General features: G+C 37.3%; 1 protein-coding gene across 1 annotated transcript; it reads right to left on the reverse strand.

Annotated features, from left to right (window-relative positions):
* Nucleotides 1–46,343: 46,343 nt before the first annotated feature.
* Nucleotides 46,344–101,333, reverse strand: LOC144374462 (uncharacterized; the record flags this gene model as incomplete). The annotated part of the gene is given in 4 exon segments (XM_078037289.1): nucleotides 46,344–47,224; nucleotides 91,554–91,560; nucleotides 97,296–98,724; nucleotides 101,133–101,333. Coding segments are annotated over 4 exon segments (2,518 nt in total), but the record flags the coding sequence as incomplete, so codon positions are not given.
* Between the last annotated feature and the right edge of the window lie 42,846 nt (nucleotides 101,334–144,179).

Genomic DNA, 144,179 nt, shown 5'->3' on the forward strand with positions numbered 1-144,179 from the left:
TTTTTTTTTTTTGCTCAAGTTTGTTGGTAACCAGGAATTAATTCTAGAAATATTTATCTACTGATTCACAATCCCAGTCATTTTTTTTTATATTTTTATTTAGAGACAAGGTCACACTGGGTTGCTTAGGGCCTCAGTAGGTTGTAAGGCTAGCTTTGAACTTGCCATTCTCATGCCTCTTGAACTTTATAAATGTAGGGTTAGCAGTATCTCAAATCCTGATCAGCTATCTGACATCCAGAATTCCAGTTTAGCTATCCTTAGGTCTGAGAATAAATCTCTAAATTTCCAGCTCTCCCTTCAAATTCCCCAAACAAGGTTTCCAAAATGACCAGGCTGCTTTATAATGGAGAGCTTTCTCCCACACCCAGAGGCTAATGGATAGATATGTTAATGAGCACCATTAAGGTCTATTTCAAATGTAAAGCACATTGAGGCTCACTTGAGGGAATACCTTTAACCAAATTATTTGTCCCTGGGGTGAATCCAGATGGAAGTTACAGGAAGGAGGATGGGATTCAGAAAGAACAGATGTAAACCTAGGTGGTAGCCTAGATGCTTTTTTAAATATTTATTTTAAGTAGATTTTGTCTAGTGCTCTATCCAAAACCACACATATACTCCAAAGCTGGCACTGAAAACCAGTCTCTACCTCAGAGAAAAGCCTTTCCAAGGAATGGGCATGAACTTTGTCCTTGGAAAGACCCAAAGAACACTCCTAGGCACACACCCACCCTGCAGAGATTTTAATCTACAAATAATAGGAGAGATCTGATTCAGTCAGGCTAGGTGAGGACCCATAGCACCCCCTAGAAACCACCAATCAGCATGAGGCAGGGAAAATACCTGCAATGCCAGATGACCCGCCCAGTACTTTGTGGTGGTTGATAATATGTTGGACAACCATGTAGTACAGCACATCCTGGCTTTGTGGTTTAAACCAATCATTTCAAACAAATCCCCCTCTTGTACTAACCAATCACCCCTACCCAACTTGTTTGCTTTTGGGTGCAGAGCAGGCTGAACTGTGTTGTCTGCAGGGCAGGCTGAACAGATGTTGGTTGCAAGATAGCCCACACACTAAAACCCCCCTCTAACTGGTTCTTTATCACCTGTTTGCCTCAAGTCTGAACATTCAACCTTGCTCAAGGCTGAGCACTCAACCCCTCTTGGGCCAACAAGGCAGCTTGCAGACCCAGAGACCTCATTAGATTTGGGCTATAAAAACTCCCTCCTGCCAGGACCCTCTCTCTCTTGCTCTTTCTCTCTCTCTCTCTCTCTTGCTCTCTTTATCTTTCTTGCGCACGCTCTCTGTCTCTTGCTCTCTCCCTCTTTATCTCTTCTCTTTTCTCTCTTCTTTCTTTTCTCTTTGTTGCACTGCTGCGATAAAGATATTTTGGTTGTTCAGAGTGTTGTGGTTACTTTCCTTTTATTTCCAACAGTGAATATGCTAATCATGTTTTAGAGTTGTTTTATTATTTTCCCGCAGTGCGTGATGGTTTGCTAAGAGACGCTATGATGTATGTGAAGTCCTGCTTTCCCCAAAGAGCGTATAAAACTGCTGCAAACCCTGAGCTCGGGGACTCTCAGCATCACCAGTTGCTTTGTGCACATGGACAACTGAGCTAGTGAAAAGGTAAAGTTTTTAAGCTGCAAAGCCTGAGTTAAAATGTAAAGGACCAGGCATGGTAAACCTGCTTCTAAACTGCAAAGCATGGGTTAAATTCCTGAGGCAGTTAAGACAAGGCCCTACTGGAAATTTAGTTGATTTTTGGCCTGGGATCCTGTGTAACTCCTCACATAAGCATTCAAGACCCTGTGCTGCTTGTCATGTAGACATTCAGGGCCTGAACCAATCAGTTAAAATGTAACCCCCTCCTTAGGAATGACCTATCACTCCAGCTCACCCTGTTCCCGCCAATGAATGTACTAATCAAGTCTAGGAGTTGTTGTTTGATTTTCCCCTGGTGTATGGTGATTTGTTAAAGGAGACTATGATGTATGCAAAGTCCCCGCCCTCCCCAAAAAGTGTACTTAAGCATTGTTCAACCCCTGCTCTGGGCTCTGGGCTGTTTTCCCTTCCTGAGTGAACCTAGAGACTCAGCGCGCTGAATTAGATCCTCAATAAAAATCCTCGTCTGCTTATTGCATGAAGCCAGTGTCTTTCTCTTTCTTGCGCTCTCTCTCTCTCTCTCTCTCTCTCTCTCTCTCTCTCTCTCTCTCTCTCTCTCTCTCTTGTGGTCTCTTTCTCCGACGTTTCGCCGGTCCCTTACACTAGCTTATAATAAACACCTCTTTGCTGCTTACATCGATCTGGGTCTCTGGTGGTCTTTTGGAGGTCCAGAATTTGAGCATAACAGCACACCAAAATGGTGTTTTTGTTTGTTTGTTTGTTTTTTGTTTGCTATTATTCCCTCTCCCATGTCGTGGAGTTCTATTTTTTCTTCTTAAATAAATTTTATTATTTTTACTCTTACCTTCCCTGAGTGTCCAAAGATTATAAACTTCAAATTTTATGATACAGGATCCCAGTGAAAATTGGTTAAATGGGAAATTTAGTTTCATCTCAAAACTCCAGTTTCAACATGATTAATTATTTTTTTCTCATGTTTAATTTTGAAGGGATGCCTTATTTGTAATTTTTTTTCTCCATGAACTGGAGGGCAGATATTGCTTTATCCTTGTGAGTCTTTCACATAAAAAAGAAGAAAAATTAGAAAAGCATGTGACGTTAAAAAGAATGACTCTCTTCTAAATACAATAGTATACTTAATGTGTCCTAATTAAGGATTTTTCCCCTTATATTTGAGACCATTTTTTTAAAATGACCTGCAGAATCATTCCGAACATTCCAGCTAACATCTTTGTGGTGGTGTGGAGGAAAATAGTAATGAGACTAAACTTGTTATAAACTAAAGAAAAGTTTAATCACAACGGCTAGAGTACACAGTAAATTTGAAGGTCAGAAGCCATGTAAATAACCTTGTACACTTTAATAACCTGTTGTTGCTTCTGTTTATGACTGATTAGTTCTTGCTTCCCTGAATGCTGAAATATAACACTAGAGGAGCATGCCTAGGCAAGTGTAGAGTGGAAAGTGGAAGGCTTTATTAAAGGATAGCAGAAAAGTTTTCCTCCCAGGGAAAGAAGGGGACCCAAAAGGTGGAATCTGTTGAAGGGGGTGGTCTTCCCTTTTTTGTAGTTAAAGTCTTTTTTTAGTTCTTTCACATTTATGTCCTTTGTTTCCCTCTATCCTGCAGTATATAATGCTACTGGGAAGGCCAAAAGATGGGAGATAGGTGGGCTGCAGGAGTAATCTGGGCAGCAAGGGCCTGGGGTGGTTTGATCAGCACCTCCCTGTTTGCTGGGAGCTACTTTATTAACAGTTCTTTAGATTGGGTTCAGGGCCTTGGGAACATTAACACATCGATATCCCCAGCTGTTCTTCTGGTTTCCTTGATCCCATTCTTAATAATGGTCTCCATTTTCTTTATCTTACTCAATATTAGACCCAATTTACCTAACTACAGTAACTACCTATCTTGATCTGGCTTCACTGTTTTACATTAATATTAACCAGTAGCTTAAATAGTTTTTCAATAACTATTTGGATTGAATCAATAGCCCAGGATGGGATTATAAGAATTCCCACCATGGCTGACTGAAAGATTTTTTTCTTATTTTATTAAATACTGTGAGTAAAGCTGCAATGAAAATGGAACTACTCTTATTTCTCTGAGAAATAAGAAACTGTATGGCATTTTAAACCCAGATTTATTATTATTTTACATTATTTAGGTACTACAGATTTACTCATGGTCATTTTGTCACTGTGCTATAGCTCAACCTGTTCCCCTTTTTTGAGACAGTGTCTCACTCATTTGCTTAGGACCTTGCCAAATTGCTGAGACTGGTCTTGAACTTAAGATCATCTCTTCTTATCCTCCTGAATCACTAGGAGCACAGGCATATGAAACCTTACTCTCTTACCCAAAATTATTATTAGTGGAATATATGTCATTTTTATCATAAGCTTTTGAAATACATTAACATTTTTTTCAAAAATATATTTATTAAATTTATATTTCTTCAATATTTTTACATGTATATTTACTCTGGCATCCCTATAATCTTTCATGTATTTGTTTGCTTTTGTTTGGTTTGGTACTAGAAAATAAACCCAGGAAGGCTTTCCACTGAGCAACATCCCCAGTCTTTTTTATGTTTCATTTTGAGACAAGGTTTTACTAAGTTGCTTAGAGGCTTGCTAAGATGCAAAGACTGTTTCAAATCACAATTCTAAACCTCTGAGACTACAGGCCTCTTCCACTACACCTGTCTCTCATATTTTTTCTAAAGCCAAACTAAGAGCCCTAAGAAGGTGCAAGAAATCTATTCGACTCATGTATTAAATTTTCCAGGCAAGTGAAGTAGCCAGTTTAGGAGTGTTCTGCAAAGATTTGTTGGAATAAACATCGATTTCTTGTTTCTCACACCTATTCTGAACCACCATAGGGTACCATAGTCCACAAAGGTACTAGAAAAACAATGTAAACTCATTAGTTTTCAATCTGTAGATTTGTATATGCTCAGTTACCTTTGCTTCCAGAGCTTGGAACTTCAGAACATAGTGACTTAAATAAAATATGTTCACGTTGAGAAACTCAGTGTACAAGCGAACTCTTTTTAGGAGCAATTTATAGCTCTGGCTTTATTACTATGGAGAGCAGGTTTGGGGCTGGGCTCATGAAGTGCTAAAATCTCACCTAGGGTACTAGTGGTTTATTGTGTTCCCTTCTGTTACACCAACAATACAAACTCGGGAGAATCTCCTCTGACAGCAATAGCAATTGGAAAAATATGTTGGCAAATGTCTTTTTGAAATAAACTTACAGCTTTGGTATTTGGCTATTTCTCTGCCTTGAACCCAGATGATAAAACACTTGCAGAGTCATTCATGGTCCCTAGAAATCATCATAATTTCTGTGGCTTGGACCCTTGTGTATCACTTCTCCTACATTTCTGTTTACTGTGGGTGATGCTGGCCATTGGGGATTTGGTCCCAAATGCAGTGCTTTGCTTAAGACAGGACTAATATTCAGTGTACCCCCATTTTTTATTCTGATTAAAGGTAGATATTTTCTAAATTGTTGAATGTATTTAAGTCTCTCTACTCATTTATAACTTGGTCGAAGAGACAATCAGAACATGAGTGACATTTTTATTAACTGATGGAGGGAGAGCCCAGCATTTTAATATTCTGCTTTATCATCAACACCATCCCCCCAACCTTAACATCTATCTTTTATTGTGTTTCTAAGTTTGGAACCAAGAACCTTCTGCACACACACTCTACCAGTGAACTGTGCTACCAATCAAAAAGTCTAACATCAGATTGGATTATTTCACCATCATGTCTAATATTAATTTATATATGGATGGTTTCATTTAGGCCTTTCTATTTCTCTTAACAATGCCAAAAATGACATATATATGAATTCAGATTTGGTTAATTTATGATTCATTTGTTTGTATTATTGCCACATAGTTTCATAATAAACATTAATGTTACATAACAATAGCAACTTTATTTTGTCTTTAAAATTGAAGGTTTGGGGCTATTTTACATATTTTTTTCCTAGACAAATTTCAGTAAAGTAATATAATCATAAAATTTTAATGGAAGTATATTATACATTAAATTTTGATAATTTTTTTGTAATTATGAGTTTTATTTACACACATAGTGTTTATAATGGAGCATTTTAGGTCCTCTGTAAATTTCTGTTTTGTGATAAGTTGCACATATTGTCCTTGAAAGCCTCTATATATGTGTTGTGTTACACAAATATTAGTTGATATGTTACACAGATATCACTTGATGTATTACAGAGATATCACTCCTATTCTGGATACATGTTTGTGAGAAACTAATAATGGGTTGTCCAGCATCTGGAATGCTAATTTCTTCCCAGTCAGTTGCCAAGTAAAACAGGGCAACATGAAAATTGGAAGTTTCTCTACATTGAACTGACAGTCCTAAAATTAGCCAAAGTGAAGATTTCTGGAGAAGCCCAGTTAAGACTTTTCTGTGGAGAAAGGGGGTACCAATTCAATAAAACTAAAAATGTGTCTGATTTCAAGAAAGAAATTTTCTGAACTTAATTATTTATTTCATTTTGAATGTACCTCTTCTTTGCACCTATTTTCCTGGTTTTAACTGCATAGACTAACATAGCTGTGACCTTATGCTGTCAAGTAACTATATATTACCAGTGTTCAGAAGCACTGTAATTTCTATAGGCTATGCTATTGGTTAAGGAATATCATATATATTAAACAAACACTTTACAAACACACACACACACACACACAAAATAGCAATTTACACTTGTTTAATTCAAAAGAATTTGTTTTTTGTCCTCACAATACTGTGTAATGTTTTGTGTCTGATTTTAGTTTGTATTTTTCTAATTTGTTAGGATGTTGAGAGGTTTTAATTTTTGAACCTTTTTTTCTACAAAAAGTTCATTTCCTTTTTATTAAACATACTTAATTTTAAGTGAGGATATTAGTTCTCCCACTTTTTCACTTCTCTTTGTAACTATTCTCTGTTTAAAAATTATTATTTAGTTGTGGCTGTACACAATGCACTTATTTTATTTATTGATTGATATGGGTGCTCAGGATGGAACCAAGGGCCTCACATGTGCCAGGTGAGTGATCTACCACTGAATCACAACCCCAGCTCATCTTTGTACTGTTTAATGAACAAAATTTCTATTTTATTTTATTTTAATATTGTTTTATGAATTTTTAACATATTTCTATAACTTTTGAAAATAAATATCTGTCCTGTTTTTTGGTTCTTGAGATTTAAACCAAAGCTGCCATTACAGTGATTAACATTCTTAGCCATTTTTTTTAATCTTAGCCATTTTTTTTAATCAGGTTGTCAACAACTGGCTCAGGCTGACCTTGAAATTTTAATCTTTCTATTTCACTCTCTCAAATAGATGGCATTAGAGACATTTACTATGAGATTTTCAATATAACTCCCTTTAATTCATACTGGGGTTTCAATACAGGGGCACTTGACAAATGAATCACAATCCCAGTATTATTTTATATGTTATTTAGGGACAGGGTCTCACTGAGTTTCTTAGTGACTCATTTGGTGAGGCTGGCATTGAACTCACAATCCTCCTGCCTCAGCCTTCAGAGTTTTGGGATTGTAGGCATGTGCCACCAGACCTAGCATAAATCATTTGTTATAGTAACTTTTGACAGATATATATCAGATATTGAAACTAGGGGTGGTATACTCTTAAGGCACAACCATATACCCAGGCCACTTATTATTATATTTGGAGACAGGAAATTCCTCATGGTGGTCATGGCGTTGATAAGTTGCTGAGACTTGCTTTAAACTTTTAGTTCTTCAGCCCCTGCCTCTCAAGCCATTAGGATTATAAGTGTAATACAATTCACAGCTATATTTTATTTTTATATGAAGTACATACTACTTCGAAAAATGATTTTTTTGGTATTAATAAAGCATATAATATAGTTTTTCCCAAAAAATATTCCCCAATTTCAACAATTTTCTTTGGAAACAATGTCATATTTCTATTTCTTCACAGTACTGCAAATTTTCCCTAAATTTTAAAATTTTTTGTTTTCTTTCTAAATAAAGGTTCTATGTTCTATTTATTCATATTATTATAAGGTGTATACTTATTTCTATAACTGTATAGAATACAATTATCAGTTGTTCAGTGTTTACTGTTGTTTACCTCAAGTAAATATAATATGTAGCCTAAGAATTTGGCAATACAAAAATCTACATGTTAGTGTTTACTATGGCATTTCAAAAAATAAAATAATGTTAGATATAATAAAAAAAATTTAGAGTGCTTTTTTTGCAATATATATCCATCATTAAATGAGGCATATTTCATATTGGTACTTATATATTAACGTTATATACAATTAATATATTACTGCTAAATCTCAAATTAATCATATCTTTTTAAATTTAATTTGTCTTTTGGAAGCACCCATATATGACACATATATGACACTCTATGCATATGAAAATTTTGTGCATTTTGAAAATTTTTGCTTTTGCTTATTGTTATGTTCTGTTCTTTACTCTTCTTTTTATGAAATTCTTTTTAAAATTCTTGATAATCATGAATTTTAGACCCTTTATTTTAACTAGTAAAGTCTGCAGATTTTTTTTTACCTTCAGCTTTAGATGCATTCCACTATTTATAGTTTTATTGTTATGCAATTGACCTCTAATATTCTGCATTTTTAACCCCCAATTTTGAGCACCCTGAACTATTGATGTCTGAATGGAGGGGATCTAAATATCATGCATGCACAAGGCAGGAAATAAATGAAGCAGGATGTAAGACTAGTGGCTGCTTAGTGTATAGGTGTCATTATTTAAAAAAAATTGTGGAAGGGCTGAAGTTTGGTTCAGCTGTAGAGTGCTCACCTAGCATGTGAGAGGTCCTGGGTTCCATCCTCAGAACCATAAATAAATAAGTAAATAAATAAAATATATTGTATCCATCTTCAACTGAAAAATAAATATTTAAATTAAAATTTGGGGAAATATGGGGTAGTGAGGAAAATAGCAATGAAGAATAAAAGAAAATCTTGAGAAATAGAAGGGTTCAGATGCAACAAGCCTACAATGGCAGCATGAGGGCAGAGGGGTAGTGTTCTTGGAAGTAGAAATAAAATTTGGGGAGAAAGGAAATGGTAACTGTTGCACAGTTTCCAAGTGAGATAGCCAGGTGAATGGGTTCATTGTTTTACTCTTTCCATTTAGACATGGAATTCATAGTTCATAAGTTCTCAGCAAGTAGTAAAAAACCATATTCAAGTACCTTTGCACTTTTTCAAGGCTACAAGCTGTCTTTGACAATTCCAGTCACATTACATCTTTATACTTTTTAGTTATCCATTCTTCATTCATTCCATTGTTTATTTGTTTTTTACTCATTCACGTTTTCTTTAGTTGTCATTGTTTTGACATTCCGGGTTATTATATAATGATATAAATATTTTTAATGTTAACTTCTCTATATTACTGTATGTGTTTATCTATATAGTTACATGTTATTTGAATGTTGTTTTCATTTTCCAAGCAGATTTATATTAGGTCTTAATCTTGTTTTATGGATACTTGAAAAAAACTCATTATTTCTAACAGTTCAAGGATCTATCACCTGGTCATAACTCCAATTTCCAACTAAAGTGGGCCTTTGGGTCAACTAAAAGCTGTGCCAAAACTCTTCTTTGTTCCTGTACACACCTTAAAATAGGATTCCTCTCCCATTTCTATATGTTTGAGGGGCTGGGGATGTGGCTCAAGTTGTAGCGCACTCGCCTGGCATGCGTGCCTCCCGGGTTCGATCCTCAGCACCACATACAAACAAAGATGTTGTGTCTGCCGAAAACTAAAAAATAAATATTAAAAAAAAATTCTCCCTCTCTCTCCCCACCTTTCTCTCTCTCTCTCTCAAAAAAAAAATCTTTATATGTTTGAGAGCAAACTAACTTCTCAAAGCAGCAGTTAATAAACATAGATGAGTTTTCATAGATGAGTTTAAAAACTACTATAGTTTTTAAATTGTTTAAAGCCTTGACCCTGAAAGTGTCACTGATTACATTTTTTATTCATTCTCTCTCTCTCTCTCTCTCACTTTTACAGATTGAATCCAGAAATGCTTTTCTGCTAAGACACATCTTCAGCTCTTTTTTAAATATTTTATATAGAAAAGGGTTTTGTTGAGTTTCTTAGAGTCTCACTAAATTGCTGGGGATGGCTGTTTTTAAACTAGTGATCTTACACCCACAGCCTCGAAGGACTCCAGTATTGTAGTCATGCACTGCACACATCTTTTGATACTCTCTTTAAAATAATCAATCACAACTCTATAAATTGAAATTGCATTTATATGACCTTTTCCTAATGCAGTAAGATATTACCAACTGAAATATTTTTGAAACAAATTTAATGAATGACTACTATTTTATTCCCAGAGTTTATTTTGTACCTCTTTAGGACTTGGTGAATGGTCTTTTCCTTTGTTTTTAGAGTATAGGTGTTTTCTGTAATCAAATGGGTCTAGAGTAAGTATGTTGAAAATTATGATTCTAAATTTATCACCAATCCCCACATTTTTAAGAGTATTGAGGGCAGAAAAAGAATGATATTCATAACTAATGAAGCACTTTCAGTAAAAGCATAGTAACAGTGTTCAAGGTGAAATTCAATCAAGATGCTTCAGTGGTAAGCTGATGTCACAACTAACATCCTAAGGATTTGGGAACCTCTAAAGCACCATGTAAGACTTGGAATGCAGTCTTTTCTTTGTCTTATTAATTTTAACTTCTTGAATTTACACATAGAATTAATTTAACCATGTTATATTTTATTTTTGTTTTAAATAGCTCAAGGAGTCTACATTATTTTTACAGATAACTTCCCTAAACTTACATTTTCACTAAGAGTGTGCAAGCATTTTCTTTTTCGCATATCCATAGTTTCATGACCATTTTTTTTTGTAATTATATTGTTTATAAAACTATTTCTCTTTTTGCGGAGTAGGAACTGATGATTGAACTCAGGGGCACTCAACCACTTAGCCACACCCCAAGCCCTATTTTGCATTTTATTTAGAAACAGGGTCTCACTGAGTTGTTTAGTGCCTCACTTTTTCTGAGGCTGGGCATTTAACTTGAGGTACTTCTGCCTCAACTTTCCAAATTGCTAGGATTACAGGCATGTGCAACCATTCCTGGTGACAAAAGCTACTCTAAAACCTGTGTTCAGTATACAAGTGTCCACATTTTGACTTGTGCATCAAATCTGTCATGGAGGATTGTAGAGTCCAGTATGTTAAGTAGCCATAGAGAGTGAGTGGGAACTTTTTCTGGGAATTAAAAACTGTGTTTGCTTTCTAACCCTTGCTTAGGATTTTAGAAGCCCATTGAGATGTTTGCCAACCAATGAAAAACCAATAGTGTTTGAGCTCGAGGAGACTTGCATATGATCAGTAAACTTTATTCCCAGAACTTGAGCATCTGGAATGGCTTTCTGTTTGAGGTCCTCCTGCCTAAGCCTTCTACATTTCTTTTGCAGAGTGGGGGGTAATTAGTTTCTTCCATTGAATAGAAGATGTTAAGAGATTAAAAACCTTTGGTGGAAAAAACAAAATCTTGCTGGGAAAAATTGGCTGTCATGGAATTTTTAAAGGAGAAAGCTGGAGACTGGAGCTCTTTGTGTGCTGAACACCCATAAATGCATAAACTAAATTATTTATGATTTAACTACTCTCTCCTGATCCCATGGTTTTAAGCCCATAGATTCAATTTCATGAACATAGATAACTATCACATTTTCTGTGTTCTTAGCACTTATGAATGTGAAAATCCTTTTTTAGCACAAACAAAATTAAGATCTAAAGTACAGTAAATTACTTAGAGGTAGGTGACACTTCTCGAGGTGACACTGGCTTTTGGTAATTCTTTTCCAATTACATAGTACATTGCCTAAGGCTGGAATGTCTCAAGTCTACCCTACATTTTTAAAATCATCAAGTGTTATGTACATATACATTTAACTATAGATTTTCTATTGTATTATGATTCTTTGTCTTTTATTATTGTAAAATAAGTTCTTCTTTTAATTCAGAATTTGGGTGCTGAAAATCATGTATAACATATAACATTCCAAATGAATTTTACAATATTTTCTCTGGTAACTTCTTCCTTAAAAAGTAAAATTTGCTAACATTTTAATGAGGTGATTTTGTAGATTTAGGGGGAATTTCACATCTTGGAAATGATGAGTTTTATCATGTACACAAGTCTTTTATGTTTTTTTGTATACTTTTATTTTTTCAAACTACCTATTTTTAAACATGCATGCATGAAAAATATTACATGTTTATGACATACATAAAATTATGTAATGACTAACATTTATAAAACTGAATATATTATGATAAAAATGGGTTTGGGAAATTATTATTCTCACTCTAATCTCTGTCTTTCTCACCCTATTCTCTTTATATTTTTCTTTATATACATTGCCTTTTCTGCATGTCATGGATTTTATCTGTTTGGACAAATACTGCCATATCATTATATGTTATCATGGTTCAGATATGCAGTAATTTTTATAAGTATATGCTTCTACTGGGAAATGAACATGTATTTTCAATAGCTAGTTTTTTAAAAGAAATAACAACTTTTACTCTCTCATTAGTTCCTAAGAATTTGTTTGCTCCATGTGTTTGCTGACACTATTTAATTTTGTCTCACAGATATGATTTTATTTGAAATTTTCAAATTGAGCTATTTTGTAATTATTGAACACTTATGTTTCCTATTGAAAGGTGGCTATTAAAGTCTATTCCCTTCCTTTTATTAGTACAAGGGATTGAATCCAGAGGCACTTTACCACTAAACAACATTCTACTTTTATTAGTATTATATTTTGATATATGGTTTCATTTAATTGCTTTGGACCTCAATAAATTCCTGAAACTGGGATTGAACTCACAATTCTCATTTCTGAGTATTCCAGGGTGCTGGAAGTATAGAAATATGCCAACATGAATAGGTCTTACCTTCTTCTTTTTTTGGTGGGGGGTCTCTGATTTTGATATTTTCTTCTTTATTTTTATTTACCTTTTGGTACCCACTTTTAAAATCAGGCATGCTTAACTACTGTGCAACATACCCTGCTCTTTTTATTTTAATTTTCCCTCTTTTTCATATTGAGGCATACATTTTGTCCTACATGAGGCAATTAGTTTTTCCCAATTGGTTACTTCAGTTTGTACCCTTTAATGATATGGTATCATAAATATGAATTGCATTTAAATTTTATTCTTTTTTGTTATAAAGGTATGATTTAACTTTGAAAACAAACAGCCATAAATCTGGCTTTTATTATTATTATTATTTTAAATGATTAAAGAAAAGTGTACTGTACTACTTGCCAACATTTACAGCCCTATCTAAAGTATATTTTGAGTATGCATCTCACTAAGCTGCTTAAGCTGATCTTGATTATGCAATTTTTTCTTCCTTTTCTTTCCAAGTATCTAGTTTTATAGTCACCCACCACTAGATACACTGTATGAATCTCTTTGTTGTAAAAACTTTGCATATCTTATATTTTTTTATATATTAAATTATTATTATTATTATTTTACCATTGAATGCTTTATTAAGTCATACCAGTCAATGATACAATGGAATTTTTTGTTATTCAGGTACTTTATTTTTTATGCAGCTTTCTTTGGAAAGTTTGTCATTTTTTTCCCTTTATGGTAATTCAGCTTCTGTTTTTTTATCATTATCTAAATGGCCAGAGTTTTTTTAAGTATTCTGTCTTTAGTTCCACGGGGCTGATTATTCATCTCATTTATGAGATCTATATTGATTGCTATAATGTTAAATCCCATAGTCATATGTGGCACAATGCTTTCATTAATGAGGGACTTTATTTACTCTAATGGCTAAATAATAACCTAGGTATTTAGTAGTCTATAACATCTAGAAATTATGTAAGTACTCTGCATCATTAGCAAAATAACAGAACCACCTTATGATACATTTTCCAGAATGCATACACATCATTAAATGAGGCATTATTATACATACCATACACTTTACAAGTATATAATACATAAATAATATAAAATGTTACTTCTGAAATTTACCAGCGTTCTTTTAATTTTAGTTGTATTCTCATTGTAAAATTTGAATTACTGATACTTTTTATGCTGTATTCACTATTAATGTTTAAATATTACTTCTTTGTTAGTATTTTACCTCTATTCTCTACCTATACAAATTTCCTGTCTCAAAATATTGAAATGAATATTTAGCTAATGAGTTCTTAGTTTTATTTTTAATTAATCATTTAATAGTGTAATTTTTTTTTAACCGTAACTTAGATATATTTTTCAGGTTTATTAATATAATTACTGTACTTTTTTGTTGCTGTTCTTGGAATTGAGCCCAGGGTCTTGTGCATGTGAGGCAAGCACTCTACCACAATTAAGTGCTAATTACTAACACCCTAATTACTATACCTATTTAAGGTGTATAATTTTAGCCTTTGATATACAAACACATACAAAAAAAAAGCTCAATAATTAATTGATTCATCCATTACCCCAAATATTTTCTAGTACCCTTTTTTAGTCTCACTTATTTTATTTCCCACCACCTTTTGTGAAATTAATTTGATCTTATTTAACAATGCAAGTACATTACCAGCATCAAAATTCTACAGATCAATGAATTATTACAAGTGGAACATACAATGTAACTACTATTTCTATTAAGAAATAGACCTAGATACACTTAAGCACTGAGCCAAATCCTGAGCTCCCATGCACTTTTTATATTTTATTAGAGACTGTGTTTTGCTGAGTTACTTAGAGCCTTGCTAAGTAACAGAGTCAATATTTGTATTTGTGATCCTCCTTCTTCATCCTCTCAAGTCACTGGAATTATAGGTGTGTTCCACCATGCCTAGCATATATTATTAAGCTTATGATTGATGCTTGTTTCTCTTAATTTTATAATAATTTATGATTATTTGTAAAAAAATTATAGAGTGTATTTTGAGATGGATAATATGTACATAAACATTTATAGTAGTTGCACACAGTTTAAAATAAAATAAATAGTCTACGGTAATTTTGTATTTTTAATTTTATATTTATTAAACACATATAATATTGACTATAATTAAATTTAAATGATAAGATGGAAATTAAAATTTTTATAGCAACCAGTAAAAATAAAATATAGTGTCACTGAAATTCTAGGAAGAAATAAGCTTAATGGAATAATTATTGGTTTAAAATTATTTATGTTCCCACTCATCCTAAAGGCCCCAAATAAGAAATAACTCAAATGTTGTTGAATGTTGAAATGAATAATTTGTAGTGCATCCATAAAATACAAAAGCAGTCATTAATATAAAGTAACACTTTACTGATGCACACACGCTTATTGGATCTCACATATACTTTATAGTTCAGCAGCCCTATTTAAATTATATTGCATGATGTCAGGATAATTAAAATGATCATTTTATAATCCATTACAGTAAGATCCTTCTGGGAACAAAAAGTTGCTTGTAAAAGAGAATGGTTATTTTGACGGGATGATGTAAATATTCTGTGCTTAAAAGCAGTGAAGATTCTTATTATTCTATTTCTTAAAACTATATAATGTTTATTAGTTGATTATCTCAGGTATTTAGTCTCACTGGTGGAAATCCAACACACTGACACATACAGTGTTGATAAGGTTATTGGCTACTTGCGCACTTGTGAATTTATCTGTAACTTTTCTAAGTTTTAGGATTAAAGCTAATATTGTCATGACTTGATCCCTGTGGGAGATACTATTCCATATGTATAATTTATAATAGACCTCAAGGGAGGGTTTAGTGGGTCTGTATACTCCATCAACTGCTGGGTTCTTTTAGAACAGAGTCAATTACTTACATCTCTTTTAATTCTGAGTCTACCTATCTTTAGTCTATCTGTCTCTTTATCTTCTCTGTCTGTCTGTGTCTTTTAGTCTGTCAGTAACAAGGATTGAACCCAAGGCCTTGTGCATGCTACACAACTACTGCACCACTGAACTACATCCGCAGCCCTTTTGAAGTTTTTACTTTAAGATAGGGTCTCTATAAGTTTCCCAGGCTGGCCTTGAACTTCCCATCTTCCTGCCTCAAACTCCCAAGTTGCTGAGATTGCAAACATGCACCACCATGTCCAGCCATTTGTAGACTATCAATAAAGGAATAATGTATAATTAATTGAAAATGCATGTATGGAGCTGGGGGTATAGTTCAGTGGTAAAGCCTTTGCCTAGCTTGTGTAGGCCCTACAATCTTCAGCACCACATAAACAATATGTAAAATAAAGGTATTGTGTCCATCTACAACTAAAAAAAAATTAAAAAGAAAATGTATGTAAATACACTTAAAATATTATTTTACATTTAAGTTATTACTTTATCTATCTAATAGAGAGAGAGAGAGAGAGAGAGAGAGAGAGAGAGAGAGAGAGAGAGAATTTTTTTAATATCTATTATTTTTAGTTCTTGGTGGACACAACATCTTTGTTGGTATGTGGTGCTGAGGATCAAACCCTGGCTGCAAGCATGTCAGGCGAGCGTGCTACCGCTTGAGCCACATCCCCAGCCCTGAGTTATTACTTGAAATGATTGTAATGATAATTACTTTTAACTGCTTTGGGTGTAGTAAAGCAACATAGATATTATGGATTAAAAGACAGTTCACAATGAAAAAAAAAAACCTATATAATGTATTTCTATGACATTCAAGACCTGTACATATTACCTCAACAAAAAAGTAAATATACAAGGAAAGGGGCTGGCTTATGTTGGGTAATGGGTAGAAGCATAGAAAAAATTAAAAGTCAGTATTTAATCCAGGTATTAAATATAGGTAACTCATAAAATATTCACTTTATTTGTATACGTTTTACATTTATATAATAAAACATCCCCATGGTCATTATTAAGAACTTCTTTGCTTTTGGGGATTGTAGATGAAAAAACTGATTTAGTCTGTTCTGAGCAAGGCTGATTCAAAATGTGTTTAGTTTTGAATAATTTCTGAGTCTCTACATAAATACTTTATGTGTTTTTATATATCCATCATATATTAATAGAAATTATAAAAGTTATGTTTGTTAAAATAATTACGTATCTCAGAATAATAGCAAGAATTTGCAATTCAGTACAAATGTCACATTAGTTCACTTTCTATTTTAATATTTAATTATTGTCAGACATTTAACCATGTTCTAACACTTGGACATAACTTTATTTATTTATTTATTTTTGAGCAACAATTTGGTAAATATTTTTTTCAGTACAGTGGACAGTAGGAAGTATTGCTGTACCAATATTTATAATATTTTTTATATATTTTTTGTATAATATATATACATATTTTTTTCAAAATGATACCTTACTATGTTACCAAGCCTCTCGTTGAAGTATCAATCCATCCATACCAGACAATTTAATTGTAGGATTATTTGCATGCAACACAACCCTCTTTTTTTTTTTTTGTAAAGAGAGAGAAAGAGAGAGAGATAGAATTTTTTTTGTAGATGGACACAACATAATGCCTTTATATTTATGTGGTGCTGAAAATCAAACCTAGGTCGTGCCCTTGCTAGGTGAGAACTCTACTGCTGAGCCACAATCTCAGCTCACAAACCATGTCTTAATGCATTTTTTAAACATTTTTTTCCAATTAAATTCTTTGATAAAATGATGTGGTTCATGATAAAGGCACTTAGAACTGTGTCTTGTGCCTGGCGTATTCTCAGTAATTTTTAACTGATTTGAAAAGGCAAAAGTGACTATCAAATATCAGTGTATGCAAAAGATATCAATAATAAAATACTGGTGCTCTGGTTTTGATAACTGCCCCATAATGGTCCATGTATTAGAAGTTTGTTCCAAAGCTTGTTTGATTTATTGGAAAATTTATAAGAATAAAGCATTTTGGGAATTCTTTAGTTCATTGTAGAGTATAGACTTGAAATAATTTGTTGACACCTGGTGCTTTTTTATGCCATATGCTTCTGCCATAATGTGCTCACTCACTTCAAACATAAAGCTCTAATACCAAGCACTTATCAAGAAGAATCTCCAGAACTTTGATTCAAAATAAGATTTTTCTTTTTGTTAGTTGATTATAACAAGTATTTTTCTTTTTTTTTTAAAGATAGAGTGAGAGAGAGGAGAGAGAGAGAGAGAATTTTTAATATTTATTTTTTAGTTCTCGGTGGACACAACATCTTTGTTGGTATGTGGTGCTGAGGATCGAACCCGGGCCACACGCATGCCAGGTGAGCGCGCTACCGCTTGAGCCACATCCCCAGCCCTATAACAAGTATTTTTCATAGCTAAAACCAAAACAAGACAAACAAACAAAAAAACCTCAAAAACTGATAAATTGGGTGGCCAAAGTAATGAGCACATATCATATATCTTTTGGAAGCTCATTCATTATAAGATGTTAATTTAAAGTATTGGTTTTTTTTTTTCAGTTTTACTACACATGATAGTTTTCTTCCAATCTTTCAAAAACACTGATGCCTGGGTTCCTCTCCAAAAATATGAATTCCACGAATATGGATTACATTGTTTTAATGCATTTTTTTTTATTAAAAAGCCCTTCAGGTGACCATACCCTTAAGTCAAACCTAGGAACCACTGAATCACAGTTGAAAATACATTAGCTCATTTGTTTTCCTTGTGTGCTGTGTGGATTTGTCTACTTAAGGCTTTTATGTGTGAGTTTATAGAAAACATATTTGCCGTGATGAGGAAAATAAAATGGTTTTCTTAAATCTTCAGGTGTTTAGTCAAACTGCTGGTGGAGGAAGTACTTTTTTCAGTAGATGTATCTTGTTCTCTTGCTTTCATACCAAGAAACTATTTTATGAAAAGAATGTCTAGGTTTAGTCTAGGTTAAAAATCATAAGTAGAGTACAAACACCAAAGAAAAACATAAACTAAGTTGAAGATATACTGTGTGTTAAGCACATTCGTAAAATTATCTCATGGTGAGAAATAAAATGAAACATTTAGCTTCATTTTCAAACATAGTCCAAATTGATTAACCTAAATTATACCCTATTAAAAAAAATCTTGAGTGTTCTTGAAAGTATTTGAATAGTAAATACTAGTAAATGATATGAAGCTTAAAAAATATGCTTCTATAGCAGAGGTGTAATTCTTCAGTTCCTAAATTCCTAAAAGAAAAATTATGATTTTTTTTGATGCTGGGCATTCATCCCCGGGTCTTTTGTATTCAAGCCAAGCATTATATCAATTTAACTATATTAAGAGCCCAAGTTACCAACTTTGCTTCATTTTAATAGTAGGCAGGGGGAGAAAAAAAAAGAGAAGAAGTTCTCCCTTTCTCATGTGTTGTCTTTGAAGAGGTAACATGCTCATACTAGTAAAAGAATAAAGCTGCTTTTATGTGAACTTCTTCAGACTGTGAAATTCTGAGCCACAGCCTTTACATGCTGGGTATAAAACTCTGAAACTCCCTCAACTAGGGGTTCAGGGGATTAATTGATTACAGCAAAACCTGTGCCCTCTGAACCTGGCTGCAGCCAAATAAAACTATTTCCTGCTATTTTTTGTGCCTTGCCTCTTTTGTTCCTACAACAGGAGGTGGGTCTTCCTGCCCTCTGAAGTCTTTAGCTACTACTTACTTGAGACTCCACCTCCAGCAGCATTCCAAGTGCCTGGGAAAATTCCAATGCCAGTGCAAAGATATCATCAAATTCCTAGGACCTTATATTCTTATGACACTTAGGGTTCAATTTGTCTTGGCTGATATCTTGTTGGTCCTCTGAGTCCTGTGACTTTTTATGTGAATATAAGGAGACCTAATTTCGGGTTATGGTATAGTTTCTCACAGCTTCTTTTACTTGATTTATTTTTTTGGCCTCTTGCACACCTTCTGCCTTCTGCTTAATTCAGGGCAGCTCCAGAAGAACTGGACTGTGTCCTGCCCATCGGTTCTTTGTTTGGATTGCCAACACACACACACACAAACACATACACACACAAGACATACAGGCTCAGAAAAACATATGCACACACAGATGCACTCTTATAGATGAACCCAAACACATAAAAATAAAGACACAAATGCACACACACAGAAATGGACTGTCTCACAGACACACAAAAACATAGAAATATAGATATACATACTTGTAGACACTCAAATACTTAGACATACACACACACATACAAATTGATAGACCCACAGAACCCCATGGACACTCACAATGGGCCTATGTGTGCAGCAGACTTTATAAGGGTCTGGAAATCTAGAAGTTTTCAATGCAAACAACTTATACATAAATGTTAGGTATCTTCTTTCAAACCTCCTTTAACATTTGTCCCTTTCCACCTTTTATATTACCTTCCCCTCCCCAATATTCTCCTCCATTTTGTCCATTATCAGAACAATTAATTTCTTTTAAACTCCCTAATTTCAAAGGCTGCTCTGGACTTCCCTTTACACCTTGCTCTTCTAATGACCTAGCTAAGCTACGAAACACCTTGTGATTTGGTCTCCTGCACTCACATCAGGTTTTGCAAGGGTAAAAGTGCAGTGAAGAAATTTATTTGCCCACTGATGTAAAATATGTCACACACCCTCACACAGACCTAATATAAAATGCTGGCAGGTAACTCACCACTTGGTTACTACCCTTGTTAATGAAGGGTTTTGTCCTGGTGCTGTTGGAAGTTTCCGTCACCCTATACAAAACCACAGAATGTTCCCATATTTCTTTTACCCAGTTTCCTATAATATTGACTCTTAAAAAATTAAATAGGCTGGGCAGGAGGATTGCAAACTTAAGGCCAGCCTCAGCACGTAAGCAAGGCTCTAAACAACTTAGAAATACCCTTTCTCAAGATTTAAAAAAAAAAAAGCTACTGGGATGTCTCTCTGGCCAAGCACCTCTGACTTCAATCCCCAATATAAATACATAAATAATTAACTATAGTATAATGATCAAAACAAAAACATAAACCTGGATTCAAAACTATCAACTAACCTATAGACTTTATTTGAATTTCACCAATTTTCACCAAAAGAAAAAATACCAAACCCAAGGCCTCTCCTCTTGGGGTTGGTGTTTACTTATGAATGGGCCAGGTTATGGATTTTGTAGGGAGATGCCACAGAGGTGAGAGGTCCTTATGAAATTATTTGGTGGGAAGGGGAATACATCAACATGACTGGTAAGGAGTGATATTAATTTTAATTATTTGATTAATGTGATGCTTCTTGGACTTCTTACTATATTCTTACTATCTCTCCTTTTGTGATTAATAAATATTTTGGGGGAGATACCTTGAGAATATCTTATTTCTATCCCAATTCTTATTCACTTAGGGGATTTGGCTCAGTGGTAGAACACTGGCCTGTCATGGGTGAGGACCTGATTTGAATTCCCATACTAGAGGAAGAAAAATTTGCTTTTGCTCACTTAGATTTTGGCATCCATTCATATATCTTACCCATAACAATTCTTATTATGGTCTCCTGAAGGTGATTTTGTTTTTATTTCCCTCATTTTTTCTTTATTTATAAACTTTAATTCTCTTTAAGGAAACAAATCTCTCTTTTTCTATTCTTTCTTATTTTTTCTATTCATATGGTCTCATGGTTTTCTATTTAATTCTATCACTTATAATCCAGTACTATCATTATTTAGTTGCTCAAACTGTTCCAACTTTGGCTGGTGGGAACTCTTTCAGATTGGTTTCTGTATCCTTTCAATAAGTCCCTATCATATTGACCAAGTTATGCTGCATGCATTACAAATATGTCTCAATTAATCCTCCTGATATATATAATTATAATGTACTAATTTAAAAAAAATAAGCCCCTACCCCTTATTAAGCAGCTCTCTATCTTTTGCACCACAAAGTGTTTCAGGATTATTTTACATTTTCCCTGCTCCAGCTCTGGGAGCAACCATTTCTTCAAGAGCCCTGGTCTCTTTTATTGGAGAATAGTATTTTAAAGCCAGATCTGGGTGGAGATCTGTCCTGCTAATTGCTATGGAACAAGAGTTCTAAGTCCTCTTAGTGTTCAGAAATTGGAACTATGTTATATCTATAGTGCATGCATATATGTACATCTCTTTTTCTTTGTTTACTTTTTTCTTTCATTAAAAATCTTTAGTTCTTAATGATACTACGGAAATTTATCACCATAGTGTTCATTGTAAAGCCATGTTTTTTTCTTTTTTTTTTTAATACGTGGGATTGAAGTCAGGGGCACTCTACCATTGGGCTACATCCCCAGCCCTTTGTATTTTAATTTGGGACAGAGTCTCACTAAGTTGCTGGGACTGGCCTTAGACTTTCAATCCTGCTGCATCCGCTTCCTGAGTAGTTGCAATCACAATCTTGCACTACCACACCCAGCTAATGTCCTCTTTCTTTACTTGTAACTGTGGAATTTGTTCTTCCTTTTTTTTTAATTGAAAGGCTGTTGCTTACATATTGCTAAATTGTGAAAAAAATTTTTCTTGAACATGCCTCTCTAACTTTTTTTCTCCCCTAGAAATGATGAATATAAGAACACTAGATATGTTGCTAGATATTTTCTCTGATATATGGGGGTGACTCAGAGTTGTGTAGAGAGGAAGATCATGGAAGGATTAGATTAATTCTAGATAGTTAAGAGGGGTGGGAGAAAAATGAAGGGGGAATGAGATTAGCAAGGATGGTGAAATGTGATGGTTGTCATTATACAATGATATGGTCGACATCATTATTCAAAATACATGTATGAAGACTTGAATTGGGTGTCAACATACCTTATATACAAAGAGATTAAAAATTGTGGTATATATGTGCATTAAGTATTGTAATGCAGAAATAAATGAGTACATGTATAATGGCATAAATTGATGTGAACATACTTCATATACAGAGATATGAAACATTTTGCTCTATGTGTTTAATAAGGAGTGTAATGCATTCCACTGTCATTGTGTATTTAAAAATAATAAATACTATATATATATATATATATATATATATATATATAAAATCATGACATAAAAACATCTAAAAGAAAGAAATTGTGAGATAGGATGCATGTGGAGCTACACAACTCATATATACAGTGGTCTAGAGACTGAGGCAGGGGGATCACAATTGTGAAGCTGACCCCATCAACTGAGTGAAACCCTGCCTAGATTTAAAAAAAAAAAGTAGGCAATAGTAATATTAAAAAATTAAATTAAAAACAAATTTTAAATTTTTAAAATTTTTAAGTAAAATTTTAAAAAGGGCTGAGGATATAGTTCAGTAATAGGACACCCTGGAAATTCCATCCATAAATAACCATTTCTGGCAATCAGCCACATTTTGTTTGCCATATTGCATAGAGTTTGAAAAATACTATGAAACACCTTGTCAGTTTTATATCTATGTCACATAAATGTCACATTTCACATATAAGCATATTTTTAAAAGGACACCTGCAGAATTTGAAAAAAATGCAAATACAGATCAGCACATAAGAGACTGAATGATAAAATTCCTCCTTATAAAGATGGCCTCTTTTCTCAGGTTCACCTATGATAACACCCCACCAAAATTTTACCATAATTTCCTTTTCATTGAAGAAGGGACCAAAGAAAACAGTTTGAAAATTTACCATGGTAGAAGGGGAGTGAGATCAAGGGTCCCAGTTTATCCCTAGAAGGGATTTTCCAGCATGATCTGCAAACTGTTGTTGCTAGCAGTTGAGCTTCTCTCTAGCCAGTCCCTGAGGGTAGACAGTGCAAATGCAGTCCATCTAGCAGCCCTGCCTGAGCTCTCTCCCCCCTATCTCAGTAATAACTGTAGGCCTGACCAGTTCTTTCTGGAAGGAGTATGTCCAGGTACTCAAGGTCCCAACATTTTTCTCCATTCATGGACTCCATCCTTACCCACCAAGCTTTGGGAGCAATGGCAAATGTGCATGTGCAAATCTCTCTGCATCATAAATGAGGGTCTTCACATTGGTGTGTAAATATTTCCCTGTGCTACAATCCCCACAAGGAGTGAAGCAAAAGGGGTCAAAACCAAAACTCCCTGTTTCTTTCTAGAATAGGCTCACACCACCTTCTTGCAGTGAGCACAGGCAGCTTGGTTCTAACCAATTGTGTCAGGAATTCAGTCACCATCCAAGTAGGAGACCTTCTTCAGCCTGAGCCCAACTGTGGGAAAGGCTCCTTCCTACCAAACTAGTCCTCCAATGACATGGATATAGAGAAAGACCCACTCACACGGGGCTAGAATATAAGCTTAGTTCATCCATTTTTAAAAATAGCATGGAGTTCTTTAAAAGCTAACAGAGTAAGGACCACTCTGGAGGCATTTCCAAAGGAACTTGAACCAGTGTGTTAATAAATGGCTGCATGCCCATCGCTGTTCCAGGATCCACAGGAGCCAGGATGAGGGAACATCTGAAGTGGCTTCTGGGTAAGGAGACTCTTCCCAGCTGCAGGGCAGTCACCTACTCCCCTGAGAAACTACTTCCCCAAAATACACTTGCTCATAATCAACAGGTGGCTGATATTTACCAGATGCTCAAGAGACCTCAGATGAACCAGGTGGGGAATGCTCATGCCAGGCAGAGCCAAAACAGGACCAGGAAAATCTCAGAGGGCATGAGAACCCCTAGGACATGCAGTCCACAGTGGGGACACTCAGCCCAAAGATATTCTGACAGTGTCTGGCCTAGGAAATAAAGGGAGAATACACATGCACACACACACATGTGCACACATATTTTTACTGGAAATGGGGACAGGGGACTTTAATTTGAGGAATTCATTGATACATGTGTACAGGTTTCATCTGGGAGATGGGTTCTGGATCTGACATTTTGCTTCCCTTACATTAAGAACATTCAGGGGGGCCCAGGCAGGAGAGCACACACCTGTAATCCCAGCCAGTCAGGAGGCTGAGGCCCAAGTTCAAGGCCAGTGTCAGCCTCTGTCTCAAGATAAATGATAAAAAGTAGGAGGGATGTAGCTCAGTGGGAAAGGACCTCTTTGTTCAATACACTATGCCCCCCTGCCCCCCTCAAAAAAAAGAAAAGCTCAGGGGGAAAGAAAACCCTGAGACCCATGCAGATCCCAGCCCCCTTGGGTAGAAAAAGGACCCATGGACTGGTGATTCTTACGGTCATGACACTCTGAAATCCACCACAGAAGAAATTCAGGGAGGAGACTTGAGCTGCCAATTTGTACAGGAGATACCCATGTGTTCCATAATAAGAATAAAAAAAATCCAACATCTTTAGAAACCCGAGAAATGTGAAATAAAACCCTACCAGAGAAAAAATATAATAGTATCAATGAAGATAGGAAACAAAAAAATTCTAATAAACTCAAAGAGTTTAAGTGCTTCTTAACTATTTGTGGTAACTGTTTTGTTATTAAAGACTCATGATAGACCCCCGCCACGGGGACTTGCTGCAATCAGTTTATATGACCAGGATAATACATTAATAATCATGGGATATTCAGCTTAAAAACAGTATAAAATACCATGGGTAAGTTCTACACGGGATCCATATGCAGGTGGTGTTATGTGTAACTCTGATGCACTAATAAACAATCCAGCATGCTTTACTTTTAATAAAAGCATCCAGTCCTAAAATTCATCCACAAAGTTAAATATTTGTAAACTTAACCAAGAAACTTTTTAATTATAAGGGAAAAAAAGTTATTACCTAACATGTACATTTTGAAGCTGTACTGTTACAATTATCTTCAAGGAATACGACCTCAATAAAGTCCACCCATGGACCCACGTGGATGTGAAAATCCTATACTTAATTGCAACGGAAAAGTCATTATCAATCAAACCCTAACTAGGCCAATCTCACCAACGTAGCTAGACCCGTGGTCAGAATAAAAACTAAAAACTACCAGGGACATGGCTGAGTGGTAAGGCACCCTTCTGTTAACTACAAAACAAAAAAACAAACTCCACAAAACTAGCTCAGGAATAAGCGAGGTCCCTGTTCACTGCAGCTCCCCTCCTGCAGAAAAACAGTGTTTGGAGATTGGATTTTTTTTCTTTTGGTACCTGGCATTGAACTCAGAGGCCCTCAACCACTGAGCCCTATCCCCAGCCCTATTTTGAATTTTATTTAGAGGCAGGGTCTCCCTGAGTCTCTAAGTGCCTCACCCACTTGCCAATGCTGGCCTTGACCTCGCAGTCCTCCTGCATCATCCCCTTACCCCTAGCCACTGGGATGACAGGTGTGCACCATCCCCTGGCTTGGAGTTGATTATTCTCTGGTCCCACCTGTCAATCACCACAGCCCTGGAAGATGCCAGGCAGCCACTCACCTGCCACTTAGGACTGGAGCAGGGGCTGAGGCTGCCCCAGGGGATGGGGAGGCTGGAGGGGTCTCCGTCACTGTCAACGCTCTTCACCCTGCTGGCCATGGGGACTGAGGGGCGCTGTCCCCAATGGGCTCGGGCCTATGGACACAGAGAGCCCCCAGAGTCAGGTTGGCCAACTCGGGTTCCTGCCACAGTGGGTCCCACCTGATGGCTTCCCTGCCCAGGCTCCCTCTGGAGCTTCCCTGTCCAGGCACCAGGTGCCACTGCACACTCACCAAATCCTGGTGCCCAGCAGCCAAGCCTGCTCTGGGGAGCTTCAGTACCTGCATGGCAGGCCCACACGGAATCCCTGGCAAGGAGTGAATCCTGGAGTCCAACTGCAGGAATCCTAGAAGCACTGACTGCTGAGAAATAAATCCCACCCTGAGCCCAGAGGCCCGCTCCCTTCCTGTTGGCTGCATTCAGGATTGGACAGCGCTCAGCACGCGCGCTCATGATTGGACAGGGCATCAGTCAGTCTCCGCTCTCCCCAGCCTGAGCCCAGCAAGCCTTCTTTTTGAGTAACAGCAGGTGATATCCGCTTCAGGCAAGAAGGAGGCCAGAATGGCAGAGTTTGAGTGCAGCTTTTTTTTCCTTTTCTTTTGGGGTCTGGGCATTGGGTTAGGGTTGGGGTGACCAGAATTCTAAGTTCTGTTGGGTTTTGATGTTAGGAAATTGAAGTCATTTCTTGAAAGTTTCACCACCTGGGCCTCCTCCTATAATAAGACAACCCAGAGCATCTTCAGGAGGCTGATTGTCCTCTGTTCATTTGTGCAAAATTCTCCAAGCAAAACTGGCCTTTCGCCCCATGGGAACTGTCCAGTGCATCATGGCCATTACTGGTGGAGGCTCACGAGGGAGGAAGGGGCAGAGGGGGCCTGGAAGGCCCCCTGGAGGAGGTTCCCACCGGGTTGGCAGTATGAGAGCTGATGTTCCTCCAGCTGAGTTGAATCTGTTTCTGGAGCCCACATTGAGCTGGAGGCAGAATAAGGAGATCAGCACAGAAGAGACCCCCAGAGCGCAGACCTGGGTAAACCCCAGCTACACCAGGGCTCCCTCTCCCTCTGGCCACTGGGGGTTGAATTCAGAGGCCTCGACCTCTGAGCCCCTTCCCCAGCCCTAGCTTGAAGTTTAGAGACAGGGTCTCATTGAGTTGCTTAGCACCTTGCTTTTGCTGAAGCTGGCTTTCAATTCACCATCCTCCTGCCTCAGCCTCCCTAGACGCTGCAATGACAGGCGTCTGACACTTTTTTTTCTTTCTTTCTTTTTGAGAGAAATACCTGCAGTGGCCACAGGACAACAACCTTGCACAGATCAAGGCCACCCTGGGTGATCTCCCTGGTTCCCACCAGTCCCTTGGATCCCAGGCAATGGGATCTTGCTCCTCCAAAAACCAGAGACTCCCTTCCCAGGTGTGCATCCTTATATCAGCTGAATACTCTGCACTTGACAAAAAAAAAAGAATAAAAGAAAAAAGACAGATGGTACCTGCTTGTCTTGATGCGAACAAAGCCAATGTGTTTCCAAGCGAGCTCTGGTCTTGTACCCCCAATTCAGTGGTGCAAAAAGTCACATAATATAGAGAAGACTTCTCGTTAAGGGGGGCTCCAGGGTCTCTCTATTAATGAAAATCAATTTGGGTTTGATTGGGAGTCCAGGAAAGCCAAATCCAGGTTTTCGTAATTTGGTTAAGAACTCCATAGATTCGAATGCACCCTGTTCCTCTCTGCCTTAATTAATCATGGAGGCCTCGAGGTTACCTGCCCCCTGGGACCCCAGCTCCTGCAGATAAAAGCGTGGGGGGTCCTTTGTTCTCCATGCATCACCCTGAACCTCCACCTTCCCTTCAGACTCCAACACCTTTGGCAGCAGTCAATGGGGGAGCGGTTTAGAAAATTCTGTAATGTACCTAAAGACATTTCCTCATCCGAATGTGATCCTATCAATTTGGTCCTATGTTCCTGTTTAGTATGTTTTATGTTTTTCTATTTTGTTGGTTCTTCTTAGTTATACATGATCATAGAGTCCATTTTGGTAAAATTATCCAAGCATAAAATATACCTTATTCTCCTTAGAACCCCATTCATGTGGGTGAGCATGATTGTTATTGTATTCTGAATAAATGCCATTTTGACTTGAGTGAAAGGGAATCTCAGTGCAGTTTTAACTTGCATTTCCCTAATTACTAGATACATTGCCTTTTTAATATTTATATTTTAAAATATACTTTCTAGTTGGAGTTTGACCCAATACCTTTAATCTATCCATTTATTTTTCTGTGGTGCTGAGGATAGAACCCAGTACCTTGAACGTGCTAGGTGAGCACTCTATGGCTGAGCCACAGGACCAGCCCCCATTTTCAGTATTTTTTACTTTTGTTTCTCAGTAACAGCAGCCCAGGTCTTTGGGGAACCAGTTTTGCTGCATTTGTGAATTGGGAACATTTCTCTTGAAGAAAGACTGAGACGGTCAAGGCACATGCCCAGGATTCCAGGGATGAGCAGCACACAGTTGTCTTTCCCAGGATGAGGAGAAACTAATATGGGTGAGAAAAAGGAAAGAGCTGGGGACACCTTTGGGCAAGAAACTCTCCTTCCCCCATGAGGGAAATTATTCTTGCTGTTAGTTTTCTTATCCCAAATGAGAGATTTTCCTAAGCTACCAGTGAAACTAGATATAATTCCCTGAATGGAGCTCAGATTTGTTTTGAGAGGCAAGGAAAAGTGAATAACCAACCCAGTGGTTCCAATACCAACAACCTAGACCTTGGGCTCTTTGGGGACAAAACCCTGGGGTTTACCCAATAATTAACAATCCAACAGCACCTGACACCCAATTAATGGGAGATGGAGAATTGGATCAGTGGATGTGGGGGTCTGTGGGTGGCCAGCTGCAGGAGCTTGCCTCTGGGGTGCATTCCTTGCATCTGGGAGGTTTTTCAACACCAATGAGATAAACAAAGTTTCTAGAACACTGGCAAAACCCTCTGAAATATTCTAGCCAGGAAAATTCATAAGCACTTTAAAAGCATCTTAAGGTTTACCCTCAGTCTAATGTGCCTCAATCCGAATGAAACCATTTGAAAAGAGTTGTCAACATGAAAAGTTTCTGAAATCTGCTGGTTTGTGGATCACTGCAAATCCATATGAGTCCATGGCTAAATACATAAGTAAAAATAGAAATCTAATAATGAGCATTCTCTTATAACTTTCGTCCTGAAAACACTTCCCTATTTGCTTTGATAGCTAAATGATCATTTAATCATTACTCTAGCAACACTTGAGGTCCATAAAGAACTGTGGAACATTTCTGGTTGGGACAGAAATGTTGCGATACCAACAAGAAAGTTTCACTGAACCTCAAAGGAGAAGGTTCATAAATAACCAGAATGCAGGAATGCCCACAAAACTTGAAATTGAAACCAAGGGCCTGGGGTTGTGGCTCAGTGAGAGAGCACCTGCGTAGCACCTGTGAGGCACTGAGTTAGATCCTTGGCACCACAGAAAAAAGAAATATATAAAATGAAGGTATCCTGTCCAAATAAAAACTATTTTAAAAAATAAAGATCAGATTTAAAATAAAAAAAGAAAAGCAACTCCCTGCAATGGAGCATTTCTCCTAGACCAGCTTCCTGGACCCCCATATACTAGCATGATATGAGCAAGCTTAGAAAAATGGGTGAGAAATTACAGAACTCTGCTCTGGCCCCATCTCTAGTCTAGCCCCACTTAAATGTCCCTCTCCAAAAAGCAACACCTCAGACCACGTATTTGCTGTCTCTCCCTTTAGAACTTTCTCACATTTTTTCTTTCTTTCTTCTTGTGGTGCTGGGGATTTAACCTAGGACCTTGTGCATGCAGGGCAAGCACACTACCAACCTCACTGAAACCCTGGTCCCTCACGTTCTTTCCTGAATGTGCATCTGTTTTCTAAATAGGTCTGTTCATGCACCTGACAATGATGAATTTGTTTTCTGCTTTGAAAACCAAGGAATCTTCTTTTTCTGAGCTGATGTCCCTCTCACTCCCTGAAATCCCTTCTCATTACACAACTTCACACAGCAAAAGTCAGACTTGAGCTTTGTAATTGTGTGGGGTATTCTATTGTTTGGGGTCTGATATCACACATATCACTGGAGGGAGGCAACAAGCAGCCATGCACATTTTTTTTAATAAGCAAAGAACAAGGTTTGGTAGCACATGTTGTTAAGGCCAGGAATTTGGAAGGTTGCTTCAGGAGGATATCAAGTCAGAGGCCACAGTTGGCCTCTTAGCAAGACCCTGCCTCAAAATAAAATATTTAAAGTTCTGACACTGGTAAGTCTTCATGAACAATGAAGGGTCAGAATTCCTGTTTTAACAGTCTCCCCTTAGGATGCTGTTTGTAGGTATGTGACTGATACCTTCCAACAGGACCTAGAGCTGTTGGTGGTGTTCACCTGTATTAATAAATAGATCAAATGAAGTGAGTAAATAAGTAAAGCAATAAAAAATCTGACATTGTTGCTGGTTGTGATCCAAGAGATACAAAGGTTATGTTGTGTTTCTTGTATCTTGTGTTCTTTCAAGAATGAATTTTCCATAATACGAAGAATGTAATCAAAGTAGAGCAAAGTTTATTGGCCCAGAAATCACTATCAAGAAGGGGGGAGGAAAACAGTCTCTCTGACATCTCTAGGCCTCACACCCATTTGATCCTCAAGTTTATAGGAGATGCTGTGGGTGATTCCAGAGGCCTGCCCATTGTCCAATTCCTACTCTTAAGTGGCAGTAGGATGACATCATGTTTGTAGGTTCCTACTCCACATGGTCTTGTCCAGAGATACCAAAGCAATACCCGTGTGTGTGTGTGTGTGTGTGTGTGTGTCTTTGTGAATTTTACTATAATACAAATTTTATTATGGCAGCTATTATGAAGACAAACAACAAGTGTTGGAGAGGATGTGGGGAAAATTGTACACTCATACACTGCTGGTGGGACTACAAATTGGTGCAGTCAGTATAGAAAGCAGTATGAAGATTCCTTGGAAATCTGAGAATGGAACCACCATTTCACACAGCTATCCTGTGGCGCCAACCTAGATGTCCTTCAGTGGATGAATGGATAAAAAATATATGCATTATATATACACAATGGAATTTTATTCAGCAATAAAAGAATAAAATCATGTGAGTTTGTGGGAGATTATGGTCTTTTTCTTTTGGTTTCTGACTTTTAGGGAACAGAGTTTTTCTGAGATTCTCACCAGTATCTTTGCCTTTGTCAAAGGGGTATTGCAACTTACTTCTGTTTCTTGCTGTCTAACTTTTGTGGTTTTCCAATATGAGGAATGAGTTAGTAGTGGATTTTAAGTAGATATTTTAAATGTAGGAGTTCACTAATTACTATTAGAAGCAACAGATGAGCTCAGAACAGTAATAAAATTTAATATCATCAGTTATTTATGTGCATAAGAAAATAAGTAGTAAACATAAAATTAAAAACAGTTCTACTAACCATAATATCAAAAGGAAAATACTTGGAAATTTTTCAAGAAATGTGAACACTTTAAATTTTAACATGGCTTGTTTTTAGAAAATATAACATTATCCCTAAGCCACCTTATTTTTTGTGGTGACCTTAATTCATAGAAAAATGATAGCAATTAAAAACTTTCCCCTGTGATCCTGAGTACAGGACTTAGATATGGTCTACCAGTGAGCTCTATCATCATCCCATTCTTATTTTTCTTTGAGATATCGTTTTGCCAAGTTAGTGAGGCTAGACTCAAAGTTGTGACCCTCAAGGCTTGACTTCCAGGGCACCTGGGGTTACATGCATGTTCCATCACAACCCTGGTAGGGATTAGTCTTTTTTGTTTTCTTTAGTTGTGGTTGACAGCGTACCTTATTTTATATATTTATTTTTATGTGGTGCTGAGGATTGAACCCAGTGCCTCACATGTGTTAGGCAGGTGCTCTAACCCTGACCCCAGACCCAGGGATTAAATTTGTGACTTTAATATTATAGGTTGGCTTAGGATAATATCTAGGTTTGCAAACTTGTATAATGTCCCCATTTTGTGAGTAGAAGGTAGAGGCCACAATGAGAGAAAATGTCTATTTTTATCTTTGGAAGAGGAACATCAACTGTGGATTCACCTGCAACTTACTATTTGAGGATTTCCCAGATATTAAAAATATAAGCAAAAGAGACAGGAGATAAAGGCTCTGAGGAAGGGGGACTAAGTGTTTCAAATTATGAGGCATCAGACTGAGAAAAACAATGCTAAGGTAGCTGGGTATGGAAAATACGGTCCCTCACATTTAACTGTAGGATCAGGATCCCAGAAGATATATAAGAAAACAAACAATTTACTGGGTACATTTTAAAAAGATGATCATGGATAGGACTTGGTAGGAAGTCATCAATATCACACCTCCCCACACGCCCACACACATTGCTTAGCTTTTACCTCTTCTCCATTTTAGCAGTCAAGTCAACATCTACTCCTCAAGGTGCATTGTTGCATGAAGAGAAAGGACTGAGCCACAGTTCCCTGGAGATAACAATGGGCACATCTTTGCCTAGCTTATGGCAGAAACTAGCAAAAGAATGGCAGAGTTCAGGAACATCTCTGTCTCCTTTCTCTCACAAACAAATAACTAGAGATTTCAATTATGAATAGATGGATGAAGTAAACTTTGGAGTATTGGGCCAAATATTTGGAACACTGAAAATATAAATCTTCACCAGCCTAATGTCTTATTTCTTTTTTATCTTTGATTTTCTTTTTAATGCTTTGAATTGAGCCCAGGGGTACTCAACCCCTCAGCAACATTCCTGATCTTTTTTTGTAATTTAGTTAGAGACAGGTTTTTGCTTAGTCCTTTCCCAAGTTTCTGAGGCTGGCTTTGTATAGCCTCCAGAGACACTGGGATTGCAGTCATGCACCACCACACCTTGCTAATGTTTTATTTCATTTTTTACACAAGAGTAGTTTTTCATGTAATATAACCTACTGAATGCTCTCAAAATATTGCACTTTGTGAAAGACTCAAAGAGATAGCTTATTAACTTTATATTAACAAACTTAAAGAATATGATTTTTCTTATGCCTTGGCTTCTTTTCATTTGATAAAATCAGGTTAGGACATAGTTTTCTAGTTTCTTTATTCTCTTTTTTTGGGGGGGGTATACTAGGGATAGGTCCCAGTATCATTCAACCACAAAGCCACTGCCCCAGTCATGTTTAATTTTTTTTTTAGAAACAGGGTCTCAATGAGTTGTATAGGTCCCTATTAACTCACTGAGTCTGTCTTTGAACTCGTGAGTTTTCTGTCTCAGCCTCCCAAGCCATTGGGATTGCAGGTATATGCCCCCAGTCCCAGTTTCTTTATTCTTTTGTAGTTGTTGCTTTCTTTTGTTACATAAATTCAAGTTGAATAACAGTATGTTTAACAATACAGATATAGAGAAAAGCCAGTGATGTAGGTAAGCAATTGAACATATCCACCAGAAAGTATATTATATATTCACCATGGTGTATTACTCAGCCATCAATACAAACTCCTCTAATGGTCACCAAAATAGATGAAATTGGATGATGCCATGCTAAGTGAAGACATACACAATAGTTTCACATCTCATATGTTAACTAATATAATATCATGTGCAAGTACAATAGTGATTAGTATGGCTGAGGAGTGTGTGTGGGGCATCAAGGGCAGAAGACATTGTTTGGATATTATGAATACATGCATATGCATATATATATAAACATCACACTGAATCCCATAAGTATGTGCAATTGCTATGTGATGATAAAACACATCATCTCTCATAATTATCAAATTCTACACTAAGAACACAATCCTGCTGTTTTTTTGGAATTCCAGTACATGATGTGATATTATTGTTGATGCTCCCTGATAAAAACCAGGCTCTCCCTACACATCCATTCTATTTTCTTCCAGGCTCTGAACATAGAGTATACAATATATTTTTGCATCTGAATCATCTCACGTTTCCTAAAGTCCTTAAGCTTGTCTGTGTTATTGGAGAATATTCTTTTGTTTCTGGGGTTTCAACCCAGGTTTGCCTTACCAGTGACAGATATCCACCATCATTTTCTTTTTCAGTTTTAAGACAGAATGTGGAAGATCTCTGCAGGTGTCTGTGAGTGTGCTTCCAGAAGGCTGATTCAGAATGCATGGGGGATACCTGTAATGAACATATATATTGGTGTTCAATAAGTTTGATTTGGAAAAAAGCAAAAGAAGCAGTCACTTGCTTATGCTCCAAGCTTCTTGAAGTCCCCTTTGTGGACTTCCACCATTGGCTCTACTTGGGTCTTTTTAAAAAAATTTCTTTGTTTTAATTAGTTATCCATGACAGTATAATGCATTTATATACTTTGAAATATCATACATAGATGGGATATAATTTCTCATTTTTCTGAGTAAACATATTGTAGAATCACATGGGTCATACAGCCACATACATACATAAAGGACTAATGTTTGTTTCATTCTCTTTCTTATTCGCACACCCCCTGCCTTCCCCTCCTTTCACTTTGCTCTACCTAATGGAAGTTAATGCTATTTTTTTCTTTTGCATTACAATTCTTAATACACATATAAATCACAATTTTGTATCTTTTTTATGTAACGTATGTTGACACCCAATTCAAGTCTTCATACATTTACTTTGGATGATGTTGTCCATTACATTCTACCATCCTTGCTAATCCCTGTCCCCTTCCTTTTTCCTCCCACCCCTCTGCCTTATCTAGAATTCATCTATTCCTCCTATGCTCCCCCTGCGTACTCCACTATGAGTAAACCCCCTTATGTCAGGGAAATATTCAGCATTTGTTTTTAGGGGGGGGGCATTGGTAACTTCACTAATCATTATCTTCTCCAACTTCATTCATTTACATGCAAATGCCATGATTTTATTCTTTTATTGCTGAGTAAAATTTCATTGTGTATATATATGCAACAATTTTTATCTATTCATCCACTGAAGGGATTCTGTGTTGGACCCATAGTTTAGCTATTCTGAGTTGTGGTGCCATAAACATTGATCTGGCTGTGTCCCTGTAGTATGTTGTTTTTAAACCTTTGTGCTTAGACTGAGGAGAGGGATAGGTGGGTCAAATTGAGGTTCCATTCCTATATCTCCAAGGATTCTCCATTCTACTTTTCAAATTGGCTGCACCAATTTGCAGTCCCACCAGTAATGTATGAGTGTACCTTTTCTCCACATCCTCACCAACACTTATTGTTGTTTCTTTTCATAATTGCTGCCATTCTGATGGAGTTAGATGAAATCTTAGAGTAGTTTTGACTTGCATTTCTCTAATTCCTAGAGATGATGAGCATTTTTCATATATTTATTGATTGTATATCCTCTCCTGAGAAGTATCTGTTCAGGTCCTTAGCCCCCACTTGTTGATCAGGTTATTTGTTTTTTCATCTACCAGGATCATTTAAGTCCTCTATCCACGACCACAGCTGCTTCATTTGCTTCCTTATATTGTGAAGCTTCCAGCTCCTTGGACTGACCTGTTACCAGTTTCCCAGTGTTGCCATCCTGTAGGCAAACATTTGGTGACTATTCCTCTCATGATTATGTGAGTAAATTTAATAAGCTCCCTTCTGTATACACATGTACATTTTGTGTGTATTCTATTTTTCTGAAGAATCCTAAATATACAGGAATATTCTCAAGGTCTAGGTCATATTGCATCTCTAGTTATAATTTTTTTTAAAAAAACCCTTATAGTTTTTGAATGTCTATTCAAATTTATATTCCTGGCAAGGATGTCCAAATGTTTCCTTTTCTGCATATCCACTGCAGTATGTGTTACCTACCAACATTTTGAGGATTGAGTCCACAAGCGTGTGGTTATATCTAATTGTGATATAACCTAACCAGAAAGCATAAAAATTCCAGAAGAAAAAGAGAAAATTTTTTTTGCCATTGGCGTTGGCAATGGTTTAGATAGAATATGCTGAGACTGGGCAAGGAATAACAGCTGAGACTATATAAAGCTAAAAATGCTTCTATACAGCAATGGAATCAATCAATGAAATGTAAAAGTAGACTGGGTTAAAGAAAACCGATTCTAGCCCCATGTCTAAAAAAGCTCAACATCCAAAATATAAAAAACTTACACAACTCACCAAAATTTAATATAAACCCCTCATAACCTAATTTAAATATGGTGAACTACTTAGATTCTGCTCTGAAAATTAAACAAGAGTGTAAAGACATATGAAAGTTACTCAAGATCACATATTAGGCTACATAAAATGATAATTTAGCTTTTCTGCTTTATTTGTCTCACAGGATTATGGGTGCACACTCTTCATCATTCACGAAGCATCTTGAGATCAATTAGCAAAATGCCAGGTTCTCATTTACCCACATTATGCTTCCTAATTATTCCATCTTAATTGACAAGAAAATCTCGAGCTGGAAAACAACAAAATATAGATAAATTGCTAGATAATCATCAACTTTGAAAATTACTTCAGAAATCAATACATTAGTAGATCCAGATGTGAAGAAATATAAAATAGACCTACAAATCAACATTTAACTTTACAACTGCTCAAAAAATACTTGCAGTTATGCTGATATTGGAGCACATGCCACTAGTCTTCACTACCTCAATGCCACGGCAGGAGAAGGATTTAGGCTAAGGAATTTGAGGCCAACCTGGCAAAAACTCAGCTCTAAAACCTGACCAACCAAAAAAACAAACAGTAATCACATTTTTAAAAAGGAGCCTTCACGGGTGATTTCTATGAAACATGTAATAAGGATCAGTAACAATAATTAATGATCACGTCTAAATGTAGAAGAAGAAAATTGACTAATTCTTTCTGTAAGGCCAGAAATATTCACTAACACAGCATAAGTATGGAAATTGCAGACCATGTATATGTATTCTATATATGTCAGTTAAGTTATTCATTCTGTGTGGAAGGATATGTAAATCACAAGGAATTAAACATAGATTTCTGAAATAGGTTACATTTGAGATATTCACATATGGTAAGAAGAAGAAAAGGCCAAGTGAGGAGATGAGGAAAAAACAGATCACACATGAGAAAGAAATTTTCAAAAAAAAAAATCAGAAGTTTTGTTGGTTAGAGCTGATAGTAAAGACTCCCTCTAGTATCTGGACCCAGGAAGGAGCCATGTTAGATATGGTGCTGTCACTAAAGTAAGGGGTTGCTGTATGATACATGCACCATCATCTGTGTGTCAAACATCTAGTGAGGACTGCTCAGGCAGTGGAAACAGGCTGGTGGTCCAGACAGAAGTAGAGAGAATTACAGGAGAAGGATACCCCACTGCAAGTTAGGGTTATCTGGACCCCCTGGGTGGGCACATTTCAGGGTGAAAGTGAGAGGAAGAAGCATCTCTTCTCCCATATGCAGTGTGAGCACCATCCTGTTCATAACGGGAGAGGAAATAGGATCTGTCACCCCTAACAAAACATGTTCAGACTTACACCTTGGGGTTGTCCTCATCACAGAGCTCAGCTTCATCACTACGGCCAACCCTCCCATGTCCTCTTTGAATAAACTAAAAGACAAAAGGGAGATAGAGATTTGATACTGGTCTTGCTTCAAGCAAGTGGGCTTGTGACTGATGTCAGCCTAGGCAGAAACCTCTTATATGTGGCTCTTAGTGTGCTGGGAATCTATGAAGAGCACTAGAAAGAAATAACTGACACCTCAGAGAGGGCGACACCATCACCCAGCCCCTCTGCTGCAAAACACACCCTCCAGTAACATGATGAGCAAACCCTGGCAAGACTTGACTGAATTAATGGCAGCTCTTTGTGAGAAGTAGATATGAGAACCATTTCTTGCTTTTGTAAATTGTCAGGGTTTTAAAATACAGCTCAGGGTTAACACTTACAGCTATGATATTTATATTACTATCATTTTAAATTTTTCCTGAGAAAAGCCACTAGAAAAGAAATTGTTCTTTAAAGTCAAGAAAGAAGAAGCCCCAGAGGTGCTGCTCTGTGGGCACAAGTGCATGGAGTGGGCATACAGGGCATAGGTTAATGGTGTCTGCGTGGCAGGCCACGCCCCATGCTAGGCGTGTGAGTGGCAAACTGCTTACCCCATTGGCACAGCTCTGGGCACGAGGCCATGTGTTGCACACCCACTCTTTGTTCACAACAAGGACAGTTAGCACACATTGCATTGGTGGCTGTCTGTATTTTTCTTAGGCACTGCCTGAGTACATATACATGGTAACTGCACAATAAAATCGGGCCTGCTTCCTGATTGGTCTCTGGAGGACTTGATTAGAGACCCCACAGCCACACTCTCCTCTACTCTGTTTTGTGGACCAACTCAGGGATGAGAGAGCCCATGCACTTTTCTGCAGACCCCAAGCTCTGATTCTGGGAAACCTTCACGATCCTGCAGGAGAGTCATTTTCCCCTGACTGATGTTGCGATGGAAGAGTCAAGTTCAGCTTTCAGCTTTCCTGCTTTATCTTGCTTTGTGTGTCTTAGGGTCATATTTACCTGTGCATGCTAATGACATGAAAAATTGAATTTTGAAAAAAAATCTGAAAGTTACCAGGGCAGGATGGGTTTCAAGTGTCCTGAATGTTCCTCTAAGCAAAATTGAATTTACACATTTCCATTATTAGATATTTCAAAAGGTTTTTAGTGATTAAAACAGAATGGACTAATACATAAAAATATTTTTCCAAATTTTTGTGAATTATATTCACAAGCCTATAATTTGCCACCATGAATTGGAACTTACCAGCAAGTTTATTTGATTTTCTAAAAGACTTAATGTACTTCCTTTTGATCACGGTCTCTTGTTTGACATTTACCAACTGAAAGTTCTTAACCATGTGAGATTCCATTTTATAAAATGAGGTTTTGAACATAGAACCTCATTTCCATGTAAAGATTTCAAAATGTACAATTACTCAAACAATAATTGTTCTATGAGTTATGAAGATGACCAAAGAAAGATGATCAATCAAAATATTAAAACTTATTAATTCCCTGGTATAAGTATACAAATTAGTAGTGATTAAAATCTCTACATGACATACCATATGTAAGTTATGTCCCATTAAGTTATTAAATTGAAAAATGGAGAAGTAAACCTGACATTCCCTATAAGAAAAATTGATTCATTTTAGCAGGATCTCAAAGAAGCAAACATTTTTAGAAGACAATATCCTCATTACTCCATACAGAACATGTTCCTCTGGGCTCCAACAGTCCTAATGAGCTCAGAGGACCATGTTCTGTATGGTGCAATGAGGATATTGTCTTCTAAAATGTTTGCTTCTTTGAGAAGCAAAGAAGCTACTTGGAAACCTCACTAGTAGATTGAATTACTTCCTTCAATACCCTTTTTAGAATCCACACTAACTCTGCTTCTGACAACACAGAGGTATTTTGTCACCTGAAAAAGCTGAGCAGAGCACAAACACTTATAAGTTTTATGAAAAGGATGTTTTTAAGTTCTGTCTCTGCAGATTTGTAATTTTAATGTCTGTAGAAAGGCAAGAAGTTCCCACTGGAGAACACAGAACTGTGGCTTCCCCAGTGGGACATGTCATCTCTCTTAATTTTATTGTCTTCTCTGATGGATAACAGCAATCCAAGAGATCTGGTCTTCAAACCCTTAAAGTTTCCTGGACACATCTGAAAAAGGATCTTGACTTAGATAATTTTCTTATGTTGATAAGAAAACTTAAATTTCTCTAATTCTGGTCCTAAAATCAAATTAGTCCAAACCTGTCCCACAACTCATAATGCCTCTACTTTGATGTGAGGGACTCCTGGCACCCCCATAATTTTCCTGAAGCCCTGAAGTGTGTGATGGGCCTCTCTGTTCCTAGTTTGCACATGGAGCACACCTTCTTAGAGGTAGTGATGGTTTTGTAAGTCATCCTTTCGAAAGTGACAGTCCTGTGGCTCAAGCTCTAAGTGAAAAATTAAAATTAAGAAAAGAAGAGGAAGAGCTGTAGGTCACATGTTGTAGAAATCACAGGCAGATGGAATCTAGTCAGAGCCGAGGCAGAGTCTGAGCTGGAGTCCACTCTAAAAAAACCTACATGATCAACTCCACCTTCTCTGAGAGAAAACCATGTAAAAAACAGGCTCAGTCTCCTGGGTACTGTATATAAGTATGCATAAAAACATTAAAATGCTATATTAAAAAGGATCCCCATTATCTGGAGTCAAAAGAAAGGACAGATATTTCAAGCAGACCCACTTATATTCCAGTTGTAGAAATCAGAAGATAGTTCTTGAACACTGCCATTATCAACATGTGAAGGGTAAGTACAAGCATGATAATGAATTAAACATTTGTTTTTTTCTAGAGGTAATGAAAACTTTGACTAAATGAAAATATATAAAATGAAAACTAATATTCACAGAAATTTCACATGGATGGGATAGGGAGGTTGGAAAACTGAAGAAGAAAATCACAATAATTGCCAAACATGAGACCTCCAAAGCTACATGAGAGCAAAACATAAAACAGGAAAAGGCTGCAAGTCATTGAACAAGTATTTCAGCACATGCACAGTTAGGAAAGAGACTTCAAGGGCAGAGAAAAAGTATCCTCTCATGCAGCTCCCATCCTGGACCAGCCTCATGAAAGTTTTGTGCCTTTGGTGAATTAAACTCCACCTTACTCCCTGGCATAGCCCATTAATTACCAAGATGCCACCTACAATAGTGTCCCTCATATACACTAATCTCCTGGGAGGCTTCTGAATGAGCCATGGCACAGGGTTGGCCAGTACTCCCTACTGTGTGGAGCCAAGAAGAGCTCTTTAGAGAGGTGGAGAATTGCAGACCACACCATTGTTGTAATGTGGAAATGCTGTTAATTAGGTGTTGTTCACTCCTATCTCTTTGTAGCCATGATTTTTCATAGAGAGAAAAATAATTTCATTGCTATTTGTGATGATTAGGCCAAAAATACTGAACAAGTGGGTTCCAACCAGTTCAAGAAGGCTCTCTGGGGAGCTGGGCATGGTGGTATTTGCCTGTAATCTCAGCAGCTTGCAAGGCTGAGGAAGGAGGGTCATGAGCCAGCCTCAGTGAAAAAAATTTACTAAGCAGATCAGTGATATCTTGTCTCTATATAAAATAGGGATCGGGATGTGGTTCAGGGGTTGAGTGCCCCTGAGTTCAATCTTTGTCATCATACCCCCCCAAAAAAGGAGAATGTCTGGGGAGCGAGTCTCAGGCTTTGGATTTATAACAGCCTTTATGGAGGTTCTAAAGTATAGAACTAGTATAGGGTAAGTGTTATGAACCAAGCTCTGGGGTGGATGTGCATGCATTTGAATCCAGGCTTTTATATATATATTTATATATATTATAAATTTGATGTTGATCTACTGATGGAATATTTCCTGCACAAGGCATGTATGTGCTTTATTTAAAGTCTGAAAGAGTAGATATATATTTTAAATAAGCTGAAGCTACATATTGAAAAATAATAGTCATCAGAAAATCATGTATGTGAAGCTAGATCATTTCATGAGTCTTTAGAACATGTAGTTTTAAAAGAAACAATAAAACTGAAACATTCATGAACTTGGGATACCATTTAAAAATCTGAGGTGAATGTTGGTCCACAATCTGACTTCCATAACAAGACCCCTACAGCACAAATATTAAAAATCAAGAATAAGTAAAGGGGATAGATTCAAACTAAAAAGCTGCTTTTCAGCAAAAGAAACAATAATGTGAAAAAAGAAGCTACAGATTTTATACAAATCTTTACCACACGTAATTCAGAAATAGCACTAATGTCTAGGGTATATAAAGAACTCAAAATTGACACAAACAACAACAACAATAACCAATTAACAAATGGACTCAGTAACTGAACAGACAATTTCACAGAAGAAATATAAGCCATTAGCAAATATATGAAAAAACATTCCACCTATCTAGCAAGTAGGAAAATGTAAATCGAAATTACTTTAAGATTTTATCTCACATCAGTCAGAATGGCAATCATTAATAATACAGGCAACAATAAATGTTGGTGAGGTTGTGGGGAAAAAGGACCACTCACACATTGCTCATGAGATTGACTCCAAATTGGTGCAACCACCATGGAAAGCAGTATGGAGACGCCTTGAAAATCCAGAATGGAACCATCATTTGACCCAGCTATCCCTCTCTTTTGACTATACCCAAAGGACTTAAAAGCAGCATACTAGAGGGAAACAGCTGCACCAATGTTTACAGCAGCACAATTCACAATAGATAAACCATAGAACCAACCTATGTTTCCTTCAACAGATAAATGGATCAATAAAATGTGATATATATATATAATTTTCCGTACCAATGGAATATTACTTAGCTTTAAAGATGAATGAAACTATGCCATTTGGTGGTAAAAGGAGAGAGTTGAAGAATATCATGCTAAGTGAAATAAGCCCCAGCCCGACCTCCCCCCCCCCAGACACACAGAAACACAAAGGCCAAATGTTCTCTCCAATAAGTGTATACTAATTCACAATGGGGGTGGGGAAAAATAGTTATATAGATTAAGTAGAGATGATTGCAGAGAGGGCAGGGATTATGGGGATAGAAATGATAGTAGAATGAAACAGACATTACATATAATACATAATATATAGAGATGCTAAAGCACTCAACTAGGGAGGGGGAGAGAATAGAAATTCAGTGGATTAGACAAAGTTGGATTGAAGAAAAGAAAAGGGAAATAGGAGTACAAATGACAGTAGAATGAATCAGACACAACTTTTCAATGTTTATATATTAATACACCACCAGGGAAGGTCCATACCATGTACACCTCAAGAATGAAATGCTAACTAAAATGAGTTTTACTCCATGTATAATATGTCAAAATTTGCTCTACTATCATATATACCTAAAAAGAGTAAGAAATTTAAAAAATGACAAGGGAAAATTTGTATACCGAGAAGATTTGTGAGTTAAAAACTTTTCAATGAATGGTAATGTCATTAAGGTTCAGTAAAAGTATAAAAGAGTAACTTGAGCCCCTACAAAACAACAATGTAAATAGAATTGCCCAAGTCAGTCTGCGCAACTATCATTTATCACAAAATTTTTGGTTTACAACTCTTTTCTATTTGTTTTACAAAGCAGCACAAAAACAATACCTACAAGTTGAGCAGAGAGGAAACATTACATAGCAGTGTTATGAATACTATGAATAGTGCTGTGGGCACTCAAAGAAAGCATTCTCAATTTCCTCCCCCATGCAATAAAAAATTATGCAGTTGAAAGATATGCTAGTTACTGATTAGATAACACATACATGTGTTTGTGACATTCAGTATGTGGGCAGCTGGTCAACTTGGCAGGTCAGATTCAATAGATTAGAAAGACACACTCATCACACAAGACAGTGTTTCCTTGAGTAATACTATGAAAGCAAGAGAGAAAGAAAAAGTGAAAGACAAAGGCAACTGTTTTCCCAGACTAGGAAAACCCCAACACTGAACCTATGTACTGGGGAATCCCAAAGAGCTTTTCAGGGTCTTGACTGGGAAGTGCTGGGCAGAGCATCCTCTCCACAGGTCAGAGTCTGAAGTCTTGTTCTAACTTGTATTGAAAGTGAGGCCAAATAAATACAAGTTACAACAAAGAAAACTTCATTCCATCATCTTGCATGACCTGGTGATCCCCTGAAGAACACTAAGTCCTCCCAAGAACAGATCAGATCCTAGAGGAGCCAGTGATAGCCTTGAGATGACTAAATAAATTAGGATTCCAATGAGTGAGCCACCTAGCCAGATGCATTGAGAAATCAGCATTCTTTATCTGTTTCATCAAGGACTTCAGACATTATTCAAACAAGAAAAGGGAAGATCTTTAGTATTTTCCTTTGACCTCTAGGACTGAATCTTCCCTCCTGGCTTTATAAAGAGTTTAAACTCTTATATGTAAAATAAAGCCAGTTTTCTGCATAAAATAATGTGGAGATAAGCATGAAACCTAGAGATTTACCCTTTGGAATAAAGAATGTTGTGAATATTATTCTCCTAGAACTTATCATTATATTTTAATAGTTATTTTCCCAAATAAAGTTAAATGAAATGTTGGTGGGTGGTGTTTTGTTGACCCAAAAGGCTCACATATGAAGAGAATATTGTGTTTTTACTTTTTGAACAGGACTTGTAGATGAGAGTCTAAGGTTTATTTCAATCAAAATTGTGTTTCTCTCTCTGTGGTGTCATGGGCTCTTGGAGCTACAAGATCTGAGGAGGGACATCGTTAGTTTATAGTATCTTATAATTACTGGGTTGCAGAGGGTTCTGGGAGACCATGACAAATGCTATCTATCATATAATTCAATAAGTATAACAAACATTATATTCTGAATTATTAAGTAGAACCAAAAGGTCTACAAAATCAAAATACATAATGAAATAAAGAATGTGCGGTCACAAATGCTCCTACAGTATGTCTTTTTTTTTTTTTTTTACAGTCATCGTTTTACATGTTTCTAGTTTTGGACACCCAGTAGAAAATTTAACTAAAGAAGTGGTCCCAAATTGTGATATTTTTCCTACACTAGAGGTGAGCATAGTCACCTCAGTGATGAACGTCATAGAATTCATGAGGAACTGCATAGTTTCTTCAGTCCAAGAGTCAGAATGGGCCTATGGACCATGTAGATTCCCCAGGAAACAGTAAGACTATTTCCCCCTTCAGCAATCCTCCTTTATTGCCTGAATACGCACTACGCACATTGGCTCTTAGTCTCTTGGGTCTTTCTCCTCTCCCTGATTGGGAGCTTGTATAACTCTCTGGAGTTTAGATCCCTTAGGGTGTACTGCTACTCTATAAGGTGAAATGTTAAACTCATAATTCAAACTAGGGATATCTGGGCATTATTTTAGTATCCCTAGGTCTTTCCTATAACTCTCTTAATTTTCCCATAATTACAAACAAGAGAGTATATAATTTACATGAATAATATTCTCCAAATAATACTTGATTAAACATATGAAATAATTAATGGAGACGTTATAGCATTATTTACCCAATAGAATGTTTTACTATTGCATCGATTCATTAGCAAAGTGAATCGTGGGAGATGTGTGACCTAATAACATCATTAAATGCATGACAAGGTTAACATTAAGAAATTCACAGTTTATTTAGCAACAAATTGCATCTGTAATGAAATATAAGTAAAAACGCTCTGTAAAACTGGCATGGTGGACCATGCTGCGACCCTAGGGATGTGAGAAGTTTGCAAGTTCAAAGTCAAGCTCCATAATTAGTGAGGACCTATGCAACTTAGCAAACCCTATCTCTAAATAAAAAAGAAAAAAATCAGAGGATGTGGTTTTCTGATTAAGTGCCCCTAAGTTTAAGGGGCTCTGAAAATTTTAAATTTTAAATTTCATATAAATCTTAAGAAACTTCTGAAATAATCAACTCTGAGAATTATTATTTCTCCAGTTGTGAAAAATGAGACTCTTTACTAATTGTTGATTTATACTAAAATTATATCCTTTTAGGGATGCACAATTCTATACTTGTATTTCCTTATTTCTACAATATCAGCTAAAGATGCTAGAAAATTTTCAGCAAATTTCAAAAGCAATTACCCATTTTCTACATTTAAATGATTCTTTTTTCCACCTAGGTCCCAAATACTTCAAGGGATGGGCTATAGATATGAAACTTACTACAATCTTTATATTTGTCAAGCTGTTTTTGTAAATATTTTGCTCTTATCTAAGGTACACACTTTGGAAAAATGCTACTCCACATTTGCTACAGATATGAGGTCAGAAATTTAAAAATGTTGGAAATTTGAATACAGTCTTGGACACATTCTTTGGGTTTCCATATGCTATAAATCCTCCAGTGTTTTAAAAATGTTTGATCAATGGCCAAAAGCTTTGCAAAAATTTTTCCTCATGTTCTCTCACTCATATGAATGCTGAGTTGCTGAGTAGAATGTGAACAACTTTTGGAGACTCTGTCACCTATTTTACATTTATATCATTTCTGTGCTATCATGTCTCTGGTGTGAAATAGTGTTGAACTACTGTGAAATAAGGGTTGACTCATCCTCAAAGACACTGATGCAATGTTTTCATTGTAAAACTTCTCTCCAGTATAAAATCTATAATGTTTAGTAAGATGTGATCTTCAATATTAAAAGCTTTGCCATTCTTCACATTTATAGGATTTCTCTCTAGTATGGGTTCTCTGGTGTCGAGTAAGTGATGATTGTCGATTAAAATCTTTGCCACATTCTCTATATTTGTAGGGCTTCTCTCCAGTGTGGATTCTCAGGTGCCGAGTAAGTACTATTTTTTTATTAAAACTTTTGCCACATTTTTTACATTTGTAGGGCTTCTCTCCAGTGTGGATTCGCTGGTGCTGAGTAAGTGATGATATGTGATTAAAATTCTTGCCACACTCTTTACACTTGTAGGGCTTCTCTCCAGTGTGGATTCGCTGGTGCTGAGTAAGTGATGATTTTTGACTGAAACTCTTGCCACACACTGTACATTTGTAGGGCTTCTCTCCAGTATGAATTGTGTTGTGGTAATGGAGATGTGATTTTGTACTAAAACTTTTTCCACACACTTTACATTTGTAGGGCTTCTCTCCAGTGTGGATTCGCTGGTGCTGAGTAAGTGATGATTTTTGACTGAAACTCTTGCCACACATTGTACATTTGTAGGGCTTCTCTCCAGTATGAATCCTGTTGTGGCAATAGAGATGTGAGTTTGTATTAAAAGTTTTGCCACACACTTTACATTTGTAGGGCTTCTCTCCAGTGTGAATTCGCTCGTGCTGCGTAAGTGATGATATGTGACTGAACCTCTTGCCACATATTTTACATTTGTAGGGCTTCTCTCCAGTATGAATCCTGTTGTGGCAATAGAGATGTGAGATGCTATTAAAAGCTTTGCCACACTCTATACACTTGTAGGGCTTCTCTCCAGTGTGGATTCGCTGGTGATGTGTAAGTGATGATTTTTGACTAAAACTTTTGCCACACAATTTACATTTGTAGGGCTTCTCTCCAGTATGAATCCTGTTGTGGCGATCAAGATGCGAGATTATATTAAAACTTTTGCCACACATTTTACATTTGAAGGGCTTCTCTCCAGTATGAATTCTCTGGTAATTTTTAAGGCTTTGTTTTTGGCTGAAACCTTTGCAAAATTGTTTACATATGTAGGGCATAACTCCAGGGTTTGTCCACTGGTGACAAATAAGATTGGAGCTTTTATTAGAAGTTTTGTCACATTCTTTGCATTTGCATGGCATATATCCTGTATAAACACTGTGATTTTGAGTACGGTTTTTGCATGCGTTGCATTCTTCACATTGGTAGGTATTCTCTGCAGAATAAATATTTTGGTGTTGAGTAAGGGTTGAAAACCTTTTTAAGTCTTTCCCACACTTTTTACATTTACAGTATAAATAATCTGATACTTAACAAGTTGTAAATTTTCACTAAAAGTTTTTTCACATTCTTTAAATTTGTAGAATTTATCACTGTCATACTATCTGCTGTGTTTAAAAAATATATCAAAGCATTTGCCTGCTCAATATCTTCTATAATTATCGGGCTCTCTTTCTCTATAAATTCTCTTATATTAAGCAAGCTCTGCACTGTGGTTAAGAGCCCTTTCACATATCTTACACTTGCAGGTTTTGTCTTGGCTAAGAATATTTTAATGAATACTAGTTTTTGATCGCTGAAGCAAAACTTTCCTACATTTTTTCATCATGGTAAATTTTCTTTAGAAAAGAACTAGGATTTTTCTATATTCATAATTTTTATCACCAATGTAAATATACTGGTAATTACTCAGGGTAGATACATGGCTTATTGTGTTACTTCTACCATTATCTATATAGTGCACTTTCCAGAAATCTGTATCAGAATTGTCATTGAGCAATAGTGGGGAATTAGAAATTTTTCTACAATTTTTAATATTTTTTCCATTTGGGCACAAAGAGAAATTCATTTTTTGTTTCAGAAAAATGAACATTTTATAAAGAAACTCCCAAAAGGTTCATATTTAGAAGTATCTTTTCTGTGCAAATGTTTGACTGGAATTTTAACTCAGTGCTACTTTTATAATTGGCCAAGTTAAAAACTGATGCATGGACTAGATTTCAAATTTTCCACATTGCCTTTCAGTTCAAAAATGGCTATGGATTTATTTTTAAAATACATATAAAACTCCTCAAAATAATTGGAATACATTGAATTTTTGTTTCAGATATTAATTTTTTCTGGTGTCTTTTGACCATAAAATTTTTATCATAAATAGGGACTACTGATTGATTTTCTCTATTATAATACAATTTTTGAACTTTACTCTCACCTATATTTTCCCATTCTTTTCGTGGTTGTATATAGTCAAAGTCACACTTTCCATATCTTCCCTCTCTCTCTTTTATTCCCTGCTCTGGTAAAATTTGTCGAGGATGATGAGAAGTCATGGCTGTAATAAATATAAATAATAAACATGTTTACTTAGTGTACTGGGCTGACTATATTTTTCAAACCTATGAAATCACAGCTAAAAATAACATAAGCAAGGGAGTGTATTATTAAATCCAAGTCCATCATTACTGTAGAAATATATAAATCAAATAAAAATACACACAGAAAATTACTTTGAAGATTTTCCTAATCATCTTTGTGTTCACAGTATCCAAGATGAGTACATTATTATGGAGAGTAATATAGCAGAGAAAAATACATTGTGTTACACAAAGATTTTCCTCCTTTAGAATATATTTTAAAAATCTACCAACTTACTTCTGTTTCATTAGAGATAAAAATATGAAACGTGAATATTTGGTGACTGTTCAAAAAGGGGTTCCTGCTTACCAACAGAAAAAAATCATGGCTAAATTAACTGTAAGCAAAGTTATGAATCACTCAAAGGAAATAGTTAATTATTATTTAAAAGAAGTTTACTGAACTAAACCAACACACACAAAAAAAAAAGAATAAAAATTAGTCAAGAATTGTTAATAGTAATAAGCAGAAAATGTATGTTGAAAGACTTTCTTTAGAAAAGGTCTGAAAGAGTCAGGGGTGGTTGTAAATAGCAACATAGGAGGTTGAGCTAGAGCATCAAAATTTGAAGGCCAAAGTAAAAAATGCAAAGTGCTAAATCGCCCTTTATTTCTCTTTCCAGTACTAATAAACACATCTCAGTAAATAGAAAATATGAAACATCCAAGCAGCTCAGTTTTCTCCAAGTTGTAAAGACTCAAAGTAGGTTTTAATCCAAGTTTAAAACTCAGAATACTGAGAGCATCCAATAGAAAAAGATGGGTCACCTAGAAATGTGTAACCATATAATTGTGAAATCCTTAGTTGAATCCTCACAACACAGGAAAAAATTCGAGTCTATCTATATTCAAGGGATAAAAGAATAAAATTATCAAAAAGAAATTATATTTACAGCTACTACCTTTCCAAAGAGAAGGAAAATGAGGACTTTAAACATATAAAAATACACACACTATTAATCAACACTGGATCTGTTCTCCAAAATGTACTAAAGGTAATCCTTCATAATAAAATGTAAGAGCACAGCATCATAAGTCATATGAAATTTTAAAGATTTCTTGGCAAAAACAATTCTATTTTATTGTAATGACAGGTCTCCAAACATGTAATTTTGCAATAGAATTTGAAAGAAAAACGCATAACAACAATACTGTTAATAGGCATATATAACTGTGACAATAATAACATTTTAAAAAGACCCATAAATATATTCAGTTTTTTAATAAAGTGAAGTCAAGTTGATACTCATACAAAGTATGAGTAGGAGATTCTTCATTTTTAGAGATTTTTATTGGCAAATGCAAGATTACAAAATTCTGATCAAAACAAAACTTGTATATCTGAATTAACTCTAAATATTGCAATTGTAGGTACTCCACAGGATACTCTAAATCTCAGAACACACACATACTGAAAGCAAAAGGATATACTAATAACACATACAAAAGTGATCAAACAAAACCTGGGTTGTCTAAATTATATTACACAAAACATAATTTAAGACAGTTATAGGACATAGAAGACGGTTTAAATTAAAAAAAAAAAAACTTTGAAAAGAGGCAAAAGAGAGAAAAGGACCCTTTCCCTAGGTTCTGAATTAAGAGTAAATACATTCTCTACATTCTTCATACTTCCCAAACACACAAAGAAAACACTGAGAGGGTTGAATGAAAACAAAGAATCACTGTCATACTAAGAGTCATCAATCCCCACTTATGGAAAAGGAAAATACAGTGAAGTAAAATGGTAATTGCAAAGCATAAGACTTTGAAAATATTTTGAAACTACTATAGACTTATAGAATCCCTGTTCTTAATCACAAGTGGGATATTATGCTGGTTAGATCAATTTTATATATTAAAACAAAGGTTAATAAATATTTAAGTGATAGTTATTTTGTAACCAACATGGAATAAATATTTGAAGTCAAAAGTGGTAGGGATTTTCAAAAATCCCTAAATATGTGTCACTAAATGGAACACCCTTTTGCATGCTGTTGTTCAAAATTGAAAGATTAAATTTAAAGATGTTTATACTACTTAAAGTTAACTAGAGGCTCCATGTAGTATTCATCAACCTCCCATAGATAATTTTTTTGCAGAAAAATCAATCCTTTAAATTGTATGAATATCCCCCAAAATTCAAGTAAGACTATTTCAGTGCTAAAAAAAATATATTAAAATTACAGCATTCAATTGTAAATGCAAACATAGAGTCAGGTAGATGGAGTTCTCAGTGAGTGTGGCAATAAGCCCTCATATCAATAGCAAATTAAAAACATTGCACACCAGTGTTGTTACATTGTTATTCAACAGAGCCATCATGGTGAACGCAAACCAAATATCCCTTGAAAAGAACGATGAGCCATATTGGAATATAGAAACTACAGAACTTTGAAGTCAAAGAATTTATTCTAATTATATATTTTACAAAATGTATGTACACTAGGTTAACTGAAATGTCATAGAAAGAATACTTCAGAATTTTATGAACATGACATCTCTAAACTAAAAAAGAAGCTTTCTGAACAAAAGAGAATAGTTATGTGATGAGGAGACAGAAATGAGTCCTTGCTTTCTAGGCATTTTTTTTTGAGATGTAAACTTTGTAGAGATATATTGCATAACAATTTGAATTAATGTTACTGAACCCTATATTTACAATTTTGAGACAGTAAGTTTTACTTTGTGGTTTTGATTACACTGAAAATTAATAGATAAAGAGAATTGCAACATTTCTCAAAGCTACATTTAAAATAATGTGGTCTTTATCCTATAAATAAGAACAAGCTCATCAATATACAAATGATGAGCATGCATGTAATCTCAGCTACTAGGAAGTCTGAGGCAGGCGAATTGCAAATTAAAGACATCCTCAATAACTTAAAGAGAACCTCTCTCCAAATATGAGTGAAAAGGAGCTCGGGGTATAATCCGCATGAGAGTATCACAGCCATCAATCCCCAATAGAATTACACATAGAAAATTTCAATTTCTACGTACATGGGCAGAATGAAAAGCCAATCAAGATAAAATACAAAAGTCATGAACAAAAGAGGCTTAATATTTATACAAGCAAAAGCACATATAATATTTTTGGCAATACAAACAAGAATCAGAGATATCTTAGTTTGTGAAGCAATTAACTGATATGAGGAAAGCCAGTCTATAACATGGAACCTACTGTACACAATTTAAAAAAAGAGAAAAAAAACAACTAAATTGTACATATCCACAGATGTATTATTTTACAAATCCTCTCACTCAAATTAAACTTACACCATCTCTCAAAACAGCAGTCTTTGTCCAACTTGACATTCATTCCATGGAAGATATTTCACAGAAAATCCATTACACATATCAGAAAGAACACTGATAAGGAAATTTTAATGAGAAAATGTATTAATAAGATAAGAGAAACTGACTTATGATAGTAATGTATTACAATGTGTGGACCTAGATGTCTCCAGAAATGTGCAAAACTTTTCTGAAAATAATGAAAGAAGGGCTGGAGTTTTAGAGTAGTGTTAGAGAGTTTGCCTAGCATGTGTGAGGCCCTGGGTTCAATTCTCAGCACCATATATGGATAAATAGGAAATTCACTAACAACTAAAAATATTTTTTAAATTATGGAAGAGCTGTCAGATAATATTGACACAAGGCAAGGGGAGTGTTTTGTTGTTAATTTGAATGTATGGAGGAAAAGCAGGATACTACATAATTTTAAAGCACAAAACACAGGACACTTTTTTTATAATAACAAGAGAAAGAATTCAAAGCTTCTCAAAAATATTTTCTGCTGAATAATGTCTCAATGAACCTTTTCAAATTTAGGCTTCCTCTTTTACCTCAACTATGTCCTGTGCAATATGTGGGCCACAGTATTTGACATCAGTGCATTCCTCTAAGTCAACCATATGTCAAGTGAAAAATATATATCATGCCACCAAAGGAAATCATTAAGGGTGAAAATAAACATCATTAACATTATCTTGTCAGTACCAAGAACTACCCCATCTTCTTTATTGAAAGCATAAATCTGCCACACATTCTTGTGGAGAAGGTCCCAAAGATATACTTCAAGGGAAGAAAACTAAATAGTGATAATTAGGAATTTTGAAGGAAACTTATGCTCACCCACGAAGACTAGGTTGCTGTAGTTCTCCAACATCACTTCTCTATATAAATTCTGCTGAGCAGGATCCAGGCATTCCCATTCCTCCTTAGAGAAATCAATAGACACATCCCCGAATGTCAATGGCTCCTGAAATAAAAATTGTTAGATCAATAGAACATGGACCAAACCATTATTCAGTTTTTAATATGAATTAAGAGTTAGTAGAACTGACTGTGATTTAGGAGAGTGAATTTAATTACGTAATAAGATACTTTCCATTATCTAATTCAGAGGAAAATACATAAGTCCAAAAAAAGTATATATATATATATATATATATATATATATATATATATATATATTTTATATCAGAGTGAAGTTAAGGATATATACCATAATGTAAGCAATGAATAAAAGCCCAACTCCTAACTCTTCTGCCATCAGTGAATGTGAAATTTGGCAGAAATTCCAGATGCAGACTAATCTGCATCTGGAATTTCTGCCAAATTTCACTTGTAAGAGACATTCTCATAAGGTGATTGTGCACAAGGTAGACATTTCTAATGAGTTCAGAGGACCATGTTATGTATGGTGTAATGAGGATATTGTCTTCTAAAGATGTTTGTTTCTTTGAGAAGCAAAGAAGCTATTGGAAAAGCTCACTAGTAGATTGAATTCCCTCCTCCAATGCCCTTTTTAGAATCCACACTAACTCTGCATCTGAGGACACAGAGGTACTTTGTCACCTGAATAAGCTGAGCAGAGCACAAACACTTGTAAGTTTTTTGGAAAAGATATGTTTAAGTTCTGTCTCTGCAGATTTGTAATTTTAATGACTGTAGAAAGGCAAGAAGTTCTCACTGGAGAACACAGAACTGTGGCTTCCCCAGTAGGACATGTCATCTCTCTTAACTTTATTGTCTTTTCTGATGGATAACAGCAATCCAAGATCTGATAGAAGAAAAAGTTGGCTACGTCCTACATACTGTGGGGTCGGGCTCCAAATTCCTCAATAGAACACCCATAGCACAAGAGTTAACATCTAGAATCAACAAATGGGACTCAAACTAAAAAGTTTTTTTCTCAGCAAGAGAAACAATAAGAGAGGTAAATATGGAGCTTACATCATGGGAACAAATCTTTACTCCTCACACTTCAGATAGAGCCCTAATATGGAGAGTATATAAAGAACTCAAAAAATTAGACAATAAGATAACAAATAACCCAATCAACAAATGGGCCAAGGACCTGAACAGACACTTCTCAGAGGAGGACACACAATCAATCAACAAGTACATGGAAAAATGCTCACCATCGATAGAAGTCAGAGAAATGCAAATCAAAACCACCCTAAGATACCATCTCACTCCAGTAAGATTGGCAGCCATTATGAAGACAAACAACAACAAGTGCTGGCCAGGATGTGGGGAAAAGGGTACACTTTTACATTGTTGGTGTGACTGCAAATTGGTGCAGCCAATTTGGAAAGCAGTATGGAGATTTCTTGGAAAGCTGAAAATGGAACCACCATTTGACCCAGCTATTCCCCTTCTCGGTCTATTCCCTAAAGACCTAAAAAGAGCATGCTACAGGGACACTGCTACATCAATGTTCATAGCAGCACAATTCACAATAGCAAGACTGTGGAACCAACCTAGATGCCCTTCAATAGACGAATGGATAAAAAAATGTGGCATTTATACACAATGGAGTATTACTCTGCATTAAAAATAGACAAAATCATAGAATTTGGAGGGAAATTGATGGCATTAGAGCAGATTATGCTAAGTGAAGCTAGCCAAGCCCTAAAAAACAAATGACAAATGTCTTCTTTGATATAAGGAGAGTAACTAAGAACAGACTAGGGAAGAAGAGCACGAGAAGAAGACCAACATTAAACAAGGATGAGAGGTGGGAGGGAAAGGGAGAGAGAAGGGAAATTTAATGGAAATGGAAGGAGACCCTCAGGGTTATACAAAATTACATACAAGAGGAAGTGAGGGGAAAGGGAAAAATAATACAAGGGGGAGGAATTAATTACAGTAGAGGTAGTAGAGAGAGAAGAGGGGAGGGAAGGGGAGGGGAGGGGAGGGAAGATAGTAGAGGATAGAAAAGGCAGCAGAATACAACAGACATTTATGTCAATATGTAAATCAATGGAAGTGTAACTGATATGATTCTGCAATCTGTACACCGGGTAAAAATAGGAGTTCATAACCCACTTGAATCAAAGTGTAAAATATGATATATCAAGAACTATGTAATGTTTTGAATAACCAACAATAAAAAAAAAAAACATTTCACCCAGCTATTCCTCTTCTCGCACTATTCACAAAGGACTTGAAAACAGCATACTGTAGGGTCATAGCCATGTCGATGTTTATAGCAGCACAATTCAGAATAGCAAACTGTGGAGCCAACCCAGATGCCCTTCAGTGGATGAATGGATAAAAATATGGGGCATATATATACAATGCAATTTTACTCAGCAGTAATAAAATCACAGCAATTGCAAGTAAATGGATGGTATTGGAGAAGTGAAGTTAGGCAAACCCAAAAAATAAATGTTCAATGGTTTCTCTGATATAAAGAGGCTGACTATAGTGGGGAAGGGAGGGGGATCATAGGAGGAATAGATGAATTCTACATAGGGCAGTGAGGTTTGAGGGGACGGGATGAGGCAGGGGATTAGCAGTGATTGTGGAATGTGATGACACCGTTATCCAAAGTACATGTATGAAGACCCAAATTGGTGCCAATATACCTTATATAGAACCAGAGATATGAAAAATTGTGATATATATGGGTATTAAGATTGTATTGCAGAAAGAAATGAGTACATATATAATGGCATAAATTGGCATGAATATACTTTCTGTACAGAGATACGAAAAATTGAGCTCTATGTATGTAATAAGAATTTTAATGCATTCCACTGTTGTCATGTATTTAAAAAAATAAATTTTTAAAAAAGAAAGGTATTGAAACCCATTGGGGGAAACTATAAGCCTACATGGCTATATATCTTAAAAACACAGAGCTGGAAGGGAAGATGCATGAACAACATGAGAAACCAAGAAAGAATGTACCCCAAACAAAGATGCTACATTATTAGAATCCATGGTCAGAATAGCAGGATAAATGGGAGAAGGTACATAATTTTCTGTGAATTAAAAGATGATATGAGAGAAAATACAGGCAGCAAAGGATCATTTTGATAAAGAGCTACATAAGGAAATACAGAAAGAAAAAGATTTCTTCAATAAAGAGATAGAGATTTTGAAAAAAAAAAACCACAAAAAAGAGATCCTTGAAATGAAAGAAACAGTAAACCAAATTAAGAACTCAATAGGAAGCATCTCCAACAGAATAGATCACATGGAAGATAAAACCTCTGACATTGAAGGCAAAATATATAATCTTGAAAAAATAAAGTTGACCTCAGTGAAGATGGTAAGAAACCATGAGCACAAGATTCAAGAATTGTGAGATAATATGAAAAGACCAAATTTAACAACTATTGGCATAGATGAAGGCATAGAGGTCTAAACTACAAAAATGGACAATCTATTCAATGAAATAATACCAGAAAAATTTTCAAACATGTAGAGTGAATTGGGAAATCAAATACAAGGATCATATAGGACACCAAATGAACAAGATCACTACAGGTCTACACCAACGCAAATGATAATGAAAACACCTAACATAGAGGAGAAGCAGAGCATTTCAAAAGCCACAAGAGAAAAAAAATCAATATACATATGGGGAAAACCAATTAGGATCTCTGATTTCTGAACTGAGACCATGAAATCTACAAGATCCTGCAACAATATAAACCAAGCTCTAAAAGAAATGGATGCCAACCAAGAATAATACCCAGCAAAATTAAATTTTGATTAGCAATTAGATTTTGATTCAGATGTTATTTTATGACAAAATAAAATCCTTCCATCATACACAAAATTAAAAGAATTTACAACCAGAAACCTGCACTACAGAACACCCTTGGCAAACATTCCATGAGGAAGAAATGAACAACAATAAAAAATCAGAAAAGGGTAGTTTTACTTTAAAGGAAAAACCTATCAAAGAGAAACTGACTTAGTTAAATACCAAAAATAAACAAAAATAACTGGGAATTTAAATCTTGTCTCCATAATAACCCTGAAAGTTTAGTTCCAACTCAGCAATCAAAAGACAGGCAGATTGGATAAAAAAGACCAACAATATGCTGCCTCTAAGAGACTCATCTCATAGGAAAAGACACCCACAGACTGAAGGTGACAGGTTAAAAATAAAATATATCACTCAGGCTGGGGCTAGGACTGGGGCTCAGTGGTAGAGCACTCGCCTAGCACATGTGAGGCCCTGTATTTAATCGTTAGCACCACATAAAACTAAATAATAAAGGTATTGTGTTCATATACAAAAAATAAATATTAAAACACATACTTCCACTCACATGGAATGTGGAGGCAAGAAGGGGTTTCCATTCTTATATCACATAATGTGGACTTCAACTGAAAGTTAATCAAAAGAAATAAAGAAGGACACTACATACTGCTTAAAAGAACCATACACCAACAAGACAGAACAATTATAAATATACACACCCCCAAAACAATGGAGCATCTATGTCCAAACAGACTCTTCTCAAGTATAAGGGCCAAGTAGACCACAAGACAATAATTCTGGGTTACTTTCACACACCTGTTTTACCACTGAATACATATTCCAAACAATATCCAGACAGAAACTATAGAACTCAATAATACAATCAATAACTTAGATTTAACTGACATACATAGACTATTTCATCCTTCAACAGGCGAAGACACTTTCTTCTCAGCAGCAAATGGATCCTTCTCTAAAATAGACCATATGTCATGCCAAAAAGGAACTATAAGCAATACAGAAAAGTGGAGATACTACCCTGCATTCTATCAGATCATAATGGAATGAAATTAGAAATCAATGATAAAAATAGAAGCTACTCCTATACCTGGAGACTAAATAATATTCTAGTGAATGAACAATGAGTTTCAGAAAATATCAAAGAGGAGATTTAAAACTTCTTAGATGTGAATGAGGACACAGATACAACATATCCAAATATCTGGGACACTATAAAGGCATTACTAAGAGGAAAGTTCATTGTATGGAGTTCATTCCTTAAAAAAAAGAGAAAGTCAAATAAATGACCTAAAATTACATTTCAATGCCCTAGGAAAAACAATTAATTAACACCAAAAGCAGTAAAGGACAGAAAAGAATTAAAATCAGAGCTGAGATCAATGAAATTGGAACAAAAGAAGCAAATAAAAATTGACAAAGTGACTGGGAATGAAACCACCATTTGACCCAGCTATCCCACTCCCCAGTCTATACCTAAAGGACTTAAAAACAGCATGCTACAGGGACACAGTCACAATGTTTTAAGCAGCACAATTCACAAGAGTTAAACTTTGGAGCCAACATAGATGCCCTTCAGTGGATGAATGGATAAAGAAAACGTGGCATTTGTACACAATGGAATATTACTCAGCAATAAAAGAAAATAAAATCATGGCATTTGCAGGTAAATGGATGGCATTGGAGAAGATAATGCTAAATGAAGTTAGCCAAACCCAAAATAACAAATGCTGAATGTTTTCTCTGATATAAGGAGGTTGACTCATAGTGGGGTAGGGAGGGGGAGCATGGGAGGAATAGATTAATTCTATTTAGGACAGTTTGGTGGGAGGAATAGGGAGGGGAAAGGGATTAGCAACAATAGATAATGATGTCTATTATATGCCACCAAAGTACACGTATGCAAACACAAATTGATGTCAACATACTTTATATACAGAGATATGAAAAAGTGTGCTATATATGTGTAATAAGAATTGTAATATATTGTGCTGACATATATTTTTAATTTTTTTTTAAATTTTCAAAATGAAAACTTGGCTCTTTGAAAAACAAATACATTTGTTAAAACCTTATCCATGCTACTGTAAAGAAGGAGAGAAATACTCCAATTACCAAAATCCATGATAAAAAGGAAATATCACCATGAATATTAGAGAAATACAGAAGATAATTAGAAATTATTTTGAAAATTTGTACTGCAATAAAACAGAAAATATTGAAGTCATCAACAAATGTCTAGAATCATGTGACTTACTCAAACTGAGTAAGTTAAACAGATTATTTTCAAGCAATGAAATAGAAGACACCATCAAAAGCCTACCAACCAAAAAATAAATAAATAAAGCTCAGGACTCAATGCATACAAGACGTTCAAAAAAGAACTAACACCAACACTCCTCAAATTATTCTATGAAATATAAAAAGAGGGAGCACTTCCAAACTCACTCTATAAGGCCAATATCTCCTTCATTCTAAAATCAGACAAACGCAGAAAAGAAAGTGTACTTCAGACCAATACCTCTAAAAAGCAGAAGCAAAAATTCTGAGTAAAATTCTGGCAAATCAAATACAAAAACATATCAAAAAGATGGTTCATCATGATGAAGTGCAATTCATCCCAGGGATGCAAGGTTGGTTCAACATACAGAAATGAATGAATGTAATTCATCACACCAGCAGATTTAAAGATAAGAACCTTATGATCATCTCAACAAATGCAGAAAAAGCATTTGACAAAATACAGCATCCCTTCATGTTCAAAACACTAGAAAAACTACGGATAACAGGAACTTCCCTCAACATTTTAAAGGCTCTCTATGCCAAGTCTCAGGCCAACATCATTCTAAATGGAGAAAAACTGAAGGCGTTCCCTCTATAATTGGAAACAAGACAGGGATGCCCTCTCTCACACTTCTATTCAATATACTTCTTGAAACACTGGCCAGAGCAATTAGAAGAAATAAATTGATCAAATAAGTATAGGAAAAGAAGAACTTAAACTAGCACTATTTGCTGATGATATGATTCTGTACCTAGAAGACTCAAAAAGCTCCACTAGAAAACTTCTAGAACTAGAATTCAGCAAAGTAGCAGGATATAAAATCAACACCTGTAAATCAAAGGAATTTCTGTGTATCAGTGACAAATCCTCTGAGAGAGAAATGAGAAAAACTACCCTTTCACAATATCCTCCATAAAAAAAGATACTTGGGAATCAACAGAGGTAAAGGATCTATACAATGAAAACTATGAAACACTAAAGAGAAATCAAATACCTTAGAAGATGGAAAGATTTAACTTGAACTTGAATAGGCAGAATTAATATTATCAAAATGGCCCTACTACCAAAAGCACTCTACAGATTTAATGCAATTCTGATCAAAATCCCAATGGCATTCCTCATAGAAATAGAAAAGCAATCATGAAATTTATCTGGAAAAATAAGAGACTCAGAAGAGCTAAAGCAATATTTAGCAGGAAAAGGGAGGCAGGTAGCATTGCTATACCAGACCTTAAACTATAGTACAGCGCCACAGTAAAAAAAAAAAAACAGCGTGTTTCTGGCATCAAAAAAGGCTGGTAGACCAATAGCCCAGAGTAGAGGACACACAGACCAACCCACAAAACCACAATTATCTTATATTAGACAAAGGTGCTAAAAATATGCACTGGAAAAAAGAGAGCATCTTCAACAAATGGTTCTGGGAAAACTGAAAATCAATATGCAGCAAAATAAAATTGAATCCCTCTCTCTCACCATGCATGAAAGTTATCTCAACATGGATCAAGGATCTAGGAATTAAACCAGAGACTCTCCAAATAGAAGATAAAATAGGCCTTATCTCCATCATGTGGGATTAGGCTACAACTTCCTTAAGAGCACTCCTATAGCACAGGAATTAAAACCAAGAATCAACACATGGGATGGTTTGAAACTAAAGATTTTTATCAAAAGAAAAAACCAATAGAATAGAGAGCCTACTTTCTGGGAGTAATTTTTTATCCCTCATACATCAGATAGAGCACTAATATCTAGGGTATATAAAGAACTCAAATGTCTTAACACCAAAAAATAATCCAATCAATAAATGGGCCAAGAACCTGAAAAAACAGTTCTGAGAAGAGGATATACAATCAATCAACAATTATATAAAAAAAATGTTCATCATCTCTTGCAATCAGAGAAATTCAAATTAAAACCACTCTAAGATACCATCTCACTCCAGTCAGAAGGGCAGATATTATGAAGACAAACAACAATAAGTGTTGGCAAGGATGTGGGGGAAAGGTACACTCATACACTGCTGGTAGGACTGCAAATTGGTCCAGCAAATTTGGAAATCAGTATGGAGATTCCTTGGAAATATGGGAATGGAATCACCATTAGACACAACTATTTCTCTTCTCAGACTATACCAAGAAACAAAAAGAGCACACTACAGGGACACAGCCAGGTCAATGTTTACAGCAGCACAATTCACAATAGCTAAACTATGGAGTCAACCTAGATGCCCTTCAGTGGATGACTGGATAAAATAAAATGTGGCTTATATACACAATGGAATATTACTCATCATTAAAAAAGAACAAAATCATGGCACTTGCACGTAAATGGATGGAGTTGGAGAAGATAAATCTACGTGAAGTCAGCCAATCCCCCCCCCAAAAAAAATAAATGCCAAATGTTTTCTCTGATATAAGGAGGCTGACTCATAGTGGGTTAGGTAGGGGGAGCATGGGAGGAATAGATGAATTCTAAATAGGGCAGAGGGGAAAGGGAGGCCACAGGGGATTAGCAAGGATGATGGAATGTGATGAACATCTTTATACAAAGTCCATGTATGAAGACTTGAATTGGGTGTCAACACACCTCATATACAAAGAGAGATGAAAAATTGTGATATATATGTGTATTAAGAGTTGTAATGCAAAAAAAGTGCATGTATAATGACATAAATTGATGTGAACATACATTATATACATAAATATGAAAAATTGTGCTCTATGTGAAATAAGGATTATAATGCATTCCATTGTTGTCGTGTATTTAAAAAAAATAATAAAAACCATAAATAATCATGATCTAAAAAACATCTAGAAAAAAGAAAGAAACAAACAAGCTAACTGAGATAGGATGCATTTGGTGCTACATACCTTATATATCCAGTGGTCTGGAGGCTGAGGCAGGGGGATCACAATTGTGAAGCTTACCCTAGCAACCGAGTGAAAAACTGCCTAAATTTAAAACTAAATAGGCAGTAATAATTTTTAAAAATTAAGAAAACATTAAATTTTTTAAATAAAAATTTTAAAGGACTGAGGATAGTGTTCAGTAATAGAACACCCTGGTTTAAATCCCCAATTTCACCAAAGGAAAAAAATAATGAAAAAAAGTCCTTTCCAAAGTTACAGAAAAAATATTTTTAAATTTATACATTGTATATATGAAATCAAACATTCTATTCCTCAAATGACTCCATTAAAGAAAACAAGGAGAAGTGACAGATGAAAGTAACAAATTACCTTACCTTTAACCCAACTCTTCTAAGAAAGGAGAACAGAGACTGAGAGAGAAACACAGGCAAAAGCCGTGAACAGCCCCTTCAAATAGCAGGTATCTAAATGTCCCTTCATCACAAAGCAATCAACGTCTTTAGAAAGGAGGACTATACCATAAAGTCACAATGAACACAAATTGAGACAGTGTTGAAGAACATGTGGGGTTATTATGAAGGTCCACAGAAACAGATGTGGACACTACAGCACCTGTTCATATGGGGACACAGCACGCTCCTCCAGAGCCTTGTGACAGAGGATGTCCATTTGGTAATAGATAAATAATAAACCATAGAAAATAACCATTTATGGAAGTTAGCCACATTTTGTTTGCCACATTGCATACAGTTTGACCAATACTATGAAACACCATGTCAGTTTTATATAGGTGTCACATAAATGTCACATTTCACATATAAGCATACTTAAATAGAACATCTGCAGAATTTGAAAAAAAATACAAATTCAGATAAGCAAAAGACTGAATTGAACATCCTGGGTATAGATGATAGGACTCCTCATTATAAAGAGGATGGCTTTCCTCAGGTTCATCTAGGATAACACCCCATCAAAATTTCACCATGGTTTCCTTTCCATTGAGAAGGGACCAAAGCAAACAGTTTGAAAATTCTCCTGGAAGGTTACATCCATATGAAATTAGCCAAAAATTTTGAACTCTAAGAGCAAAAAAGGAGATATCGTTACCAGGCACTAATGCATGTTATAAAATTATCATATTGCAGTAATTTGAGGACCAAAAAAAATCACAATGCAGAAATTTCATAGATGACTCCATATGTATGTAAATGTAAATATTATGAAGTGCAATGAAAAGGCCTAGATAAATGCCACCATCTCCAGCAGAGGATTTGATTTGAATGAACAAGACAACCCAAAGTGAAGGGAGGTATGGGAACTGGAGGTGCAGAGCACTGGTAGGGCTTGGGTGCAGGATGTGCGTGGTACTGGATTACACTCCAGCATCCCAAAGAAGCACATATTGAGTAGGATTATGTTTCAAAATTATACCAGAATAGGAGGCTCCTGGATTCCCTTCACACATGGATACACAAAATAAACACCTACTTCTGTTTTGAGTCCCTTTTAAATAAAGTTATAATGGACTGAGAGACCTATGCATTGGACCACTCAGAAAATCTCTACCATCCAAAGGGCAGGCAAAGTTGAAGGACACGTGGGCATTAGTCCTGCCTTGAGCAATGTGCCACATAATTGGAACAGAATACCCCCATCCAGTGTCACCCAGTGTAGAAGAAAACTGATTGGCGTCACAAATGGAGCACATGGGACACGAAATGACTTGTAGCTGGAAACAGAATTTGTCTGGTGCTCATAGAAGAAAGAGGTGGATATACACAAGTATCAGGATGAGAGAAAGGGGGTGATTTTCAATGGCTGTGGAGGGTCACGAGCTTTATCCATGGGACCAGGGCAGAAGGGAAGCAAGATCAAGGGTCCCAATTTATCCCTAGAAGGGATTTGCAACATGATCTGCAAACTGTGGTTGCTAAAAGTTGAGCTCCTCTCTAGCCAGTCCCTAAGGGTAGACAGGACAAATGCAGTCCAACCAGCAGCCCTGCCTGAGCCCTCTCCCCCCTACCTCAGTAATAAATCCAGGTCTAGCCGGTTCTTTCTGGAAGAAGGATCTCCAGGCACTCAGGGTCCCAATATTTTTTCAATCTCATGGACTCCATCCTAACCCACCAAGCTTTGGGAGCAGTGGCAACTGTGCATGTGCATATCTCAGAAAGGAGGAGCTTCACATTAGTGTGCAAGCACTTCCCTGGACTATGATCCCCCCTCCCATGAGTGAAGCAAAAGCTGTCAAAAGCACAGGTCCCTGTTTCTTTCTGGAATAGGCTCACACCACCTTTCTTCAGTGAGCACAGGCAGCCTGGGTTCTAACCAACTGCATCAGGAATTCAGCCCCCAGCCAAGTAGGACCGCTTCTCAGCCTGAGTGCAGCTGTGGGAAAGGCTCCTATCAAACAGTCGAAGGAACCAGTCCTCCAATGACATGGATATGGAGAAAGAAACCTGCTCACATGGGGCTGGAATATAAGCTCAGTGCATCCATTTTCAAAAACAGCATGGAGTTCTTTAAAAGCTAACAGAACAACCACCACTCCGGATGCATTCCCAGAAGAACTTGAACCAGTGTGTTCATAAATGGCTGCATGCCCATCACTGTTCCAGGATCCACAGAAGCCAGGACAAGGGAACATATGAAGTGGCTCTGGCTAAGGAGACTCCTCCCAGCTGCAGGGCCATCACCTACTCCCCTGAGAAACTACTTCCCCTAAATGCACCTGTTCATAGGTCAACAGGTGGCAGATATGCACCAGACGCTCTTGAGACCTCAGATGAGCCAGGTGTGAGATCCTCAAGTCAGGCAGAGCCAAAACAGGACCAGGAAAATATCACAGAGGGCATGAGACCCCTGGGACATGCAGTCTACACGGGGGACACTCAGCCCAAAGACATTCTGACCAGGGGTCTAGCCTAGGAGAGGAAGGGAGAATACACATGCACACACACACACACAAACTCACACATTTTTTCAAATGTCAAGTGGTTTTGGGTGTACTTTTCTCTCATGTGAAATGCTCATAAACAGAAAACAAAACCTTTGCTTCTTATTTTATTACAGTGGGGACAGGGGACTGGAATTTGAGGAATTCATTGATACAAGTGTACAGGTTTCGTCTGGGAGATGGGGTTCTGGATCTGACATTTTTCTTCCCTTACATTTAGAACATTCAGGGGGCCCCAGGCAGGAGGCTGAGGTATAAGTTCAAGGTCAGACTCAGCATCTCAGCATCTGTCAGGAGATAAATGATAGAAAGTACGAGGGATGTAGCTCTGTGGGAAAAGACCTCTGCATTCAATCCACTATGCTCCCCATACCCCCAAAACAGAATGAAAACCTCAGGGGTGAGAAAAACCTGAGACCCCTGCAGATCCCAGCCCCCTTGGGTAGGAAAAGAGCCCAAGAACTGGTGATTCTCACGGTCCCAACACTCTGAAATCCACCACAGAAGAAATCCAGGGAGAAGACTTGAGCTGCCAATTCGTACAGGAGATACCCATGTGTTCAATAATGAGAATAAAAAAGAATTCAACATCTTTAGAAACCTAAGAAATGTAAAATAAAATCCTATCAGAGACAAAATTAAATAGTATCAATGATGATAGGATACAAAATAATTCTAATAAACTGAAAGAGTTTAAGGGCTTCTTAACTATTTGTAGAAACTGTTTTGCTAATAAAGACACATGATAGACCCCCGCCGCAGGGACTTGCTGAAATCAGTTCACAGGACAAGGATAATACATTAATAGTCATGGTACATTTAGCTTAAAAATAGTATGAAATACCATGGGTCAGTTTTACACGGGTGCCATATTCATGAGGTATTACGTATAACTATGATGCACAAATAAACAATCCAGCATGCTTTACTCTTAATGGAAGCACCCAGTCCTAAAATTCATCCACAGAGTTAAATATATGTAAACTTCACAAAGAAACTTTTGAATTATAAGAGAAAAAGAGTTATTACCTAACATGTACATTGTGGAGCTGTACTGTTACAATTATCATCTAGGAATCACGACGTCAATAAAGTCCACCCATGATCCCACGTGGATGTGAAAATCTTATACTTAATTGCAACGGAAAAGTCATTATCAATCAAACCCTAACAAGGCCAATCTCAGCAACTTAGCTAGACCCGCGGTCAGAATAAAAACTAAAAACTACCAGGGACATGGCTGAGTGGTAAGGCACCCTTTCTGTTAACTACAAAACAAAAAAACAAACTCCACGAAACTAGCTGAGGAATAAGCGAGGTCCCTGTTCACCATAGATCCCCTCCTGCAGAAAAACGGTGTTTGGAGATTGGAATTTTTGTTTTGTTTTGTTTTTGGTACTGGGCATTGAACTCAGAGGCCCTCAACCACTGAGCCCCATCCCCAGCCCTATTTTGAATTTTATTTAGAGGCAGCATCTCCCTGAGTCTCTAAGTGCCTCACCCACTTGCCTAGGCTGGCCTTGACCTCGCAATCCTTCTGCATCAGCCCCCTACCCGCAGCCACTAGGATGACAGGTGTGCGCCATCCTCTGGCTTGCAGTTGATTATTCTCTGGTTCCACCTGTCAATCACCACAGCCCAGGAAGACGCTGGGCAGCCAAGCTCACCTGCCACTTAGGACTGGAGCAGGGGCTGAGGCTGCCCCAGGGGATGGGGAGGCTGGAGGGGTCTCCGCCACTGTCACGCTCTTCACCCTGCTGGCCATGGGGACTGAGGGGCGCTGTCCCCAATGGACTCAGGCCTGTGGACGCGGAAAGTCCCCCGGAGTCAGGGTCCGCCAACTCAGGTTTCTGCCACTGTGGGTCCCACATGATGGCCTCCCTGCCCCGCCTCCCTCCCAAGCCTCCCTGTCCAGGCACCAGGTGCCACTGCACACTCACCATTTCCTGGTGCCCAGCAGACAAGCCTGCCCTGGGGAGCTTCAGCTTCTGCATGGCAGGGCCATCCAGGATCCCGTTCACCCAGCGAAGCCTGGAGGCCAACTGCACAGACCCGGGAGAAATAAATCCCATCCCGAGTGCGGAGGCCCGCCCCCTGTTCGCTGGCTGTGCTCAGGATTGGACAGCGCTCAGCACGGGGGCTTCTGATTGGACAGGGCGTCAGTCAGTCTCCACTCTCCCCAACCTGAGCCCAGCAAACCTTCTTTTTGAGTGACAGTGGCAAGAAGGAGGCCAAAAGGGCAGGGTTTGAGTGCAGCTTTTTTTCTTTTCCTTTTAAGGTTTGGGTATTGGGTCAGGGTTAGGGTGACCAGAATTCTAAGTTCTGTTGGGTTTTTATGTTAAAAAATTGAAGTCATTTCTTGACATTTTCACCACCTGGGCCTCCTACTATAATAAAACCACCCAGAGCTTAGTAGGGAGGCTGACTTGTCCTCTGTTCATCTGTGCAAAATTCTCCAAGCAGAACTGGCCTTTGGCCCAGTAGGAACTGTCCAGTGCATCACGGCCATCACGTGTGGAGGCTCACGGGGGGGGGGGGGGGGGGGGGCTGGCAGGCCCCTTGCAGGAGGTTCCCACCGGGTTGGCAGCCTGAGAGCTGATGTTCCTCCAGCTGAGTTGAATCTGTATCTGGAGCCCACATTGAGCTGGAGGCAGAATAAGGAGATCAGCACAGAAGAGACCCCTAGAGAGCAAACCTGGGTAAACCCCAGCTACACCCAGGCTCCCTCTCCCTCTGGCCACTGGGGGTGAAATTCAGAGGCCTCGACCTCTGAGCCCCTTCCCCAGCCCTAGCTTGAAGTTTAGAGACAGGGTCTCACTGAGTTGTTTAGCACCTTGCTTTTGCTGAACCTGGCTTTCAATTTGCCATCCTCCTGCCTCAGCCGCCCTAGACACTGCAATGACAGGCGTGTGATACTTTGTTTTTCTTTTTTTCTTTTTGAGAGAAATACCTGCGGTGGCCACAGAATAACAGCCTTGCAGAGATCAAGGCCATCCTGGGTGCTCTCCCTGGTTCCCACCAGTCTCCTGGATCCCAGGCAATGGGATCCTGCCTCCTCCAAAAACCAGAGACCCCCTGCCCAGGTGTGCATCCTTAGTATCAGCTGAATACTCTTCACTTGACAAGAAAAAAAGAACAAAAAAGACCAACACTTCCTGCTTGTCTTGAGGCAAACAAAGTCTATGTGTTTCCAAAGAGAGCTCTGGTCTTGCCGCCCCCAATTCAGTGGTGCAAAAAGTCACATAATACAGAGAAGTCTTCTCCTTAAGAGGGGCTCAAGGGTCTCTCTCTTTAAGGAAAAACAATTTGCGTTTGATTGGGAGTCCAGGAAAGCCAATTCCAGGTTTTCCTAATTTGATAAATAACTCCACAGACTCCAATGTACCCTGCTCTTCTCTGCCTTAGTTAGGCCTCGAGGTTACCTGCCCCCTGGGACCTCTGCACCTGCGGATGTATGGGGGGGGGAGTCCTTTCTACTCATGCAGCGCCCTGAACCTCCACTTTCCCACAGGCTTCAACACCTTTGGCAGCATCCAATGGGGGAGCAGTTTAGAAAATTCTGGAATGTACCTAAAGACACTTCCTCATCCGGCTAGGATGCTATCAATTTGGACCCATGGTCCTTTTCAATACTTTTAAATCTTTCTATTTTACTGTTTGTCCTTAGTTATACATGGCCATAGAATCCATTGTGGTAAACTTATCCAAACATAAAATATACCTTATTCTCCTTAGGATCCCATTCTTGTGAGTGGGCATGATGGGTAGATTCACTTAGGTATTTTCATACAATTAAATAGAAACATTATGGTCACTTCATGCTACTGTCTTTCCTATTCTTATCTCCCCTCCCTTCCCGTTGCTCCCCTTTGTCTCATCTACAGAACTTCTCTTCTTGCCCCCCACCTTCCTTGTGATATAGATAATGCATGTCATGGAAAACATGTGACCTTTGGTTTTGGGGGATTGCCTTATTTTACTTTAGCATGATAATCTCCAGATCCATTCACTTACTGGCCAAAGTTATGAAGTCATCTTTTTTTTAAAGCTGAGTAATATTCCACCATGTATACACACCACAATTTCTTTATCTATTCATCTGTTGGTGGGCATTTAGGCTGGCTCCATAGCTTAGCTATTTTGAGTTGTTCTCTCATAAATATTGATGTGGTTGTGTCCTTGTAGTATGCTGATTTTATCCTCTTTATGCTGAAGAGTGGGATAACTGAGTCAGAAGGTGTTTCCAATCCTAGTTTCTTGAGGAATCTTCATCCTGCTTTCCAGAAGGGTTGCATCAATGTGCAGATTCTCCAACAAGGTGTGAGCATTCCCTGTCCCCGACATCCTCACCAATTTATTGTTACTGTATTCTTGATAATTGCCATTCTGACTGGAGTGAAAGAGAAGCGCAATGCAGTTTTAATTTGCATTTCCCAATATGCTAGATCCATTGCCTTTTCAGTATTTTTTAAAATATTTTTTCTAGTTGGAGTCAGACCTAATACCTTTATTCTATCCATATATTTTTCTGTGGTGCTGAGGATGGAACCCAGGACCTCGCATGTGCTAAGGGAGTGCTCGACAGCTGAGCCCCAGTCCCAATCCCTATCTTCAGTATTTTTTTCTTTTGCTTCTCAGTAACAGCAGCCCAGGTATTTGGGGGACAAGTTTTGCTGCATTTGTGAAATGGGAACATTTCTCTAGAAGGAAGACTGGAAGGTAAAGCCACATGCCCAGGATTCCAGGGATGAGCAGTACACGGTTGTCTTGCCCATGATGAGGAGATTACGTGGGTGAGAAGAAGGAAAGAGCTGGGGACTCCTTGGGGCCAGAGCCCCTCCATCCCCCATGAGGAAAATTATTCTTGCTGTTGGTTTTCTTAAAGAAAATTATAAATTTTCCTAAACTACCAGTGCCAATAGATATAGGTCCCTGGATGATAGAGCTCAGATTTGTCTTGAGAGGCAAGGAAAAGTGAATAACCAACACAGTAGTTTTTGTCTTGTTGTGACAAAAAGACAAAACTAACAAGCTAGACATTGGGCTTCTTGGGGATAAAACACTGGGTTTTACCCAATAATTAACAATCCAACAGCACCCGACACACAATTAATGGGGCACGGAGAATTGGATCAGTGGGTGTTGGGGTCTGTGGGTGGCCAGCTGCAGAAGCTTGCCTCTGGGGTGCATTCCTTGCATCTGAGAGGTTTTTAAACACCAATGAGATAAGCAGAGTGGCGAGAAAACTGGCAAAATCCTCTGCAATGTTTTAACCAGGAAAATTCATAAGCACTTTAGAAGCATCTTAATGTTTACCCTCAGTCGAATGTGCCTCAATCAGAATGCCACCATTTGACAATAGGTGTCAACATGAAAAGTTTCTGCAATCTGCTGGTTTGTGGACCACATTTGAGGATAACGACAAAAAACATATGAGTCCATGGCTAAATACCTAAGTAAAAATAGAAATCGAATAACGAGCATTCTCTTAAAACTTCCTTCCTGAAAACACTACCCTATTTGCTTTTAATAATTCCTCTAGCAACACTTGAGGTCATAAAGAACCGAGGAACATGTCTGGTTGGGGCAAAAATGCTGGATACCAAGAAGAAAGTTACACTGAACCTCAAAGGAGAAGGTTCATAAATCACCAGAATTCAGGAATGACCACAAATTTTGAAATTAAAAACAAGGGACTGGGGTTCTGGCTCAGTGACAGAGCACCTGCCTAGCACCTGTGAGGCACTGGGTTCAATCCTCAGCACCACATTAAAGAGAAATATATAAAATAAAGGTATACTGTCCAACTAAAAACTATTTTTAAAAATAAAGATCGGATTTAAAAATAAAAATTTTTAAAAAACCAGAGATGATTTCAGATAATACATAAAATATAATCAAAGTAGAGCAAAGTTTATTGGCCCAGAAATCACTAGCAGGAGAGAGGGAGATAACAGTGAGGCTTCTCTGACATCTCTAGGCCTCACACCCAATTTGCTCCTCAAGGTTATGGGAGATGCTGTGGGTGATACCAGAGGCCTGCCCATGGACCAAGTCCGACTTATTAACTGGCAGTACGATTGCATCATATTTTTAGGTTCCTACTCTACATGGTCTTGTCCAGAGACACCAAAGGAAACTGTGTGTGTGTGTGTGTGTGTGTGAATTTACTGTAATAAAACTTTATTATGGCAACTATTATGAAGACAAACACAATAAGTGTTGGTGAGGATGTGGGGAAAAGGTACACTAATACATTTCTGGTGGGACTGCAAATTGGTGCAGCCAATATGGAAAGCAGTATGGAGATTCCTTGAAAATCTGAGAATGAAATCACCATTTGACCCCAAAGGACTTAAAATCAGCACACTACAGGGACACAGCCACATCGATGTTTATAGCAGCACAATTCATAATTGCTAAACTGTGGAGCCAACCTAGATGCCTTTTAATAGATGCATGGATAAAAAAATATGCATTATATATACACAATGGAATTTTACTCAGCAACAAAAGAGAATAAAATCATGGCATTTGCAGGTAAATGGATGGCATTGGAGAAGATAATATTAAGTGAAGTTAGCCAATCCCAAAAAAACAAATTCCAAATGCTTTCTCTGATATAAGGAGGGTGACTATAGTGAGGTATGGAGGGGAACATGGGAGGAATACATAAATTCTAGATAGAGCAGAGGGGTGGGAGGGAAAGGGAGGGGCAGGGGATTAGCAAGGATGGTGGAATGTGATGGACATCATTATTCAAAGTACACGTATGAAGACACAAATTGGTGTCAATATACTTTATATACAAACAGAGGTATGAATAATTGTTCTCTATATGTGTAATAGGAATTGTGATGCATTGTGCTGTCATTTAGTTTTTAAAAATCAGTAGAAAAAACTTATTATGAAAAGTTTAATATGATATTCTAAATATATAAATGCAACTCTCAAGTCACCTTGCTCTGCACTGACAAGTTCTAATTTGACCTTTTCTGGGACCAGTAGGAAAATAGGGCACAACATACTATCAGAGAGGACACTCCAGCTTGAGAGTGTCCTTCCTTCCCTTCCCTATGTCTTTAAATAAACTAATACCAGATAGAGTGAGGGATGTGTCTGAAATAGTAGTTAGCAGGTGCACACTAGTGACAGGAAAAGGAAGTTGACATGCCAAAGATCCAAGACAACTCTAGGTCACTTTGGCCCACGCTGGTCTGAAATGGTTCTTACATATTTGATGGTTAGGTGCAATCATCCTATCTTCTTATGTTCTGGAATCTAGTCTGTGAAAGTGTCCCAGAACTTGTCCCCACCAGCATAATTTGCGTTCTCACTGGTAGAGATACCTGTATTGCTCACATAAATCACAGGTTGTTGGCTGAGGAATAGAATCTAGCACATGGACGTGACCCAGGAAGGGCTCTAGGTAAATTACATTTCTAAAAGAAAAGTGGGGGTCTGCACAGAGGGCAGGTCTATAAAATGACTCCCTGATCTGCATGATCCCATCAATCACGTCTGCATGCTACCTGTCTCTATCAGTATGCAGCTGAGTGGTAGAGCTACCACGAGCACTGAAAAGATAGATAGATAGATAGATAGATAGATAGATAGATAGATAGATAGATAGATAGATAGATAGATCGATCGATCGATCAAGGCAGGCATGAGCTGCATTAACGAGAACCAATTATGTATCACCCCATAGAGTTCCATAATAATTTTGCATTTTAAAAATTCAATAATAGGCATATAAATTTAGTATCCACTGGTAGGCCAGTTGTTAAATATTCATCAAAAATGGAAAAAAGTAGAGACCAATATTGTGTGACCAGAAACTCAAGAAAACTTTTATTCATGGGCCATAAATCATCTTTCAAAACCAGAGAACATTTTATCAGTTTTCTAAAACAAACATAAAACAAAAACAAAACAAATAACCCCACTGGGCATTCTGCTCAGAAAGGGGAATGCAATCTTCTGGAATGGAGAAGAAGTTTGAAGGTCAAAACTTTCTGAGCTTTTAAATCTATTCTGTCCCCATTTTTTATTATATTAACGGTGACATCTTTTTTCTCTGTCTGCCTCCCCAAGCATTCAGTGTTTCCAGGTCTCAACATCTTCCCATGCCCCTGTGTCCCCAGAGGTTCTGCCTGTCCTCTTTGCCACCTCGCCACCTATGGCTCCACCTGTCACCCCCTGCTTTCCCAGGTGTCATCTCTGACCCTCTACTTGCCTCTCTCACTCTGGTCCAGATGTTATTGGAATTGTTACAACATATTTCTAAGCCTTTTTTAGACAATCTGCCCATCCATACCTGTGGCCATATGCATGGATTCTGCACCCAAGTTCTCAAACCCTGGTGGATGGGAAGGATTTGAAAATGAATTGCTCATGTACCAAGTAAATGTACAGATTTTCTCCCAAGTAACGACAATGGCATAATGGCTACTTACATAGTGGTTACTTTGTACCAGTTTTTTTTAAAAAATATTTTTAGTTGTATATGGACAGAATAACTATTTTCTATTTATTTATTTCCAGGTGTTGCTGAGGATCAAACCCAGTGCCTCACAAGTGCTAGGTGAGCACTCTGCCATTGATCGCCAGCCCCAGCCATGTAGCAAATTGTACTAGTAACCCAGAGATCATTTAAATTATAGGAGGAGGTGAGCAGGCTGTCTGCAAACTGTATACATAAATTGATGCACTTTGCAATGCTTTGGGGATTGCCGGCCTGGAACCAGTCACCCACCTATGATTAATGAAAACTGCAAGACATTTCCACTGCTGAAATCAGTCTTCACTTTTCTCCTCCCACAAACTTTTTTTTAATTTGGGTTCTCACATTTTGTCACCAAGAACTTTAAAGTGGCTTTGACTTGTTGTCCTTGGTCAGCTATCTATTCTGTTACTTGCAATCATTCACATGGAAGTATTTCTGCAACTCTCTCTCATCCTGCACTGGCATGAACCCTTACTGGCTCTTGCTTAAACTGGTGGGGGAAAAAAACAAATCAAAAACAACTTCTCTCTCACTTCTTGACTTCAACACTAATCATTGAAACAATCATTATTTTTATCATTAAAGAAAATTAACTGAGCCAGGCAGAATATTGCATGCCCATGATCCCAGCAACTTGGGAGGCTAAGGCAGGAGGATCACGAGTTCAAAGTCAGCCTCAGAACTTAATCAGGACTAAGCAACCCAGGGAGACCCTGTCTCTAAATAAAGTATATATTTTTAAAAGGGGAGGCTGGGGATGGGGCTCAGTGGTTAAGCAGCCCTGGGTTCAATCCCTGGTGCCAAAAATAATTAAATAAATAATGAGCTGAATTGACCACTAAAATTCCTTCTAAGAAACTTTCAAACTTTCACAGCCTAGTATTCAGTAGAGGTTACAAAATGTTAGCACAGGATCACGAAAAATATGTGCTTCTGCATACATTATATTGTATGAGAATGAGGCTTAAATTTTTCTATGGATGACGACTACAGCATTTTCCTTTTGTAGAGAACAAGGACCTCCACTGGCTCCTCATTATGCCTAGGGACTGATACCTCATCCCTCAGATCATAGTGGCACTGGGGGGAGGGGTTACCTTGTATTGTCAGATGAAATTAGGTTCAATCCTGGGCGTTAAGCATACACCAGACTGCCTTGTTGACACATGAGCCATTCTTAAAGGACACTTTGGCATACAACCATATACTATGGAAACGAGGTTCAACTTCCTTCCTGGTGGACATTTTAGCATTACAACGAAGTAAAATTGACTTCCTAGTCACTGGCACTTTTTCTTGGGGTTATTTGTGAAAGGGGTTCGTTCTAAACTTTTTAAACACATCTCAACTTCTTGGGTCAGAGTCTCATGGGAAATCATGTTTTCCATTAGGAGAGGGTCAAGGTATGTCTGTTATTCTTAGGCTCCAAGTGCTAACATACAACATGGGCACAAACAGAATGTGGTGCATGAGTAATTGGAGAGATGTTCTCTTCTACACAAGTGGAGCACTATCATGACAGTCAGTCTCTCAATAAAGATGGCAACTAGAAACTAACAGGAAGGTATCCAAAAACAGTATATCAACTGGGAAACTGCTGGAGAAGGCAGAGGCTCCTGCCCCTGGAGGGCTGGGGTGGGGTGGGGTGAGATTGCATCATGCTCCTCAGAACACTTTGCAATTTAAAACTCATTAGTTGCTCATTCTGGAATTGTCTACAGCTTACAGAAAGGGAAACCATAGATAAGCGGAACTATGATAGTCCAATTTCTGTAAAACAAATACCAAGAGGCAATCTCGTGAGTGGTTGGAGAGAAACAGTTGTTCACGTACAAGACAGCATTAGTGGGTTTCCCTAGAGAATCTAAGAAGCTGGAAGGCAGTGGGAGGACATGATGGAACTTGTTTTTATAAACAATCAATAATTTTATATCTTGCAAAACTGTGCTTCGAAAGATAAAGGGGAGATTTGTACAAGGAAAGGTTTGCAGTGAGTAAACAACTCTTCCAGAAATGCCAATAGAGCCATCAAGGATAAAGAAAATGAAAAAAGACAGAACCTTGAGCCAACATAAAATAATGAGAAATAGTGGTAGATATAGCTCAGTAGCTCAATATGGTAGCTAAATATAGCCAGTGTCATGGAGTATTTAGTTTCTAACTCTTTTCTATGTGTTTTAAAAATATAAGTGTAAAAAATTGTACTCTATATGTGTAATAATAATTGCACTGTAATGTATTTTAAAAAATAAAATTAAAAACAATTAAGAATAAATGAGTGCAAAAGTAACACTTAGAACACAAAAATAACACTTATAACATAAAAATAACACTTAGAACCAAACAAACATTGATGTTGAATGATTACAAGACTCCATTTTTCATTGCTATCAGGAACTAATTAAGGATGTGTAGTTTGTGAATAAAAAGTCATTTAGGACAGAATTTTAGTCCAAGATAAAGGCATGCCATCCACTTGGCTTCTGGGGAGTACCCACTTTGCTCTATTCCAGCATGGTGGCTGTCATCAGAGTGGGGCCAAGTGGAAGAGGAAAAATCCTATGGACCAATACAAGCCAAAGAGCAGAGAGGGGCAGTCTTGAGTTTTCATAACAACTCGTTTTCTCAAAAACTCATTCCAAGAGACTAGTGTCCATTCCTCCTGTGGGTGGTGTCCCCAATCACTGAATTAACACCCAGTAGACAGCACATTTGTAAGGTTCCCCTGCCTCAGTGCTACCATAAGGAGGACCAAGTATCCAAAACCTAAGCTTGTTTGTTGACAAATGATATCCAAGCCATAGAAGACACACGATGCATGAAGTTATAGTCTATGACAAAGATAGAAACCAATTCTGAGGCACAAATCTGTAAGATCAGCAAAAATTTTCTATACTATTGAAACTAATTTGTCATGCATAAAAACTGATTGTCATAAATTTAAGATGTTAGAGTTCCCAGCACAATCACTAAGGAAAAACTAAACCATGTGCCAAAAGAAGAAAATAAAATAAAAATGGTACAGAAGAAAAATGAATCATTAATAGGCAATAATGTAAAAATTGATGAACCAAAAACATACGGGTAGAAAACAAGTGGCGACATAGAAGAAGCATTTGGTTCATTACTATTACTTTTTTCATGACTATTACTGCATATAGATCCAATTTGTTCCAATTTTAGAAAACATATTGATCAAGTTAGGCATGCAGCACACATCTGTGACTCTAGAAACTCAGGAGGCTGAGGTAAGAGGATTGCAAGTTTGACGGCAAATTTAATGACGTATGGAGAGCCTGTATAATTCATCATCATGTGGGCACAGTGGTGCAATGCTGTCGCTAACCTACTTGTGAGACTGAGGCTAGGGTATCACAAATTAGATGCTGGCTTCAGCAACTTAGTGTAACAGTGTCTGAAAATAAAATATAATAATATTAAAAAGTGGCTGGGGATGTAGCCACACCCTTGGGCATAAGACCTGGAACCAAATAAAATTATTCTGCTGTCTACATCAGATTCACTTTAGATTACAAGACAAAGACAGGATGAAAATAAAAATATATATAAAAAATATAAAAATAGCAATCAAGAGCCCACCACAGTAGTTCAGTGACTCGGGAAGCTGAGGCAAAAGGATCTTGAATTCAAAACTGCAGGTGGTATAAATAGAGTTCCTCTTGGTGGAATGGTCTGGCTGCAAAATAAAAGCTAAGAAAGGTAAAGCAGGGGGAATAACCCACAAGATACAGAAAGTAATTTTAAAAGCGGGGATGGGGTGGGCTAGCTGATCTTAGCGATGAAGCTTCCACACTCAAAAGAGCAAAATGGAGCCCCTGTTTGCTTTATTTATATCAGGGAATATCAAAGGTTTTTTATAGAATGTTCTTTGCCAAGTAAGGTAGAAGGTGGGTTTTGCAGTTCCCAATGTGTTATGCCTAACTCTGGAGCTACAAGAGGGTCATGTGCTTTGGGCAATCTAGTGCACTCTGGGGGGATGTGGATAGTTTCCAAGGTAAGACCTAATTCTTCATGGCTCCATACCCAGAGAAGACCCTCAAGTAATTCATGGGTGGCACTCTGCATATTCCCCCTTTTTACTTTGCAAAAGAAAATGATGAGCTGTTATTTCAAGTTCCTGGATTTTTGTTCTGATAGTGTGGCAACCTATTATCACAATACAAAAAAGAACTAGGAGCAAACACCTCATTCCAATAATATACCATGCAGAGTGTTTCAGCGTGTTTCCAGGGTTAAAGCCATTCCATTCTTGAAGTATTTCCAGTTTGAGAGGTAGGATCCATAAGCTCAATTTTGCTTTTTTGAACATCCTGGATGTTGTGTTGTAACTCCATAAGATCCAGGCTACTATTATTTGCTATGCCAAATACCCATTAGATGATTTAAACTTTTCCTAATCCATTAGGAAAGCTTATATTTGGCTGCAGTAACACAGATCTTCATAGTCAGATGGAATTTAAGCCTTTCCTTAAAGTTGAGAGCATAAAGCTTATTACCAATATTTATGACAGTAGTTTTTAAGGCATTCAATTTATTTTCTATATTTTCATCATATTTATGATTATTGAGGGCTTTTTGAACCAAAGACATATAGGTAGTATTTTGGAAGTATTTTGAGCCAAATTATTAAGAAAATTTGCATGTTGAATGTTCTGAGATCTAGCCACTGAGGCTGTAACCATAGAAATGATGCATTAAATTAAATGAAATTATAAAAAATATAACCAAGAATTATGAGTCCAAGAGCTCTCTTAAGTCTGGTCCCCTGAGCATGCATCTATTGTAAAACCTCAACACCAGCATCAGCATGCCATGGCTCTAAAATGTTGACCGGTAGTAAGATGAAGAAAGACTGGTGAAGGATTAATGTTCCTTTCCCCCTCTGTTATATCTAGTGATGCAATTAGGTAAATTGCACTTTTTACAGGCTACAAGATATTTATTATCCTTTCTTTTAACTCTCACATTTCCAGTAATTAAAACATAAGGAGATTGAAAACAGCCGGCAGGCCATACCAGGAACCCTCTTTACACCCCCTGCTTACAAAGTCAGGCATAGGGTTGACAGTGTAATATAGGAAATCTGAGGCTGCAATTAAGCACCAAACATCTTTTTGGATACCGACTTCACTGAAGGTTAGGATATTACCAACAAAACCTCCAGGGATCATGCATCCTTATATGCTTGATTTTGTCAATTCTTGGAGACCAGCCTAAAATATATCCACTATTTCTAGAACCTTTTTGTTGCACTGGCAAGACATCTGCACAGTCTATCCATTTAGGAAAGATGCCAAATTCTATTGCAGAATGATTAGGACAGTAAGGTATTGGCAGACATTCTGTGACAATAATTAGCTTTTTATGAGTAAGACTCATTTTAATAACTGTTTGGACATATTACTTACAGTCCCAGGGTCCAGTACGATTGGCTTTCCTAGACCCCAGATATGCTGTATTTTTTTAAAAGATACCCTGAGATAGCCAGCATGCTTATCATGGGATTAATATATACGTAGTTGTCCACTGTAACCAGTATAACTAAATCCAGTCACAGTGTTGGGTGTAATCCGAGTTATCTGTAAAACCACACAGTACATGAGTATCATTCATAAATTCTGGGATGGATTCTCCGGTCCACACCACAGGGTGTACCAAAGGTGGGTCTGGAAATATGTCCAATTGGTTTCTCCCTGGACCCCATTTACTGGACAGCTCAACAGAGCTAACATGGCCACAAACATTGTTGCTGCAGAGTTCGTTCCTCCTTGTGTCAAAGTATCTGTTGAGGCTATAGCGCTAGATTCTACAGTTGCCTCCATGATGGTAGTTTCAACATTCAGTCTCTCAGGGCCTTCTTCATCCTCTTCCTCCTTTGTAGCTCTCACTTCCTGCTGGGGATCAGGGCTGACATCTCTGGATCAATCTTCAGTATCTGAACCTCGGTTCTAGGTCCTCCATGTTCGATAGCACAATCAGGTACCACAATAGGATGAGAGGCACCTTCTGGGAAAACACAAGCATGACCTCTACCCCCCATCATCACTGGATCTGATCCTTTCTGTTATTATGTTTGTAAATCTTTCCACAAACCTTGGCTCAAGGGACCATCTGCAGTAGAAGAAATGAGTCCTTTGGCTGCAGTGTGACTTTCAGAGTCACAATTAAAAAAAATTAGAACAAAGCATGATTAAGGTTATTTTGTGAAGCCTTGTAATTGTAGCTTAATAGATAAATGAGCTCATTCTACAATAGCTTGACCCTGAGGCTTATGGGGAATACCATTTTTATGATCAATACAAAATTGATGGCAAAACTGCTGAAAAGAAAAATTAGTATAAGCTAGTGTATTATCAATTTCAATCTGTAAAAGGACATCCTAATGCTGCAAAAGTACATGCTGAGTATTTTCTCTTACACAGGCAGTGGCAAATATAAATCTAGAGTAAGTATCAACAATAACGTGAACTTAACACTGTTTGCCAAATTGACCGATGTGAGTTACATCCATTTGCTATAACTGATTTGGTCATAAACCATGGGATTAACCCTAGTTGGTGAAGATAAAATATGTATAAAATATTGTGAGATTTGATGTAGAATTTGACAAGTTTTTCTCCAGGAATATTAATTTTTTATGTAAACTAGAAGCATTCTGATGATGTAAAGAATGTGAGGCTTCTGCACAATCATTTATTCACAAATGGCAATAAGTTTATCAATCTTATTATTATCTGATTCTAAAGGACCTGGAATATTAGAATGTGCCCTTAAATGGCTAATGAAACATGGATGGTGACACATTTGAATTGTCTTTTATAAGGTCTGAAACACTCTTGCAATGGTGTGTTCCCAGTAGTTGATGTTTTAATATTTTTTGTGACTCCAACTGCAATATAAACTATCAGAATAAATATGGATTGACTAATTTGCAAAACGAATTAAAGCCCAAATGAGAGCTTAAATTTCTGCTCATTCTGCAGAAGTATATGCTGTCTGTATTATCTCTGTATAAACATGGCTATAGAAACCTGCCTTTCCTGAACTCAATCCATCAGCAAATACTGTTAGTTCTCCAACTATTGGTTAAGCACATACAATTTTGGGGAAAATAAATGTAGTCACAAGAGTAAACTGAATAATTTTCTCATGAAGGTAATGGCTTGCCATTTGGCCATAGAAATTTGCACAAGCTATCTGCCAAGTATTAGAAGATTGCCAAAGCCAATCATGCTCTTGAGTAGAAAAAGGGCCAATATTAATATTAGGCTATGACCCAACTCTCTGCAAAACTCGTCTTCTTCCTTTAGTAACTAACTGAGCAATAAAGCCACGGTATGGAGTTGATGACTTTTGAGGAGAATAAGGTAGGCAAGGCCACTCAATAATTTCCAATTATTGCCATATTGCTCCTGTAGGAGTATGAACAGTGGGAAATGTTAATCAATATATAGGCTCTTGTGGATTAATTCTAGTAAGCTGTGTAGTAATCCTTGAAGATTCAACTTTTGTTATGGCAATCCTTTTTTCTGCCAAAGTTCATGAGAAGGTAGAGAAGGATCTCCCTGTGCAATCTGAAACAAAGGACACAAATCTGCTGTGGCTAGTTTTAAACTAGGTCACATCCAATGAATATCACCTAGTAACTTTTAGAGGTCATGTGCCTTGGGCAATTTAATGCACCTTGGGGAGTTGCAATACTTTCCAAGTTTAAACCTAAATCTTCAGGACTACATAGAATATTCTGCCCGAAAGAGTAGAGTACACATTTTACTCCAGTGTGTAGGAAACATTGTGCAGGACTTCCCATTTTAAATCCATAAAAATGTCAATAAATTTAAAAGCACTGAAATTAGGACAAGTATCTTTTGTAACTACAATGAACTAAAGTTAATAAAACAAAACACTTAAAAATTTACAAACATGTAGCAGTGAACTCTTTAGGAAGAAGAAAAAGAAAAAAAATAGAAACTAGTTTAAATAGATAAAAATAAAAATCAAACATGAAAATGAAAGCAACCATGCCAAAACTGATGAGATGCAGCTAAAGTAGCCCTCAGAAGAAAATTCATAACCACAAAGTCCTACATTATAAAAAAAAACTGCCCAAACAAAAACCTAAATTTACACAGTACTAGACAAAGAGAAGCAAGCTGTAATCAAATTGCAGAGGATAAATTTTAATAAAGAATAGAGCAAGCATAAAACAAATAGACAAAAGAATTAAGAAAACAAACTTGATTGTTCAAAACATTTACAAAATTGATTGTTCAATTAACCAAGCAAAGAGAGAGAGAGAGAGTACTCAAGTTAATAAATATCAAAAAAAAGTGAGACAATAAAAACAGACTCCACAAAAAAATGAGAAAAATTTAAGGGCAAAATATGAAAACTGAATGTGAACAAATTTTTACATAACATCCATCAAAACTGACTTAGACATAGAAAATATCAAAAGACTTAATAAGAGAATGAATCAGTAAAAAAACACAATAGTAACATCCATATCAGAGCTGAGCATGGTTGGTGTACACCTGTATCCCAGTGACTTGGGAGGCTGAGGAAGGAAGATCAAAGCCAGCCTCAGCAAAAGAAAGGTGCTGAGCAACTCAGTGAGACCCTGTCTCTAAATAAAATACAAAATAGGGCTGGGGATGTGGCTCGGGAGTCAAGGGCTCTGGAGTTCAATCACTGGTACCCAACAACAACAAAATTCCATATTAGAAATGTGAAGTGAAACTATCAAACTATATCTAACTCGAAAAACAGATAGATAGCTTTGTGTGAATTAAATCCTAAGGTCTCTAAGAAAGAATGATTTAAATAAAAAAGTTCAGCATTTGTGCAGGATATAGCACCAATCAATATAATTTTTGTAGCTGAACAATAAATATTAAAAGCAAAATTACTTTAAAACATTCCATTTATGGTAGTATCAAATATTAAATACATAGCAAAAAATTAACAAATATGTCTTGTAAGCAGAAAATACTATAGAAAATGTTTAAAAGAATAAATAGGCAATGACTATTTATTGATAAGATTAATGTTGCTGAAATGGTAAAATGCAAATTGATTTACATATCAATGTAAACCTTACCAAAATTCCCACATGTCATTTTTGAAAAAGATGTAATAATAAGCCTAAAGTGAATATGGAAGTTCAGTCAACCTCAAATACCAAATACAGTTTGTTTGTTTGTTTGTTTGTTTTCAATAAAAATATAAAGAACAAAATTGGGAGACTCACACATCCCAAATTTAAAGCTCATTATAAACTTCCAGTACTCAAATAAACTGGATCCCTATTCCTCACCCTGTTCAAAATAAATTCAAAAGTGGTAAAAGACCTGACTGTGAAACTACAAAATAAACAGGGCAAAGCAATTTAAGACTCTTGTAAGGATAACAAATGTTTTGGACAGAATTTTGAAATCACAAAAAGTAAAGATTAAAAATTCCATTAAACTAAAAAGTTGACGAACAGCAAAGAAAAAAGGGGGGAGGGAATCCTTATAAAATTGGAGAAAATCTTTGCCCAGTATGTGTTTGATACAATCTTCATATTTAGAATATGTAAAGAACAAAAATAATCATAAAACCAAACAAACAATCAAAAACTAAGTAATGCCATTCAAGTGGGCAAACGAAGTAGACAGTTTTTCAAAAGAAACAAAAAGTTCCAGCAAACATGAAGAAAAATATTCAATAAAAGTAGCCTTCAGGAAAATGCAAATAAAAAATACAATGAGGAAGACTGGGGAAATAACTCAGTAGGTAGAGTGCTTGCCTTGCATGTGCATCACATCCCAGTAAGAATGGATAAATTAGAAAAGTGACAAACACGATGTGGATGTAAAAAAAAATCAACACTTAGGCACGGGTGTGTGCAAGTAAATTGGGTAGCTGATATGAAAAACTGTGCATATTATTCAAAAAACTAACAATAGCTTGGATCATGGCACACAACTAATCCCATATATTTAAGAAGCTAAAAGAGAGGATTACAAGTTTAAGGCCAACTTGTGCAAATTCAAGGTCAAAGAGGGCAAAATCCTGATTCCAATAAAAAAGAAATATGCTGGAAGCCAGAAATGGTGATAAATGCCTCTAAAGTAGGCAACTTGGGAGACTACAGTAGGAGGATCCTGAATCTGCTGTGAGGTTAAAGAAACTTAATGTAACACTCTCTCAAAATAAATTAATAATAATAATAATAATAATAATAATAATAATAATAATAATAAATAAGGCACTGTGATGTAGTCTAATGGTCAAATGTTTGCCAAGCACATGAGGCTTTGGTTAAGTCTTTTGTATCTCAACTAAATAATACTAAAATTGAATGACCTTGTGATTCAGGTATCTCACATGGGAGTATGTAATGAACAAGAATGAAATCTTCATCTGATACCTGGATGCCCATGTTTATTGAGGCATATCCCAAATGAAAAGATGTAGAATCACCTAGGAATTCTGGATCAGATGGATAAAGAAAATATGGCATATATGTAGACATACATCTATAAAAATAAAATCCTGCCACCTGCAACCAATTGGGTGAAATTGGAGGGTAGAGTGGCAAAATGAAACAAAACCAGACACATAAATACAAACACTGCATGCTGTCCCTCATGTGGGGGAGGCTAAACTTGAATTTAGGTTGGTGATTTTTAAAGGTTAAAGAGTGAAGGCGGGAAATGAGAAAGGGATTTCATCAGTGGATGTGGAGTATGTGTTAAAATACTATGCAGAGACCCTTTATTATGTATATATAGTACATTTTCATCAAAGCTATTTTGAAAATGTTATTGAAATCAGTACTGAGACACACTTACAAAATGATTAAATGGAATAATATTGCCAGGCATGGTTGTGGATGCCTATAATATCTGCAACTCAGGTGACTGAGGAAGGAGAATTGACAATTTGAGGTCACCCTTGGGAACATAGCAAGATATTGTCTCAAAACCAAAGAAATAATGAACTGCGGATAAATCTCAGTGGTAGAGTGTTTCTAGATTCAAATTCATTACTGCAAAAAGAAATAAGTAAATGGAATATAATTTAGAAATAGATCGTTATATTTATGGTCGATTATTTTTCAAGGAGAATTCCAAGACATTATAAGAAAAATGCTTTCAAATCATCTGGAACAACTACCCATATAAAACTTGGAACATGATCTCAAACACTATTTCACACTTTACACAATTAATTTTAAATGGAAGTGTAAATATGAGAATTGGGACTACAAGATTATTGGCAGAAAACATGTAAAAATCTCATTATCCTGCATTGAACAATGGATTCTTAGAAAAGACAAATTTTCTTTGTTTCTTTTTGGTAACAGGGATTGAACCCTGGGGAGCTTAACTACTGAGCAACATTCCCTGCATTTTTAAAAATTTTACTTAGAGCCCAATTGCTAAGTCTGGCTTTGAACATGTGATCCTCCTGCCTCAGCCTCCCAAACTGCTGGGATTAGAGGCAGGTGCCAAAAGATACTGCTTATAATGCCACATATTTAGAAAGTATCTACAGGATTTTAGATATGAGGTTTATGATGTGGCATAATAAATTTTGTGAAGGGTAAAGAAAAATATATTTATAATTTAGCCAATATGTTTTCTTAAACTATAGACTTCATCTAGCCTTCCGTATATACTATTTGAAATTTCACTGTCCCCAGTGGGGACTTCTATCTGAAAAACTCCAACCACATTTACCTTGTAGAAGTCAAACCTGGACATCCATTTTTTTTAATCTATAGACTTAAATAAAATTGAAATTTCTCAAGAGTACAGATTATTCCTCTAGAGCCAAATGATCCATAGCATTGTGTGGAATCATATTAGCTGAAGGGCTGTAAAAGAAATAATATTAACTAATTACCTTCTGACCCCAAATAACATCTGTATACTTGTCGCTTCTTCATGTAGTCATGAATGTATTGTTGAGTCAACAAAAAGAGAAATCTTATAATTTTGTGGGCATATTTTTTAACAAATTATGAATTATCATGAAAAAGGTTCTCATTTTCACCGAACTCACAGAAGTGTCAAAAGAGTCAAGATTAAGCCTATTACATTGAGAAATGTCTTTGTTCCTTTATTAATTATTTGTTGGTACTGGAAATTGAACTCTGGGGTGCTTTACCCCTGAGCTACATTTTTAAATTTTATTTTTTATTTTTGAATTTCAGTTACACATAATATTAATGTTTATTTTGACATGAAATCATACCACTTTTAAACGGGGATTATTCTATCTGAGTGGCATTATTAAAATAAATACAAATATTATTTAGCCATAACCACATCCAAAGTAATAAAAATTTCCTCAACTGTTTTTATGACTTTTATGCTTCTAGCTATTACACAAAGAACTTTGATGCTTTTTTAATTTTACTTTTGTACATGATGTGAGGTACGTATCCAAATACATTTTTTTTATTGTGGATATCTAGTCATCTCAGGGGCATTTTTGCTTCAGCTTTTACTCTTGAAAAATATAAGCAGTGTGTCTGCGTGTGTGTGTGTGTGTGTGTGTGTGTGTGTGTGTGTGTGTGTGTAATTCCTCTGAACACCAGTTACAAATTGCTGCCCATGCAGGTCAGGCAAATTGCTGCCCACGCAGTTACAAATTGCCACCCCCAACCTGCAAAGTCAGCTGAACTTAAGGGCACTCATGTAAATTTCCAGGGACACCAAACAAAACACAGACACACTTTACCTTCAAACAAGCTTCAGGACGGCTTCTCCACTCTTGACCTCAGGATCCCCAGAAAAGAGGGCAAGAGAAAGTCACGAGAGACTGGTGAGAAAGTGACCACATTCAGAAGAGAGCTTTCATTGGAAGACTCTTGTTCTTAGAAAGTTCTATTCAAAAAAGGCCAGAGGGGCAGAGTTACAAGGACGATGAGGGTAAGTCAATCCTTATAAATAATGCCTACATCTGAAGACCCCCCTCTATATCTGAGCTGGGACAATGTCCAACTCACCACAAATGTAGTGACTGGTCAGAGCCTCCTGCTTCAGGACTGGAAGGCATGGGTCACTCAGAAGAGCTTCCCACATATCTGTTCTTCTTTTTTTTGAAAAAGCAGTTGATGGGTCATTATATTGAGTCCCTGATTTCTTCTTCTAGGGGCACAACATCCTACAATTACAACACAAGAGAGAATAAGTAGCAATGAGAATAATACAAGGATATACCATGCAGAGTGTTTAAGAATGTTTCCAGGGTTAAAGCTGTTTTACTCTAAGTATTTGATCAGCTAAAAAAGTAGGATCTGAAAAATCAATCTTACATTTTTGTATCTTGAATCTGATGATGCAGCTCCAAAAGATCCAAGCATTCTTCTGCCAAATATGCAACAAATGGTTTTGAAGCTTTCTCCAATACCACTAAGAAGCATTGCATTTGGCAGCGGTAACACACACATACTTATAGCTAGCATGACATTTAAGTCTTTCCTTGAATTTCAAAGTGGAAAGTGCATTATCTATATTCATGACAGCAGTCTCTAAGGCATTTAGCTTGGTCTCAATCCTTTCATCAACATTTATTTGATTGTGAAGAGCCTTGGAAGTATTCTGAGCCAAATAATTAAGAAAATGTGCATGTTGAATATTTGAGATATGGCCACCAAAGCTGTCATCATGGAAGCAATAAAAGAAACCAAGGGAACAACTCTCACTATTATGAGTCCAATAGCACACTTAGGTCTCGCTGGCTGGGCGTGTATTTGTTGTAAGACTTGAAAAGCAGAATCAGCCTACCATGGCTCTGAAATATTTCCTGGTAATAAAGGAGGGCTTAAGGAGCATCATGGTTCCTTTTTCTATATTATCTGGTGATACAATTAGTTAAATTACATTTACTATATGTTACAAGATACCTATCATCTTCCCTTTTAACTTTTACATTTCCTGTAATTAAAACATAAGGAAATTGAACACAGGCCCATAAGTTGTAGCACAGATTGTAGATTTAAAATGTGGGGCTTAGTGCCAATTGTTAAGTTTTTCTTCAAGAACCTTGAGATTTGTAAAATTTTCTTCATAAAGTTTTGAGTAATAACGCTATTGTTTGTGTCCTGAGAGATATTAAAACACATCTCCAGGCATGTCTTAAGTGTATCTTTAGTCTCATTTTGGGAATTTTCCTGCCATTTCCATCAACATGTACTTTTATTATTGATTGATGTATACGCTATTATCCATATCATGAGTATCATAAACAATACATTTAACCTTCCCCATGGTTTCAGTTTCCAGATGGTGTAGCTCTGCCACAGCATCTCCCATGCTGTGACCCTGTCAGACAGAGGGTGCAGGAACAACTTAACCACATTATCTATAAGACACCAGCTATTTTCCATATGATTTCTGTGGAACTTGTGATTGAATCTTGAGTTCCAATCTATGGTGGGTCAATTAATTGTCCCTGGATAACAAGTCATTCTAGAACTTATTGGCTCAATCTACCCCTGAGCCAAATCCCCAGCAGTATTTTGTATTTTGTTTAAAGAAGTGCTTAGCACTTCTCCCTTGCTGAAGCTGGCATGGAACTCATGATCCTTCTGCTTTAGCCTTCCAGGACCCTGGGATTACAGGAGTGCACCATTGCACTCAGCTCTGTTCACAATTTTAATGCCAGCATTCCGTCTTTCCCTTATCAACTATTTTATGCTATATTTAAAATGGATGCAGTATTTCTAATTTTTCTTCCAAGAACTGGATGGCAGTTTATAGATTTTGCTTTTTCTTTGTGAGCATTTCACATGAGAAAAAACCAGACACAATGAGATTATTAGAAGTGATGTGAAGGAAGAAAAAGGTGACACTTTAAAGAGAGAGAATGCGTCCTCTCTGTAAAGAAAAGAGCATGGCTCTCTTTCTCTCCATTTTTATTAGAGATCTAAAAAAGATTCTAAAGAATCCTGCCCAGGTACACTTTTTGACTTTGGACTGACAGCAGGATAATATCAAACTCTCAAGTATCCAGTGCCATGAAAACTTTAGGTTAATTAGCCTAATGTTCATGATTTAAAATTAAATTCTTAATCAAAAACTCTTGCAGATTTTATGGTTAGTAGGAATTATCTTTATTTCCCTGAGTTCCAGAATCTGGTCTTTAACAAGATAACAAAAGTCTCCCCTTTAGTGTAACTTGTGTTCCTCTTGCAAACATTATTTTGAAACTGCATTTCTTCTGCAGATAATAATTTGTTAAAGAATGTAACACATTCTATCCAGTTAATCCAGAAAGGGTGCAAGTAAATTGCTTCTTGGAAAATATAGCATAGGGTCAATGTGTTGAGCCTATTTATTTATTTATTATGCTGTGTGTTGAAATCAGAGCTAGTCAACCACTGAGCTACATCACCAGCTCCTTTTTTTATATTTTGTTTACAGACAAGATCTCATTGATTTGCTGAGACTGGCTCTAAATTAATGATTCTCCTGTCTCACCCTCCCACGCTGATGGGAATACAGGTATGTGGCACCATGCCCAACCTACCATTTACCTTAAAGGTACTTCAGGTCTTTTACCAGGTTCTGTAAAAAATACTACAATGAAAATATAGTCTTTTCTATGATCTAATGACTCCAATTTTTTTAGATACATACCAAGAATTACTACTACTGAATCATATGACATTTTTATTTTAACTTATTGAAGAACCTTAATACCATTTTCAAAAATAGCTTTATTCAATTTATATTCTCACCAGCATTTTTACAAGTGAATCTTTATATTCATGCTCACATGCTCTGGAGTACCTACTTTCAGATTTTTATTTTTTACTTCTGAATATTTTACTTATTTATTTACTAGTCATAGATAGAAAAATCACTTTTATTTTATTTATTTGTTTTTATGTGGTTCTGATGCTTGAACACAGTGCCTCCCATGTGCTAAGGAAGCACTCTATAAGTGAGCCAGAACCCCAGCCCCTATCTTTCAGATTTTTATCATAGGCATTCTGACAAGACTTCTTAGGGTGAAGGAAAGTTTTCATTTGACTGATGCATTAAATTTCTGAGGCAAGTGTGTTATATTCCAGGCTGTCAAGTAGCTAGAAGAAGAGTGTACTGTATTTTCTGTGGTGAAACAGGAATCTGTGGTTTCTAACACATTTTTAACACTACTGCTGCAAATTTTAGTATTTGGAAGTAGTTACAAACAATGCAAATCCAAATATTTGTAATGTATGAATATTTACACATGCTCTGTCTCTGTTGCTTATAGAAATTGCACGTTTAGGATATACCCCCTGGAACAGAAGTCACTAATTTTAGATGCTCAGTACATGGAGACACTACATCTAAAAACAACTGAAAGGCCTGGAATTATTACTGGGGTGAACAAGGGTAGGTAAGGGCTCAGAAAGTGCTCAAATATTATTGAGTCTATCGGTAGTTTGTTTAATTTTCCCCTTTGATACCTATAATTGAGTTGAGAGAGAAGCAATTCTTCCAGCAACAGAAGTTAGCAAAACCACTGGAACTTAAGCCTAGTGCAGGAAAGGGGCACCCTTTCTCTAGAAACTTCCAAATGACTGGGAGCAAAAAGTAACAATTAGCATTTTGAAGATCATTCTCAGAAAACACCATAAAGAGTAGCAGAAATATCTGAGGGGTTCACAATTCAGAATTCATTTTTTATTTTGTTGATCATTTTATTATGGAGTCACTAGAGTTCCTTTTATACTCTGAATACTATGAAATAATAAAATAAGTAATGTAAAATATTCTCTCCTGCTCAGCAACTTGTTTTAAAAATATTTTCACATGTATGACTCCTCAGCAGCCACATGAATGTTTATAGCAGCTCAACTTGCAATAGCTAGAGTATGGACCAACCTAGGTGGTTCTTGAAAGATGAATGGATAAAGAAAATGTGGTATATATAATCAATGGAATTTTAGTCAGTTTGAAAGTATCCTAAAATTGTGGCACTTTCTAGTACATGGTTGGAGTTGGAGAATATCATGTTTAATGAAATAAGCCAGTCTCGCAAAACCAAAGATGTTTTCTCTATTATGCTGATTCTAATTAAGGAGGAAGGGGGCACTGGCCCAGAATAGCTTTACCTTACATTAACTTGAGGGAAGTGATGGGAGGGAGGGGAGAGGGATGTGGGAATAGGATGGATAGAAGTAGATTGAAACAGACATCATTACTGTATGTGTATATTTGACTACATGACTAAAATGATTCTGCAACATGTACACTCAGAAAAATGAGAAATGATATCCCATGCAAGTATGATATACCAAAATGTGTGTATATATGTATATATGCATTCTACTGTCATGGGGATGAAAGAGAGTCTGGGGATGTGGCTTAGTGGTTAAGAACCCCTTGTACTATAATGAGTGAGAGAGAAAACAGGGAAGACATATTAGAAGGCAGGATGGATCCACACAATTCCAACGAACTTCCCATAATCCCTGCCCTAAAAACAAGTACTTAGGGTCTGTGTGATATTGGTACATCTGTGAAAATTTGAAAAAAAAATATTTTTTCTTATGATCTGGAAACATAAAAATGGACTTGCAAATTTCTACCAGGCCTGGTAGAATGGGTTGGAAACAGTACCTGGTAGAATGGGTTGGAAACAGTAGTCACATTCTATAGAATTTCAACGTCATTAATTTAACCACTTCAGCTGAGTTCCCAGCAATGTGACTGCCATTGGGGTAAAGGTTCAGAGACCACATTGCTCTAGTTTTAGATGAGTGTGAGGTCAGGCTGGGCAACAGAGTCCACCACTATCTCAAGAAAGAAAAAAAAGAGGGGGAGCCTTGTTGAGGGTGTAGCTCAGTGGTAAAGCAGCCTTGGGTTCAATCCCCTGTGGAGACCAGGACAGTGATTGGGAGACAAGTGTCTGACATGGAGGTCTCTAATGACGTAATGGCAGTGACATGCTTGGTGAATGGAAAAGTTTCTATGCAAAACTATAAGATGCCTGGTTGCTATGGCAATGTTCTCCATGGGGGAGACTCTGTTGTGGGAGACTTTTCAGCTTTGACCTTATTCTCAGGCACAAAGTTTCTTGCTAAGTCAACCACAATATTTCACCAGTTCCACTGCTTTAAAAGATGCTTTAAAGTAACTTTAAAGGATGGACTTTCTTGAGAGTTGCACAGAGCTCTTAACATTGCACAATCCAACTATAGAATGTAACAGAGGAAATAGCTGCATACTGTTGCTAACTGTTTAACTTTCATAAATACAAAGAATAATGCTTGCATAGTCTTTAATATAATCAACGAAAGATATACAATAAAGATTGCTGGTGTAATTCTTTTTTTCTTTTTTTTTAAAGAGAGAGATGATTTTTAATATTTGTTCATTTATATTTTTAGTTTTTGGTGGACACAACATCTTGTATTTTATTTATATGTGGTGCTGAGGATCAAACCTAGTGCCCCACACATGCCAGGTGAACGGGCTACCACTTGAGCCACATCCCCAGCCCCCCTGGCATAATTCTTTAGACCTTCTGCTCCATTATAAAGCAGTGCTCCACCCGATCCCAGATGTTGTATCTTCTTTATTTATTCCAATGTCCCATCAAACCTGGCCAGACCTGCTAGTTTGGCCACACTTGCCGCAGCATCACAAGTAACAAAAACAAATAAATAAACACCATCAATCTCTAATTAAATCACTTCATATATTTTTGGTATGTTAAAACAAGGTATATGGAAACTAAAAATTCGTATAAAATCTGATGTGCTTCTCAGAATATTTAATAGTCTAACATTTTCTAACTCATTAAATATTGAAAAATTAGAGTTCTAACTGGGCATCCTGAAATGTTTAAACACAGTCACTGATAATCACAGAGGAAAAAATAAAATACCAACTACAGAAACACAGATATTCTCTAGCTCAACATTTGCCTTGGGTAGATTACTGCTACTTTGATGATCTGGTCCCGACTGTAAGTATCCATACCCAATACCAAATATAATGAAAATTACTGATCCTATTTAATCACAACTGGTATGTATTTTGGCCTCAGAAATGGCTAATATTTTCTGTTTTCTCTATTTCAATAGCATTCTAATGCAAATTGTCATTATCACTAACAGGACCAAATAAATTTTCAGACTACTCATTAGCTTTTAACAAATGACCTGAGCAGACACGTTTTTGCAGGACACATCGTAAATTGCTGACATCCTCCTCCAAGGTTGCTTGACACACTTCTTGAAGACATGAAAATCTGACACCTTTTAGGCTGCCCTTGACCATGTGGCAATGTGTTCTTCACTTATCAGTTTCACTTGAGCTCCCCAATGACATCATCTATAAATCAGAGACCTCCATGTGGAATTTCTCCACCAAAAGGCTCTGAAAAGACAGGCACATTTAGCACATTCAGAGACTCCTGCACAATAGAAGCTTTCACAAACTCTTTATGATAAGGACATTATGGCCTCTTGTGATGACTACCAATTACTGAGGTTCCCAGAGCAGAAAGCTGCCCTCATGGACCTTGATATATTATTATTTTTTAAAACCATACACTTGCTTTATATTGAATTGGTGAATTTTACAGAGTTCCTGAATTAGTAAACCATGCCTAAGAATCCAAAAAAGAAAACAATATAATGAACAAGCCCATCCACCCATCATACGGTTTATTAAAACTTGGTTCCTAATGCATTTTTCTTCAGGGTACTGTGAATCAAACTCAGTGGAACTCAACCACTCAGCCACCTCCCAGCCTTCTTTTTTATTTATTATTTGAGTTACTTCTTAGAGACAGGGTCTCACTGAATTCTTTACTCCTTGTTATCCAGGGAGGCCACCTTACAAATCAGAACCCTTGGGCTAAGGTTGTGGCTCAGTGGTTGACAATGTGCCTACCATGTGGGAGGCACTGGGTTTGATTCTTAGGAAAAAAAAAGTTCATATATATAAATTTTTAAGAAAAATGAAAACATGGGCTGGGGATGTGGCTCAAATGTTAGCGTGCTCACCTGGCATGCATGGGGTGCTGGGTTCAATCCTCAGCACCACATAAAAATAAAATAAAGATGTTGTATACACTGAAAACTAAAAAATGAATATTAAAAAATTCTTTCTCTCTTTAAAAAAAAGTGAAAAAAAAATCACAATCCTCCTGCCTCAGAATCTTGAGCCACTGGTATTTCAGGTGTATTCCACAGCACGTGGGAATTCTCAATAATTTTGAGAATTTCAGAGTGTTTCATAAAATTTCAACAATAGTGGAATCTAAGCCTGCTGCAAGTCTTTAAAACTTCTAGTACACTGTACCATTAAATAAACTTCTCCATGTTTATCGCAGTTTGTTCAAAATAAGCATCACACTACAAAAGATTGTAAGAAAATGCATACATGAAGGAAAATATGTGATTTAAGGTCCACGAGGTTACTTGTTATTATGTTTGGCCCCCAAATTATGTCTTTGGTATGACAAAGAATATTTTAATTCTCATTTAATCATTGTACATTCTCACTATTTGCTCAGCTACAAACCCAAATCCATTAGAAGGTAGCCATCCACCTGCCAGCTCACATGACAACACTACTGTCTAAAAGGGACAGGGAGGTCCTGTCAGGAGATTTTGTAGCCCTCCTATGAGTCTGATTCCTACACTGATGTACTCACCAAGACTGAACTCCTACAAAGAATGCCCACACCCCAGGGAAGTTGCATTCACTCCAGTCCCTCACACTGCCCAAAAACCAGCCTGCAACTACTGCCTTTGGCAAATGGATTTATTACAAAGAAGTCCAGACTGCGTCAAGTGCTCACACACCTCTATGCAATATTTCTTCTAAATCAAAAATGTAAAACTAGGGAATTGCCACACTGACTCATTAGCTGCAAAAAAAGTTTTTGGAAATACTGGGAAGTGTTCAAAACTATCTTTTAAAGAAGAAGTTTTACAGGATGGCTTAGGCTATATTTATCAAAAACAGAAGGGCCACAGCACACTCTTTTGGCCTTCCTTTCCAAATGAGCACTGAGACACAGCAAAAGGCTGGAACAGAGATAGCAGTGACAATCAACCCATCTTTGGCATGTTGGCAAACTTCAATATTTGGACACAAGTATGTAAGGAACTCTTACCAATGATCGCACAAGATCCATGACACCTGAATAGGTTGTGGGTGAGGTTTTGCTCAGGAGGCTTTGAATCCTTAGGACAAGTAACTGAAGCCTTTAGCATGAGAAGAAACAGCCCTCTCCACAGCAAGTACTGCACAATATCACCTGATTGGAGGCTGTAGCTTTATTAGTGATGTAGGGCACATGAGGCTAGACACCTAAGGAATTTTCCAGGAGCACATTGATTAGCTGCAGGGTTCTGAGGGGTATCACAAAATTGTTTGGATCACTGCTTGGAATTTCATTGATCTTTATTTACATCCAGTGGGACAGGGATGGAGGTTTATATTTTTTGTAGGGGTATACATAAAGGTGTTTTGTTGTTGTTGTTGTTGTTCTTGTTGTTTTGATTAGTTCACAGAAAGTGCTTTGTGTACCAATTGTAAGATTGGTCAGAGGTCTTCCAAGCTTTGCCACAAAAGCAGAAGTCTGTGTTATAACCCACAGTGAAATCTTTGCAAAATCTTTTCCTGACATTCTGTTTAAAGAAAATTATGGTGAAGGTCTCTTGAGAATCTTTTTTAAGATTATTTGGTGAAGAAGGGAGAGCCGCTGTATTAGGACATCAGACTGGGATGCTCCTTACCAAGCCTTTGGTCATGCAGTGTGTATTAAGAAAACCATCACACAATTTTCCCAGAGCTACTAAGGTACTCTAAACACAGAGAGAAATCAAGCCTGGGTTTTTTGGCATATTTCACCTGAGTAATATTCATAGGGAGAAAACCTAAGTTGGATGTAGTTTTTTAAAAAAAAATCACTGGTATAAAAGGTCTCTAAGAAGAAAGAGATCAGCTGCAATTGTGGAGCACACACCTGCAGAGCTGCATCTGCTGATGTGGTTATCAGTGGGGTCCACACTCACAGCTGCAGCAAACTCACTACCTGAGATACGGAGCGATCCATGCTAGAATGCCTGCCTAGCATGCACAAGGCAGGTTTCAGTCCCCAGAACTGGGAAAAGAAAAGAGAAAGCAACTCAAGTATATGGCAAAATATATTTTGAGAAAGTGCCTCTCCAAACAATATACACAAATGATATTATCTTATAATGCTCTTTAATGTGCCTACATACAGCACAATACATGAGCCTTAGAACAAGCAAAAGTGACAACTGTAATGGTCCCAGAGTAATCAATAGATCAATAAGCAAACAAGGAAAAGGAAGAGGCCAGCTGCAGGGTACACAGACACATCCCTATGGTCCCAGCTGCCAGCCTCACCTCATCTCAAAAAATAACAATTAAAAGGATTGTGGAGAAACTCAGTGCTAGAGCACTCCTGGGTGAAATCTGAACAAAGAGAGGAAAGACGTTCAGAAGAGCCATTTCACCAATCTATACCAAAGACTGGAGTAGAGAGGCCTAAACTAACATACACAATATGTAATGCAACATTAGACTAAAAAGACTTAAAATACAGGAAAATAGAATCTAACAATAAGAGAGATTTAACCCAGAAAAACATGTTGCTTTCAAATCTTAATGCTGATGCAATTCTGCTCTCCAACCCAGGATGCAGTTTTGGTTAGCTCTAAATAGATTAAAAAAATAAATAAATAAATAAATAAAAAAGAAAAGAAAGTAAGAAAGAAAGAAAAAAGAAAAGAAAAAAGAGAAAAAAAGAAAAAAGAAATGAAGGCACACACCATTTCACACACCTACAGTGGTTATCTCAAAATAAATAAATAAAATGAAATAAAATTAAATTTTCCTCAAGTCTGAACAAGTTCAAATGGATCTGAAACAAGCAAAGTTCTCACCACATTTCTACATACAGGGCTTTTCTCCAGTGTGATTTCTTAAATGCTGTTCAAAGGGACCTGGAAAGTTGAAAGTGTTACTGCAATTTTTAAAGATAGAAAAAGGATTTTCACAGATGTGAATTCTTTTATGCCTTTGGAGAAAACTCTGAAAGCTGAATACTGCCCCACATGGCTTATTTTCAGCATTTTTTACAGTATGAGTCCTTTCATACAACTGAAAAAAACTAGAACAGCTGAACCCTTTATATTTCTTACTTGCATAGGATTTATTCTTTTTATTCCAAAACAATATTCCCAGTTCTTAAGAAAAAAATGAGAAAACTAGAAGACTTCCCACATTTCTCACATTCACAGGGCTTCTGTGCATGAGTGTTTTCATATATAAGAAATGAAATGAAGCTTACAGAATGTAGCAAATCCACCAAATTCAGAGGGTTTGTTTTTCAATGTGAGTGAACTGGCTTTGAAGGCCACAGGGAAAATGGAATGATTTGTGATATTTTTCACATTTAAAGAGTTATTCAGTTGGATGTGGTGGTGTATGCCTTTAATTCTTTAGACTCCAGAGGCTGATTCTGAAGAATCAATGTTGGAGGCTAGCCTCAGCACCTTACGAAGACCCTAAGAAACTCAGCAAGTCCCTGTCTCAAAATAAAAAGTAAAAAGGAACTGGAATGTAGCTCAGTGGTAGAGCACCACCAGGCTAAATCCCCAGTGGATCGATTGATTGATCGATCTCTCTCTATCTCACACATACACACACACAGACACACACAAACACACATTTTCAGCAGTGTGAGCATCTCTTGTCTTTGAGGATGACATGAAATATTGATTTACCATATTTCACATTCAAAGGATTTTTCTCCAGTAAACTTCCTACATGTATATGAGTGAAACAGTAATAAGAGAAGAGTTTACCAATTGTTTTCATTCATACAATTTCTATGCAGTATGTGTTCTTTCACATGTGTGAAGCCAACAAGATGTGGCAAAGGCTTCTCCACGTTGTTGACATTCATTAAGCTTCTCTCCAGTATACATTCTTCCATGTCTGTGGATCTAGCAAAGGCTTTGCCACACTGCTTACATTCTTAGGGCTTCTCTCCAGTATGAGTTTGTTTATGTGAGTGAAGGTAAGAGGACTGAGTGAAGGCTTTGCCACATTTTTTGCATACATAGGGCTTCTCTCCAGTATGAGTTCTTTCATGTCTGCGAAGGTCACAAGATCTAGCAAAGGCTTTGCCACACTCTTTACATACATAGGGCTTCTCTCCACTATGAGTTCTTTCATGTCTGTGAAGGACACCAGATGTAGCAAAGGCTTTGCCACACTGCTTACATTCATAGGGTTTCTCTCCAGTATGCACTCTTCCATGTATTTGAAGTTCACTGGATCTAGCAAAGGCTTTGCCACACTGCTTACATTCATAGGGCTTCTCTCCAGTATGCACTATTCCATGTATTTGAAGTTTACTAGATGTAGCAAAGGCTTTGCCACACTGCTTACAATCATAGGGCTTCTCTCCAGTATGAGATTGTTCATGTGAGTGAAGGTGAGAGGACCAAGTGAAGGCTTTCCCACACCGCTTACATTCATAGGGCCTCTCTCCAGTATGAGTTCGTTTATGTATCTGAAGGTAATAGGGAGCAGTAAAGGTTTTTCCACATTGTTCACATTCATAGGGCTTTTCTCCGGTATGCATTCTTTCATGTCTGCGAAGATTACAGGATGAAGCAAATGTTTTTCCACATTGTTGACATCCAAAGGGTTTCTTTCTAGTATGTGTACTTCCATGAATCTGAAGGGAACTAGACCTAGCAAAGGCTTTTCCACACTGCTTACATACATAGGGCTTCTCTCCAGTATGAGTTCTTTCATGTGTGCGAAGCTCACAAGACCTAGCAAAGGCTTTTCCACAATGCTTACATACATAGGGCTTTTCTCCCGTATGAGTTCTTCCATGTGTGTGAAGGTCACCAGATCTAGCAAAGGCTTTTCCACATTGTTGACATTTATAAGGCTTCTCTCCAGTGTGTGTTATTCCATGTCTCTTAAGCTCAGAGGATGTAGCAAAGGCTTTTCCACATTGTTTGCATTCATAGGGCTTCTCTCCAGTATGTGTTCTTCCATGTGCATGAAGCTGATGGGAAGTAGCAAAGGCTTTGCCACACTGCTTATATTCATAGGGCTTCTCTCCAGTGTGAGTTCTTTCATGTATGTGAAGGTCACCAGATCTAGCAAAGGCGTTGCAACACTGCTTACATTCATAGGGCTTCTCTCTAGTATGTGTTTTCTGATGTATTCTAAGTATTCTGGGATAAGCAAAGTCTTTCCCATATACCTTACATTTGAAATGTACATTCCCTGTGTGTGTGATCCTGTGCTTTTGAAGACTTGTTTGTGAAATAAAGGTTTGATCATCTTGTTGACATTCATAGAGTTTCTCTCCAGAATGAGTTCGTGTCTTCTAAATAAAAAGGAGAAATGAAAGGCTTTCCCACATACCTCACATTGAAAACGTTTACCTCCACTGTGTGTTATCACGTGTCTTTGAACACCTGGGAGAGAAGAGGCTTCACCACATTGTTGACATTCATAGGGTTGCCACCCAGTATGAGTTTCTTCATGTCTTTGAATGTCATTGGAACAACTGATGACTTTCCCACATACTGTACTTTCATTTGGTCTATCTCCAGTTTGTAACAACATTTGTGTGTGAACACTTTTGAGAGAAACCAGAGATTTCCTATATTGTTTAAATTCACATGGTTTCTATTCACATTCTTCATGCTTATAGTATTTGTGCCCAGAGTGAGATGTGATGTGCCTATGAAAGAATGAAAGACATATGAAATCTTTTGCACACATAATGAAGTCACATGGATTTACTCTATTAAAACTTTTCTTTGTTTGATTAAGAATTGGAATCGATTTGAAGGTTTCCCCACACTATTCTGTGGGGAAAGTTTGAAGTTTACCATAGGACTTCTTTGTAGAAGAAGTGACCAGCACATAATTGATACCTAACTCATTCACAGTTTTCTATTTATTTATAGGTCTTTACATTTCTACCAACATGACATAAAGGCTAGATTTTCTGACTTGTTAAAGTTCCCTGAAAATAAAGAGATTGAAAGGAAACAATCCTTTGCAACACAGCTTCTCTATGGCTATTATTCACATAGTCATATTTACATATGCGATTTCATACTCCTTTTTGCATGTCAAATACTATGAAAAGACTGAATACCTGTTACAGATAAGTATATATTTCTGATAAAAAATATTATAAGAATAAATACATTTCAAATTATGCATACTTCTTCGGTTGGTTTGCTTTAAAAATTATGTGACAGTTCTCAGATTCCCTCACAAATTCCTCTTGTGAGTACAGTTACCTTAGGTTGCTTCCACAGTTTTCAATCTGATCTTCAGTGGTCTTGTCTACCCACTTGTTACCTAAAATGAGAGAATATAACACTCTTTATGAATATTTAGTGGCTAAAAATGCTTTGCCAAACTGTAGGTGCCATTTATACTTCAATAATTCATCAACTGATTTCCTTTTCACCTTCTACATAAATGACCAAAATAAACATGAGTTCTTTGATTTGATTAGTTTAAAACCATCATTATTACCTATAGAAGCCAGGTTTCTGAGGACTTCCAGCATCACATCTCTGTAAAGGTTCTTCTGGGAAGCATTCAGAAAAGCCCACTCTTCCTTGGTGAAGTTCACAGCCACATCCTCAAAGGTCACTGAGATCTGAAATATCCCACAAATGTATAGTGGAGGCCAGGAAAGATTGACAGCATGAGAAATCTGCACTCAACATGCATGATGTTCACATGATTCCCTGGCCTCCTGATTAATTCCATGATTTGGTCCATCAAATCTTTACTGCACTCAATTTCTTACACCCATTCCAACACTAGAAATTGGCTACTCAGAAGGCAAACATCATAGTGATTTATACCCTTCCTTTGATGAGTTCACAGGAAGTAAGACAGGCTCCCAGATCACTCCTAACTTTTTTAATGGTTGCACCTCTATTACATGTCTTACAAATGTTCTGTGTGGTACAGAGCTAACATAAGCACTACTGATAGTACTTATCTTTAGAAAAGAAAGGTGATGAGTAGAAAAATGCAGGAATCATGAAACTAAGCATTTGAGAGAGATCCTGTCAACGACAGTGGCTCCCTGTACCTACAAGGTTAATATAGGCAACATGGTATTTACTGATGTCTTGTTTCCTCTTAAGGTCTATTGTTCTATACTTAAAGAAATGCCTAGAACCAGCCCCCACTCCCACCCTCTGGGCATGGGGTCACTAAGGAGATTCCCTCATAGACAACATTTAGACAACATTTCACACAGGTGGTCACAATGTGTTAACTGGAGATTGAGCTCATTCTGTGTGATTACACTAAGAACAACTAGAAGGTTGCAGGTGCTTTACTCCAGAACAAATGTAGTCAACTAGCTTACTATTAAATGACCAAAACAAACATGAGTTCTCTATTTGATTAATTTAATTTATGTATTAATAAACACGACAATTTGATAGTTTCTTGTGGTTACTGACAAAGTAGAATGGGGTAAGTGGAATGATAGCATGTGTCTTAGAAATAACTCAATGAGGACTTGGAAGATGGCGGTGGATGGAGTGCATCACCCCTGTGTACTGCGTCACTATGCAGGTGAATGACAAGTTAGAACGGCCAAATGCTATCTTGTTAGGAATTTCCAGCAAAATTGGGGTGCACCAAAACCTAGAGGAAGGATTTCCATCGCCCGAGGATCGGTTACTGGGGCTCAATAGAGAGCGATTTGTCCACACAGAGATTCAAGCTGCTTATTCAGCGACTTGCCCCGCTGCTAGAGACTGCGGAGCTCGACGGGAAATGGCGAGCTAGCAATGCAGAGATAAGGCGCTGCTGATTCTGCGGGCGCCTTCCAGCTGTGCCCTCACTGTGCTCAGTGCTGAATTCTAGGTTTGAGACAGGGGAAGGAAGCAGTCCAGTCCTCTCCTCCACAACTGTCAGACCACCGAGGAAGCCAGCGGCCACCATCTTAAAGAGCTGACGTCACCATCGCCAATTTTCGACTAATCGCATCTCATTCAGTGATAGAACAGGTCTGTGACATTAAAACCATTTTCCGTACAGAGGGGAAATCACATAAAATCTCTCCCCGGCTTTCTGGGGGCGTGATTAACAGTGAATCTGAGTAGCAGTGGGGGGGGAAAGTAAAGGCACCTGACCCCCAACTACTCCCTCCCACCAGCAGCGAAAACAAAACCTGTTCGCCAGCTCTAGGAGGAGGGGCTATCGGAGGAAATCAAAACAATAAGGTGCCGGTTCCCAAAAGCCGCACTCAACGTCCAGGAAACTGCAGGCACAGAGTGTAGTTTGAACTGCAGGCACAGAGTGTAGTTTGAACTGCCCAGAGGTACCACACGGGGATAGACCTGGCTGACAGGAGAAGCCAGGGGAGTAGAAACCAGGAATTAACCTAAGCTAACAGGTTTTGAGAGACACCAGTGGGGGGAGGAGGGAGAGGCCTCACACAGACTGTTTCCTATAGCCGGAGGACAAAATCATGGCCCGGAAAGCACAGCACCACCTATTATAAGTAAAGAAAATAGAAGCCTAACAGTGTCACTTTTTCTTTTAATTTTTAAAAAAAAATTTTTTAATTTTATTTTTTTTTCTTTTCTACAATTATACTATTATTTTTTAAATGTAATTTCTATTTTACTGCATTTTATTTTTTTTTATTATCTTTCCTTTTCTTTTCTATTCTTTTCTCTTTCTTTCCTCTCTCCCTCTATCTCTCTTGGTTTGCTTCCTTATTTTTTCCCCATCTTTCCTCTTAAGCATGACCACCCAAATTACATACAACTTACTAGATGAAAATAGATGAATACTATGAAACAGTCCATAGTCTGACTAAGCCCTTAACTACCCCCAAGTACTCCTGTCTATTCTCTTATTAATATCCGCCTGCATTTGAGCAACCCCCCAAAGAAGCTAACATATATTAACCTCAATATCATCAAAGTGCCCGACCTCATCATAAAATCCTAAGTTCAAACCTCAGTTTTGTACATTCCATCAAATTCTGTAGACCTCTAATGAAACTAATGAATTTACCTTAAGCACAATTAAACCCAACATCTCTAAACATTGTCTCCCAACATAAAGGAGATATATTGGAACTATGAAAACCAAAACAAATTTAAAGAAGAAAACAGAAACAAAGCAGTCAAACAGAGTTGGAAAGCAACGTGAGCACCATGAAAAAACAAGGGAAAAAAGGATTACAAACAATGCAGGAAAGCTTAAATTCACAGGAGAACCTAGAGGCTTCAGAAAAATGGACAGAGAAAGAACTCAAGGCATACCTAACTCAGATGGAACAAAATCTTAGAGAAGACTTTTGACAGCAAGTCCAAACAATGAATTAAATAGGCAAATTCAAATGGCAAAGAATGACCTATACCAGGAGATAGAGATGTTAAAAAAAAATCAAACCGTAATCCTAGAAATTCAGGAAACCATAAACCAAATTAAAAACTCAAACGAGAATATTACAAATAGACTACATCAAATAGAAGACAGAACATCAGATAATGAAGACAAAGTGTATCAACTTCAGAAGAATATAGTCAACACAGAAAAGATCCTAAAAATCACCAGCAATCTATCCAAGAAATATGGGATGTTATAAAAAAGAAACAAACTTGAGAGTCATCGGGATAGAAGAAGGTATAGAGATTCAAACCAAAGGAATGAACAACCTACTGAATGAAAGAATCCTAGAAAACTTCTCAGATATAAAAGGTGGAATGGATTGCCAAATCCTGGAAGCCTACAGGACCCCAAACATACAAAACCCTAATAGACCAACTCCAAGACACATAACTATGAAGATATCCAACATACAGAACAAGGAGAGAATATTAAAAGCTATGAGAGAAAGAAGGCAGATTACATTCAGGGGTAAACCAATTAGGTTAATGGCTGATTTCTCATCAGAGACGTTGAAAGCAACAAGATCCTGAAACAACATATTTCAAACGCTGAAAATACAGTATCCAGCAAAATTAAGCTTCAGATTTGACAATGAAATTAAAATATTTCACAATAAACAAAAGTTAAAATAATTCACAGCCAGAAAACCAGCACTGCAAGACATTCTGAGCAAAACACTACAAGAAGAGGAATTGAAAAACAGCACCCAAAACTAACATTGGGAAGTAACCCAGTAAAAAGAAGAACAAAATATATAACCAAAAAGGAAAAACGAGCCATATTAAAATAAATACATAAATAAGCATGTCTGGAAGTACAAACAATATATCAATAGTAACCTTAAATGTTAATGGCTTAAATTCACCAATCAAGAGACAAAGGCTAGTAACCTAGATTAAAAAAAACAAATCCAACAATATGCTGCCTTCAGGAGACTCATATGATAGGAAAAGACATACACAGGTTGAAAGTGAAAGGCTGGGAAAAATCATACCACTCACATGGTCCTCGGAAGCAAGCAGGAGTGGCCATACTCATATCGAATAAAATCAACTTCAAACTTAAGTTAATCAAAAGGGATAAAGAAGGCCACTATATACTGTTAAAATAAACCATCCACCAACAAGACATAACAATTATCAATATCTATGCACCAAACAATGGTGCTGCAACGTTCATAAAACAAACTCTCCTCAAGTTCAAGAGTCAAATGGACCACAACACAATAATTATCGGTGACTTCAATACACCGCTCTCTCCATTGGACAGATCCACTAGACAAAAGCTGAATAAAGAAACTGTAGAACTCAATAACACAATTAATAACCTAGACTTAACAAAAATATATAGAATATATCAACCATCATCAAGTGGATACACGTTCTTCGCAGCAGCACATGGATCCTTCTCAAAGATAGACCATATATTATGCCATAGGGCAACTCTTAGTAAATATAAAGGGGTAGAGATAATATAATGCACCTTATCTGATCATAATGGAATGAAACTGGAAATCAATGATAAAAGAAGGAAGGAAAAATCCTGCATCTCCTGGAAAATGAACAATATGTTACTGAATGATCAATGGGTTACAGAAGACATAAAGGAGGAAATCAAAAAATTCTTAGAAATAAATGAAAATATAGACACAACATATGGGAATCTATGGGACACAATGAAAGCAGTTTTAAGACGGAAATTCATTGCCTAAAGGTCATTCCTCAAAAAAAGAAAAAAACAAAAAATAAATGAACTCACACTTCATCTCAAAACCCTAGAAAAGGAAGAGCAAAACAACAGCAAATGTAGCAGAAGGCAAGAAATAATTAAAATCAGAATGGAAATCAACGAAATTGAAACAAAAAAATTGAAAAAATTGATAAAACTAAAAGTTGGTTCTTTGAAAAAATAAATAAGATTGACAGACAGTTAGCCATGCTAATGAAGAGAAAAATTTAAAAAAATTCTCTCTCTCTCTCTCTCTCCCTATCTCTCTCTCTCTCTCTCTCTCTAACTCTTAAAAAAAAAAAAAAAACAAATAACCCAATAAACAAATGGGCCAAAGACTTGAACAGACACTTCTCAGAGGAGGACATACAATCAATCAACAAGTACATGAAAAAATGCTCACCATCTCTAGCAGTCACAGAAAAGCAAATCAAAACCACCCCAAGATACCATCTCACTCCAGTAAGATTGGCAGCCATTATGAAGTCAAACAACAAGTGCTGGCGAGGATGTGAAGAAAGGGGTACTCTTATACATTGCTGGTGGGACTGCAAATTGGTGCTGCCAATTTGGAAAGCTGTATGGAGATTCCTGGGAAAGCTGGGAATAGATCTACCATTTGACCCAGCTGTAGCCCTTCTTGGACTATTCCCTGAAGACCTTAAAAGTGCGTATTACAGGGATACTGCCACATCGATGTTCATAGCAGCACATAGCTAGACTGTGGAACCAACCCAGATGCCCTTCAATAGATGAATGGATAAAAAAAAATGTGGCATTTATACACAATGGAGTATTACGCAGCACTAAAAAATGACAAAATCATGGAATTTCCAGGGAAATGGATGGCATTAGAGCACATTATGCTAAGTGAAGCTAGCCAATCCCTAAAAAACAAATGCCAAATGTCTTCTTTGATATAAAAAGATATAAAGAGAGCAACTAAAAACAGAGCAGGGAGGAAGAGCAGAAGGAAAAGACTAACATTAAACAGAGACATGAGGTGGGAGGGAAAGGGAGAGAAAAGGGAAATTGCATGGAAATGGAAGGAGATCCTCATTGTTATACAAAATTACATATAAGAGGTTTTAAGGGGAATGGGAAAAAAAACAATGAGAGAAATGAATTGTAGTAGATGGGGTAGAGAGAGAAGACGGGAGGGGATGGGACGGGGGATAGTAGAGGATAGAAAAGATAGCAGAATACAGCAGTCATTAATATGGCATCATTTAAAAACGTGGATGTGTAACCGATGTGATTCTGCAATCTGTAATTGGGATAAAAATGGGAGTGCATAACCCACTTGAATCTAATGTATAAAATACGATATGTCAAGAGCTTTGTAATTTTTTGAACAACAAATAAAAAAAATGAAAAAAAAAAAAGAAAGAAAGATCTCAATGACCTAAAAATGTCACCATGGGCTGGAGATGTGGCTCAAGCGGTAGCACGCTCACCAGGCATGCGTGCGGCCCGGGTTCGATCCTCAGCACCACATATAAACAAAGATGTTGTGTCTGCCGAATACTAAAAAATAAATATTAAAAAAAATTCTCTTCTCTCTAAAAAAAACCAAAAAAAAAAAAAGAAAAACAAAAATGTCACTGTGTCCAAACAACAGCCTTACAAAGTTTTATAACTCTGAAAACAATCTTGTTAATAAATAGCAGGCACTACTTTTCTAAGTCTCACAGCAACAATGAATATCCAATGATTGTCAAGCTCTTCTTAACAGCAGCCGGTTCACTACCATAATATACAGACATGAGACACATACCAATGTTCTGCTCAAGGACATTTTGATGAAGGGTGGGCCACATTTGCAATGATTGTCTGTTGTGAAAGAGATTCATCCTGCCTGTAGCAATGGTGGTGCAAACAAACCTAAGGCAGAAGCTCTTCCAGAGTGTAGTAAAGCAACAAGTTTGTAGCCCGGAATTCTGAACTATTCCACACTGTCTCTGTGTGAAAGAGGCCACCATTCACATCTGTAAGCATGCTATGATGTCTGCACAGTGATGGAATAGACAAAGAAAATGTCTCTGCCACTTACACAGAATCATACTCAAGGACTGAAACCATACAGAACCACCCCAAACAATGAAGAACCCACAATTACCCTCAGAGACATCAGCCCAACTCGGTCAGGACAAGATGCAGACAGGAGGGCTTCATGGACCTTCAACCAAACGGGAAGCACACTGTGGTCTCAGGGTCACAGCAACACTCCACAGGACATAAACCACACCCCTACAAGTGCACCACCAGTGAAATCCCATGTATGCTCAAAGAACATGAGAGCTAAAGCAAAAATCAGATGAGAAGAAGCTGAAAAGCCTCCAGGGAAGGGGACATGAAGCACAGGGCTCTGAACAGACACAGGACAAAGAGTTGACTCAAGAGAAAAGGTGACCATTTTGAAAGAAAAAAATGTAAAAGTCCATCATAGGAAATTCATAGAGAACACCAGAGGTGGCGATGTAGTGGTGTCTAAGTCATCCAACGCACATTTCAGAAAAAAAGAGCTAAAAGCAACCAATGAAACTGCCACTTCAGAAAACCAGAGAAAGAAGAGCAAAGTAAACCTAAATTTACCACAGGTAGTTTGCCGCAGTCTGGCCGGGCACAATTCAGGAGCCACTTGTCAAAAGAAACAAACTTCACTTTTAGAACCACACACGCCAAACAAAAAAGCTCCTCAGTAAAAACCCTCAGAGCCCAACTGCCTCCACCGGCTTCCCACAAGCCTATCAACCTCCCCCACTCCTCCGGCTCTTTAGGCCGATTGGCTGGGTCGCGTAGGCAGAACCAAAAATGTCCCGGAATGAGCAGCTCCGTAGGCTGAAAGGGCGGGCAAACAGTCCAATAAGCATCACCGCAGAGGAGCCAATCAGCTAGAAGTTGCTGGGGCCACTGTGAGCCAATCATCAGCTGGTAGTCTTAAAGTTTGCTGGGGCCCCTTCGGCTGTGGCTCTCAACAGTAGGTAACAGAGAAAGTGTTCATGAAACCACAATCAGGAAATCCGCAGTCTGCAAAATCAAGTTCTTCATGAACAACAGCATCACTGATTAATTAACCAGAGGCTAAGAATACAGAGAACAGGGACTGGGGTTGTGGCTCAGTGGAAGACTGCTTGCCTAGTGCTTGGGAAAAACTGGGTTCAATCCTCACTGCCACATAAAAAGAAAAAAAGTAAAAGTGTAAAATATACAATAATATTAAAGAAAAAAACAACGAGGACTGAAAACCTACTAACACATTTAAAAGTGTCATCGTCAACAATGCATTGGGACTTCAGATTATCATAAATGTGCTTGACACAAATTAGACAACTTACAGAAATTGGACCATTTCTTTGAGAGAGACAATCTCCTACAACTTACACACAAGGGGAAATACACAAAACAGATGAGCCCATGGCTGCTGAGAAAAACAGACTCAATAACTAATTACTTCCCAAAAAGGCAAGGCAAGGCTCTGACATCTCAAACAGGCTTCCATGAGACATATAAGAACTGACACTAATTTTCTACTTTATTTCCAGAACATAGAAGCTGAGTTAACACCTCCTAAGTCTTCCTGAGGCATAAGTTACCATATTATCCAAATTAAATAAAGAAAAGTATTGAATAGAAAACTATGAATGATGCTCATGATCATAAATGCAAAATTTAATCATAAATGCAAAAAAATGTACGATTAAGTCATCACACTCCAAATGTTTATGCAAATGATGTGAAAATTATGGGCACAGGAACCCTCACTGCAGTGACTACAGCAGCCATATCCACAACGGCCCAAACCTAGAGGACAGGAAGATGCACCTTCAATACTGAATGGACAAGCTGAAGTTTAACCACACCAAAGAGCATCACCCAGAAAATGAGCTCTGCAGCCTGGAAAGATACAGCACCCTTAAAGGCACACTGGTAAGTGAGAGAAGCCAGTTTGAAATGGCCAAGTGCAGTAAGATTCCAAGTCAAGAAAATTCTGAAAAAGACAACATTATAGATGCACTAGCAGAACTGATGGGTGCCAGGGACTTAGGGAGCAGAACAGTGAAACTCTTCTGTATGACATTATCTTGTATACGATGTGACACACACAATCACATCACAAGGAAGAGGAACCCTAAAGTAAAGGATGAACTTTGGCTTATCCTAAATGTTGCTTCATCCATTCTCTTTATCAAATGTTCAACACTGGTTTAGTAACTAACAAACACCCTACACCAATGCAATATGTTGAAAACAGTGGAGAGTATCAGCTGGAGAGAAGGGGTATTTGATACTATGTGTAATGGCACGTTTAATTGTCACCTTGATTGGATTAAAGGATGCCGATGATTAATGAGCTTCTGGGTGTGTCCATGAGGGTGTGTCTACAAATGATGGGTATATGGGAAAGTGAGCCAAACTGGAGAACCTCCTTAAGCTAGGCAGCACCATCAAATAGGATGGTGTCTTGGGTGGAACAAAATTCTTCACTCTCCCAAAGTGGACTCTGCCAATGATTCTCTAGTGAGTTTCCAGAATCTTTGGTCTGGACTAAGGCAGCACCATTGATCCCCCTTGTTCTGAGGATTCAGCCTCTGCAACTCGGCAGCTACCACTTCTCAAGCTCTCCAGCCTGCAGATGACCACTGTGGACATCCACCTTTGGGTCAATTAGGCCAATCTAATGAATCCCCTTTGATAATCATACTTCCTCTAGATACTGTTACTCTAGAGAACACTAACTAATAAACTATGTAAGCCTAAAATTGCTCATAAAAACAAAGTTTATCTAATAAAGAAGTAAATACACAACCAAGCCATGAAGTTTTAAAAATGTATACATAAGAAACAATATGATATGCTAAATACCTTTTTCATATTAATGCAAAAATAAAGCAAAGAGGAAGAGTCATAGTTACAAATTTCAAAAGTATGAACAAAAGCAAGAAAACTGATTTTCAATACTATTTTCATCTGAAAAGAAATTGGATGATAACTCTTCAAAACTCACTCCAACTTCTGGTGTAGTGGTGTGCACCTGTAATTTCAGCCACTAGGGAGGTCAAGGCAGGGAAATGGCAAAAGTTTGAGGCCCGTCTCAGCAACAGAGCAAGACACTCAGGAATTTAGTGAGACTGGTCTTCATCAAAAATAAAAAGGGGGTCTGGGACTGTAGCTGAGTGGCAGACCACTTGCTAACATGTGTGAGGCACTGGGTATGATCCTCAGCACCACAGAAAAATAAATAAAATAAAGGTATTCTATCCATCTACAACTATACAATATTTTAAAAAAGGAAAAAGAAAAAATAAATAAAGGGCTGAGGATGTGCTCAGTGGTCAAGTGCCTGTAGGTTTATTCCCCAGTAAAACGCCTGCACAACTCCAGAACATTCCTCACAAATTGAAATTTATTTCTGGAAGATAACTAAGCATGAGCAAGTACATGGCATCAATTCCCAGCACTCAATAAGGAAGCAAATAAATAAACAACAGTCTACAATACTAATTCTCTTGGGCTGGAGAGTAGCTTGATAAAATACATGTAATGAGAGAAAAAAATGATTATGATACAAAAGGTACACAATTAGAGGAATAAAAACAAAACAAAATCAGTAGAAAGACACCACACTTTCTCACAAAGAAGATTGAATGTTCCCATGTTCTAAACTCTGTGAAAAAACACTGAGCTATTCAGCAAATTCTGTGAAATTTAGGGCATGGTTTACTGTATTTTGGAGGTAAACTTAAGAAAAACTATATCGGGCTGGGGATGTGGCTCAAGAGGTAGTGCGCTCGCCTGGCGTGCGTGCGGCCCGGGTTCGATCCCCAGCACCACATACCAACAAAGATGTTGTGTCCGCCGAGAACTAAAAAATAAAAATATTTAAAAAAAATTCTCTCTATCTCTCTCTCTCTCCTCTCTCACTCTCTCTTTAAAAAAAAAAGAAAGAAAAACTATATCTAAAAATGGAAATAAGAGGGTTGGTATTCTGGCTTAGCAGTAGAGTGCTTGCCTAGCACGTGAGAGACCCTAGGTTTGATCCTCAGCATCACATAAAAATAAATAAATAGGTATTGTGTTCAACGACAGCAACAACAAAAAATATTCTTCAAAAAATTGGAAACAGTAAACTGTATCTAAGACCAGGCAAAATGTTGTACAGGACAGAGAGAATAGAGAGAGCATTTATGTTACACCCAAGTTTCATAAGCTAAAAGGCTAGCTCCCAAAGGGGTGGCCCTAAGAGGAGGCAGTTGGGAGGGAACAGGAATTAGGTGACATGGTGAGGGGATCACCACCCTTATTTAGTCACATGGATCTCTCCTTTGCAGAAAACAGGTGTCATTTACTCTTTCACTGATATTCAGTGATTAAATGATTACAATTGGGTATTCAAGGCATTGCCAAAATTGTCCATAAAAATTACAATGAAGACAGGTGTGATGGTGCACACCTGTAACCCCAGCGACCCTAGATGATGTAGCAAGACTCTGTCTCAAAACAAAGAATCTAAAAGGGGCTCGTGGTTAAGCACCTCTGGGTTCCATTTCTGATAACAAAAAACCACACAGTTAACATGAACCTGCCAAGGTCAGACAACAACGGTGAAAAACTGTCGTCCTTTGTCAAATTCATCACCTTGTGAAGGACAGATACTAGTTTTCATGAAATCACATTCATAAATTTGTCCACCACTATTTTAGTAGAATTGGACTCAAATTCTGCAGCAATAATGCAAGACAGACTTTCTCTGTATCTTACGTGGTATTTAGGAATCCAGTGTTGGATTTCAATTTGAAACCACTGAAAAGACAAATCTGAATCTTACAAACTTTCTATACATACTCAGGGGTAGCAAAAGATAAATTAGGTAATTAAATGTTTTCTTTTTCTTTTTTTCTTTTTTGTTTGATACCCCGGAGATTAAACCCAGAGATATTTTACTACTGAGTCACATCCCCAGTCATTTTTACTTTTTATTTTGAGACGCAGTCTCACCAGGTTGCATAAAGCCTTGCTAAGTTGCTAAGGCTGTCCTCAAATTTGCAACACTCCTGTCTCAGCCTCTGGAGCAGGAAGGATCACAGGTGTGCACTACTGTATCTGGCTGTAAGCTGGGATTTTTAACAACAACAACAACAAAAAAGGTGGATTTTAATCCGCCTCTCTCTTGCCTCTTTAATAATAGTCAATTTCATTTGGCTCTGAATAAATAAACCTGGGCCTCAGATAAGTGATCACATCATTTCAAAGTGATACACAGAAAGTTTTGGTGCTGAGGGAGCACAGGTGTGTCAGGTTCAAGGGGCAGGGAAGGTCCCTGACAGCTGGGACATGCTTCCTTCTGGTCTTGCTCATGAAAAGCATCCAGGATCACCCTCCCAGGCACCTGTACAATGACTCCAGTCAATGAGGCTTTTAAGCTTTGCACACCTCTGCACTGGGGTGGGTGGTCCTTATGCTCCAGGAGAGGTTTTGCTCCTTCACACCATGAGAGACTAAAAGGGCAGGAGTCACTGCTCACCTGGCCCCTCAGCACCAGCATCCACAGGCTGACTGTCCACCTGTCTCCAAGGAATAGGAACAGAGCTTGGGGAAAACAAGGTCCCAAGGAAGTAGCTGTTTAGATGAGGCCTTTTCCAGAAGATTCCTCAGCCCAGGGCCCCCAGCAGCTTCCCCGAGAGGCTGCACCTCACACCTCAGCCTGTCCTCTGGGAGCAGCTGACCCAGGGCCTGAAATTCTGTTCACCCTGCATGGCACAGGGCAGCTGTGGGCACTCTGTGGCAGCTGCAGGAAAGGATAGTGGCTGAGGACATGGGACTCTGGGAGGTGTCCAAAGGGAACCTCTGCCCAAGAAATCTGACATGGTGCCTACACCTAAGGAATATAAAAGAAAAAGCACAAGATTTTTACAGCTGTGAACTAAAGTTCTCTATACAGTTGCATCTACATCAAAGAACCTTCAGAGTTCTTGACTTTGGCTAACTAGACCACCATGAGGGTGGAAAGGCAGGGTTCTGTATGCAGAGCAAACATTATCTTGGGCTATCTTAAGCCCTTTAACAGCCAATCACCTTAATTTCTGTATCAGACCACAATCTCACAACTTCTCAGAAAAAATCACTAGCCTTACCAGACGTCTCCAAAATCTACCAAAGCTCACAATGCAATAACAGACATAAAGAAGAAATTTTCTTTATTTTTTTTCTGTACCCCACCAATCTGATGTTCCTACCAATGCAACTGGTTGATGCAGTAATACACAGTTTCTTTTATAAAAGTACATGGAGGACAGGCACACTGGCACACAACTGTAATCCCAGCACCATGAGAGGCAAAGATAAGTGGATTGCTAAATTCAAAGCCAGACTCAGCAATTTAGTGAGACCCATCAGGAACTTAGTGACATCTTGTCTGAAAATACAATATAAAAAGGACTGGGAATGTGGCTCAGAGTTTCAGTGCCCCTGGGTTCAATCCCTGGTATATTAAAAAAAGAGAAAGAAAAAAAGAAAGAAAGAAAATTAGAAAGAAAGAAAGAGAGAAAGAAAAAAAAAAAAGAAGTGATTTAATCTCTTCCAAGCAGGGTCACACACATCATTCAGGGTAACTCGAATCCATGTTCCTTAGTATGATAATTAATATTTGGGTTAAAACAAACTATTTTCTTTAGCTGGGGTTGTCGATGCCTTTAAACCCAACAGATTGGGAAGCTGAGGCAGGAGGATCACAGCTTTCAGGCCAGGCTGGGCACCATAGCCAGATCCTTTCTGAAAATCATACTGAAAAGAGCTGGGGATGAAGGACAGTAAAGGAATCAGACATTACTGTAGTGGCATCCTCTTTTTTCACAGAAAATTGTAACTGGGTTTCTCCAGAAATCTTCACCATGGCTAATTTTAGGACTGTCAACAAAAGAGTGTCCACAAAAAAATTCAGTGTAGATAAACTTCCTATTTTTGTGTTGCCCTATTTTACTGAGCTGCTAGTCTGGAAGAAATCAGCACTCCTGGGCTGGGGATGTGGCTCAAGGGGTAGTGCGCTCGCCTGGCATGCGTGCGGCCCGGGTTCGATCCTCAGCACCACATACAAACAAAGATGTTGTGTCTGCTGAGAATTAAAAAATAAATATTAAAAAAATTCTCTCTCTCTCTCACTCTAAAACAAAAATTTTAAAAAAAAGAAAAGAAATCAACACTCCAGGTGCTGGACTCCCCATTACTAGTTTTTAACACACTTATATTCAGAATAGTAGTTTGTAGAAATGTGCAAACAAGGCCTCTGGCCTTGAGCTGGGCTTCACAGACAAGTCACCAACTGGGCTCCATGATAACAGCTGGTGGGGGAGGAAAGAAAGGGGAGAAGAAGCTCTCCCCTCCTCAGGTACTGTCCTTGAAGGGTTAACTTAGCCAGAATAGAGAAAGAAAAACCTGCTTTTATGTGAGTGATGTGACAATTTGACTATGGTGACTCCACTTTGTGAACTCAGCCATGATACACAAAAAGCTCATGACTGGGGCAGTTTGGAATCTTTTGTTCATGAAAATTCCCCAAGAACACAGAATGATCTATGGTGCCAACTGGAGACTAACTGACCACAACTTTCAGGATTGCTTATGTTGCCTGAAAACCCAAAATTCCGTTTTGTGGTTTTTGTGCTTAAATATGGAGCCAACTGAAGGCAGGGGCACCACTCTGACCATCTCATTCTTTCGAGAGCACAGTGTCTGCCACTGGCCAGAAATAAAGGCTTAACTGGAATGAGACTGTGTGGTCTGAGAGTTATTTGGGGGTCCTGGTATTACAATGTGAACTTCTGAGCCCTTCCCCTTACATGCTGGGTATAAAATTCTGAAACCACCTGAACTCGGGGTTCAGGGGATGGATAGATTGATTATAGCAAAAACAGTGCCCTCTGAGAATGGCTGCAGCCAGATAAAACTGTTTCCTGCTACCTTCAGTGCCTTGCCTCCTTTGTCCCTACATCATTATTACCCTGTGTGCTTACCTAAGTACAAGACTGGTGTGACTCTACATCATACACTCTCAGAAAAGGGAGCAGTTATACTCTATTGATGTAGCCCAGAATTCCATATCCCTGGGATGTATAAACAACACCCTTATTCCCTTTAAAGCAGTTATTCTGACCAAACACAAGGAAGTGTTAAGTGATCATTCTTTCCCCTCAAGGATAATATTCACAAATAGAAAACAAATGCTTTCAAAAGTGTTCTTCTTGCCAGGGACATTGGCACAGGCCTGTAACTCCAGTTAAGTGGGAGACTGAAGCAGGAGGATAACAAATTGGAGGCCAGCCCAGCTTCCAAGACAAGGGGAAGGGAGGAAGGGAGGGGGGAGGGAGGGAGGAAGGGACGGGGGGAGGAAGATTGATTGATTCTTTCCAATATTTCACTAAGTGATAATGACAATTAGCAGACGGTGTCTATTTGAAATGAGTGGGAAGAAGAATGTGTGGCCAAGCTGTGAGGTGGAGGGAGGTGGCCTTTTAGAAGGCAGAAGGCGCCTGCAATTTGATGTGACTCTAGGTGGAGCTCCACTGGAAGAAGGAAGGTGCATTTGTGGCCCTGCTTTCTACACGTTGGGAAAAAGTGAGTGCGGGCCACAGGTAGAGAGCAAAGGGGACACCTGGGACCTGAGCCACCCTTCGAAACCCAGGGAACCAGGGGACGGGGCCCAGGGCCACCCGACAGTGGCGACTCCACGCGCCAGTCCGCAGATCACCCGCCCGCCAGGCGCCAAGGCAGGTGCTGACCGCCTATCTTCAACGAACTCACCATTTTTGGCTTCTCTGGTGACCTGGCGTCCTCTGGAGGATCCTCTGGGCACCCGAGATCCCCGAGAACAGGGGCAGCGCAGTCACCTGGGTCCCTGGAGCAGAGAACATTGGGCCTGGAGCAGGAGTAGCCCAGTCGGTGAGGAAGAAAAGCCCACGAGCTTGCGGAAGCCCGCCTTTCCCCTCCCTCTGCGCACTGATTGGACAGTTCCCCCCAGCGACCTGGATGGATGGCCTTCAGGCCCGCCTCTGGATCGTGACTGACGGCTAAAATCGTCCAATCACTGGCTGAAATTGGGTAGAGTGACAGATTCTTGGTCCCTGCCCTTTTCAGGAGGAGCTTCCCGGCTGTGCTGGGAAGGAATCCAGGTGGGAAGCCTTGGCTTAGGCTCTGTGACAGAGGTGAAGCCTGGCGCTGAGCTGGGCTTCAGCCATAGAGTGCTTTCCGAGCATGGCCAGGCCCTAGGTTTAACCTCAACACAAAAGCAAAGCAGAGCTTCTCCAGGAGGCTGCGGCTGGAGGAGCCCAAGGTCAGGACTGCATCTGAAAACAGTGAGACCCTGTCTTTAAATAAAATGAAAAGGGTAGGGATGGAGCTCAGAGGACGGGGTCAAGCCCCTTTGGGTTTATTCCCCAGTACCTTAAAAAAGAAAGTACGATATTTTATTATGTATTATATATATACTATATACTTTATATATTTTTTGTATATATAAAATATATATCATATATTTTTATAAAATATATATATTATATATTTTATATATAAAATATGTATTTTATATAATATATTCTATATATAAAATGGATATTTTATATAATATATTTTATATATATAAAATATATTTTTATATGTAAAATATATATTTATATATATAAAATATATAATATATATATTTCTCACACCAAATACATCTAATCAGAATATTATCTATAATATATTATATATAATATATATAATACATATATATTATATTTATATTTATTTATATATATATATATATAAATATATATATATATATATATATATATATATATATATATATTTTTTTTTTTTTCCCTAGCTGATGCGACCTCAAGTGATTTAGAAAGACACGGTCTCCAAATTTTTTAAACGCTTTTTAAAGATATCATATATATATGACTCATATATAATATCTAAAAATAAAAACAATTTGAAAACTATTTAGTCACTCTCCTAATCTCCTGGCCTCTGTTTCTTTGAGGAGGCTCCTGATCTATGAAAGGAAGCAACTGGGGTTGGCTCTGATGCCCAAGGCTCCCTCCCCAGCAGAAAGGGTGGGGAGGAAGGAGGGCAATCCTCTAGGGCAGCAATGTGGGGTGAAAATAAAATGGGTGCTTTGTGCTTAGTGTCGATGTTCTACTTCGACTGTTAGGAAGTCTTCTGCAGAGATGTGACTCTGGTGACCCCACAGGTCTGGTCAGGTGTTCACCCACAACCAAACAGATAAGGTTATGATGCAAAGTAGGAAAGAAACTTTGACCAGTGCAGCTACACCAGGAAGACAAGGAAACCCTGTCTTTACCCTGTCTTCAGATGCTGACAAGGACTTTGAGGTTTGTAGAAAGGGTAATCATAGGCATGTATGGATAGGGGAGATTGTATCTAGGATTTAGTATTATCTGTAGGATTTAAGCTTCAGGCATCTGTGGTCTTATAACCTATCTGTGAACTCACACTCACTTGCCCCCTGGACGCATGTCACTCTATTGCACAGACTGACCTCACTTTGTCAGGAGGAAGTCCCCCTCCAGTGTATTCTTTTCATGTCAAGGTTTTCAACAAAAGCCACAAGCCATAGGAAGCAACATAGCCCCAGGAGCTGACCCAGCACTCTCAGCATCCTGGGTTTCAACTGATAGTCCAACCAGAAAGAAACCAAATCCCTGTTCTCCTGGGCCCATTAACCCTGCATATAAACCATAAAAAATTGCCACTTGGGGCCAACACTGCCTGTCATGTCTATCCCCCTCTTGAAAATTAAGTACATTTTTTTTCTCTACTCTTAAGTTAGGCTTTGTGAAGTCTATCACATCCTGCTCACTGGCCCAAGTTCATTCTACCTAACAATATTGCCCATGGCCAAGGGGGGGCTATTGTGTAAAAAGTCGTATTCCCACAATGTGTGGAAAAGTGGACATATAGCTTCCAGGGCTGAGAATTGAATTCCAGGTGCCTTTATTGTCCCCCATGGTAAAGATTGAATTGAGGGCAGGGGCGCTTTGCCACTGAGCATCCCTTTTATTGTGGTTCAAAGAAGGTGGGTGTGAGCATAACTGTAATGGGCCTGAGAGAATAACTCCAGATGGTGACTCCAAGCTACTATGAATCCAATGAGGAAGTTGACAAATCAGAGGGTGAGACCAAGCATGGTTGTTCATGCCTGTGATCCCAGAGGCTCAGGAAGCCGAGACAGGAGGATTGCTTGTTCGAATCTAGCCATCAGCAAAAATGAGGTGCTAAGCAACTCAATGAGAGCCTGACTCTAAATAAAATACCAAACATGGCTGGGTGTGAGAATATAGTATTTTGCCTTAAATGTAAAATTGAGATATAAGAAAGGCAGCCTGAGGGCAAGTAGAGCAAAATGGAGAGTCACTTGTACAGCCTCAGACTGTGGATGTGGAAGATCTCGAGTCCGTGCACCTGAACCACCCTGGACCCACAGGAGGTCGGGGAGGGGTCAGCCTGACCAAGAGAGAAAGAAGCAGTGTTGATTTAGGTAAAGTCAAAGTGTCTAGGTCCAAAATGCACTAAATCCAAGAAGACTTTCCTGGCACAAAAGGACAAAGGGAGTTGGGGACAACTAAGGGTTTATTGCTTTATATGAAAATATGTGGGGGTTTTGATACCAGGGATTTAACTGAGCACTGCCTAACCACTGAGCCAAACTTCCAGCTCTTTTTTACTTTTACACAGGGTCTGGCTAAGAGGCTTAGAGCCTCCCTAAGCTGCAGAGGCTGGCTTCCAACTTGCAGTTTTCCTGCATTAACCTCCCAATCCACTGGGATTTCAGGCATGTGCTACTCTGCCCTGCAGCATGCTTCTTTAAACGGCCCAGTGGGACACAGGGAAACCCAGGTGAAGATCTGGAAGTTGGTGCACCCCATAGTACTTTGCCAAAGAGGAACTGGGGTGGGAAGTGGGGACCCTTGTGAACTAGAGAATAGAATGCTGACTGCAACTTACCTACTCGCCCAGATGTTCCATCCTGTCACACTGTCAGCAAAAGCTGTGCTTTTTCTGTACCTGTGTCTCTTAGTCTTTTAGGGGACACATGCAAGAATGGTGGGAACAGACGGTTAAGAGAATAACCCTGTAAAATGGGCCCGCTGTGCTGACCTGCAAATGCATGATTTCCAAAAAGCAATTTACCTGCAACTCTGCCTGGCCCAAGTGGACAGGAGATGTCACATTCCTCAGCCAACTGCCTGTGATCTGCATGAGAAAGGCAGGAAACCCCCTAAGAGGAACCCAAGTGACTATGCAGGGACAGACTTTGTGACTCTTTCCACAGACCAGATTTTGGAAGAAAGGATAATTCTTTGAATAAGAATCCAATTAGAATGGCTCAGCATGGGCCAAGGTGACTTAGAGTTTCCATGACCCTGGAGACTTGAAAGTATGATGTCACCCTGCTGTCAAAAGTCCAAACGTGCACCTGGGCAGGACTCTCTGGAAACTTCCCACGGACTCCAATAAAACTAGAGTGCAGAAGAGGCACAGAGTCCCTCTGCTGTCTGAGAGGACCCACTCTCGCCCTTTAGAATGTCCCCTTCCCCTTCAAGAAGTTCATGCCTGTTACAGGGCGACATGTCTGAAAACTTTCTGATGTGATTGCAAAAATCAAAGGTTCAAGGGGGTCTTGTCACTGCCTCAGTTTCTCAGGAGGTCCCAGCTCTATAATGAGTTCATTCTCTCTAAAATAAAAAAAATCAGAAACCTTCATTAACAAACAGCAAAACAAAACAAACAACAACAACAAAAATAGATCAGTAACCTGCTAGACCAGCCTCTGCAATTTAGCTTCACTCTGTCTCAAAATAAAACTTGCAATAGAGATGAAGTTCAGGGCATGTAGTTCAGAGGGCTGGGCATGACGGGGCACACTTCAAGTCACAGAAGTTTGTGAGGCTGAGGCAGGAGGACCGTGAGTTCAAAGCCAGCCTCAGCCATGGTAAGGTCCTAAGCAATTTGGCGAGAACCTTTCTCTAAATAAAATACAAAATAGGGCTGGGGATTGGGCTCAGTGGTTGAGTGCCCCTGCGTGCAATCCCCAGTCCCCACCCTTCCTCCAAAAAAACATAAGAAAATAGAATGTAAAAGGGCAGAAATAAAACTAACGACATTAACAGTGACATTATATGAGAATTGACTGAGCGATCCTATCCAAAGGTAGAGGTCATCAGAAAAAATAAATAAATAAAAACAATGTCCAATTCTACGCACCTGAGACCCAGATCAGGAAATGTAATGATGAAACTAGTCCCATCTTTGCCCCAGATATCCCTCCTGGCTGCATGATACCTTTTTCTTTGTGTTCTATGATGTCTCCTCTGACCTTAAGGGTTCACAGAAAGAGAGAAAGAGAAAGAATGAGAGAGATAGTTTCAGGGATTGATGTAGTGATCGGTCAGAGCCTCTTGCTTCAGGACTGGAAACCGGGGGCGTCATTCAGAGTGGCTCCCCACTTATTTCCTCTTCCTTAATATTTGAAGGTGATTCGGAAACTATATCTTTCAGTCACTGGATTCTTGGTCCGAGGTCATCATGATCTACTATTGAAACACAGAAGGCATTAGTAGAAAACATACTATCTCTAGGACATAACCAACTTGGAAGATCCAGGTTGTTGTTGTTGTTGTTGTTGTTGTTGTTATTATTATTATTCTGCCAAACACTCACCAGAAGATTCTTCATCTTTTCTCAGTTTTATTGGGAAGCCTTGCACTTGGCAATGGTAACATAGACATTGTCATTTGGCATGACACTTCAGGCTCTCCACAAACCACGGAGCAGAGGGCTCAGTCACAATATTTATCACAGTGGCCTTTTAGAGCATTTTAACTCAGTTCTAGTTTTTCCATCAGCATTTATCTGACTAGGAAAGCTCTTGGAAGGAATTTAAGTCCAACGTTAAGAGAATCCCTGTGTTGTAAGTTTTACAGAGCCATAAAGACTGTATCGTAGAAGCAACGAATAATATTTAAAATGGTCACTTCAAAGATATGAGACCAGGAGCTGGCCTAGGTCTGGTTAACTAGCATGCACCTGTTTCAGACCTGAACCTTAACTTCAGCAGAGTGTAGCTCTGAAATATCAACTGGCAATAACTAAGATGAGTTGTATTCATGCAGGCGACAGGATAGTCATCATCCTTTCTCTTAATTCTCACATTTAAGGAGTCTGTTAGGTCTGTCAGTGAGGCAGATATTCTGAAGGCAGAAGACAAACATCTTAACATTTTTTGGGGTGTCATCTCACTGAGGGTTAGGGTATTACCAGTAAAACCTCCAGATGACAGGCATCCTCCTGTAATTGTTCTTGTCCACTCTAGGAGACCAGCCTAAATGCATCCACTATTTCTAGAACTCTTGTGTGGTCCTGACTAGACATTTGCATAATACTCAGGAATACTCAGGAATAATACTTAGGAAAGGTGCCAGTTTCTATTGTAGAATGATCAGGGCAACCCTACATTGGTGGATACCTTGTGTAAATAACTGGCCTGTAGAGAAAAATTCTGTTTCAACAATCTTTCTCTTTGGACAATGGTCCAGATAAGGAGATTTAATTTCTAAGGGCAGCATGTCTGGTTTAGGTTTCTCATATAGTGACTATTCCTCAAATACAATCCCAGACAACCTGTTTGCCATAGGATCAACAGATAACTGACCACTACAGTCTGTAAGACTAATCTAGTTTCATGGGTGGACTTTCCAGTCCACACTACAATGTACATTAAAAATGGATCTGAGGGCTAAGGTGGTGGCTCGGTGGTGGAGTGCTCACCTAGCACGTGCGAGGCCCTGGGTTTGATCATCAGCACCACATGAGAACATAAACAAAATAAAGGTATTGTTTCCATCTACAAGTAAAAAGCAAATTTTAAAAAATAGATCTTAGGAATGGGTCCATAGAAGTCTCTTCATGATTTTTACCTACCTGACAAGTTCATGAAGCTGTATAGTTGTAAACTCTGCAGTTGGAAGACTTACCTTCATGTGTCAGGTTTTCCAGTCATTTTAATGAAGATAAGTTTAAATTCTATCTTTTCAAATATGATTTAATTTACTGAATCATATTCAGCAGCAGTCAACATGATTCTGTAAATTCAAGAGCAGTCTCAATTTTTTTTTGATGGTGCTGGGAATTGAACCCAGGGCCTTGTGCATGTTAGCAAAGCACCCTAACAACTGAGCTATATCCCCTGAGATTCTCAATATTACAATTAAGAAAAAAATTAAATATTTTGTGAAATCTAGTGTGTGCCTCTGGGATCCTGTGTTCCCCCTTTTCTTTATTTAATACAATTGAGTCAAGACTTGGCATAAGCCATGGTATCATCAGTTTAAGTTATGGATAGTAGTACAAGTATTTAAATGAGCAGATTTACCTTGAATTGATTATTGTAATTTCCCAATATGTATACTAGTTCATCCATCCTAACAAATTTAAAAGGAATCCTCAATCTCTTTCTGAGAGAAGGTCTCAACATATCTTCATGTCTCAGAATATTATCCTTTAAATAGGTGCCTCTCGATGGTCTTTTAAAAAATGTCACTAAGCATTATATAAATTCTACCAAATTTTGTGGATAATAGGTTCAATCAGAGAATTTCTATCATGTCCATGAATTTTCAACAAGGTTTGCAACTTTTATTACTCAAAACTAATGTACAACTTTAATTTGGAGAAGCTCAGTCCTAATAAAATTCCCAGAACTCAAGATGATTCAACAAACAAAATATGCAAGAATGGACAGTCTTTAAATCAATCAAATTTAGTCTCCAAGGAGAATTGTAAAAATTAGAATTGAAGTCAGCAGTTTAATGTATTTAGTGTTTAATCAAGGATGTGAATTTATTCACCCAAATTAATCCTTGCCTTAAACAAAAAGAATCATTAGGCAATAAAGACCTTGCTTAACAGAATTAAAATTAATATTTTAATAGGTCTTTATCATGTCAAAATATGAACAAAAAATATTAGCTCAGTATCAGCATAGAGAGTAAAATCAGGGAAATAGCCTGAAATATCCTTGAATTAATCAGTTAAAACTTTTAGTCAGTCCAGTACATACAAATCTTTATTTTTACATTTCTATATTATCTGTCTAATTAATAATATAAATATATTTCTATTTAGGAAAATATTTTTATCATAAAAATCTAGAATATAAAGATCTTGGTTTACCCAAAGATGATTTCTTTCTTCTTAGGACCTCCAGTGTGTGCTTCTCCTCTGTTGAAATTCCTTTTAGAATTTTTTCTCATTACACTTTGAAATGATTTATGAAAATAATTTTTGAAAAATAATTACTTTTGTACCTTGATAAAAAAGAAACATCAATGAGGGCTGCGGTTGGGGTTCAGTGGTAGCACGCTTGCCAGGCATGCATGAGGCACTGGGTTCAATTCTTGGCATTGCATACAAATAAATAAAAAAAGTAAAGGCTCATCAACAACTTAAAAAATATATTTTTTAAAAAAGAAAAGAGATATCAATGAAAATATAGTTAAAGTGCTTGGATATTTCTGTAGATAAGGGCATAACCTATAATTAACACAGTAGAATTGATTAACTTTATGTAACCACGTGGTTCTTAAGATATTTTGGATCCATTTCAATTTGTTTTTAACTAGGAGTGCACGCTTGCATGTGACTTCACATGATGTAGCTGATGATTCTCGTGTATACATTTATTTATTTCTTGTAATTTTATAGTCAGGAACAAGAAGAAGAATTTTTGGGGTCATTTCAGGAACATAGATGGCTATGTTTCTGCGATAAGGAAATGCATCCCCGGGTTACAGTCATCTGATCCGGTAGGAGGTTCAGAAAATACACACACACACACACACACACACACACACACACACACACACACACACACACACACACACACACACACAAACAGGCTGAACCCTTTTATTGAGGAGAAGCCATTTAAATGAGGCCAGGGGTCAGGTTTCAGGGGGCTGAGTCTAGCTTCCTGATGTTATGTCCACAAGAGGCCTGGTTTCAGCTTTGGAGTTGTTCTGTATCCTTACTTGAAGGAAAAGCATGAATGAGAGTCAGATCCCATCATTCCTTCTCCAATTAAAAAAATCCTGCAGGAGAAGGGTGGAGTGTGTGGGAAGGGCGCCCCCTGCGGGGCTCTTGCAGGAACACGCGGCTGCAGAGTTCTTAGGGTCCCTGTTAGCCTCAGATTGTGTCACCTGAGCAGCAAGTGGAGACATACTCTATGATCCCCCAGATTTCAGAGATGGGGGTATTTGCACAGGACATATCAATAACCTTTGGAAAACATTCATTAGTAAAATCATGTTATATTGATGTATGCATAGATTTTGGAGTGCTTCAGTCTAGAGACTGTTTACACATTCTTTATGGTGTTTGAAGAGAAAATTCTTATCAATTTGATGAGGTACTCTTTATCAAATTTTCTGTTCTTGCTGGTGTAGTGGTTCATGCCTGTCATCCCAGCAGCTCAGGAGGCTGGCACAGGAGGACGGCGAGTTTCAAACCAGCCTTGGCAACTTAGTGAGACCTGAAGCAACTCAGTGAGATCTTGTCTCTAAATAAAATATAAAGAAGGGCATGTGGATCAGTGGTTAAGTGCCCATAGGTTCAATCCTCCATACCGAGAAAATAAAATAAAAAATAAAAAATTTTTAAAAGTGGTTTCTGATTGAATCTTCAGTATGATTCTAAGACATCTTTCCTCTCTCAAGATCCCCAAAATTCCCTCTTGTTTTTTTGTCCTGATAATTTGAGTAATTTTAGTATTTGCATTTCTCTGTGTTCAATGACACTAGAGTATATTTGGACACATTATACATACATAAAGTGTAACTTATTCTGATTAGGATCCTAGTCTTTTAGTTGTACATGATGTGGAGTTACCCTGGTCTATAGTTATATATGAACATAAAAATGTGTTCCATTCAGTTTACTCTCTTTCCTATATTATTCCCCTCCCTTCCCATAATTTCCCTTTATCTAATCCAATAGGCTTTTATTTTTTCCCTCCTCAATCTCCGTGTGTGTGTATGTGTGTGGGAGACAACTAGGCTGAGTGCATAGTTTAGGTATTGTGAATTGAGTTGCTAGAAATATTTTTGTGGCTGAGTCACTGTAGTGTGCTGATCTTAAATCCTTTGAATATAAATCAAGAAGTGGCATAGCTGGGTCAAATGGTGCTTCCATTTCAAGTTTTCTAAGGAATCTCCATACTGCTTTCCAGAGTGGTTGTACCAATCTGCAGTCCCACCAACAATGGGCGAGTCCCGGGTTTCTGTTCTCGTGACTAAAAGGCTCAGGGGTCACTTTAGTTAAACTGGGCTAACTGGGCTGCATGAAATAACCACACAAGAGACACAGATACCTTTTTCTTTGGGGTTGCTGTAACAGCTCCTCTGACCTTAAAAGACCACAGAAAAAGAGAGAGAGAGAGCATGCGCTGACCCCTTTTATTGAGGAGAAGCTATTCAAATGAGGCAAGGGGTTAGGTTTCAGGGGGCTGAGTCTATCTTCATGATGTCCACTGTCAGCAGATTGACTGACACCTGGGTAGGCCACACCCAAGGGCACAGTAAGAGGAAGGGACACACACAAGGCACTTCCATGGAAGATTCTATCCTAAACAGGGCAAGGGGTTATATTACAAATGAACAGGTGAGCATAGCTTCACCCATGGGGCTGTAGCAAGACACACCCATTTCTGTGACTGAGCGCCTCAGCACCCAGCTGGGGAGTGTAACTCAGTCACCCATAAGGTTGGCCTCCCACATATTCCCCCTTTCTTAATATAAAAAAAAGGAATGTAACTGGGAAATTTTCTTTCAGTCACTTGGCTCTTGGTCCAAGGTCATCACAATCTGCTATTGAAACACAAAAAGAATTAGTAGAGAACATATTATCTTCATAACAGTCAACATAATAATCTGGATTATTATTACCTTACCAAACACTCATCAGAAGATTTTTAATCTTTTCCGAATTTTATTGGGACACATTGTTTTTGGCCATAATAACACACATTTTCATTGCCATGACATTTAGGCCTCTCCATAAACCATAGGGCAAAGGGCTCACTCACATTATTCATTACATTGTCTTTTAGAACATCATTACTTAGTTCTCATCCTTCCATTAGCACTTATCTGACCATTAAAGAAGTTGGATGCAATTTAAGTCAAACATTAAAAAAATCCATACATTGTAAGTTTTAAGACATAGCCACAAAGGCCAAAATTGAATAAGCAAGGAATAATATTTAAAGTAGTTACTTTAGGGATTATGAGACCAGCAGTTTGGCTAGGTCTGGTTAATAAACATACACCTGTTTCAAAGCCTGAATATTAACTTCAGCATATTATACTTCTGAAACATTAGCTGGCAATAATTAATGAGGCAGTAAGTTGTATTCTTATAGGCTACAGGATATTTATTATTTTTTCTCTTCACTCTCATATATAAGGAGTTAATTAGGTCTGTCAGTAATAAAATACCCTTGGAAAATTTTATTTTAATAATCTTTCCAACAATTGTTCATAAAGGTAAATGTAGTCTTGGTCACTAAAGTCCAGCAAAATTTGCTGGCTTGAGTTTTTTATCTGCCGTCACTGGTGTGCTCAATTTGTTGCTCTGCTATTTGGCTACCTCAGTCCCAAGAACTGGTGATAACTGGCTGGTGACAAACCTCAAGTCAATGTCCAGTAGCTCAGTTTCTTTTTGCAATGTACACAACTATTATAGGGTTTTAGTGGGGCGTGCCTGTCAATCTACATAAGCAAGATGATATCCATAAGCCAATCATCTTCTGTCTAGTGTAACCAAACTGTGAGAAAACTCTATGTGCTCATAGCTGTTAGTTGCAACTGAAGGCTATTCTAACATTTTCCCCTCTTCTATTAAATTTATTGTCAAAGGAGAACCCTGATGAGAAAAGAAAGGAAAAGAAAAGGCATAAAAAAAATGAGCACCAAGAAAGAGAAAAGCATCCAGACATGACCTATTACTGTAGCTGCATTTGTCTCCTGCTGTGGTAAGCAGGCAGTCACTGTTGACTAGGTCTCTGTCACTAGGGTTCTGATCTGAGCTGGATGTGGGGAGCAAAGCAACCATGGGGCAGGAGACCTCTCTCAGAAGGGGAGAAGAATTAGGCCTTTGCATCTCGGGGGGTGAGGTTCTTTGCCTCACCTTTGTTGGCCCCCAAATTTTCTCCTGATGGCCCCTCTGCGACTGTGCCTGTCTTTGGTTGTCTCTCCCTTGAGGAATCTTACCTGTCATTGGCTAACCAGCCATTTTCTGGGACTAAACAGGGTGATGTGGAGTGTGCATGGCATCGTCCCCAAGAGGGCTCTCTGTCTCCTTGATAGATAATGCCCCCGTGGCCTCCATGCCAGCATTTACCCTAGGATCAGCAAACTCAGGTTACTTCTCCATGGAGGGCCCAGCTCACAGCACCGGGATAGTGGGGATGAATTCAGAAACGAAGGACACAGGCCATAGAAAGACAAACAATAATATAGTCACAAAGCTGAGAGAGACAGATGAAGAGTAGATCCCTCATACAGAACTGGCCCTTAATTGGTGTTACTCACATCTGGTCCATAGCTGTTATCCACACGGATGCAGAACAATCCGTTATTTCAACACTCTCTTTTTCTCAAAAGATACTTCCAGACAGTCTGTTTACCATAGAATCAGTATATAGGTATAACTGACCATTACAGTCAGGACAATTAATTTAGTTTCATGGGTGGACTTTCCAGTCCACATTGCAAGACACTTTAAAGGTGAACCTGGAAAATGGGTCCATACAAGTCTTTTCATCATTTTTATTTACCTGACAAGCCCTTGAAGCTGCATGGCTATAAACTTTGTACCTGGAAATTGACCTTCCTGGGCCAGGTTTCTCACTTATTATAATGATAACTGGTTTAAACTCTCCTTTGATATTTGATTAAATTTACTGAATCATGTTCAGTAACACTAAGACTCTCAACAATACAATTTAAGAAAAAACTTTTAAAGTATTTTATAAAATCTAGTGTCTCTCTGGGATCCTGTATCCCCCCTTTTCTTTATTTAATAAAATTGAGTAAAGGCTTGGCATAAGTCATAGTATTATTAGTTTAAGTTATAGATAATAGTACAAGTATTTAAATGACTAAGAATAGATTTACCTTTTATTGATTATTAAAATTTTTAATATAGACTAGTCGATCCATCCTAACAATTTAGAAAGAATCCTCAATCTTTTTGAGAGAAGGTTTCAAAATCTCTATATTTTAGAATATTATTCTTTAAATAGGTATCTCTTAATTGCCTTTAAAAAATATGATGAAGGTTATTTACTGTGTAGGAAGCAGCATATAAATCTTACTCTATTTTTTATGGACAAAAGATCTAGTTAGATAACTTATATAATATCAATGAATTTTTTTAAGTTTGTAACCTTTATTGTTTAAAATTAATATATAACTTTAATTTGGAGAACATTAGTCTTAATAAAACTTTTTTTTAATTTTATAATTATCTAAAAAACAAAATATGTAAAAATTAGTATCTCAGAGTCTTAGAATCAATCAATTTTAGTCTCTAAGGACAATTGTTAAAATTGGGATTTAAATTAGTAGTTCAATATACTTAGTGTTTAATCAACAATGTGAATTTATTTACCAAAACTAATCTTTGTCTTAAACAGTAAGAATTATTAGGCAATAAGGATCTTACTTTAAAGAAATAAACTTACTTTTTAATAGGTAGTTTATCATGTCAAAATATGGACAAAATCTTAGCTCATATTAGTATAATTAAATTAGGAAAATAACCTTAAATACCCTTAAATTAATTATAGTTGGTTTAGTATATATAGATCTCTTTTTAAATTGTTCTAACTTTTTACATCATCTGTTTAGATAACAATATAAATTTTTTTTTACTTAGGAAAATGAATATAAAGACCTTGTTTTACCCAAAGATGATTTCTTTCTTTTTTTTAGGATCCATGTGTGCTTTGTCTTTGTTGAAGCATCTTTTTCTTTTAGAAATTTTTTTTTTGGCTATACTTTGGAACAATTTCTGAAAACCTTAGGATCTATAAACAAATTATTATACTTTGATAAGAAATATCAATGAAAATATAATTAAAATCATTAGATATTTTGTAGACATTATTATAATTATTTATCATCTTATGAGTTTGAACAGTAACTTTGAGAATAGAAACCACTTGAAGATTGTATTTTCACTTAAAAACAAATTTATAGTAAACACATTTATCTCAAATATCTGTAACTGAAAAGGGAGAGTATCTGATAAATGTAAATATAAAGCATAAATTATGGGTTTTCTGTTGAAGAAAAACAGTTACGCAAATATATATTAAATAATCAATTAGGCATGTGCTAATTATTTTATAGATTAACTGCCGCAGTCTGGCTGGGCACAATTCAGGAGCCATTTGTCAAAAGAAACTAACTTTATTTTTAGAACTACAAACGCCAAACAAAACCGCTTCTCAGGAAAAAACCCTCAGAGCCCAACTGCCACCACCGGCTTCCCACAAACCTCTCACCCCCACACCAGCCTCTCCACCTCCCACAATTTTCCTGCTCTTGAGGCCGATTGGCTGGGTTGCATGGGCGGAGCCAAAAATATCCCCCAATGAGCAGCTCCGTGGAGGAGCCAATCAACTGGATGTTGCTGGGGCCACTGTGAGCCAATCATCAGCTGGCAGTCTGAAGCGCAGGGAAACAGCCCAATGAACATCACCGCAGAGGAGCCAATCAGCTAGATGTTGCTGGGGCCGCTTTGAGCCAATCATCAGCTGGCAGCTGGAAGTTTGCTGGGGCCCCTTTGGCTGTGGCTCTCAACAATTAACAAATATAGGTTATCTAAATATCTAAAAAAATATATATTAAGAATAAGAACATAACTTATAATTATATTAACTTTATGTAACCACGTGGTCTTAAAACATTTGGATCCATTTTAATTTATTCTTAACTAGGAGTGCACTCTTCTATGTGACGTCACTTGATGTAACTGTAATAAATCCTTGAGTATACATATTTATTTTTACAGTTAGGATGACAATAAGGATTTTTTGGTCATCACAGAAACTTTGCTGGCTTTATTCCTGTTTCGAGCAAATGCATCCTCATAACCTCCAAAATTAAAAGTAAAATATAAAGAAGCATGTTTGATATCTCTCATCAATAGAACATTATTTAGTAACACAACTATAGAGAAAAGTCAGGTTATTTAACTCAGAACTAACTTAAATTTAGGGCTGCAACATAGAAACCTGTGGAATTAAATTTTGTCTGAAAAAGATATCTTTTGTTAACATTTACAGGTAGGCACTCTGAACAGCTTGGTAGAAATCTGAAACACAGTAATACAGGTTAGTAATTGGAAGGCGAAACTAGAAGTCCTGTCTGAGTGACTTTGGAAGAACCAATCGGAAGCCCGCAAAAGTATGGGAGGTGGGACCAGGAAGCCCGCACTTCCGGCCAGGCACCCCCTGGTTACCATGGTGATACAAAAAACATGGAGTCCACTGCCCATTGTTAGAGCAAAAGTTCCCCAAGTTTTCCTAGCTGACTGCATTTTGTTTGATTTTGTCTGCATTTCCCCCCACCTGGCCACGATCTCACTGCAGTAGCAGCTTGTTCTGTCTCTGCCAACTGCGGTTGCAGCTCCTGTACATTCTGCACTTTTTTCTGTGGCATGTGGGTGCTCCAAAGGTTTTTTAAGCTAGCATTACCATCAGATCTTAAGTTAGTCTGTGTTTGGCATTTAGGTCAAGTAATTCAAGGGTTAAAAGAGCTGCTGGCTGCAGGGGCTAGGACCCCATAGCAAGCAGGGAGCAGCAGCAGGAAAAGTTTCTTGTCCCCAGCAGCTGAGTTACAGCCATTCTGATTCAAAGGAGAATCAAGTAGTAAAAAGGTTCATTCATACATTCTGAGTATTGACAAAAACAATAGAAAATTGAAACTTATTTCTCTCCAAGTAAACATCACATTTTCTCTCCCTTTATCTCACTCTTCTAGTGCAAACCTCTAGAACATAAAGGCCAAAAAAATCTCTTTTTTTTAGGCTTTTTTTTTATGCAATGCTGAGGATAGAACTCAGGTTCCACCCATGCTAAGCAAGCACTCTACCGCTGAGCAACAATTCTAGCCCCCCAAAAATCTTTTATACAGATTTATAAAAACAATTTTAAATATGTCAAGAGATTTGTAATCTTTTGAAAAACCAATAAACAAAAATTTTAAAAAACATTTTAAAAAATCCACAAAAGTGCGCTTTCCATGGAGAGGACTCAACTCAACAACATACCCCATCAATCATCTTAATAACTATATTTATTTAGAGTATCTACAATTATACCCCAATATTAAAAATTTTAACGTCACAGATTTTCCTTTTAATTCACTTACTTTCTACAATTTTACCCACAATACTCTGTAATCCTAAACATGCTTAACTTCTGGAGACAACTTTCAACTTCACTTTCTTTAATATTTAAATTGGAGTCCGCTTAGGAGCCAGCATTTGTCCCTTTTGTCCCAGGGGCTTAAAGACACAGACCTTTCGCCCCACGTTGGGCACCAATTGCCAGGTTTCTGTTCTCGCGACTAAAAGGCTCAGGGGTCACTCTAGTTAAACTGGGCTAACTGGGCTGCATGAAATAACCACACAAGAAACACAAATACCTTTTTGGGGGGGTTGCTGTGACAGCTCCTCTTACCTTAAGGGTCCACAGAAAGAGAGAGAGAGAGAGCACACGCTGACCCCTTTTATTGAGGAGAAGCTATTCAAATGAGACAAGGGGTCAGGTTTCAGGGGCTGAGTCTATCTTCATGATGTCCACTGTCAGCAGGTTGTCTGACACCTGGGAAGGCCACACCCAAGGGCACAGTAAGAGGAGGGGACACACACAAGGCACTTCCATGGAAGATTCTATCCTAAACAGGGAAAGGGGTTATATTACAAATGAACAGGTGAGCATAGCTTCACCCGTAAGGCTATAGCAAGACACACCCATTTCTGTGACTGAGCACCTCAGCACCCAGCTGGGGAGTGTAACTCAGTCACCTGTAAGGTTGGCCTTCCACAAGGGCTGACATCTCTGGATCAATCTTCAGTAATCTGAACCTTTGTTCTGGGTCCTCCATGTCTGATATCACATTCAGGTACCCCAATAGAATGAGAGGCACTTTCTGGGAAAACATAAGCATGACTTTTACCCCACATTATCACTGAATCTTATCCTTTCTGTTGTTATGTTTGTAAATTCTTCCACCAAACATGGCTCAAGGGACCTGGTGCAGTGGAAAAAATGTGTTTTTCAGCTGCAGTGTGACTTTCAGAGTCACAATAAAAAAAAATTAAAACAAAACATGATTAAAGTTATTTTCTGGGGTCTTATCCCCAACTTTTTTAATAATTGTAGCTTAATAGATAAATGAGTTTATTCTACAATGGCTTGACCTTGATGCTTCTGTGGAATATCTGTTTTATGATCAATACAAAATTGACGGCAAAACTGCTAAAAAGAAAAATTGGTATAAGCTAGTGTATTATCAATTTCAATCTGTAAAAGACATTCTAATGCTACAAAAGTAGCTAGACAGTGAGAAATAACATGCTGAGTATTTTCTTTTACACAGGCAGTGGCAAAATAAATTTAGAGTAAGTATCAACAATAACATGAACTTAACACTGTTTGCCAAGTTGAGGGATGTGAGTTACATTCATTTGCCATAACTGATTTAATAATAAACCATGAAATTAACCCCAGTTGGTAAAGATAAATTGTTTAAAACATTGTGAGATTTGATGAACAATTTGACAAGTTATTTCCCAGGAATATTAAGTTTTTTTTATGTAAAGAAGCAGCATTCTGATGATGTAAAAAATGTGAGGCTTGTGCACAATCATATAAAGATATTTATTCACAAACAACAACAAGTTAATCAATCTTATCATTACCTGATGCTAAAGGACTTGGAAGATTAGAATGTGCCCTACTTATATGGCTAATGAAACATGGATAGTGACACATTTGAATTGTCTTTTGTAAGGTCTGAAACAAATTAAATAACTCTTGCAATGATGTGTTCCCATTAGTTGATGTTTCAATATTTTTTGTAACACAAACAGCATGTAAAATATCTGAATAAACATTGATTGATTAGCTCATTTGCAAAATGAATTAAAGCACAAATGAGAGCTTTAAGTTCTGCTCATTTTGCAGAAGTATAAGACGTCTGTATTATCTCTGTATGATCATGGCTATAGAAACGTACATTTCCTGAAATTGATCCATCAGAAAATATTGTTAGTGCTCCAACTATTGGTTAAGCACATACAATTTTGGGGAAAATAAATGTAGTCACAAGAGCAAATTAAATAATTTTATCATGAAGGTAATGGCTTTCCATTTGACCAGGGAAATTAGCAAAAGCTATCTGCAATTATTAGAAGACTGCCAAAGCCAATCATGCTCTTGAGTAGAAAAAGGAACAACAATAATATTAGGCTATGACCCAACTATCTGCAAAACACATGTCATTCCTTTAATAACTGAGTAATAAAGCCATGGAAATGAGTTGATGACTTTTGAGGAGAATGAGGTAGGCAAGGCCACTCAATAATTTCCAATTATTGCCATATTGCTCCTGTAGGAGTATGAACATTGGGAAATGTTAGACAATATACAGGCTCTTGTGGATTAATTCTAGTAAGCTGTGCAGTCTCCATGGCAGACTCAACCTTTGGTATGTTAATCCTTTTTTCTGCCATAAGTTGATGAGAAAGTACAGAAGGATCTCCCTGGGCAATCTGAAACAGAGGACTGAAATCTGCAGTGGCTAATTTTAAACTTGGACACACCCAATGAATATCACCTAGAAACTTTTAGATGCCATGTGCCTTGGGCAATCTATTGTGCTTGGGGGTGCTGCTGATATTTCCCAAGGTAAAACCTAAATCTCCATGGCCCCATAATGAGACAAGACCCCAAATAATTCACGGATGACTCCCTGCAACTTATTTGGGCCCTACCTCAAAATAAAATATAAAAATGGCTGGGGACAGGTCTCAGTTGTAAAGTGTTCCTGGGTAAAACCACCAGTACAAGAAAAAAACAAGCTAACAAATAAAAACAAAAAGAAAACAGCTGGAGGGCTCTGCACATGTGAGACAAAATCATCCGTAACAGAAATTGTTAGATAGAGGCAAGAATATGATATATACTTGTAATTACATAGATTAAATTATATATTAAATATATGCATATTTGTGATAAAAATTAAGATATATAATATATATCAATAAAGTGGGCAATCTCACAAACTAAGTTATAAATGTACACATGTCTAAAAACAGTGTTCCAAAATATGTGAAGTGAAAACTATCAGGATTAAAAAGAAAAAAATCTACAAAAAGTGGTGGGAAATTTGTGATATCCCATTTTCAAGAAAGAATGAAATGACTAGCAAAAATCCATGTAAAACAAACTGACTTGAACAACAATATAACTACACTAGGTCTACAGGACTATACAAAATGTTCTCCCCCAAAGAGTAGAATACATATTTTTCTCCACTGTGTAGGAAACATTGTACAGGACTTGCCATTTTAAAGCCAAAAAAAAATATCAATAAATTTAAAAGCACTGAAATCAGGACAATGATCTTTCGTAACTACAATGAAATTAAGTTAAAAAACACAAAATTTAAAAATTTGCAAACATGTAGCAATTAGACAGTGTACTCTTTAGGAAGAAAAAAAAATAGAAAATAGTTTAGGTGGAAAAAATGAAAGCAAACATGCCTGAATTTATGAGGTGCAGCTAATGTAGCCCTCAGGAGAAAATTCATAACCACAAAAGCCTACATTATAAAAGAAAAACCTCCCAAACCAAAATCTAACTTTATGCAGCAACTAGACAAAGAAAAGTAAACTGTAATCAAATTGCACTGGGAATGAATTTTGATAAAGAATAGAGCAAGAATAAAAGAAATATACAAAAGAAAGAATTAAGAAAACATCTTCATTGTTCAAAGGATTTACAAAATTGATTGTTCAATTAACCAAGAAAAGAGAGAGAGAGAGAGAGAGAGAGAGAGAGAGAGAGAGAGAGTACTCAAGTTCATAAATATAAAAAGTAAAAGTGAGACCATCAAAGCAAACTGCACAAAAAAATTTAGAGAATTTTAAGGGCATATTATGAACAACTAAATGTGAACAAATTCCTATAAAACTTCCATCAAAACTGACTTAGACATAGAAAGTCTAAAAAGACTTAATAAGAGATTGAATCAGTAAAAAACACAATAAAAACATCCGTATCAGAGCTGAGCATTGTTGGCGCATGCCTGTATCCCAGTGACTTAAAAGGCTGAGGCAGGAGGATCATGAGTTCAAAGCCAGCCTCAGCAAAGCAAGGCACTGAGCAACTCAGGGAGATCCTGTCTCTAAATAAAACACAAAATAGGGCTGGCGATCTTGCTCTGTGGTCAAGGGCCCCTGAGTTCAATATGGTACCAAACAACCACAACAAAAATCCTATTAGAAATGTGAAGTGAAACAATCAAACTATATCTAACTCTAAAAGCAGATATATGGCTTTATGTGAATTAAATTCTAATGTCTCTACCAAAGAACTATTTAAATAAAAAATTTCAGCCTTTATGCAGCATATAGCACCAATCAATCAATATAATTTTTGAAGCTGAACAATAAATATTCAAAGCAAAATTATTTAAATTTTCATTTATGGTAGTATCAAACATTAAATTCATAGCAAAAAAATTACAAATATGTCTTCTAAGCAGAAAATACTATACAAAATGTTTAAAAGACTAAGTAGGCATCCATTATTTATTCATAAGATTTAATGTTGCTGAAGTAGTAAAATGCAAGTTGATTTACATACCAATGTAAACCTTACCAAAATTCCCACATGTCATTTTTGAAAAATATGGAATGGTAAGCCTAAAGTGAACATAGAAGTTCAGTCAACCTCAAATATGAACTATAGGTTTTCTTCAAGAAAAATATAAAGAACAAAATTGGAAGACTCCCCAATTTTAAAGCTCAGTATAAAGTTTCAGTTCTAAAGAAAGAGGATCCTGATTCCTCACCCTGTTCAAAATTAATTCAAAAAGGGTAAAAGACCTGACTGTAAAACTACAAAATAAACAAGAGAAAGCAATTTAAGCTCTGGTAAGGACAACAAATGTTTTAGAAATAATTTCAAAATCAAAAAATGAATAAATAAAATAAAAATGGCATTAAACTAAAAACCTGATTTATAGCAAGGAAAAAAAGTGGAAACTCTATAAAATGGGAGAAACTCTTTGCCCAGTATGCATTTGATACAAGCTTCATATTTAGAATACATAAAGAACACAAAAATAATAAAACTAAACAAACAATCAAAAACTAAGTAATGCATTTTAAAAGTAGGTAAATAAAGTAGACAGTTTTAAAAAGAAGAAACAAAAAGTTCCAGTAAACATATAGAAAAATGCTCAATATAATAAGCCTTCAGGAAAATGCAAATCAAAAATACAATGTGGAAGACTGGGGAAATAGCTCCTTGGTAGAGTGCTTACCTTGCAAGCACAAGGCCCTGAATTCAGTCCCAGCACCACAAGAAATAAAAATACATGAGGTATAATCTCATCCCAGTCAAAATGGATAACTTAGAAATGTGACAATCACTGATGTTGATGTGGAGACAAATCAACACTCATGCATGGGTGTGTGCAAGTAAATTGGGTAGCTGATATAAAAAACTATGCATATTACTCAAAAAACTAACAATAGCTGGGATCGTGGCACACAACTAATCCCATATATTTAAGAAACTAACGGGGAGGATTACAAGTTTAAGGCCAACTTGTGCAAGTTCAAGGTCAAAGAGGACAAAACTCTGTCTCCAATAAAAAAGAAATATGCTGGAAGCCAGAAATGGTGATAAATGCCTGTAAAGTAGGCAACCTGCGAGACTACAGTAGGAGGATCCTGAATGTGTTGTGAGGTTAAAGAAACTTAATGTAATTCTCTCTCAAAATAAATTAATAATAATAATAATAATAATAATAATAATAAATAAGGCACTGTCATGTAGTCTAATGGTCAAATGTTTGCCAAGCACATGAGGCTTTGGTTAAGTCTTCAGTATCTCAACTAAATAATACTAAAATAGAATTACCTTGTGATTCAGGTATCCCACTTGGGGGTTTGTAATGAAAACAATAAAACACTCATCTGATAACTGGATGTCCATCTTTATTGAGGCACTTCCCAGTTAAAATGATATGGATTCGCCTAGGAATTCTGGGACAGATGGATAAAGAAAATATGGCATATATCTAGGCATACATCCATAAAAGTCAAATGCTGCCACCTGCAACAATTGGGTGAAATTGGAGGATAGTGTGGTAAAATGAAATAAAACCAGACACAGAAATACAAACACTGCATGCTGTCCCGCATGTTGGGGAGGCTAAACCTGAACTTAGGTTGGTGATTTTTAAAGGTTAAAGAGTGGAAGTGAAAAATGAGAAAGGGATTTCATCAGTGGATGTGGCATATGTGTTAAAATATAAGCAGAGACCCTTTATTATGTATATATAGTACATCTTCACAAAGATATTTTTAAAATGTTACTGTAATCAGTACTGAGTCACGCTTACAAAATGATTAAATGGAATAATATTGCCAGGCATGGTTGTGGATGCCTATAGTACCAGCAACTCAGGGGACTGAGGAACGATAATTGACAATTTTAGGTCACCGTTGAGAACATATCAAGATATTGTCTCAAAACCAAAAAAAATGAACTGGGTATATATCTCAGTGGTAGAGTGTTCCTAGATTCAAATTCATTACTGCAAAAAGAAATAAGAATACAATTTAGAAATAGATCCTTATATTTATGGTCGATTATTTTTCAAGAAGAATGCCAAGACATTACAGGAAAAATGTTTTCAAATCATCTGGAACAATAATCCATATAAAACATGGAACACAATCTCAAACACTATTTCACACGTTTCACAATTAATTTTAAATGAAGAAAAGTGTAAATATTAGAATTTAAACTACAAGATTCTTAGCAGAAAACATGTAAAAATCTCAGGATCCTGCATTGAACAATAGATTCTTAGTAAAGACAAATTTTCTTTGTTTTTTTTTTTTTTGGTAAAAGGGATTTGAAAGGTTAATAAAATAGGTACTTGTCACTCCATTTTTCTATATGCTTAACAAAACATTGCTGAAATCTTAATAACTGTTTGCTAATCTTGTTTCCAGAATGTTCTGTCCCCAACTGTGAACTGTTTGTTAATCTTGTTCCCAGAATGAGCTGTCCGCAACTGCCAAACTACAAAATGTAACTTTCCTCCCTGCTCTCTCCAAGAAAAGTATATAAACTCTGCTTAAGCTGTTCTCAGAGCTCTATCTCTCTTTGCTATAGAGAGAGCCCTAGCATGCTGGTCTCCAAATAAACCCTTCCTTCTGCTGTTGCATAAGACAGTCTCTTGTGGTCTCTTCCTCCGACATTTTGCTGGACCCTTACAGATTGAACCCAGGGGAGCTTAACTACTGAGCAAGATTCCCAGCCCTTTTAAAAATTTTACTTAGAGCCCAATTGCTAAGTCTGGCTTTGAACATGTGATCCTCCTGCCTCAGCCTCCCAAACTGCTGGGATTAGAGGCAGGGGCCAAAAGATACTGCTTATAATGCCACATATTTAGAAAGTATCTACAGAATTTTAGATATGAGCTTTATGATGTGGCATAATAAATTTTGTGAAGGGTAAAGAAAAATATATTTATAATTTAGCCAATATGTTTTCTTAAACTATAGACTTCATCTAGCCTTCCGTATATACTATTTGAAATTTCACTGTTCCCAATGGGGACTTCTATCTGAAAAAGTCCAAACACATTTACCTTGTAGAAGTCAAACCTGGACATACATTATTCTTAATCTATAGACTTAACTAAAATTGAAATTTCTCAAGAGTAAAGATTATTCCTCTAGAGCCAAATGATCCATAGCATTGTGTGGAATCATATTAGCTGAAGGGCTATAAAAGAAATAATATTAACTAATTACCTTCTGACCCCTAATAACATCTGTATACTTGTAGCTTCTTCATGTAGTCATGAATGTATTGTTGAGTCAACAAAAAGAGAAATCTTATAATTTTGTGGGCATATTTTTAACAAATTATGAATTATCATAAAAAAGGTTCTCATTTTCACCGAACTCACAGAAGTGCTAAAAGAGTCAAGATTAAGCCTATTACATTGAGAAATGTCTTTGTTCCTTTAGTAATTATTTGTTGGTACTGGAAATTGAACTCTGGGGTGCTTTACCCCTGAGCAACATTTTTAAATTTTATTTTTTATTTTTGAATTTCAGTTACAAATAACATTAATGTTTATTTTGACATGAATCATACCACTTTTAAACGAGGATTATTCTATATGAGTGGCGTGAATAAAATAAATACAAATATTATATAGCAAAAACCATACCCAAAGTTATGAAAATTTCCTCAACTGTTTTTATGACTTTTATGCTTCTAGCTATTACACAAAGAACTTTGATCCTTTTTTAATTTTACTTTTGTACATGATGTGAGGTACATATCCAAATACATTTTTTCTTCTTGTGGGCATCTAGTAATCTCAGGGGCATTTTTTGCTTCAGCTTTTACTCTTAAAAAATATAAGCAGTGTGTGTGTGTGTGTGTGTGTGTGTGTGTGTGTGTGTCTGTGTGTGTGTGTGCGTGTGTGTCTGTGTAATCCCTCTGAACACTAGTTACAAATTGCTGCCCATGCAGGTCAGGCAAATTGTTGCCCACGCAGTTATAAATTGCCACCCCGGACCTGCAAAGTCAGCTGAACTTAAGGGCACTCATGTGAATTTCCAGGAACACCAAATAACATAGTCACACTTTACCTTTACACAAGCTTCAGGACTTCTTCTCTGCTCTTGGCCTCAGGCTCCCCAAAAGGGAGGGCAAGAGAAAGTCATGAGAGGCTGGTGAGAAAGTGACCACATTAAGAAGAGAGCTTTCATTGGAGGACTCCTGTTCTTAGAAAGTTTTATTCAAAAAAGGCCAGAGGGGCAGGGTTACAAGGACCATGAGGGTAAATAAATCCTCATGAATAATGCCTACATCTGAAGACCCCCCTCTCTATCTGAGCTTTGACAATGCCCAAGTCATCACAAATGTAGTGACTGGTCAGAGCCTCCTGCTTCAGGACTGGAAGGCATGGGTCACTCAGAAGAGCTTACCACATATCTGTTTTTCTTTCTTTGAAAAAGCAGTTGATGGGTCATTATTTTGAGTCTCTGAATTTTTCTTCTAGGGGCACAACATCCTGCAATTACAACACAAGAGAGAATAAGTAGCAATGAGAACAATACAAAGATATACCATGCAGAGTGTTTAAGAATGTTTTCTGGGGTTAAAGCTGTTTAACTCTAAGTATTTGATCAGCTAAAAATTAGGATCTGAAAAATAAATCTTACATTTTTGTATCTTGAATGTGATGATGAAGCTCCAAAAGATCCAAGCATTCTTTTGCCAAATATCCAACAAATGGTTTTGAAGCTTCTTCCAATACCACTAAGAAGCATTGCATTTTGGAGCAGTAACACACACATACTAATAGCTAGCATGACATTTAAGTCTTTCCTTGAATTTCAAAGTGGAAAGTTCATTATCTATATTCATGACAGCAGTCTCTAAGGCATTTAGCTTGGTCTCAATCCTTTCATTAACATTTATTTGATTGTGTAGAGCCTTGGAAGTATTTTGAGTCAAATAATTAAGAAAAAGTGCATGTTGAATATTTGAGGTAAGGCTATCAAAGCTGTCACCATGGATGCAATAAAAAAAACTAAGGGAACAACTCTCACTATTATGAGTCCAAGAGCACACTTAGGTCTTGCTAGCTGGGCGTGTATTTGTTGTAAGACTTGAAAAGCAGCATCAGCCTACCATGGCTCTGAAATATTTTCTGGTAATAAAGGAGGGCTGATGGAGCATCATCGTTCCTTTTTCTCTATTATTTCTGGTGATATAATTAGTTAAATTACATTTACTACATGTTACAAGATATCTATCATCTTCCCTTTTAACTTTTACATTTCCTGTAATTAAAACATAAGGAGATTGAACACAGGCCCATAAGCTGTAGCAAGAACCTTCCTGTTACAGTTCTTGCCTACAAAGTCTGGTAAAGCTTTGTCAGTAAAATGTAAGAATTCTGAGGCAGCAATTAAGCACCAAACATTTTTCTCAATGCCACCTTCCCTGAAAGTAAGGATGCTACTAACAAATCCTCCAGGATTCATGGCATTACCCTTGCATAACTGCCTTTTGTCAATTTTAGAAGACCAGTCAAAAATATACCCACCATTTCTACACACCTTATGCTGTACTTGAAAAGTACAAATAATATTTAAAGTTTCTAGTATTAACAATAAAAATGAAAAAGAGATGGAGGGGGCCAGATCTCTAGACTCTGAAATATAAGCAATTAAAAACAGACTTATTCGCAATTTTGCCTTGAGCATAGTGGTAGGATTATGAGGGGTACTATGAAAATATGAGCACAAATCACAGATTTTATATATATTTCAATACAGCCCATTAACAAACTCAACATTAATTTTAAAAGAAAAAATTAAATCTCCATTGTTTAGGTCAAGCCCTAGCTACCAGAGATCCAGGGATTCTTAAGGATAAGTGGCTTAGGTGAAAGAAGAGGAGACAGGACTATAGCTGCAAGTTATGAGCAGCCTTCAGAAGTACTCGCTGCCCCTAGAGGGCCTTTATTTTTAAACATTATTTACAAGTGTTTTTTCATGTAGTTAATGGATAGCTTCAAAGCTCAAAATTTCTTTGACTTACATAATTTTTAAGAGTTAAATATTTTCAGATATATATTAATTAATATACATACATTTTGGAAGCACTTCAGAAAAGTGCAATATTTTCAGATATATATTAATTACCTAAGATATCGAGTACATTGTTTAAAATATTTTCCTGTAACCTTTGCCAATCACGATTAAGCTTTTACATTTTCACCTCAATCAATAAGTGCTAGACTACACATCTCGACTACATGTACCTTGACCTATTATTAGCTTTTAATTTTAAAGCATACAGACAATTATATCATTAACCTTTAACTTTAAAGCATACCTATGATTATTGGTAAGATTTCTTACTTCTAAAGTTCCAATAAAACACTTAAGTTAGTTAAAGCCTATTACTTAAAAGCACTTTTCTGAAGTGCTTCCAAAATTTATGTATATTAATTTTATATTATTCTATTTTTAATTTAAAAGGTAATTTTTATATGACCTATTTAACTGCTTTCTTTTAAGACTTTCTTTGATACTTTTTCAAAATACAATTATTTGTATGTTTTTGTAATCTTTAACAAAAGAGCAGGCTCTTCAACACAACCCATTTACCATTAATATTAACAATGTGTTTCCCATTTTTATGAATTCCTGTGTAAGGCAAAGGAGGGCCTGTTAGTACGGGGAAATGTATGTTGCACAGATTATAGATTTAGAATGTGGGGCTTAGTGCAAATTGTTAAGTTTTTCTCAAGAACCTTGAGATTTGTAAGCTTTTCTTCATAAATTTTTGAGGAATAACACTATTGTTTTAATCCTGAGAGATTTTAAAACACATCTCTAGGCATGTCTTAATTGTATCTTTAGTCTCATTTTGGAAATTTTTCTGCCATTTCCGTCAACATGTACTTTTATTATTGATTGATGTATACCCTATTTTCCATATTATGAGTATCATAAACAATACATTTAACCCTCCACATGGTTTCAGTTTCGAAATGGTGTAGCTCTGCCACGGCATCTCCCATGCTGTGACCCTATCAGACAGAGGGTGCAGGAACAACTTAACCACATTATCTATAAGACACCAGCTATTTTCAATATGACTTCTGTAGAACTTGTGATTGAATCTTGAGTTCCAGCCTATAATGGGTCAATTTATTGTCACTGGAAAACAAGTCATTCTAGAACTTATTGGCTCACTCGACCCTTGAGCAAAATCCCCAGCAATATTTTGTATTTTATTTAAAGAAAGAGGTTTCACTGATTTGCTTAGCACTTCTCCCTTGCTGAAGTTGGCATGGAACTAACGATTCTTCTGCTTCAGCCTTCCAAGATCCTGGGATTACAGGAGTGCACCACTGCACTCAGCTCTGGTCACAATTTTAATGCCAGCATTCCCTCTTTGCCTTATCAACTATTTTATGCTATATTTCAAATGGATGCAGTATTTCTAATTTTTCCTCCAAGAACTAGATGACAGGTTATAGATTTTGCTTTCTCTTTGTAAGCATTTCACATGAGGAAAAAAGCAGACACAATGATGTGATGAGAAAAAAGAAAAAGGTGACACTTTAAAAAGAGAGAATGTGTCCTCTCTGTAAAGAGAAGAGCATGGCTCTCTTTTTCTCCAATTTCATTAGAGATCTAAAAAAAGATTCTAAAGCATCCTGCAAAGGTACACTTCTTGACTTTAGACTGACAGCAGGATAATATCAAACTCTCAAGTATCCAGTGCCATGAAAACTTTAGGTTAATTAGCCTCATGTTCATGATTTATAATTGAATTCTTAATCATAAACTCTTGCAGATTTTATGCTTAGTAGGAATTATCTTTATTTCCCTGAGTTCCACAATCTGGTCTTTAACAAGGTCACGAAAGTCTCCCCTTTAGTGTAACTTGTGTTCCACTTGCAAACATTATTTTGAAACTGCATTTCTTCTGCAGATAATAATTTGTTAAAGAATGTAACACATTCTGTCCAGTTAATCCAGAAAGGGTGCAAGTAAATTGCTTCTTGAAAAATATAGCATAGGGTCAATGTGTTGAGCCTATTTATTTATTTATTATGCTGTGTGTTGAAATCAGAGCTAGTCAACCAGTGAGCTACATCACCAGCTCCTTTTTTATATTTTGTTTACAGACAAGATCTCATTGATTTGCTGAGACTGGCTCTAAATTCATGATTCTCCTGTCTCACCCTCCCACGCTGCTGGGAATACAGGTATGTGGCACCATGCCCAACCTACCATTTACCTTAAAGGTACTTCAGGTTTTTTACCAGGTTCTGTAAAAAATACTACAATGAAAATATAGTCTTTTCTATGATCTAATGACTCCAATTTTTTAGATACATACCCAGAATTACTACTACTGAATCATATGACATTTTTATTTTAACTTATTGAAGAACCTTAATACCATTTTCAAAAATAGCTTTACTCAATTTATATTCTCACCAGCATTTCTACAAGTGAATCTTTACATCCATGCTCATATGCTCTGGATTACCTACTAACTTTCAGATTTTTGTTTTTTACTTCTAAATATTTTACTTATTTATTTACTAGTCATATAGACAAATAACTTTTATTTTATTTATTTGTTTTTATGTGGTTCTGATGCTTGAACACAGTGCCTCCCATGTGCTAGGGAAGCACTCTATAACTGAGCCAGAACTC

Source organism: Ictidomys tridecemlineatus, unplaced genomic scaffold, assembly GCF_052094955.1.
Source record: "Ictidomys tridecemlineatus isolate mIctTri1 unplaced genomic scaffold, mIctTri1.hap1 Scaffold_701, whole genome shotgun sequence".
Taxonomy (NCBI): Eukaryota; Metazoa; Chordata; class Mammalia; order Rodentia; family Sciuridae; genus Ictidomys; species Ictidomys tridecemlineatus.